General features: G+C 40.2%; 8 protein-coding genes across 11 annotated transcripts; 4 read left to right on the top strand and 4 right to left on the bottom strand.

Annotated features, from left to right (window-relative positions):
- The first annotated feature begins 685 nt into the window (after positions 1–685).
- On the top strand, positions 686–31,936 carry rhbdf1a (rhomboid 5 homolog 1a (Drosophila)). Of its 3 annotated transcripts, none has more exons than XM_026164520.1 (19): positions 686–1,255; positions 20,880–21,024; positions 21,100–21,239; positions 21,738–21,842; positions 23,084–23,297; positions 23,615–23,821; positions 23,971–24,093; positions 24,161–24,324; positions 24,625–24,873; positions 24,973–25,084; positions 25,187–25,261; positions 25,409–25,570; positions 25,662–25,762; positions 25,852–25,915; positions 28,050–28,144; positions 28,239–28,314; positions 28,514–28,614; positions 30,650–30,803; positions 30,927–31,936. In XM_026164520.1, the coding sequence occupies exons 2-19, from the start codon at positions 20,908–20,910 to the stop codon at positions 31,344–31,346; spliced, it is 2,679 nt and encodes an 892-aa protein (XP_026020305.1). In that variant the 5' UTR covers positions 686–1,255; positions 20,880–20,907; the 3' UTR covers positions 31,347–31,936. The 3 variants fall into 3 exon arrangements, with proteins under 3 accessions (XP_026020305.1, XP_026020304.1, XP_026020306.1); XM_026164519.1 differs by having other exon boundaries at positions 21,735–21,842; XM_026164521.1 differs by lacking the exon at positions 21,738–21,842.
- Positions 31,937–32,005: 69 nt separating this feature from the next.
- aanat2 (arylalkylamine N-acetyltransferase 2) lies at positions 32,006–36,085 on the bottom strand. The gene is made up of 3 exons (XM_026164524.1): positions 33,103–36,085; positions 32,790–32,944; positions 32,006–32,689 (listed from the first exon to the last, which is right to left on the bottom strand). The coding sequence occupies exons 1-3, from the start codon at positions 33,269–33,271 to the stop codon at positions 32,384–32,386; spliced, it is 630 nt and encodes a 209-aa protein (XP_026020309.1). The 5' UTR covers positions 33,272–36,085; the 3' UTR covers positions 32,006–32,383.
- A 70-nt stretch (positions 36,086–36,155) lies between these two features.
- Positions 36,156–43,970, bottom strand: mgrn1b (mahogunin, ring finger 1b). 2 transcript variants are annotated; one of them, XM_026164523.1, is made up of 17 exons: positions 43,565–43,970; positions 42,766–42,884; positions 42,552–42,640; positions 42,306–42,452; positions 41,585–41,702; positions 41,395–41,461; positions 40,756–40,799; positions 40,607–40,654; positions 40,140–40,208; positions 39,897–40,056; positions 39,682–39,791; positions 39,333–39,547; positions 38,840–38,951; positions 38,716–38,761; positions 38,529–38,633; positions 38,120–38,165; positions 37,799–37,865 (listed from the first exon to the last, which is right to left on the bottom strand). In XM_026164523.1, the coding sequence occupies exons 1-16, from the start codon at positions 43,650–43,652 to the stop codon at positions 38,125–38,127; spliced, it is 1,578 nt and encodes a 525-aa protein (XP_026020308.1). In that variant the 5' UTR covers positions 43,653–43,970; the 3' UTR covers positions 37,799–37,865; positions 38,120–38,124. The 2 variants fall into 2 exon arrangements, with proteins under 2 accessions (XP_026020307.1, XP_026020308.1); XM_026164522.1 differs by lacking the exon at positions 38,120–38,165 and having other exon boundaries at positions 36,156–37,865; positions 43,565–43,969.
- Positions 43,971–48,560: 4,590 nt separating this feature from the next.
- On the top strand, positions 48,561–57,221 carry cdip1 (cell death-inducing p53 target 1). Its single transcript, XM_026164518.1, has 6 exons — positions 48,561–48,728; positions 50,416–50,469; positions 53,562–53,714; positions 54,341–54,493; positions 54,918–55,194; positions 56,668–57,221. The coding sequence occupies exons 3-6, from the start codon at positions 53,639–53,641 to the stop codon at positions 56,777–56,779; spliced, it is 618 nt and encodes a 205-aa protein (XP_026020303.1). The 5' UTR covers positions 48,561–48,728; positions 50,416–50,469; positions 53,562–53,638; the 3' UTR covers positions 56,780–57,221.
- A 3,713-nt stretch (positions 57,222–60,934) lies between these two features.
- polr3k (polymerase (RNA) III (DNA directed) polypeptide K) lies at positions 60,935–63,580 on the bottom strand. The gene is made up of 3 exons (XM_026164517.1): positions 63,359–63,580; positions 63,171–63,258; positions 60,935–61,147 (listed from the first exon to the last, which is right to left on the bottom strand). Exons 1-3 carry the CDS (start codon positions 63,467–63,469, stop codon positions 61,020–61,022), a joined length of 327 nt encoding a protein of 108 aa, XP_026020302.1. The 5' UTR covers positions 63,470–63,580; the 3' UTR covers positions 60,935–61,019.
- An 85-nt stretch (positions 63,581–63,665) lies between these two features.
- snrnp25 (small nuclear ribonucleoprotein 25) lies at positions 63,666–69,405 on the top strand. The gene is made up of 5 exons (XM_026164515.1): positions 63,666–64,056; positions 68,631–68,721; positions 68,847–68,952; positions 69,041–69,115; positions 69,213–69,405. Exons 1-5 carry the CDS (start codon positions 63,829–63,831, stop codon positions 69,268–69,270), a joined length of 558 nt encoding a protein of 185 aa, XP_026020300.1. The 5' UTR covers positions 63,666–63,828; the 3' UTR covers positions 69,271–69,405.
- A 1,118-nt stretch (positions 69,406–70,523) lies between these two features.
- On the top strand, positions 70,524–75,195 carry LOC113020000 (cell death-inducing p53-target protein 1-like). The gene is made up of 6 exons (XM_026163672.1): positions 70,524–71,136; positions 73,683–73,826; positions 73,956–74,090; positions 74,162–74,263; positions 74,565–74,712; positions 74,847–75,195. The coding sequence occupies exons 2-6, from the start codon at positions 73,688–73,690 to the stop codon at positions 74,953–74,955; spliced, it is 633 nt and encodes a 210-aa protein (XP_026019457.1). The 5' UTR covers positions 70,524–71,136; positions 73,683–73,687; the 3' UTR covers positions 74,956–75,195.
- Positions 75,196–76,710: 1,515 nt separating this feature from the next.
- mrtfbb (myocardin related transcription factor Bb) lies at positions 76,711–90,403 on the bottom strand. Its single transcript, XM_026164514.1, has 14 exons — positions 90,136–90,403; positions 86,745–86,810; positions 84,388–84,443; positions 84,222–84,297; positions 83,865–84,017; positions 83,292–83,470; positions 82,912–83,058; positions 81,563–81,810; positions 81,150–81,282; positions 80,170–81,039; positions 79,319–79,429; positions 79,063–79,200; positions 78,929–78,989; positions 76,711–78,841 (listed from the first exon to the last, which is right to left on the bottom strand). The coding sequence occupies exons 1-14, from the start codon at positions 90,233–90,235 to the stop codon at positions 78,411–78,413; spliced, it is 2,769 nt and encodes a 922-aa protein (XP_026020299.1). The 5' UTR covers positions 90,236–90,403; the 3' UTR covers positions 76,711–78,410.
- Positions 90,404–112,499: the final 22,096 nt, after the last annotated feature.

The following is a 112,499-nucleotide window of genomic DNA, read 5'->3' as shown; positions in this document are numbered from 1 at the left end:
CTTTGATGACCGCTATAATAATCCTGAATGCATACTGTTTTATAGACATATCGAGTTGCATTTTGACGTAGAATTCACTTCAATTCTCTGTGTGTGCGGGCCAGTTTAGCCACCAGTACCTTACAGTTATTTGGTAGGAAAATGTCTTACCCTGTATTCAAAGTCCATAACCTCAAATGAATTCAAACAGGTCCCTGTGCTGTAACAGCTTGAGCCCAAGTAGCTCGTCTTTAGTCTGTGGGAGCAGTTCTTCACATGCATAGTGCAATCAATCATTTACTGGATGAAGATATTCGTGTAAACACTTGAAATTTTAATATAATCACTTCATTGCTGGGATTTTGTGTGCGTGTGTTTGTATTATGCCTTAAAAAGCCAAAGTTATGTATCTTAGCTGATAAAGATTCAAAATACTATGATATGTGCTGTTAAATCCTGAAGGTTAATTCGTGTAATTATCAAAAACTATTAATACGAGCTGTGATTTTTTTTAAAAAAAAACTCACTGTGGTTTATTGCAGACGTGTTTAACTACAGTCTGTGTGGGTTTTCCTTCATTCACTCCACTGGGACACATCAATATAGCTGATATGAAAGCATTATTATTGTTTAATTGGCCACAGCCATTTACCGTGAAATTTAATAACTCTCATAACTATAACAGTCATGGTCCCCCCGTCTCACTGTAGATGAGGGTTAAAGGTTTCAGTCACTGGACCCCACTGTGGCTGAGGATATCGCTTAGTCACCCCGTCTGGAGAAGAAGCAGCGCCTCCCTGTGTACACACCGATTGGTTGGTGATCTTGACGGGCTCGCCTTCTCTACAGACCGTCTTCAGCCCAGGGCGGGGCTGATTCTCTACCAAACTGAATTGCTACAACCGCCAGGAGGAAACTTACCCCGGGTCGATCCATGGAGCAGTGTGGGAATGCTCCGTCTGTAGCAGAGAACCGGACGGCAGCCTCATTTCGACTTAATCATCCTGGACTGCCTCAGCTGCTCTTGGGATCGAGAGTGACCGGATTGAATACTACAGCACTGGGATTGGCTTAAAAAAATAAAATAAAACAAAATAACAGAAAAAAAGAAAGAAAACCCATCTGCGGGGTGAGAAAAGAAGCGCGTTAATCGCCGCACCGCTGTCAGGATGATGTGACAAATCATTTATCTGCTGCCCGTGGAAAAATCAGTGGAATCGGATTTTTTCTCTTCTTCTTCCACTGCTGGAAATCAACTGAACCGGTTGTTATAAGGGTAAGTTGAGACATTATATCGTGGCACTCTCGTGTGGTCGCCCTTACGGAAGGCAGGACTCGGAGGAAGCGCTCACGCGTCGTGACCGCGGTGGAAACGAGCTCAATCCGGTCGATTGAATTACTGGTCAGTTAATTGATCCACAGAGGAACCCTTCAGACTCGGGTTGGCTGTAGTAAACATGGCATCGGTTAGGTTACGGAGTGCTTTGCCATTTTGCACTCATTGTGAAGTTTTCATAGAGAAAGTGGGCTATTTAAAGTGCTCCAACAGCAGCCAATAATTGGTCTATATTTTTGCCCAATCACCTGCTTAACAAGTGTGATACAGCCTAACCTACATAGTAAAAGAGGCGTTGAAGTGGAATTAATGGGGTGTGAAATGAGCTTGAAGTCTGGAAAGGTGAATTACTTTTATTTTTGTACTTGAACTCCTCAAATTCAGGATATATTACTCTCGTTAGACTCATATGAGCCAAAGGCGAGGTGGTTTCCATTTCAACATCTGGTTAGATTATCTAATCTGGCTGTAGGCTCATCACTGGGAGAAAGCCCCAGCCTCATCTGAATTATAGATGTAGCATAAATGTTTTGTGGATAATCATGCAACACAGCACACATCGAATCCCACCTGACCTTATCTTTGTCATTCTCCTCCCATATCACCCTTTCTTCCTCTTGCTCATCATCATAAACTGGGTGCACATAAATGGTACATAATTCATGGGTAAAGGGTGCGAGGAAAGAGTAGCAAACAGTATTTTCTTTCCACCCCCCAGTCTCAGCCTCTGTGCACCCTGAAAGTATTATTTTGTCTTTGGATGTTTGTTTTCTGTTGAATTGCTGCTTTTGTGATGCACAGACACACTGTGACTCAGTGTGACTCAAGAGAAGGGCACACGTTTCTCAAAATCATACCCATGGAGCAGACACTTAAATGTCTCGATTTGACTCATCAGCGGTCCGGAGCTCTGCCAGGATGGCAGCGCAAGCAGCGCAAACTTATTAACAAACTGCACTCTTATTGACATCCACAAAGGGTATGTGCACCTCTGTCATACAGTACCTGGGCAGACTGAAGTGAAACCATAGACATACTGTATTAGAAACTGCTGAGTTATTTTGGCAGACAGGACATAGGAGCACATGGCCTGGTTTGTGTGCCCAGTGTTCCTGATCACATGGAGCAGGAGGGGGGGATCATATCTCTGGGTGATGTAATCACACTAATAAAGCAACCTCCCGATGTGTGATAGTGGCACTCATTCCTATCCTCTGTGTCTGCTCCAACTGGACCCTGGAGAGAATATTCCCAGTGTGTCTGTGTTTGTGTGTTTGTATGTCCATGTGATACTTGGAAGGAGCTGGGAGTAGCTGTGGTGAGGCCGGTCGACCATTCAGTCTGGCTTTTGTTGACCAACTGCTATGTGAGTTTTGCAGAGGGCTGCTTAGGGGGCCACGGTGTAGTTATGCCTACATGACTCACAGTATGTTATCTGTCTATCAGCCTAGCCAAGTGTACAATCCTGTATAACTGCTTCATGGTGTTCAAAACTGTTTCGGGGCAGGATTTTACACTCAGTGATTGATATTATCAGCCTTCATTCACTGCCATTTTCAGTAGATATCTTTCCCTGTGTATCTCAAAGCATAACAACAGCAACTTGGCAATGTTTTTATGTGTGACCTATAATCACTTCAAGATGCTGTATCTACATTTAGGACACACTTATCTGGCCTACAGCGGGCTCACTTTGATGCGCTTTCAATGGGCTGATGCAGTTTTCAGTAAGACTACAAACAAGCTGGAGATTTCCTGAAAGCCCCCCTCTGAACTCTAAAATCTGCCTGTTCTCGAACTTTGAGTGTACTCTCTGTGATTGTGGGTCATTTTAAGTCTGGATTACGCTTTCTCCGAGTCCAAATGAAATGAGCGTCACTGGGCTGAACAGTTCCATGTGTGCAGAGCACATGCTTCTCAAAATAACCTCAGGCTGTTTCACCAGCACACACATCTGTATCACGAGTCAGAAAGTGGCTCACTTCACAATCCTGTTTACTGGGCATTCTAAAGCTGGGGTTAATTCCTAACCTGCTACAAAATAGCTCTGCTGATTTGCTTAATTAATGTTTAAATAGCAAGATAGTGCACACTGTAGAGGCTGCTAGGTTAAATCTGTTCATATATGCACATATTTATGCACATGTTCTGATTGCAAGAAAAATGTCCCTTTAGGGCCTTTTCAGGATACTTTTGCAGGGAACAGTGCCTACTCTGTAGAAGATACCTCTGAGCAGCCCTAAAAAGCTGGGGGGCATAGCCAGATGCAGCTAAAGATGTTGCTAAATAATTTTACTAAATAAAAGGCTTAAAGCAGCAATAAGAAGCAATTACTGCCTCTACCTAGCACCTGTCCAGAGTTTCTGCAGTGGAAGCCCAGCTGTTTATTAGTGTGTTTATTAGAAAGCATTGCATGCTATTATTATTATCCCAAAATATTGTCACTTCTAAATTTTAAGATAATGTAATACTTATGCTTTTCATGTAAAACTTTCACATGTTAAAATTCTGTTAAAACGCAGAGAGGATTTAGATTTTGCTTAAGCTACCTTTAAAGCAGTGATATTCATCCTGGTTATTCTATATCTTCTGTTTTTCTAAATCAGAAAAATATATTAAAACCCAAGTTTAAAACACTCGGCAGGATGTATGACCTCACAGGTTTGGTATCCTTTCTTAAACTCTCTTCTACAAAATTCAAAGAGATTTGTAATGCTCGACCTCCCTACCAGCGTATGGAGTTAAAGATGTATTGTAGTGTCATAAAAGATTGATGTCTAACCGTTGTGCAGCTGAAACACACATTTTTGTCTGAGACTTTTATATACCTGTCATCTCAGGAAGCGTCTGCTTTGTGCGAAAGCTGCAACAGTTTTGTCTGCTTGCCCGGTGTATGAATCAGGGGCACGGCAGCATTACCTAGAGAAGTCAAACATGTTAACCAACTTGTTCTGCTGCTTTCCAAACAATGCATGTGCATTCCCGTTAAATATATTGGTTACAACTGCTACCACAACCGCACATTAGCTTAAAAGCATGTCAGGTCTGCTTGCTAGTGAGAGAGCTCACAGGCAATGTTTGATGTCTCCCTCCCTGGCGCTTGCTCAGCTCGTACCTTTTTGACTTTGATGTGGTTTTAACTAAGTTGTCAAAAAGAAGCACTGAGTTTTCTCCCCCCCCCCCTCCTTGCATGTCAAATCATGTGATATTTGTGGGAGAAAACTGCCTCTAGAGTATGCTTTAGAGCATGGAATGTAAGCTGATACATCCAGCCTTGTTTTCAGAGCAATAAACAGAATATAACATGTATTAGTAGTGGTGCACAAAATGTAATTATATAGGAAGTGCAGTGTTTGTATGAATCCGCATCCAATGGCTGCTGTTTGTTTGGAATTACATTACACCAGGTACAGTAATAGACAGTGTCCGAGTTCTTCCCCCGTTTATGACTTGATGCGTGAGTCACAGGCGCTGCTGTCCCCTTCCCATGATACCTCATTGGTTTTGTGATGCAGTGGCAGCCATGACGATGAAGTTAGTTGTGATGTAATGCTGCATGCAGCAGCGGCAGTGCTATTTCAGGTCTACCTCTAAGCCTTCAGGGCTTCCATTTGCCAGAATGCCAGCCTGCCCTTCTCTCAGTCAGCACCTCGTCTGTCATGAGCATGACAGCCATACATGAACTGGTATTCACAGAATTTACTAGAAACCTCAGGTGTACTGCTTTGGAAAAAAGCTGTAAATTAAAAACGTGTTGCCGGAGTTGTTTTCAGAGTTACTTGGCTGAACTCAACATAACAGAGACGAAAACTTTAAATGTCAGATTGATAGTTACAGGGTGTTTTTTTGGCTTCCTAGCTTGTGTTATCACTGACACGGCGTCTGAGGCTGGTTAACCTCAGGGCAAAGCTCACTTCCAGGGCGGTGGGAATGGTTTGCTCTTTCTCCCAGAAGGCCAGTGCTTGGAGACAAGCAGCAATGGCTCCTTGGCCTTTAATCTTCCTCTTAAGAGTGTGAAGAGCTCGTAAAGGGTGTGTCTGTGTATAAACCAATAAATATGCAGTATTTACCTGATGTCTCGAGACATCGTATGTTGCAACTGGGAAGTTTCCCTGGCTGAAATCTGTTGACTATTTAAAAGCTTACACAGGGTTCAGTTACTGCAGTGCAACGTGATAGTGAACTTGTGGGAAACCAACCAATAAAGTTGCTCCTTGTTGGAAATGATGAATGCTTTTATTGTCTCAACCAGTTTGTTTGTCACTGGTTACAAAATGTAGTTTTTGTGAACACACTTTTCTTATTGTCAGTTTGCACCGTTCGCTCCTTATGCAGTTCTTTTTTTTGGACAGAAACCTTAGTTGTCAATTTTGGGTCATTCAAACGGACACTGGAAAAAACTATGATTAGATTAATGTGCTCTACAAAGCCACCGCAGGTGGGGTGTTGACAGCCAAGAGAAAAATATGAATTGAAACGAAGTTGAATGAACATAATAGCTTTACAGAAGCTAAACAAATAAAGGCAGGTTGGATCCTTTGGTAATGTTAATGATTGATAAAATCTTGTAAGGTGTTTTGCACGTGAACTTTTTTTTTTGGCTTCTGAAGTAGGGCCTTCTGGATAAGATTTGAGAAACCTGTGGGTTAACCAAACCAAAATATAATCCCTTTGTCACCACGATAGAATGATCCAGAAACTAAAATCAAACAGATTGTTAGATAGCTAACTAACGTTTGCTAAAGGCCATATATTGCCTTATTGATACATCCAGATTGAAAATACATTAAACTGCTTTCATCCTCCAGCAGCAGGAAGGATTCACCACAAGATAATGTCCAATTTCTTTTGCTTCCTTTTTCCGCTAATTGAAATACTGCAATTTAGAAGTTAGAAATGGATGTGTACAGTGTTTTAGGTAACTAAAATAACCTAATTAGGGCTACAAAACACATTTCAAACACATCAGCCGTGAGGACGGTTGATTCATAATGCAGCTGGGATGTCATGACTGTGAGTCAGCAGCATGACATGGGTATTCTAATACATATTCTTAACGTATTACGTCTTGCATATGAGAAATACACCCACGCATTTTGGCCTAAATTTAAATGTAATACCGAAACTAGTAAAAACTAAACAAAGACATTTTTTAACAGTAAAAACTGAAATGAAACAGGAAATTAAGTGAAAGCGAACTGGATCGGAAACAAAAATTTCAATCAATGAATATCTCATACAAATGTCCAATATCTACTTGTGTATTGATTAGGGCATAATGCCAAAGAGGCAGGTACGCTCCAGTTTAACAATGTAAACTCTTTAGTTGCTCAGAAAAGGATTGCTCTTTAATAAATAATAACTTTTCCTTTTTTTTGAATGAAGTCTCTTCGCAGAAGCTTTAAAATTACATCCCCCTTTTTAGTTGTTGTTAGTCCACATTGCTGCAAAGACTGCAGGACTGCATAGTGTCTGTTTACTTTTCCCCAGCTTTTTGTCAGGCCAGAGGGTCGGCCTGACTAGGAACACCCTGACTGATATAGTATCTCAGCACTATTACAGCAGCAATGAGAGTGCTGTTTTAAATAGGAAGCCTTCCCCCGGCCCACTCCCCTCCTAACCCTCTATCTTTGGCACAGCTGGTTGTCATACCCAGAGGCTCTGAATCCTCATTGTGCACCAGACTGCTAAACCCAAGTTCCCTGAATTGATTTGCACGCACACAGTTATATCTGGACAGTTTCAGCGCAGTCCCACCAACATCACATACCATGCACCAAACTCACTCCAGCAGCTTTCCCAGAAATGAGGGTGTGTTTTGGATTCTCGTGACTTGTCTTTTTACTGCCTTTTTTCGGAAGAGGTGGATCACAGTCGGTGGAAATGCTCTTTTCTTTGGAATGAGACTGAACCCTTGAAAGACCAACGCTGAGTAGTGTCCAAAATGTGCCAGTCATGCATCTCTTTAAATATTAAATATAGATGTTTAATACAAACAGATTTTAAGTAACTGCTTGGAAGATTTTGTGTGTTTTGTGAATAATGTGGCTTTAATCCAGGCATAATTTGCACATTTAAAAGTACCTGATTCTGTAACTCTTAACTTTCCCTTTCTCCTTCCTCTGCTTCTTGTTACACCGGTGCCAACTTTTCCTCCCATTTGCCAGCCGACAGAGCTTGTAAATTTAGTGTGCCAAGGAAAATGATGTAAAGCCTGTCTTTTATGGTTCCCAGCTGATCACGCCCAGTTATAGTGAAAGGCATCAGTCTGCAAGCCTAATATGTGGTGAAGCATATTCGCTTAGAAAAAGGCAAAAACAAACATTAACAATTATGCAAAAAAAGAAGTTTTTTTTTCTTGAACCGACCCGAGTTTGTGCCCTCTCGTTTTATTTTCAGTTCTCTCATCTTTTCCCACTTAGACATTCTGTCTCCTGTCTCTGCCTCGTTTCCTGACGGTTTGTCACTTCTCCATCACAGTAGTTGTCTTGGTTTTCAGACCACAAACAAAACTTGGAGCCGTCCTTATGTGCGTGCTCTCTGACCTGGAGGGAAAAACTGATTTCAGTTCCATAGACAAAGAAACTGTGTTCTCTTTAGTTACATGAAGAGTAAGGAGGCCTTCCCCTCACTGGGCCTGTGACTGTCCCATAGGACCTGCCCCAGCCTTCCCAGTTTTCCTGTGCTTTTGTCCAGAGTTTTCCATAGATCTTGTGGCCCAGCTGCACGCCTCTATTCTCGCTCTTTCCTCCCCCTTCATCCTTGCTTTTACATCTCCCTGATCACAGCTCAGAGCTCATGGGTTCACTTATGGGTGATCCCCCCTGCATTCCCCTGCGTGTTCACAAAGTAACATATTTAAGGGTCTGCACAATTAGTTGTGAAGTCATGAAATAATTACCCCTTCATTAGATGGAAAGAAAGCCAGACTTTCTGAATTAGGCTTTCACGAGAGGTAAACTGAAAACTATTACAAATGTGAAATTCTGCAGTTCAATATTTGTAGTATTCTGACAAAAGACAGAAAAAACAAAATAATGGGTCAAAATCAATGAATCTACCTTTATTTTAAAGTAATTTAGTTCAATTCAAATTCCAATTAAATGTGAAAATATTTTTAAAAAACATTATTTTCATGCTTTTCGTGAAAACTAGTCATTGAAATGCCTTAAAATGACACCACCTAATAATAGCTTTGACACATAGTCACCTGACTTTCTTTGTTCCTCAGTCGTTGCTCCCCAATCTACACTCTTCACAGCCTCTGCCAAAATGCCATGTGACTCATATTGGTGTCTCAGCACAGTTGGCCTCACAGATTTCTCCTGAGTGGGTTGAATATCTCAAAGACTAGATCAGAAGCAGACTGTTTATCGTTAATTTTATTCCTTTTTCGCACAACTGTTCAAACAAATGTTGATTACGCGCGGCTGATTTGTGTGTTCCTCCCAGCAGTGAGAACTGGCTGTGAATAAGCACTTATCTGTTGGTCGGATCACTTCGCCGTCCATACGTTACGACCAACCAAACAAATACTGTTTCTCCAGCTTTTCCTTTCATCCACATATTTTCCCGTGTGACATTCGAAGGGGAGTTAAATGTGTAAGCTGTATTTGAAAAACATAGCTGTTGTATGTGAAACCGAAAAGGCTGGCTCTCTCTGCGATACACAGGCTTCTGCTGCCGTTTTCTCCAGGAAGAAATGAAATCTCAACTTTATAGAATCAAGCTTCTTCTATCAACCCAGACAGAGGCTCTATTACAAGAACGCTGAATCTGTTTTGCTGCAGAAGAATTGGTTTCATATTCCCCATAATTCAGGCCTTTTTTCAGCACCTGCATGCACAGCTTTATGCTTTCACACACATGCCTACAATCCACTGCTCCTATGTAGCTATACTGTGTATTTTCACAGCCTCCAGTGGTGATAATCAATGCAGCCAGTCAATAAGCAGTACTCTGTTTAAGGTCCGCAAATCTCTCAAAGAGGCGTTTCCTGAAATTGGATGTGAAGGTTGAGTTCATATGAGGCTTTTTAGTAATAACAGCAAGTGTGTTAAATGAAATTATTAAAGATGGAAAGAGTGAAAACCATGATTGTACCTTTGTGAGACGGTCGAGTCCATCAGTTGCTGAATAAAATTAGCAGCTGAGTAGAGGGTGACTCATATTTAAGAGAATAACTCGTCATTTAGATCTTCTGGTGTTAGACTGAGCGATGAATATCCTGTGTTTGGGATTAATAAGTGTGAGCCGTAATTAACATTTGTTTTCCGTTTGTGTCTTTTATAAACACTTGTTGGGTTTTATCTCACATAAGCTTTTTATCTTACATCCTTGAAATGGATGCTGCTGTTTGCCTAATAACATAGATTCTCTTTAGTGTGCTCGTAGAAGAAGGCGGCTCGGTTTGCTCATTTTTGATGAAAAAATGAATACTTAATGCTTTAAGTTTTTATTCACGAGTTATTACAACTATAATCAAGGCTTAAATGATTTTGATTGTGTGTTTCTCAAAAGTTCTTCTTCATCGCTGTGCGGATTAGTTTTTCATCTACAGTGCCAGTTTCAGAATAAATTTTTTTTCTCTCCTTTATCCTTTTTTAAACTGCTCTACACAACCATCTCCACTTTGGAAGCTCAGTGTCACAGCATCTATTCTCTCCTCTGCTTGAAACCGTGCTACAGGCCGCGTGTTATCTGCTCTCTTCAACAGGCATGTTAGCTTTGATGTCACACTACACAGATCTCGCTCTGCGGCCAGAGTGGGCGGCGACCCTGACTCAAACCAGACCAATTATTTTTGGCGGATGGTGATGTTCTCTTTTACAGTGGACAGCAGTGTGGATGTGTTCCTGTGCATGTGAGCAAATGTATGTTGTTTCCGTGGTCGTGTGGACCGGACGCAGAGAACGCACCCAGTTTGCGGTGTGTTTCCTGCCTTCATTTTCACCTCGCCCCCTTCTCTGTTCTGCATTTCCTTCCTTCCAGCCCTCCTCATTAAAACTAGCAGTAACCTGACCTCTGTGGTCGTGCTCGTGGTTTCTCACAGAGGATGTGAGACAAGATGACAAAGCTAATGGCTGCCCTTTGTGAAGTATTTTTAATCATGTTGATTAGAACACAAGATAAACCTAAACACACACTGGAGGATGATGCATTACAGTTTGTTTTTAATGTTTTATATTTTTTTAAACTATTAACATAACTGTGGTCTATCCACATGTCTAACTTTTGCTGTGTTTGAGTTTAGCACAGACGCTGCTACTAGCACCTGAACGTTTTTAGAAAAGACTGTTAGAAAAGGCTAAGGATGCTTGTTTAAAGCAAAACTCATAATCACATTTATTTTGGTAAACACTGAGACCTTTCAAACATGATTACCTTAACAGAAAAATATTATTTTTCTAACTTGTTTCTCATGATACATCTTGAAACCAAAAGGCTTTCCTTTTGACCAAAACCTTTTTTTCTCGTCTTGGCTCAAGCTGAACTGAAACTGCCACAGTGGTAGAGCCAGACGGTTTGGGTTCAAAGGAAGGAGAGAAACCAGAGTAAACTGCGTTTATAACTAAAGAGAACGCAGCACAGCTGTTTAAGCCAAACTTGTAATAGAACATTAATTCAGATTAGTTACACAGGCTTACTGCTGACACGGTTTACTTTGAAAATGTCACAACTCTGTTTTAGTCCCATCTACAGCCTGTATATAGAAGACAGCCATTTGTTGGTGAACTCCAGCAGTGCAGCGTCGAGCTTAGCGTTATCATTGTGGTAGTCTTAGTGTTTTAAATCCGGACGTGACAAGTTAGGGGTGACGGTATGGTGTGAATGAGCGAGAAACCAAGAGACACTTCAAGCTCATTTTAGCAACTAGTACTACGTGTCAGTCAGAAAGTGGGGTTGCTCTAAAGCCTCCTTTACTGCCTTATTTGACTATACAGTGTTCGCTCGTTTATCGCAGGTGTTACGTTTTAAAAATGACCCGCGATAGGTGAAATCCACGAAGTAGCAAACTTTATTTTTTACAATTATTATAGCTGTTTTAAGGCTTTAAAACCTCTCATGACACACTTTATACACTTTTCTCAAACAGGCATCGACATTTTCACACGTGTCTCTCTTGTTTAAACACTGTCAAAGTTGGTTACTCTTACCGTACACTACAAAATCTCCATTTGCACTATTTGCCTATTTGCACTACTCTGCCTGGTTTACACTCAATGTCACTTACCCATTATATTGTATATTATATAGCTTTCTTGTTATATGTAAAATTGTATTTATTTAAATTTTTACTTTTTAATTATTTTACTTGCATTTTTAATCACTTTTATATTTAAATATATTTAAATGTTCATTTGCTATTTATCTAGGGATTGAAGAGTAACGCAATTTCTATTCTCCGTATGTCCTGTACATGTGGCAGAATCGACAAATAAAGTTGACTTTGACTTTGACTTTGAAGTTCAAACCGTTGTAGAAAAATAAGTCCAGTATTATAGAATGAAATCAAAGATTTAGGTTAGAGCAACATGAATGAATCAATGGTACAGAAGTAGAGGAAGCAAGAAGAATGAGTTGAGTAAAGTTTGACTTATCTGACCGTTTGGTTTCACTTAATGCGCCTTATAATCCTTTGACCTTGACACTGTTGTGTTTGTTGTCTTCTGCTAGCGAAGATTTATGTAAATTTGACAAGCTGAACGAAAATAAGCTACATCCGATCAGGACGCAGAACACAATCTGCTGTAAAAAAAAAAAAACAAAAAAAAAAATTACACCCCCAAAAAAATCCATGAAACAGCGAGGCTGCGAAAAGTGAGCTGCGATATAGCAAGGGACCACTGTAATGGGGACATAATTTACAAAATAGATATAATATTGTATTTAGTAAGACTTATGACCAGCAACTGAGCCTATAAAGTCTTAATGAAAGTCTTTACTGGTGTCACAGATCAAGAGAGCTGGGGCTATATTCCATTTAACCAAACTTCTTTGGTTATAAGGAATCGAGAATGGAGGTTTAACTTTTCAGACCTCAAATGTTTTTTTTTCTCTCTTTCTGGTTTCATCCGTCTCATGTGGATACTCCCACTTTCCCATTGTTATGTGTTTTCCCAGCAATGGATAATTTTCTCGCTGTTGCTCAAGCATGTTGTCATATTTACTTTGCAGCCCCCAAACCCAGTTTTAGCTGCACATACGTTTCTTTCAGTAACAATTCTTCCTCATTTTTGGCCTGAGCAAAGAAATCTCTGGTATTTCTGGTTATTGCTCTTTCTACACAAGCTCCGTCCACTTCCTGTTTACACTGATACCTGCCCTGTGTACATAAACGGTTATGTGATGATTTATGATGATGAATAAATAAGTCTAGAACTGCCAAACAAACATTATAGACAAACAGCTGCGCTAAAAGGTCTGTCCAGATGAAGATGGTTTTCTATGTGCAACAGTGTTTTAGGTTGAAAATGTATTGGCGCATATACATTTAAGGTGCATACCACCTTAACGTCGCTAACTCATCTTGTGCGTCACCCTCAGTAATTATCTCAGCTGGGAATTTGCTTACTGCACCATTTCCATTGATGAAGCAATGAAGACTTCAGCCCGCTGTAGCTTTTTTGACTGTGATCGGCCTGCACAATGACCCTTGTTCAGCCCAGTCCACATCAGCCCATACAATGAAGTCTTTTGTAGGGTTGATTCAGTCTGATATCATGCTGGAAACTATTTAGATGAGGATCACATGTTGTTCGGGCACGCCGTTTCTAAGATTCTCCTCTTACTCATTCAAGGGGAGAATGTCAAACCTCCTATAGACAATAAGATGGTTGTATGTAGTCTCAGGACACACCAGGAAGAGATGGTATTCACAAAGAAGACTGACTTACTTCCCTTTGTTGTGTAAAAAGACTTCTCGTTTTTAAGCTGTTCGCTTAACATGCTGTCAAACTGTTGGAGGTTTAATGAAAATACAACCCTGTCAGAAAGTCTGATGTGCATGCTATTGATCTTCTGATTATGGCATGTAGCACAAATAGATATCTTTGACATTTACATTATTTTGATCTGGTCTAACAGCCCTTGTTTAATTTGGATGCCAAAATATTTTTATAGTTTGGAATTGCCTTTCAGATTTATGAGAATGCAATTGCCTGTAAAATTGCTCCCTGAATACCATTTGATTCATTTCATTATTACTTTATGCCATTGCCTTTCACGGCTTTTCTCAGAATATGCTGTAATGTTTAATATTCTGGCTTAATATCTAAAACATCTTCCTGAGATCAGGTCGTCTCCTCGAAGGTATCACAGCCTTGTTGAATTTCATTAAGTGCTCTCGACATGCATTTTGTGCGTACTTGCATGTGCTCTCTTATACGCCACACAGTGCAGAGTTGTACATCGGGACTTAGCTGCTGCTGAATTTTCCCACACTGTTGCAGACAGGCTGGAGCTAGAGATTCAGCGCTTTGATGATAAGCTTCTACAGCAAACAAATGCAGCAGGTTTCAGGTCTGGCAGCTGGAGTCCAAGCCTAAAACTAACTGCTTATCAACTACTTAATCCCAAAGTGGTGAAGGCCATTTCACGGTCAAATGATTCAACAGGGTGGTACCTTATCTAACTGAAGAGACAGAGACTATGCACACAACTCTCTTGTTATTATGTGAAACTCTATCTAGTTGTCTTGGCATGTGTAGTGTATATAACCCACGGTGAGGGAGTTTTTACTGTCTGCTGCTTCCTGAAGATTACAGACGCAAACAGCCCACGACTGAGACCATATACAGATTTATCAAATGAGCTTTATTTTCCCTCCTTGTTCCACTAAAGTGAAGACAGGCCTTATCTATCTATTCTTAACAACACCGAGAATGGCGACGCTACAGCTTAACTTTCCACGACCACATGCAGCCACCTGTATATGCCCAGGGGCTCCAGTAGGAGGTATGTTGTAAATAATTTACCTGTGCAGAATGACTGAATAATTCAAGCGCTGAATTAGACACACGTGTTGTTGCATATGTGACCAAAGTGTCTGCAAAAAGGAAGCAAGCTTTGGCTTGAGTAGAATTCATATCCAGGTGGGTGCTATTTTGTTTTTAAACACATTAAGATTAAAGAAATATGATATCTTGGTTTCATTGTAGTGTAACATGTGTCAGCACTCCTTTGCATTGATTTCCTGTTGCAGGATATTAATGCGCAGTGAAGGGCGGGGACCTGTGCTGATAAAATAGTAGAGCACAATTTTCTAGCTCCTGGGCGAGATATAAGGCTTTGTGACGGAAGGGAAGTGGGTGCATGTCGTTTGATGGCGAATACAGATAGAACTTGTGGTGCCCGTTTCTTTTTACAGGGATAAACATCTAGTTCCTTATAGATAACTTGATGCGCTTTTTCACAGTTTGGTTTTTGTCAGAAACCAGCTTGCCACCCGGTGATCTGAAGCAGGATGTTTTTTTTTATTTATTTATTTTTGTCTAGAGGTACATTTGCAATCGACTTCCATAAATACACCACATGCACACAGCCTGCTGTTAGGAGGCCATTTATACTTTTGTACGCTATTCATATCTTTGGCTCGTGATCCTGTCATAAAGTAAACACTGGTGGGAGAGCCTAGCGTTGGATGCCATACAAATCTGACACTTGATACTGAAGCTACAGCAACTAAAAGGTAAAATCTGCTAGGTTAAAAAAAAATTATAAATCTAAAAGCCTGAGCTGAGATATTTTGAAAAAAACAAACAAACAAGGCAACGCCTGAGCTTTTCCACCCTTCTCGGCTGGGCATATCATCCATGCCCACCATCTACCTTGCCAGTCGCAGCGGGCTTGCCCGCCCACTATGCCTGCGCCTCAGCTAGCTGTGACACTTGATCTAAGGGTCAGCTGCGTCGGATATTTCTGCTGCCTCTGTGTGTATTTTTTTAATGTCGTAAGGGCTGGTTTGCTGTGACAGCCTGTCACATGTCACTAGGGTCAATTCGGATGACTGCAGCTTTTGCTGGCGCTCACTTGCGCTTGACTCTCATGCCTGTGGCAGTGATTCGCAGAGTATTTTCTTTCCTGTAAAATATGCATAATAATCAGTGGAAATAGAGAGTGGCTTCAAAGTCTGGACCACACAGCTTAATTTTGTTTTCCCACTGCTCTCATACTCGCAAGAGTGGCCAGAAAAGAAGTGACACGTTAGTGGCATGTTCTAATTACTCCCTTGGTTATATCATAACTTGTAACTCTATCATCAAATCAACTTCCACAACTGGTGAAGTCACCTGGCAGTAATGTCCGCCGTGCAGTATACCACGTCTATTTTTAGCGCCTGTTTTCTCTTCTCCACGCCCGAATGAAATATCAGTAGCTTTGTAGTTTTGTCAGCTTCTTAATTCATCCCAGTTGGAGGCACAATGTGCTATATAAAGATCAAAAGCCACCTTCTACAATTAATGCGCAGATGGGTCTCAGATGCATGCAGGAACTACACAAGACACAAGCCTGCAGTGTTATTTTGTGCAAACAAATTATATTTAGATCATCTGTCAGTGTGAGATACCTCCGCCCATTTTCCTTGAATGACTGTATAGCCATGAGTTTCTACTCATCATTACGAAATTCCCTTTGGGGAGCTTCTGTCAACTGCATATTGAGACTGATTTAAGAGTGTTTCAGCTCTAGATGACATTTAATTTGAAGACTTTTTCTCTTTTTTTGTGCTGTGTATTTATGCTGCAAAGAGCCTTTTATGAATAGTGTTTCTAGTTACACTAGTAAAAGAATAACTAAGTAAGAGTGACTACTTGAATAATGCGGTTTCCCTCCATTGTTTCCAGTGTTAAGTCTTGCCTCCAGCAAGGAGAGAAAAATGAGAAACAATGGATAGTAGGAGCATTTATAGTGAATGACTAACTGTTAGAGAATGGGGGAGTGAAACTAATATAACCTGTTTGTTCATTGTGTCCCTAACTTGTTAGTCTGTCTGGAATCTGCATAGATTACATACAAATGTCAAAAAATCCATCAAGCAAGAATGTTTAGGTAATGCATGAGTGCTAATTTAAAGCTTGGCTATAGTGAGAAAACGACCGCAGGAACCGCATGCAGGAATTAAAACGAAACCAAAATAAAGAGTATCGACGGAGGAATGAATGCTCGAGGCCAGGAAGCACTGATGCTTTCATGAATCAGGTGTCTTGATTTTTCACTCCTCAGATTAACCAGGTCATCCATCCTTCGTATCCAGCCTTTCTTCCTTTCCAACGTAAACCTTGGATGTACAAGCCATGCTGGGAACAAGCAGGACCCTACTTGGCCAGGCACCTTAGGTTCTGTCAGCCTCAGTGACACAGCTCTCTCAGCCACCCGAAGTGTGGTTGCAGCCAGTCTGCCTCCTGTAGAGCAGCACATAGCAGCAGAGCACACACAGTACCCGGAAACCAGCCAGCTCCTGTCCATAATTGTTAGACTTCATGTGGTTTTTGGCGCTGCCATTTTAGCTTGGCTTAATTTCTACCAGAGCTCTTGTGGAATGTGGGTATGGCATTCACTGAGATTATAAACGACCGCGGATGGAGAAGATTCCAAGACTGTACAAATGCGTCTCTGGGCTAATTATCTCAGAAATGTTTGATTCGTTAATTTGATATCTAAAACAACTGATATCGTAGAGTTTCATACCCTTGGTAAATACCTAGATAACTCATTTGTATCGGGAAAAAAATGTTATTGTAATGTTAATGGTGATGAAAATGTAAAGCGACTGACTGAGAGCCGTAGATTGTGATGCAGGCGTGTGTGGAAAAGGCAATGTCTCTGATATAAAGGAGGTCACAGCCAGATTACTATTTTATTTATGAGAGGCATGTAAAACACAAGGGTTATGCGCCTATCCAAGGTGCTTCACATATTTGAGGCATACAAGCTGCTGGACAAAAACTGATATGTTGCAGAGAAAAATAGCATGGCCTCCGTCTGAGAGAAGCTTTTTCTCTCTCTTGCTCCTGAAAGTGTCGGAGGTAGCACTTAGAGCTTCATCCTCCAAGCTTGTCTTCTATTTGACTTTAAGCCTCACCTGTGACAGCTGGGCCTCTGTTGTCATAAGCTAATGTCTTTATGTGCATGACTGAAGACCATTTCCCAAGTGATTACATTAAATGATGGCATTGGAAAACTTCCCTGGGCTTGAGTTTGTATGCAGACTATAACGCAGCTTCCCAGACAGAGAATAAGAGCTCCGGTTATGCTTGTCAGCCCCGCTCATTATGGCCCATTGGACGTCCCCGCACCTGGAGAGATGTCAGCTTGATCTCTGTGTTTTGTTCGCCTGTCTGTCTTCTGCTGCCTAATGTGTCCTGGAGAGGCAGAATGAAAAACAATCCACGCTGTCGTGGATCTCGTGATTGAGTAGGAAGTGTTAGTTTCTTACAAGGACCAGCTGACGGCAGGGAGCCAGTCTTGCGAGGCGCTGTCCTAATTTATGGATGTGGGTGTTTTCCCTTTCCCGCTTTAGATGTGAATCTTGAAGTCAAAACAAATCGTTTGGAAATTTTTTTTAAAAAGTAGATTTAATCTGTGGTTGTGGTATGCACACATCAATCAGCAGTGGGAATGTAAACAGACACTTGAAATTGTTGCCATACGCCACGAGAAAAAAAAAAAGCACAGTCACCTTCATAGTAGACATTCGGGTGCGTTTTAGCCTTGAGTCCCCAAGTGATTGCAGATAACAGTGCAATGTTGAGGAAAGGATAATCCAGCACTCTGAATAAGTGCCAAAGACAGAGTTTAACTCCTCTTCCCCTAAGGATATCTGCTCCTGAAGGACATCCTGCCTGTGATGTCCAGTCTTCCTCAGACAGGGACCAGCCTTGAATCTGACCTTTTCCTTGCAGTGATTTATATTTTTTCACTGTGAAACGTGTGTTGGTGCAACTCAGCAATGACTATACCCACTGTTCCAGCTAAACCCCTCCAAAGACACGAGTTGCGGGCCCATGCCAGGTCAGCTGCAATGTTGATTTTTGAGAGAGACGGGAGAGAAAGACAGAAACAGACTTCCAAGGCACTTGGCTTGTCTGTCTGTTAAAAGTTAGAAGTTCACATTGGGATTTGACCAAGCGCCCTTGCAGCCCACTGACCAGTAGACTAATGGAAAATTATAACAGTAGCATATGGCTGGATTAATCCTGCCACATCAGGTTATACTGGCATCTCCAGCAAGACTACTTTTACAGATGTGGAATGACTGGGACACAGTCCTTGCCATTCTTGCTGTTCCCGCTCTGTGAGATATTCAAAACATCTCTTTCAGCTGTCAGATTTTCTCTCTGACGTCATTTACATAATCTAAAAAATTGTTTAGAGAAAATGAAACTTGTGATTGCCTGTAAATGACAATCACTTATGCAAATACAGATGAGATGAGTGGGATGCAGCAGGCAAGAAAAGAGCCTAAAGCAGGAGGAAGCTTAGCGTTGAAACAATAAGAGTAAATTAGTCTGATTCCACCTAACCCTCCTTTATTTTCTGAAGTCAAAGCACCATCAACACAGCATTCAGGGCAAAATAAGTTAAAGAAGGAGTGGCCCAAGCCAAAGCAATCAAAACAGATTAAGCATAAATCAAAATTAGCTTCTGGGTGCTTCAGTTCAGTCCCAGTTTATGCCTGTCTGCAACCCTGAAGCGGATGCTCCCTCCTCCCTCCCTTCGCTGATCTGCTCTATATCAGGAGCCCCGCTGTTTGAACTAATGGCAAAAGTAATTAAATGTTGGATATTCTAGCTCGGGGCAAGAGAGATGGCTGTTGTTGCAACAGTGAGTGTGTGACTGGTGTCACACTTGTATTTTCCAAATGTTAGTGGCTGGGCAATGACAAAGATGAAGACAGTGATTGTTCTTTTGTGAATTTACATGTAAATTAAACAGATTAAACATAAGTGAAGTCACCGGAGGCCAAATATATGGGACAAAGTTGAGAATAATAAAAAAGTAAATACATTTTGCATGCTGTCATCGCTCTACTCATCAATCCATTTGACTCATCACCAGCCGGCTTTAGTCCAGTCTGCGGTGATAATCTGGTATCGGGAAGTGTCACTCAAGGTCAAACAGCAGTTGGGATAAATACCTAATAGGTGCATGAGTCCAAAATGTTCCACAGGGAGAGTGAATGACAGATAAACCCCCAATGTAACACCCTTAAGTGTATGCTATTGTATTATAAAGATCCCATCTAGATTTTCTGCGTAAAGTAGCACTTTCCCAGCATTGCAGTGGGAGAAATGTCAGCATGTGACACAGCAATTATACCGGTGCCCTTTTATGAGCCTGCAAATTAAGAAATATCTGTCAGGAAGAGGTCAGCCATGTTTAAATGTTAACACACTGGCGATGACCCTGCTGGTCTCATTGTGAGGCTTTCCTTCCAGCTCTGCTGAGATCAACTAATAACACTTCCCATCATCACTTGGGCTTGAAACAGAAGCCTGTGGTGCATTAAACTGACAATGTGGAGCAGATGTGGTCACTAGAAGGCGTGGACATTTTTTTAAGACGCTTGAACTGTAGAAAGAGAAGTGAGGACATGACCCAGTGTGGCTGATGAAAGCTTGAGTCAAAGCCCCTGATGTGATTTTATTTTTAAAATGAATAAAGAAATGAACTGCCATGTGAGGCATTTTAACCTCATGAGAAGCCCAGTCAGAGCTTGCACAAGGACAGGGAAGGGACTTATCAGATTTATTTGTTTTTTTTTTAACCGCTCTATAGTCTCACAAGTTCACACGTTTCCACTTTAAAGGAAGGCGGTCAGTTATTTTGTTCATTCCTCCAAACTGCTGACTGAACAGCTGATTTAATCAATGATAAATGAGTACAAAAAAATTCATAGGGTAGTGCTTGATCTTTGGAAGTGCCAAGGAGTAGAGTAAAGGGGGTTAAAGAGTGCAGATTTTCATAGGAATTAGGAAAATAATAGAAAACATACCCAGAGTTAGATGATGGGACAATTAAAGGAAAGGCTGGTGATAACAAGGCTGCAGCTACAGACGGGGATGTCTGATGCTGATGTATACAGAGCGCCTCCTGTGGTCCGCGGGTCTTGTCGTGGGAGCACATACACAGTCATTAGTCTCTTGTAGAGCTGCTTTTAACCGCAAAGAAGGATTGCATTTGGTTTTTAACTGTAGAATTAAGGGATTATGTTGAAACCTGCTAACTTCCATACTCCGAAAAAGATATTTATTGCTTTAAAAAAAAGACTTAAGATGATCTGTTTCAAGGAAGGAGTGAGCTGTAGACTATTCTCAGTGGTTTCCACTTTACTGTCTGATAATCAGAGCTGTGTGAAACTGTGTGAACGCCCATGCTTGAATCAAATAAGGGGCCTTAGCACCCTCTTGTGAAGCACTTCTGCAGCACAAAATCATTGTGATCACCATGTTTACAGCAGAAAACACATGTGCATTGTGGCCCTGTGGTATTTCTGTTAATTGCATTTGATACATTGAGGCTCATTATATTAATGCCATCTGCTCCTTCTCTGTGTGCATAGCTGGCAGGCCTGGGGTGGGACAGAGAACATGGCTGAACCACAGCGGGAAAGCACCAGCAGCCTGCAGAGGAAGAAGCCTCCCTGGCTCAGGCTGGACATTCCCACGACTCAGATGTCACTAGATGAGCCTCCCACATTTGTTCAGGTGCTCTTTCCCTTACTTTTTGTCACTGTTGTCATTTATGTGTGTTAACACTTTTCCAATAAATCTCCTCTGCAGCCGGTGAAGAGACAGGGTTTTCTGCGCAGTATCAGCATGCCAGTCGAGCCCTCTCACCTCCAGTCCCCACCCCGCGATGTCTTTGACACCCGGCGGCCTGTCTTGCAACGCCAGTCATCCATCACTCAGACCATTAAGAGGTAAAACACATGTTTTTTTTATTGCCATCACCCACAATATGGAAGTTTAGGATTAACACTTCAGGAAGCTTTAGAATTTTAACTTTAAGAACTTAACATCTCCTTAGCAGAGTAGCATGCAGTGAAGCTGTAGCCCACGTCTTGTTGGCTAGAGTTTGTGACTTTAGTTTACAGATTATGGGATGTCATGCAAAGTTAAATAGTGGATGGTGGCATGTTAAAAAGTAACTTCCCCTCCCTTACCTTTTTCCAAATTTCCTAACTGCTTCCCGTTAACATCTTGATGTCCTCTGCCCGGTATTACCTTCCTAATTTTGGAACTCTAAATGAAAACCTTTACATAACAATCTGCTTTGCTCTCTCCGCATGGCTGCCACAGCGCTATCCAGCTGCACATTTCCTTTTCACTGCCTGTTGTTGTCTTTTCTCTTTTCTTCTCCTTCCCCTTTCTTGTCCCTTCTCGCCACCTCGTGGTCCTGCTCTGCCTGGTCACAGCAGCAGGAGGGTTCACTTTGAGCGGATTAACACAGTGCCCGTTAAGGGGCAGCGGGCTGCACGGCGCAGCACCAGGAAACACCACTCTCTCTCCAGAACTCTGCTCAGGTACGCCAGGATGTGTTTGGTTCAGAATGAGGCTAGAGATCTGTAATTACTGATTTCACTATTATGATATATGGGCTTGATACTTTTAATGCAGCCTTAGACATTTGATCAGTATCAGTCCAGCTTCCAAATCACAGGAAACCATTTCTCTTTTAGTCACTGGATGTCGCATCCATGCGTCATGTCATCACCACAAAGACTTCTTTATAACTGAGTCAGAAGGGCATGCAAAACCAAAAGCTGTTATTTTCCTGTTACTGTTACAAACAAATGTTGTAGTAATGGCCAATAATGGCCATCTGCCAAACAAATCACAAGATGTATATGTTGTCTTAGAGCAGTGCTCATTAGTGAACCAGCATTTTAAGGATGACATGCCAGATTTGACGGCCCCGTTAGATTAGAGAGTATGTTCCTGGGCAGGGACAATGACCAGGCATAATCACGGAAGCCAAGCTGACGCAATAAAAGGCTCTCAACGTCTGTGCTTATCACGCAGTCCTATCACCAGCATACACTTCAAGAACTAAGGGTCACACAGATATTACATCGTCTTAAGGAAAGGGTGAGCTTAAGAATACATAAACACCATCAAATTTCCACCTAGCCTTCACTCTGCAGCTGGCAATTAGTGCAGAAACAGCTAGCTGGCCTGAATTTTCCTTTGAAGAATGTTTCCACTTCCACTTCCTGGCCTCGGGGAGCTGTAACATTGTTTGCTCTGGTACTTATTAGGCTTCAACTTAAACAACATGATTGCATGTGTATACATCAAGGGTTACTAGAATGTGCCGGTGTGCACAGTGGGACACAAATAAAACTTAAAAAGCATCCTTATTGTGTGTTTAATGGGATTTGCTGTCTGCTGGTGTCAGTTAAGATTAGGAAAGCTTAGTATGTTGTATTTTATTTGGCGCCTCAAAACTCAACTAGTTCCTAAAAGTGCGTGACAACACTGTGCATAAATATTTGGAGTGTGTAAATGTGTGACTTTCCCAGTGTATCTGGACATACGCAATACATGCCTAGACTTGTTCCCTCTCCTGTGCCCATTACTTAGACTATCTAGGGCACCTTTTTTACACCGTGGGAGGTGTTGTCTTATCAGTGCCTTGCATGTTTGCCGACCAACTCCTCTATATATTGCAAGGTTCTCTCACTCTGTCTTTCTTTAGAAAGGTAGGTGAATTTAATATCTCTGCGGGAAATGAAGCTGAAAAGTTGGTGTTTGTGGTTTTAAGGGGAACGGCGGACTGGTTTGGAGTCAGTAAGGACGGAGATGCCACTCAGAGATGGCAGAGGAAAAGTTTGCGCCACTGCAGCCTGCGCTATGGAAAGCTAAAACCACAGGTGATCCGAGAGATGGACCTGCCCAGCCAGGACAACATCTCCTTGACCAGCACTGAGACTCCACCTCCTCTCTATGTCCCCTCCTCACAACATGGCATGCAAAAGGTGAAGGGACACTTTGACACTACATGTTTAAAAAAAAAAAAAAAAAACTGATCTAATTTAGCAGAGAGGACATGAAAATAACACTGCTCAAAAGACATTACTGTGTAAGTGCAATAAAAACTTATCTAGCAGGTGTCACACTGTTTATTTTGTTTGTGATTGCAAATAAATGTGTAATTTTGATGAAAAAAATGAGAAAACACAGGTATTTATGGCCTTAATTAAAGAGGGGAACTTTTTTTAAAAACATGTATCTAATATCTGAGGTAAAACATTCTTGTGAGATCTGCCTAACTTGTTGATCCACTGATCTCCAGATTGTGGACCCACTGGCGCGTGGAAGAGCATTCCGCATGGTGGAGGAGGTGGATGGTTACAGCGTGCCCCAGACCCCCATCACCCCTGGAGCTGCTTCGCTTTGCTCCTTCACCAGCTCCCGCTCAGGTCTCAATCGGCTGCCTCGCCGACGTAAGAGGGAGTCTGTGGCAAAGATGAGTTTCAGGGCTGCAGCGGCGCTGGTCAAGGTGGGAGGGAGGGATCCAGTAAACAGATTACATTTAAATACATGCAGTCTTTATAAAAATTAGCATTAATACTGTACAATAAAGAGTAAAACACTTTTGCATGTGGGCTCTATTTGTGCTGGTTCACTGATTTTGATGATATTTCTCAGGGGCGCTCATTACGGGAGAGCACTCTAAGACGGGCTCAAAGACGAAGCTTCACCCCCGCAAGCTTCATGGAGGAAGATGTGGTTGACTTTCCTGATGAATTGGACACATCCTTCTTTGCTAGAGTAAGACGAGACAAATAACAATATTCTTGTTCATGTTTCAAAGCCCCTAATCGCGTCTTCTTTGTAGGATATTCTGATGCACGAGGAGTTGTCCACATACGCAGACGAAGTCTTTGAGTCACCGTCTGAGGCGGCCGTGAAGGAGGCCGAGCCCAGCAGCAAGAAGGATGAGACGGAGCTGACAGGCAGCGCCCTAGATAAGACGGAGCTGGAAAGAAGTCATCTCATGCTGTGAGTTGCCACAGGGTTTGTCAGTGAGGCTGTGCTGATAATTTTAACATGAATCTTCATTCCTGGAAAGCAGTTTTCTCATGAAAAGTGCAAAAGATATGAGTCAGACAGTAGTGTTAGTTTAGATCAGTGTTTCCAAAAATCAAAATATAATAGACAATATAAAAAGCAATATATAAACTGACAGTGTAGGTTTGTGATTCTGGTTGGCGATGTTGTCTGACATTGTCGCAAGTTGGAAATTTGTTCTAAAAGACAATGCACTATCTGATGAGGACATACGTCTCCCTTTTATTTCAGACCTCTGGAGCGAGGGTGGCGTAAAGCCAAAGAAGGAACTGGACCACCAAAGGTGCCCTTGCGGCAGGAGGTCGTGAGTGTTCACGGACAGCGGCGTGGGCAGCGCATTGTTGTTCCTGTCAAGAAGCTTTTTGCCCGAGAGAAACGGCCCTATGGCTTGGGCATGGTGGGGAAACTCACAAACCGCACCTACCGCAAGCGCATTGACAGCTACGTCAAGAGACAAATAGAGGATATGGATGACCACAGGTACAAAACTTCTCACTAATGAGCAGTTCTACCCCACAGTGGGTGATGTTGATGAATGTGTAGCTGCTGCTTATTAAACATGTTCTTTGTCTCTTCTAGGCCTTTTTTTACATACTGGATCACCTTTGTCCATTTGCTCATCACTATCTTGGCTGTGTCCATCTATGGTTTTGCACCTCCAGGCTTCTCCCAGCATGAGACGGTTGATTCTGTGAGTCCAGGCTCAGATGGGGGATGTATGTGCATTGACGCCTTGGCAATTTTCATCTTTCAATAATGTGTAACCTTTCTTTTTTTGTGTGTGATAATTCAGGTTTTAAGAAACAAAGGTGTGTATGAAAATGTCAAGTTTGTACAGCAGGAGAACTTTTGGATTGGGCCCAGTTCGGTAAGCTGTCTTTGATTATGTGTTTTTTTTTTTGTTGTTGTTGTTTTTTTTTTGTAATTTGTTCTTTTTTAAAATCTTAGAGTTCATGCATAAATGTCAGCAAATTATTAAATTTTTTCCTTTATACCTCTATCCATTCATTTTTAGGAAGCCCTGATCCACTTGGGGGCCAAATACTCTCCATGCATGCGCCAAGACCAGCAAGTGCATGATCTCATCAGGGAAAAGAGGGACATCGAAAGAAACTCTGCCTGCTGTGTGCGCAACGATCGCTCAGGCTGCGTCCAAACCTCAGAGGAGGAATGCTCGGTCGGTAAACAACCCTTTATTTTGGGATCCTTGACATTTGCAGCTCTGCATCAAAGAGAAGCCGTGGGCAATGTTGATTTCTTGTTTTCAGAGTACTCTGGCTGTGTGGGTGAAATGGCCGGGGCATCCCAGCACTCCCAAGTTAAATGGTAAAGACAGACAGTACGGTTCAGTGTGCCATCAGGATCCCAGGTAAGGCGCCTAGTAGTTTCAGTGGTTGAAGCTTGCGGTGTTTATTTAATGATAACGACACTGTACTGCTATACCTTCTGTGCTTCCAGGATATGTCTAGAGCCAGCCTCAGTGTCACCTCATGAATGGCCCGATGACATCACCAAGTGGCCAGTGAGTATGCTGAAACGCCGCTTGGTTTTGAGGCCCAAACAGAAGAAGGATAGATCAGATTGTGATTTTTCTCAAGAGAGTCCAGGATTTAAATCTAGAGCTAGGCCCTCCTGTGTGGCGTTTGCATGTTGTCCCTGTGTTTGTGCCGGTTTTCTCGAGGAGCTGGTACCCTCAGCACTGCAGGGCAACCACCCACTTTTCCACTACTAAGGATCGATTAAATGCATTAAAATAGTTTTTTAAATCTCACCTTTATTGCTACGACTGGTACAGTGGGGCAAAAAAAGTATTTAGTCAGCCACCAATTGTGCAAGTTCCCCCACCTAAAATGATGACAGAGGTCAGTAATTTGCACCAGAGGTACACTTCAACTGTGAGAGACAGAATGTGAAAAAAAAATCCATGAATCCACATGGTAGGATTTGTAAAGAATTTATTCGTAAATCAGGGTGGAAAATAAGTATTTGGTCAATAACAAAAATACAACTCAATACTTTGTAACATAACCTTTGTTGGCAATAACAGAGGTCAAACGTTTACTATAGGTCTTTACCAGGTTTGCACACACAGTAGCTGGTATTTTGGCCCATTCCTCCATGCAGATCTTCTCGAGAGCAGTGATGTTTTGGGGCTGTCGCCGAGCAACACGGACTTTCAACTCCCGCCACAGATTTTCTATGGGGTTGAGGTCTGGAGACTGGCTAGGCCACTCCAGGACTTTCAAATGCTTCTTACGGAGCCACTCCTTTGTTGCCCGGGCGGTGTGTTTTGGATCATTGTCATGTTGGAAGACCCAGCCTCGTTTCATCTTCAAAGTTCTCACTGATGGAAGGAGGTTTTGGCTCAAAATCTCACAATACATGGCCCCATTCATTCTGTCCTTAACACGGATCAGTTGTCCTGTCCCCTTGGCAGAAAAACAGCCCCATAGCATGATGTTTCCACCCCCATGCTTCACAGTAGGTATGGTGTTCTTGGGATGCAACTCAGTATTCTTCTTCCTCCAAACACGACGAGTTGAGTTTATACCAAAAAGTTCTACTTTGGTTTCATCTGACCACATGACATTCTCCCAATCCTCTGCTGTATCATCCATGTGCTCTCTGGCAAACTTCAGACGGACGTGCACTGGCTTCAGCAGCGGAACACGTCTGGCACTGCGGGATTTGATTCCCTGCCGTTGTAGTGTGTTACTGATGGTGACCTTTGTTACTTTGGCCCCAGCTCTCTGCAGGTCATTCACCAGGTCCCCCCGTGTGGTTCTGGGATCTTTGCTCACCGTTCTCATGATCATTTTGACCCCACGGGATGAGATCTTGTGTGGAGCCCCAGATCGAGGGAGATTATCAGTGGTCTTGTATGTCTTCCATTTTCTGATGATTGCTCCCACAGTTGATTTTTTCACACCAAGCTGCTTGCCTATTGTAGATTCACTCTTCCCAGTCTGGTGCAGGTCTACAATACTTTTCCTGGTGTCCTTCGAAAGCTCTTTGGTCTTGGCCATGGCGGAGTTTGGAGTCTGACTGTTTGAGGCTGTGGACAGGTGTCTTTTATACAGATGATGAGTTCAAACAGGTGCCATTCATACAGGTAACGAGTGGGGGACAGAAAAGCTTCTTACAGAAGAAGTTACAGGTCTGTGAGAGCCAGAGATTTTCCTTGTTTGAGGTGACCAAATACTTATTTTCCACCCTGATTTACGAATAAATTCTTTACAAATCCTACCATGTGAATTCATGGATATTTTTTTTTCACATTCTGTCTCTCACAGTTGAAGTGTACCTCTGGTGCAAATTACTGACCTCTGTCATCATTTTAAGTGGGGGAACTTGCACAATCGGTGGCTGACTAAATACTTTTTTGCCCCACTGTAAATCCTGACACCCTTCTAATATTTATGTTATACCTCAAAACACAGAAATTTTAGATCATTTGCAATTTAGCAATGTTATCATCTTTCTCCCTGCTACTTTTATACTATTCTCAGTATAAAAAATGCTTGCTTTTGGTGTAGCTGAGTTGTAAAAAAAAAAAAAATTTACACTACAGAATTCATTCTGTTTTATTTTAAAATTTTTGCCTTGGATATAATCAGGATAAATTGACTGTTGTTCCCTTTTTCCCTGGCTTTTAGGTTTGTACCAGGTACAACACAGGGAACCATACCAACCTGCCTCATATAGACTGTACCATCACAGGCCGACCCTGCTGCATTGGAACCAAAGGGAGGTGAGGAGAGAAACATTTATTCCAAATAAATTGCACACTGGATGAATAACCACTTGATTCACTTGCTTAACACATGCCATTTGCTTTCTTCAAGGTGTGAAATTACATCCCGGGAATATTGTGACTTCATGAAGGGCTACTTTCATGAGGAGGCTACTCTTTGCTCTCAAGTAAGCAACTCTGTTTAATACAGAAGAAAGAAAAAAAAAACCACTTAGTACTGATTAGAAAGATGTGGGGGGGTTTAATGTTTAAGGAACTGTGTAGGTGTCTGCCTTTCTTTCCAGTTTTTCCATTCCTTGTTTTGGGTTTTCATTATGACTGTGTGATGTTATTATGTCACGACACCGTGTTCTGCCCTTTCTTTAGGTGCACTGCATGGACGATGTGTGTGGACTGTTGCCTTTCCTCAACCCTGAGGTCCCAGATCAGTTTTACAGGCTCTGGCTCTCACTCTTCCTACATGCTGGGTGAGTCAGTCGCTGGCAGTAGCTGCTCATTCAGCTTTCTACCTGGCAAAAGAATCAAGTACTAATAAAAGTAATAGTTGGAAAGTTTTAACAGGTTTTGTGGTGTTTAGTTATTGTTTCAAGACAACTTCTAACATGAGCTGGATTAAACAAAAAGAAAATAATAATAATAATAACTAATTTCACCAACCAGAGGGACAATTAACACAGTTCTTCTTATCAGACAGTGGAAATGGTCCACGTCAGGGTCTGTGTTAGCACCAAGCAGCGAAGACAGAAATTATTAAAAGATCTGAATCAGGCAGGTTTATCCGCCCAAGATGTTTGCCACACACAAGGAAATTAGCTCTTGGTATCAATATGTCCTCGTATCACAACAAATCAAATACAGAGGCATCCTCAACACATATATGAAAGATGAATAGATGGGTAATAGAAGACAACAAAAGGAGGTGAGGACAAATAGTGCCTTTACAGACAATGAATTATATGTGGTTGGTTCCTGTTTGTTTATTAAAAAAATACACACTGAATGGGAGAATATGCCAGTTAAGAAGTGTTGAAATAGTGTTGGCTAGTTGATTATGTAGGCACCTGAGTACTGCAGGGATGACTTTTTCATTCTTTAAATTATATTATATTTATTGGTTGCTAACTGTGCTCTACACTTTTTGGAATAGTGCAGAAAATAAGATAATATGCATATAATAATAATATCATAAAGTTTCTCATACTTATGTGAGTTTTTGGCACAACAAACTTCACAAATTAATGCATCTTTCATTATTACTGAAGCACAAATGCAGTCACATAAAGTAAGTAATAATATTACCAGTCCAAGTTCCTGTGCTTGGCAAAATGAAGAATAATTTCCAGGAAATCCTCTGTAATATCATAATGCCACTTGTTAGCAAATGGCATCTCTGGAATACATAAAAACTAAGAACTCGTGGGTAGTTTATTTCTGTTTTGTAAAGTAAACACAACAAGATTGTAAACTGACATGTGACGTGTTCATTTACCTTGCAAATGCAAGGGGTCACCCGTAGGCGAGAGTGGTGCATGCTCTACGTGCAACCGCCAATTTTTACTTATGTGCGACTGAACTATAAAGCACTTAGTAAATAATAATGTTCCTTATTTTGCTGAATAACTAAATATTCCACAATAATGTGTTAGATATAAATACAGTTGCCCAAACTGACATTTTAATATTTGACGTGTCAGATAGTGACAGGAGTGCACGCTGCATGAATAGGCAGAGAAGTGACAGGTTTTCTGATTCTTCTTGCTGACGCTTCACTTGTCGTTGCCACATTTGACTCCTGCAAATGTTCTTTGGTTTGGCAGCTCTGGGTTCATTGCCCTGTTGGTAGCGCATCCTATAAAACTGCTGCATTCAGGAATTTCCTTTTTTTATACATATTTTTCTTTTAAACCAGAACGTTTGTGCAATACAAATTCAAGGGAAGCTCTGTTCTCCCCTCCATTGTTGGGGGGATTTAATTGTTCTCTGTCTTTATTCCTGTTTAAAAGTGTATATATAATAATGTTATTATAATACAATATCATTAGAGAGATAGGGGCAATCTTCTTATCAGATGAACCAGCAGTGCCTCATATGCAGTTGGCTAAAGTTACTCCAGCTGTTTTCCATGTGTTCCACGTATTCATTACTTGCAGTTATTCGCAGTATATATCAGACTGTCAGTTTCTCTTTGGTGTAGTTTAGACCTGTCAGTCAGGCAGCACAAAGAGCTGACCTTAAGAAGAGCAGTGCTTCATCTTTATTCAGTCTCTTATCTCTCTCCTGGGTAATTAAACAAAGTGCCCTCGCCACACGAACTCATTAAGCTTCAGTGAGATGGAGGCTGATTTTGCTGTTGAGCAAAGTCATTCCCACTCGGCACTTGAGGGGCTTGCCTCTTCAACACAGAGGGATTATCTTCCCAACACGTGCGGCTTTTCACCCACATTCACTCGCGCATCACACTCGTCACACATATGAACTATTTGTCATTGTCTGTCCTCCCAGAATCCTTCACTGCCTGGTGTCGGTGGCTTTCCAGATGACCATCCTGAGGGATCTGGAGAAGCTGGCAGGCTGGTTGCGCATTTCAATCATTTACATACTCAGTGGCATCACTGGCAACTTAGCTTCAGCCATTTTCCTGCCCTACAGAGCAGAGGTGATCACCAGCTAGACACAATACCTTTCACAAAATGACAAGTAATTTTGATCAGATATAAAAGACTGAACAGCTCATTGTGTTTTCTCAAGCCTGTGTCCCTCGATGCTGTCTTTGTCTCAGGTGGGTCCAGCTGGCTCGCAGTTTGGGATTCTGGCCTGCCTGTTTGTGGAGCTGTTTCAGAGCTGGCAGATCCTGGCCCAGCCCTGGAGGGCCTTCACCAAGCTGCTGTGTGTGGTGCTCTTCCTCTTTGCCTTTGGGCTGCTGCCCTGGATTGACAATTTTGCCCACATTTGTGGCTTCATCTCTGGCTTCTTCCTGTCCTTCGCCTTCCTACCCTACATCAGCTTTGGCCGCATGGACCTGTACCGCAAACGCTGCCAGATTATCATCTTCCTGCTGGTGTTTGTTGGACTCTTTTCAGGCCTCGTGGTGCTCTTCTACGTCTACCCAATCAAGTGTGAATGGTGCGAGTTGCTCACCTGCATACCCTTTACAGACAAGTTCTGCGAGAAGTATGACCTCAATGCTCACCTCCACTGAAGTGTGAGCACTGCAGGAAGGCATCAGGTCAAAAGACACGGACTGGCTGGGGGATTGTCTCCCTCTTCTATGTGGACTATGATAATATGCTTGTGTTATTTTACTCAATATGAATACCCATACCACTCATCATAAGGACTTATTTTCATCATCACTCCTTCACTGTCGAGTGAAACAAAGCTAAGGCACTTGTGAACCTCACCAAAACACCTAGCTGTCCTGCAGAAATGAGAAAAGCCAGCGCTGGAACAATGAAGATTTTCTTTCCCCTTTTTTTGTACATTCACCCTCCAGGCAAAAGATTTATTAATATTATTATCCAGGCAACCTCATACAAAAGCAGGGACAAAAATCAGATATTGATACCTTTGGTGCCTTGTTGATAAATGTACCAACTACTGCCATATTTTTGTTACATTATGCTGAGCACTCGAATGTTATCTCTCCTTTTTTTTTTTTATTGCTTCTCAAGAAGTGATTACTGTTTTGAACACGGTAGTGTTTTAGCTACCTGTCTACTCACATGTATTTGAAAAGAAAAGTAAAAAAAAATCTACAAAATGAAAATGTCTGCCTCTCCTGCTTGAGCACATGATGAAGATCGCTTTAAAGTATTTAAACTCATAAGAATTCAAACAAAACCACAACAAGCTATGGGATTGTATTACAGCTTGGATTTGTATGGTTTATAAAAATAGAATTGTATTTACACTGAGATGTTGTTTACAGTAATTGCCTTCTATAATAATTAAAAACATTATTAATCTATTGTACAAGTGACAGAAGACTAGATAAATAGATAACTGAGAAAAGCAACAGGTTCATTTTGTTGCTTGAGCACCTAAATCCACTGTTGTTCCCCTCAGGCCTTAACACAGACTTAACTCCATGTTCAGTGGATCAGGGGACGCATTAGGATACCGAACCCAGGCCAGCTATATTCGTGTCCTCTTTTCTCCTGCTGCAGTATTTTGTGCTTGACAAGAGTCCATGTTAGAAATAAGTGGAGTGGAGAGTGCAGGGTAAGGATTGAAGGACTAGCAGTCGCTGTTCCGCCGTGAGTACGCCTGTCCAGATAGAGTGTACTCCATCTCTTGGAAGTGCATGTTAGATACTGTGATGGCTGATGGCCCTATCTCCTTGAAGCCAGCCTTGAGGTAGAAGGGCACGAGGAAATCCTCGCAGATCAGCAGAGCTCGACGGAGGCCTGGCATGCAGCTCACGTACTGCAAGTAGCGCCACAAGATGATGGAGCCCTTTCCCTGCTGGCGGCAGTGGCGGTGCACAGACAGCACATGGATGTGCACAGTGGAGCTGTCTGGGACATGCTGAGTCATGGCCTCCTGGTTAAATAGAAGTAATGTTATTAAAAAAAAGAAAAAAGAAAATGAATGAGCCACAGAATCACAGTCATTTCACCAAAATCAGGCAATTGTGAAATACCTGTGAAAGCCTCTCCTTGTCCCAGCCAGAGCCGATGATGAAAGCTACCAGCTGTCCCTCTTCAAACCAGCCCAGAGACAGCTCAGGGCACTGACCTAGGAAGTTAAGAACTTCATCCAGGGTAAGTGGACACTCTCCAGACACAGATATAAATGCTGGGGAGGATTTTAGAGAGTGCGTCAGTTTGTGGGAGGAATGAAAATGAAAGCATGAAAGAAATATGCTCTCACTAACTCTGTAAATGGCACTAAGATGAAGTTACACATTAATATGTTGCTTATATGAAATGCAACGATCTTGCCTAATGACTTGCCTTCTCTTTCAATCTCGAACACACTGATGGCATCCTGTGGTGTGAGGTTCCTGAACTCGCTGGCTGGGAGTGTGTGCCGCCTCTGTTGCAGAGAGCTGTCCACCCTGACAGGTGTCTTCTGAAAGAAGGGTTTGAAGAACAGTAAGCCACTGACCTGTTGTGTCATCATGCCTCAATACAGCAACAACAGGAGCTTCTGATTATTTTACACAGTTCCTCCTGTGAGTCTGTCTCCTTTTTTCCAGCCTTTTTCTACTAGAACTTTTAGTAGCAGTCAGATAAAGTTAAACCCTGCAAACAAAACCTCCCGTGCCCTGCTTTTCCCACAGCTCTGAGTCCAGTCTTAGTCACCTCAGCTGGCAAGATGCTGACCTTCTCGCCTCCCCCACTCTCTCTCCCTCCTCCTCTTTTTTTAACTGATCTCTAAGTGGCTGCTTCCAAGTAGGATAGCTGTCTGTGCACGTGCCACCGAAGTCTTTAAATCCTCTAACGTTAAACAGCAGACTTTATTGTTCTTGCTGTATTTTTTATGCGCTTTATACTTTGGATTTGGTTTGCACTGCCACATTAAGAGATTGACAAGTCTGTAGCTGCAGCAGTTCAGTGAGAATTTTTTACTTATTAGTATTCAGAAAGCTTTAATCATTCCAACACTGAGATAAACATTTGAATCAACCTCGTGTCAGAGTAGTTACAGAAGTCTTTTTTTAGTTTTTCCCTCTGTGTTAGAATATCTTTTTGTAATGGTAATATCCTGCCTGCACAGATGGAATAACTCAGGCAGATTAATTGTAAAACTGTGAACCTTCAGTATGAAAAAAAGTGTGTTGTTGAGATACTAGTTTTCATGGGCACATGGATATTGGCACATGCACATTTGCATGTCCTCTGGGTTTTGTCTTGTTCAGCGTGGGGATGTGCAGGACATGGTGTGACTGTTGTGGTGATGCTCGTGTTTTTAGAGACCAAGGGCGTCGGGGCTACTTTGACTGAACTGAGTAAGGAGGAGAGATTTTATGCGGATTGCTGTGGGGGTGATTTCATGCCTTAAAGAGATTTAGCACAGGCTAATTAAATGAGAGCGCACGAGCATCAGCTGGCCTTGGGTAAACCTGTTTACACAGACGTGTTTAGCTGTCAGCACAACAGTAGAATTTCAAAGGACACTTTGAGTTCACTCTACAGCAAACCACTTCATGTCATGAAATAAAACCACAGTGCTTCTATATCACAAATTCTGTGGATGTGTATGCATTGCATTCCTAAACTTCTTCATCTAATAAACTTTTTCATTGGATTTTCCTTTGTTAAGACTGAAAAAAGAAAGCCTTATTTCTCTGGCCCCAAGAGTTTTATATTTTATACTGCAGTTATTTGGCTGTACAAATACTTTCTCCAAATGGCCTCAACTATTAAAAAAGGAACATTATTATTAGGGATTACTGCTTCATACCACTCCTCCCTTTGGCCTTGGGCTGTAATGATGTTTTGTAAATCTCATTTATTCTGTGTTATCTGGACAGCCTGCTAATCACAAATACAAGAACATCTATGTGAGCCGGATCATCAGATGTCAGGCATGTACACAGCCAGAGATTGCGTTACCTTTTCTGACCTGGGAATCGTTCAGTGCTGAACACACTGTTACAGTTAAACAGTGACAGAGTTGACTTTCACTCATTCAGACAAATTTAGAAAAGGAAACGAACCTCTGACGCTCAAAGGTGTAAGCATGTGAAAGCTTATTAAACTCTGACGTTATGTAATTTAGCCTCGCTGACCCACTGACCAAAGTGTCATAGATCTAATCTAATGTGTGCGCGCGTGTGTGTGTGGATACACACATACTGCACACATGCACATTTCTACAGTGTATTATGTTTTTACAGGCTAGCTTGAAGCGAGCTTGTGTAACCGAATCCTCATTAAACTTTAAACTGGCTTACAGCTGTTGTTGTCTGAGCTGGGCAGCAGCTAATCATGACTGCAGAAAAGCTCTGAGACATTTTGCATCAGACGGGTGGAAAATTCTTACTGAAATGAGCTGTCGTTCATTTATTTATTCTTCTGGGATACATTATATCCATTTATTTAAATATCAGACTAGACTTCATGTTTTAGATGTTCTGGTGATTTAATTGTTTATTTTAATATGGGTGTAACCTCCTATGTGTGTTATCATACATATATTTGCACATTCATGCATATGTAGGTTCAGGATAGAGAATTCACTCAGACCTTCTTCACAGTCAACGCTCCCTGTGAAAAATACACTGAAATGTGATCCAAAGCTACACGTTTCCTTGGCCATGTGGCCAGTAGAGAGCAGTGTTCACAGTGACAGAAGACTCCTTATTGTCATGTTTATACACAATAAAAGATATAATCCAAAGTAGCAGAGTGCTTAAGTGTAATTCTAAAACCCTGTGTCAGGTGCTTGGTCTTCATAATGACAGAAACAGAGTATGCACACTTTTAATTTTATTTGATAATATACATAATATTTATTGATACTAGACTTGCCAGTATTCTGTTTGCTATTGTGCACACAGCAAAAAAGAAAAAAAGAAGAGAAGACAGACTTTGATAACTTTGAATTTTTCTTTGCTTTTCATCCGTTTACATGACGCAGTGCATAACATAGGAAACTGTGCTATCACTGAACCTTTTTGGGTGTGACCAAGTATTTGTCTACATTTAAAGAACACAGATTTGTATGTTTTTATCAATTTCAGGACCAACATCTTCATCTGAAGCTTGACAGATTTAATTGATATTGAGTGATGACTGCAAACATCATTTTACATCTCTTATGTTCTTCATCCACTACTAAACGTGTGTGCTTTTCTTCACGATGCTTGTAATTACCTTGTAAAACTCTGAATCCTTAAACTTCTGGGCTAATTTCCTACATCTACACAGTAGCAAATGTCACTGTTTTACTGTCAAAAACTTGTACATTTGTCAGCATTAAACTGTAATCTGTGAGCTCTACAGCATAATATTGTCTTAATAGAATTGTGTTCTTGAGATGATCAGCAAACAACTTGCAGTTGAAGTAATGACTCTTTCTTTATTGTTATACACATGCTGCTATACACACACGGGAAGAGACAGGTATTGATTTTACAGAGAGCCAAATACCACTTAGTGTGGAGTTATCCTGGATACCAGGTCAACAGTGGTCAGAACGGGAAGGCACAGTGTCAAGTTGAAATGGCACAGAAAAGGAGGGAGTAAAGACAAAATAAGCACGTTACCAAAAGTAAAAAAAAAAACCATTCAAAGGAGTCAGAGGTTTAAGCATCTACAAATTCACATGCAAATGCGAGCCCAATTATTAAGATGCATTTGCCTTTGCATCTATTGCATTGGATGCCTTCCTTTCAAAAACACAATTGTTACGAGGAGAACCCACTTGAACCTAAACACTAATATTGAATGCATAATCAACACATGGCAATAACATAGTAAATGAACAGTTCAATTGAATATTGCTCAATAACAACATACGTTTTTCCAGTAGCATGAAGTTTGCGATACGAAAAAAAGGCTCTGTACATCAGCATAAAAAAAAATCCTGTCTACGGGCTGAAACTGTTGTATACTGTGGCATTTTTAAGAACACTAATGTCCATTGCAACAAGCAGGCAGCCACATTAATTCAAGGCACATAGATCTATATGCAGTGTGCTACACGTACACAACCAAGGTAAGTACAGTCGCTGCAGCCACACAAACACGTGACCCCTTTTTTTGCAGCTACATCACAGAAGCAGACACTGGCATTGCCACGGAAAAAAAGGGACTGTAGAAAGTTGCCACATATACCACGAGCACCCTTACTGTGCCACACTAAGTCAGCAAACATGTAGGTGCAGCATCTATGCTTGTAGCAGGCTTTAGCTATCTTTGAGTTCAGCTGTTAGGATGTAAATCTGTAGCTCTTTTTGATTATCAAAGTCTTAAATATTGTGCATGTTAACTGAATGTAGTTCCTTTATTTATATTTTTTTTATATATTATATAATATATATATAAAAAAATGTACAATTTTAAAGGCAACTACACAGGACTCTAGTTGTAATACATAGATATATAGTTTGAAATGATAAAACCATGTGTTGATGTTTTAGACAGCAGACAGCTTAAGACATATGTCATTATATACTTTTGTTGTGAGGAATGAATTATAACTGATTTTGTTGGGAGAGCAAAATCACCTCAAATGGCCACACGGATACACAAGTAATACAAATTCTTTAGAATTTAGTGTCAAAAACTTTGATACAGCGTTAATTTAAAGTAAGTGCGCTTAAAAGCACCACCATGACAGGTAGTGAAATTTCTCTGGAATAAACAGTACTAAACAACAACTCGACGACTGAAGACCATTCGAGAGTTAATAAAAAGCTGGGGGGAGTTGATCTTTTTTTTTTAAACTTCAGTCATAGAACAAGCCATCACAAACATCTTTGCGACCGTCCAATTTCTTTTGTTTTGTCAAGAGATGCTGATGGAATAAACAGAGTCCTGCCTCACTCTTGTTAACTTCCTTTCGGGGCTGTTGTCAGCTCTGATCACGCAAGCAGAAGACTGAGCTGTGGGGGTGAAAGGAATGAAAGAGCTGGATGATCTCTGAAGCAAAGATGGGAGGAGTTAGTGGATGAGATGTTCATCTTCCATATGAAGGCTGCTCGTGGGACACAGGAGAGGCTGGCTGGAGCAGTTTGTGCTCTGACTTTTCAGGCTTTCTGATGACCCTGGGGTTGGAAAAAGGGGAAACAATCAATAGATAAGAAACATAGTTAAAAGTGAAGTTTCCTTTCAGACTTTCAGTAGGAGAACAAACTGTTCTACACCAGTTTGGCCTTGCAGGCATTTAATTGTTGATCATAACAGAACATATCACTGCTGGGGGGAGGTTTCTAGCTGTGAATGATAGCAGTGAATGTTACCATTATCATCAGTAGAGCTCATACACAGAGAAGCAGAGCAGACAGGAAAGCCTACATACCACAGTTATTCCTCCATACCAATAGAGCAGGAATCAGGACCTAGAGCTGGCCAAAGTGAGATGGTAAAAAGAGACAAGATGGCAGGGAACAGAAGAGGGGGGGTAGATAACACACAGAAGCACCAGAGCACACACGTTAGAGGCAAAGCACACAGAATTGCAGCCTTAAAGTCCAGGGTTAAAGAAGAAAGACACTGAGCTGAAGTACCAGAGGGAATATTTAACTTCCAGTCAACAGTGACAAGTCTTCACTTTGTGAAGACCTGATTTGCTCTAAGCTTTCATCGGAAAGTACAGGTCCAAAGTTTAAGAAATGACACATCTTTCATTTTTATCACTTCTTCCTTAATTAAAAGGATCCTTGTAAGGGCTTTTTTTTGTTCTTCGTCCCAGATGGAAAAGCTCTTACCTGGCAAAGACAGATCACCTGGTGGGTCACTCTCTGTTTTGGTCAAGCTACTGTGTTCACTGATGCAGTCCTGCAGAATGTCTCCTCCAGAATGCATCCTGTCCTCTGGATACCAACAAAGTCCAGAATGTCATCACTGTCACTCAAACACATGACTGTTCACTGAGAACCAAAGGAGAAAACTCACCTTCATCTGGAGACAGGGATTCTGCCACGTCCTCAGTCGCTGTGGCCTGGAAGAATAAAGGAAGGTAGGTTTTTGTCTGTACTGGTGTCAGAGCTTAATGTCAGTTAGTGAAGAAGAAGCTTACATCTGTGGGGGCGGGGCTACTGGACAGAAGAGTGTGTGGCTGAGCATCAGACATCTCCGACAGCTTCTCTTCATCCTCCTCCTGGATTGGAGACGATGGAGACCTCAGGGTGCTGGAGGGGAACAATGCAGAAAAATAAGAAATACTTAACTATACTATTAGAAGTGGTAATTTAATTATTCACGGTGACATTCATGCACAGAATTTGACTTTGACAAAAATATTCTAGCCCTTAGATAAGCCCTTGGGCCTTCAGCCTCTAACAGGCCCATTTTACATGATTATGTCAGCTCTAAATTTTCCTCTAAAAAAGAAAATTTGCTGGAGGCATAAAGATTAACTAAAAACACAGCTCTTTACAGGAAATGGATAAAGGGGTAAATCTGATTACTGGCAGAGTCTCATGGGAAATGATGTTTGACACCATTACATGCTATCCAATTTCCTACCTAAACCAGATTACTTGCAGTAAAGATTTTATGTCTTAGATTACCTGTCAGGTGACTTGCTGACTTTGCCTTTCTGCAGACTTCCATCGCTTAAATGCTCTGGAGAGCTTAACTGTCTGTTGTCCCCTCCCAGACCCCCAGAGAAATTGATGTCGTCATAGAGGGGGGCTGATGGGATGGCAGGAGACACCGAGCGCAAACCATTCAGGGCCTCTAACAGTGAGATGGGCTCGAAGCCAGGAGGAACTGAGTCTGTGCCCTGCAAAAAGTCAGTGAAAGAGAAAAGTGGATTTATTGTTGATCTTAATATTATAATAAAGATTTCAAAAAATTTTTTTTTACAGTTAATGCAGTTAGGTAAGATGCACAGCTGGTTAAAAACGTATATCTTACTGAGTGCTCATCGTGGTCCATAGTCTGAGCCAGAACTGGACTAAAGGACACGGGAGAAAGAGCTCCAGGCTTTTTCCTTACAGCTCTGATCTGAAGCAAGGCTCTGAAGGCTGGAAAGCAGATACATTCATTAATGAATTCATTGATTGAATCTAAACCTGCTCATATAGCATGACACAACTTTTTTTTTTTTTTAAGAAAGTAACACTTCTTACGCAGCCTGCAGATGGGGCAGTTGTTGGCCTGGTACCGCAGAGTGTCCGCACAGGAGTTGCAGAGACAAAGGTGTCTGCAGGGCAGGATAAGCGTGTCTCGCAGGTCAGACAAACAGACGACGCACTCATTGCTGTTGTCACTGTTCTCATCATCAGATGGCTAAAGAAGAACAAAAAGGCTTACAAATCAATCACAGCCAACTTTTTCCAACATCGTGATTCTTCTCAGTTAGCAATTCCAACCTTAGTTTCTTGGTTGTTTTTGTTCTCGATTCCATAAATCTCCTGCAAGAGGTAGCTTACACGGTCCACCTGAGAAAAAAGTAAAAAATGAAATTCAACATTTAGATTTTATAAAAAAAATATCCACATATTCTTAAAAGTTTGAAAGAAAACCCATTCACTACAAATGACTGTAAATCTGTTATGTATACTTAATAACATTAAAGTAGTGCTTGTCGCTCAAATGTAGAATAAATAAATACATTCAGAGTCTAAAGCGCAGGTTTACAATCAAGTCTATTTTAGAGATTGGCACACATCTGCTCACATGCTTTCACAGGCTGAAACATCCACCTTTCACCTGCTCTTTGATAGAAACATGCCACACATGGGCTGGATAAATAACTAACAGCTCAAATATGACTTTACTCTAAACTTCAATAACTTATAATAAAACAAGACTGAAATAAAAACCTTTATAAACTTACAATTTGCTTCTGCTTCAGAGGTTTCACTGAGAAACTCCCATCAACATGCTGGGGGGGGGGGGGGAGACAAGACATGTTTTAGCTCATATAAATAGTAAACATGCTCTCTACATGTTAAAATTATTTATTGTTTTTTAACATATACATACTCTTTCAAATGCTGCCAAAAGCACATGGGCATGTCCAAGACAATCTTGAAAAAAACAAAACATCAAGATTATTGAGGTAACAATTAAACTGTGATCGTAGTCCATTACTTTCAAATGTTAAAAAGGAGCCCACTGAGAGACGATTTCCAGCTTTTTAATTTTATTTTTTTGACTCCACTATAGTAGCTTTGCATGACTCAGAGTTCAAAATTATTCTATTTATCTTAAACAAGGCAGTTTAGCTTTTCTTTCTTGAAGGTCACCCTCCCTTCTAACCTTCCTCTGATTGGCTGCTCATCCCAAAAAGAAAGTTCATGGGGGTGGCTCTCCTGTTTTCACAAGAGAAAAACTGTTTGCCTGAGATGACTATATAAGGGAGATCTGCTTCCTCTGATATCATATAGAAGCAGAGAAAGGAGTCAGAAACCAAACACTTAGAGCACCTAAATGCCTAAACTTTTGGCTCACAAGAATTACCTGTACATAAACTGACCAAATTATCTAAAACTTTGGCCATGTTTGCTGTAAACATCTACAACTGTAGCATATATTAAAGACAAAATGTAAGAAAAAGTTCAACAGTCCCCTTTTTAACAGAGTCAATATTGGTATTAGTCCTGTGCAGCTCCAGCGACTTACCGTCCCCTTCATCAACCACAGCTTGGATCACCATGGGAAACACTCCTCGGTCGAGGTCGAAATTCAGCTTTAAAGGAGACAGTTACACATAAATAGAAGACATATATCAAATCAAACGTGGTGATGCAATGCTTTTTTATGTGCTAAATTAAACTGATTACAAAATGCATTAACTACTGCAAATGCTTACATCTTCTTCTTTCCATTCGCTGAAATCTATTTTAAAAGACGGCATGGAGAACTGCTGGCTCACCCCCCGCTTGTAATGCACAGTTTCAGAGGCCATCGACGGATCCTTTGGGCTGTACCTACATGTAGAAGACAGCAAAACTATCAAAGTTGACTTTGGAAATGACAGAAAAGGGAAGAAATATTCCAGTACAACCTGGAAACTTTTTGCTGCTGCACTTATACAGACATCAGCAATGAAGACTCAATGTGAACTAACACTTATATGTATTAAGAAATTCAGTACACTTTTTAAATAAAATCAAACTAAAGAAAATAGAAAACCAAGCACAACAGCAGCAGCCGCCGTCATTTTATGGATCATCTTGTTTGTTTCATAAGACGGCAACTTCAGACTATCACTTTCGTCTTTGTCTGAGTCTTATCTGGTATCCATGGTGACTGGTGGTTGCTAAGGACCCATTGCATCTATTCTAGACTTTGTGCTCTGGAGCTCAATCTCACACCCATAAAACAGCATTTAAATGTTTCTTGTTGTTACTGCTTCACATTAACATGAAGACGCTGTGTCAGAGCAGTATCAGTCTGTGTGAATGGTACAACTGATCCGCAGATGCATTTGCCCCATCTTTGTTTACTTCACACACGGCATGGATTTTTATTTAATAAGTAAAAAACCAGATGATGATTTGATTGTATTAATTGTAAGATTAAATCCTTACACTGCCATGCCATTGGAGAACTCCTCAAATGCCTGGCAGTAGAGGGTGATAGCCACTCGAGCATCAGCATCAAAAGTGAACTCCACACCATACTGGACCTTTGGTTTCCCGCCGTCCTCCGCCAGTGTGTCAGAGTCATCTTTATACCTACAATCCAGACATTTGACAAGGCTTAGGCCAATGTGACTGGCTTCATTAAAACTGTTATGGTGATGTTTCATTGTGATAGTGCCTTTATATCACTACCTGACCAAACGCAAAGAATCCTTCCTGATGTTCACCAGACTCCTCAGGGTTTTCACAGGCTCATGGGGTGCAGGTGTTACATATGGAAACTAGTGAAATAGAAGGATTTGAAATTATTGAAATAGTTCTACTGACCATTTTATTGATAAGAAATGTCAAACTGCTGTTGAAAATACAGTGCTAAACAGCAGGTTAAATAAACAACAGTTTTCACCTGCACTGGCCTATTTCCAAGAAAATTCAGGTCCATGTTTTCCCCAAAAAGGTATCCCTCTGGATGTGGCGTGTCAAATTTTTCTCCTCCCATGAAAAAGTGGCTGGCAAAATAATTCCCTGAAGGTGAGATATTTTAAAAGAAAAAGCGATGAACAGATTGGATGCACTCATGTTTAATAGTGCAGTCATTTCGGAAAAAGCAGCACAGCAACCTTGAAGCTTTAATTTTGATTCTTTTCAGCTATTTGTCAAATTTAAAATACTTCCATTATTCAGTTAATGCTAAGAAAACTAGTTTGGCAAGCAATAAAATGGTGGCTAAACTAGTTTATATACTCATCTTCACATTGTTTTTACAATGTGAAAAGATCTATATGCTATCAAACTGTTTAAAGGTTATTGCTTTAAAGGGTGAGAAACATTTGATGACATAGAGGGTCACTACGTCAACATCTATGATTCCCCAGTTCTTAAAAGTCCATCTACTCATGATCATCCTGATGAACATCAAGACTGTCTGTCTGTAATAGCCTAATAAACAGCCATCGTGCTTTATCCTCGGTGGCAGCAATGTCCGACACACCGAAAATACTGTAAATCTGACAAAAATGTTTTATTAAGTTACCGTCTATTGGTAAAAAAAAAAAAAAAAAAAATCGCAATCACATATGTTTACAATCATTATTTGTCTGCGCGGCTGACGGTCATTAGCAGAAAGCGCATTTAGACCGCACTAGTTAGGAAGATGGGGGTTTATGACGAATATGATTTCATCGGAGACATTGACGATCATTTACCAGATTTCGGTGGAAATCGGTAAGCCGAGTTGGCTTGAATATCGATGTCTTCAACACCAGCGATTCTACGACTCAGGATGGACCCCATCTCTGCTTTCTCTGTTGGGTCGCTCGATATTAGCTCCAGTTAGCTAGCAGCGAACGATGCGTCGGCAGTTCCAACTTCCTCTGCCTTCAGTCTAGACTAACACCAAAACGATAATAACACCAAACACAAATACACGCTTTATTTATTCTAACATTTTACTCGCTCTGTTTGTTGGTGGCTACGCGGCGAAAAGGAAAACAAATCGAAACGAGCTGTTGTTTTGCCAGAGGAGAGCTAACAAAGCAGGGAGATACGCTGATTGGCTGTCGCCGAGCGTTCCGGAGCGTTCGCTCTGTGTGTAGGGACTGCCCGGAGGTCCACACGGAGCTAATTTAGTAACGAAGGGAAGGTGTCAGAGCACGGGCGTCAGCTCCAATCCAGCAAATTCAACGCTGTATGAACTACGTGTAGGAAATGTTTGACCTAGGGTTAGGGTGCTTCCCAGAGGGTCATACTGATTTCTATAAAGTTAGAAAGCAGCAACAAACTGCATTGCATGGTTACAGATTACATAAAAAAGTCTATCAAAGTAGTTGCACTTAAATTAGTCTACAGCTTGCCAGTTGACTGATATGTAGCACTTCCTAGGTCACTGATGAAGGGAATTTTCAATACAGAATCACTGAAGAAATCTTGAGATTCCTTAGCATAGTTATGATTTTTTGTGGGGTTGGTTCGTTTATCTTTTATAAAAATTTTGGTCGCCCTTTACCAGTCCCAGGCCTTTAGCTCCTTGTATAATTTTCCCATGTGTGCTTTAGAAAAAAATTATAAACGATGACAAGGCATAATGCTGCTCACTGATTATCACCACTCTTGTCAGCTTAAAAATCTCTCCCATCAAAAGTGTTTTATTTAACTTTTTCTTTATAACATGGCAGCACAGTGTGTTGTTGGGGACTTTTTGTCCCCTGGCAGGGTCTCCAAAGTGATCCTGGGTGAGGGACCAAAGAGGGATTCAAAAACCCCTATAAGCAGAAGATCAAGGGAACTGTTCCTGCCTGGGATAGGGTTACTGGTTACCCTCTCGGGACCCTGGAGTCAGGCCCAGCGAGGGGCAAACGTCTGGTGGTTGGGCCTCCATTGCTAAAACTGCTGCACTGAAGCTGCAGGGAAACAGGGAACCATCAGGCTGAAGAAGGAGTCTTATTGGGCTTTGTTAGCCTGTGGGACTTCAGAGGCAGCTGATAGGTACCGACAGGCCAAGAGGAACACAGCTCGAGCAGTGGTTGAAGTAAAAACTCGAGTGTGGAAGGAGTTCGGAGAGGCCATGGAAAAACACTTTTGGACTGCCTTGAAGAGATTCTGGCAAACCATCAGGCGACTCAGAAGGGGAAGTGGTACTTTACCTACATTGTGTATACCTGTGGAGGTTCTCAGTGCTCCACGTCATCGTAGTCAAAGGAGCTTGGAAAGAAAAGCGTCTGGACTTCTTTAAGTTTCTTGTGAACCCTAAAGAAGTCCAGACGCTGCTGACTTTGAAGGAAGACATTGTCGGGCTTTGGAAGGAATACTTTGAGGACCACCTTAATCCCACTGACACATCTTCTGTAAAGGTAGCAGCATATGGGGACAAGGGAGACAACTTGTCTATCTCTGGGGGTTACGCCACTGATGCAGTTAAATAACTTCTTAGTGACAGGGCTCCCGGGGTGGATGAGGTTAGGCCTGGGTTCCTGAAGGCTCTAGCTGTTGTTGAGCTGTCTTGGTCGGCACACCTCTACAATGTTGTGTGGAGATCAGGGGTTGTAACTCCTGATTACCAGACCTGGGTGGTGGTTCCTATCTTCAAGAAAGGGGACCGGAGGGTGTGTTCCAACTATAGGAGGATCACACTCCTCAGCCTCCCCAAGAAAGTCTTGCCAGGGTGCTCGAAAGGAGAGCCCATCCGTTAGTCAAACCTCAGATACAGGAGGAACAATGCAGTTTTTGTCCCGGTCGCAGAACACTGAACCAGCTTCACCCTCTTTAGGATACTTGAGAGGGCATGGGAGATTGCCCAACCAGTCTACATGGGTTTCCCTCGAAGTGTCTTATGGGAGGTGTTCCGGAGTATGGGGTGTCAGGCCATTCGATCATTATTCAACCGTTGCATGAGCTTTTGTCTGCATACTGTTTCTGGTGGGTGTTGGAGTCCACCAGGGCTGCCCTTTATCACACATTCTGTTCATAATTTGGTCCTCAGCTGGAAAAAGGATGGAGTCACCACTCTATGTCAGGGACAACTTCCTGCCCCAAGCTGAAAGATTTAGGTATATTTAGGTTTATTGTAGGGTCTACCTTACAATTCAAAAGCGCCTTGAGGCGACTGTTGTTGTGATTTGGCGTTATATAAATAAAATTGAATTGAACTGAACTGAGTGGTGGTGCACTGGAAAGGCTTGAGGAGGTGGCCGGGGAGAGGGAGGTCTGGCATTCTCCGATTAGGCTGCTGCCCCCATAAGTGGAAGAAAATGGATGGATAGATAGATGGAATTTGCAAGTTAAATGGACTGGTTCATATATAGTAATTTCCTATTCAGAGCTTTATATAATATCACCTGTTGCCCTGTGACAACTGGGATAGGCTCCACCTTCAGTGCAACCCTGATTTATATAAGAAAAAGAGAATACATTGACTTTATCTTTAAACACACTCTCTCTTCTCCTCATATTTTTCACCACTGTCAGAGCAACTTTAATTTTCCTTGATATTTCCACTTGCTTCATCTTCTACCACATCTTGTTGTAACTATCTGATACACAGACAGACCTCTACAAGAATGTAGCATAGTACAGAAATGATACAAGCTGGTTCAGTTCTCAACCTTTTTGGTGCTAAAGGACATCAGAGGTCATAAAAGATCAAAGCACAGCAGAATAATAGTGAATAGTAGGGCTGGGCCATATCATACCTTTCACGGTAATACCGATATAATGTTAGGCAACGATAAATATCGCGATACAATATGGGTAAAACGCGCATGTGCAGTGCCTTTGTTTTCATACGCACATGGCAGAAAAAGCATAATGACCGAGAATGAGAAGGGCGTTGAATGAAACAGATGAACCAGAATTGGTTTGTTAAAATGGTGCAACTTCAGTGGTGTGGAACTGGTTTGGCTTTTGTCCGTCAGATACACACCAAAGCACAATTTTTGCTAGAGCATGCTAGCAGGCCGTTGTTATTACCGTGGTTTTGGGAAAATAAGTTGCTCTTTAAATCCTTTGATTTTCTGAAAAAATTGACACTGCCCCTTATAATTCTTATGTATGAATTCTGGTTGTGCTTACTGACCTCGAAACGATTTTGTGTGGTACACTGGTGCTCAAAAAAAAAAAAAAAAGTTTTAGTACGACTTTGCTAAGCTACAAACCCGCACCGCTTGATGGATTGTCAGAGCATTATGGCTATCGTAGTCAGGAACCTCGCGGAGTGAGGTTCCTGACTACGTTCCTGACTGTGCTTCAACATAATATTACCATATTGTGTGTGTGTGTGTATAACCTCTTTTTAAGTTTTGTGGATATTATACATGGTTATGCTCAGGATATGTCAGCCCATTTTCACTGGAAATGCCTTTTGGTTAAACTGCCAGCAAGGAATTTGTATTTTCACTGTTAAATTTTCACTTAAACAGCTGCTTGTTTAAGTGAAAATACATTGATGTTTTTTTTTTCTTTTTTTGCACTAATAAAGTTGGGAGTTGTAAAGTATTTTGTCTCGTGTCAATTATATTGTCAGTTATATTGTTATTGCAAATTTTCAAATGTATATTGTGATAAATATTTTTGGCCATATTGCCCTGCCCTAGTGAATAGTGTAATCAGTCTATCTCTATATATATTTGGAAGTTTAAATATATATATGTCCAGATCTTTAAATGTTTATGAAACTGTAACCCTAAAATTACAGTACCTTGGTTGGGCCCAATAAAAGTGTATTAAAAATGCATTAGGGTAAATTAGATTAAATGCGTAATGATGTGATATATAAAAATCACTTTTTGTCAGCATTTCTTTAATGTGTTCAAACACAAAACTTAGAGACATATTGATAAAACTGTGAGACTGTACACAGATATCCTTATATTTTATGTTTAAATTAATACTTCATAAATTCATTGTCTGCAGGGTTTATTTAATTACCTCTCACCACACTAATAAGCCACCATAACGATAATCTATAACAACAACAACAATAATAATAATGGTTATGGTACAGGAATGGTTATGATAATGGTTATTGTACAAGGCAGAAATGGTTAAGCAAGGACTACTATTAGCACTATTAACTAAAGTTAATATTTGTAGTGCTGAGGGTTGGTTGGAGGTGATGGTCTAGGCACCTTGGGCCAGCTCTGACTCTGAATAGCTGGCGACAGAATAATAAAGCTAAAACATAATAAATATGATGTTGAATATATAATTCATAATAAAAAAGACTAGCTCACTAAACAACAATGGTGCGGTTTATTTATTTATTTTTATTTTTTTACAGCATTGCCATTGTCTTTCCATTATGCCTTCACTGACACTAACATTGTCTACGTTGACTAATTGACTAACGTTGCAGTTCTCCAGTTCGACCGCAGGAGGCCAGTAAACAACGATTTTAAACACTCGAAGGTCAGCTATTAGTTTCAACTGGAATCTTCTGGCAAGCGGTAGATTGATCTCCAAATCACACAAAAAAGCTATATAGGCTTTGACTAATACATATAAACAATGAATATAATGCTGGAGTTCCACTTTCTAAAGTATGCGATGTCGTAAAAATATTGTAATCATATTTAATGCTCTAAATAATTATATAATAAAAATGTAAAAAAGTAATGGTTGTTTACATGCTATTGTTTAATATAGTTTTATTTTTGTCGTGTTATTTACAGGATAAGAAGTTAATTCGTATTTTACTTAAACAAAAGGAAACGAGCGGAATGTGACGTAGAAGTTTTGAGCAGCAGCTCTTGTAACTCCTGATTAATGACGTCAGGTGTAAATCCATCTCGACGGGTGTTGACTCTCCTCAGGAGGGACGGAGCTGCTAACGTCAAGCAACTTCACGCAGCGGGCTGGCGTCTCATCTACAACCAGGTAATCTGGCATTCAGCATACTGACAGTTGCCCCGTTAAAGAGTCGTGACCGGAGACGGTTTTCTTCTCCACAGCCCTCCGGGTCTTCACTCCTTAACCGTTTCTGTCCGCATCTCTTTTTTTTTTCTTTTTACGAGGTCGTTTCTGTGTCACGAATGGCGACGCTAGCTATAGCCAGCTAACCACTGCTACCCAAACAGACATGCTTTAACTAAACAAACACATCGCTGTCTTTAAGATGACCTCAACGGCTGACAGGAAAACACTCCCTGCCGGCTGTCCTTCACGGGTTTCCTTTCTTTCTTTCTTTTTCGTATTTTTTTTAAAATTGCAGAGATGTTGTAGAAATAACGAATGCAACGGCTTATTTTACCGTTCACATCACTCCGCATTGCCTCTCAGTTAGCTAGCTACCCTACCACATGTATTAAATCCAAGCACCAATTTAAATTAACATCGCCGCTGGCTTCCTCTGGCCTCACTTACGTAACTAAGTTATTCATGGTTAGTTGTGCAAGTAGATTTGAGCAGGATTATCCGATACAGGATTATTAAAAAACACCAGCTAGCTGGCTAGTTGCTTATCTGGGAAAACTGTCGCAATAAGTTGGGAGCAGTTACACTCAGTAAACTTAGATATTTGGTTTGTGGAGGCACCGAAGTTAGTACTTGTTATTGCGATCACGTATAAGTTTTCTTTTCACTTTTGTTTTTTGTTTGCTCTGGACACAAGAAGAATCCAAATTTCAGCCTTAAAAAAAGAAACACATACACACACATACAGACACACATATATGTATATATTAGTTATAATATAGTTATTTCTTCTCGTTGGTTGTGAAATTACCAACCTGAGGAAGTGATAGTTAACGTTTGAATCGTTTTTTTTTTTTAAATGACCATTATCATTGTTTATATCGGTAAATGGGCTGTAGTCAACAGGATTTACAAACGGGTTATATAGTTAATTAAAAAAATAGCTGTTATGCAAGTATCTTTATGACATTATTTGTATTTTCAGTGTATTCTAAATGCTAATCAAACCATCCTTTCAGGCCACTTCAAATGTCTTCATAGAACTACTGTGTTATATTTGTTGTCATTTCTGCTGCCCTGTTGGCAAAATTGCTCTTAACAAAGACGTTTATAATCTTAATTAGACTTTTAACTCGGATAAGTAAAGGGCATATAAAAGTGACTTTGGCAAAACTGATTGCAGCTTTTATCTTAGAATAGAATAGAATAGAATTCAGCTTTATTGTCATTGCACATGTCACAAGTACAAGGCAACGAAATGCAGTTTGCATCTATCCAGAAGTGCTTTGGCAATAGATATATTACAAAAATTGGTCTATTATAGGTAGGAGGGTACAAAATATGGGTCTATTATGGGTATGTTACAATGTACACGGTGTGAAGATATGTTATGAATATGCTATAACTATAAGTATGTACAGGCTTGTGACATATTATAGGTTAACAAGTTATTTACAACAGTTTCATTAATGGCTTACAGCATTGTAAGCAGCAGTGTCTTATTTCAGTTCACTGCTAAAGACTGACTTGTTTTTGTAAATTTTAGTGTAAATTTTAATAACAGTGTTGGCTTAATAATGTACTCTTTTAACTTGTACATTTTTAATAATAAAAATAATAATAATAATGGTGAATTTTGCTCATATTACAGGGTGTGGCAGATCTCAGGCTTCTCTGGAGGAATCCCTAATTTCAGTCATATCAGGTAAAACTATTAGTAATAGTAGTAGTAGCAGTAGTATTAGCCCTTTATTACAAAGCAAGTTTAACACACCCAGTTTTTTTTTTTTTTTTTTCATTCTCTTGATTCAAACATTGGCAATCAGAGTACCGGTAAGAGGTCACAGCTGGTTATCAAGTTGAGTCAGCTTAAAAAGTGGTGCTGCTAACAGTATCTGACCAATCACAGTTTTACCTAAGTGTACTTGCTGCAAAACGGCTGACTTTACATAGGAAGATAAAAAAAAAAAGAAAAATATGAAGGATTAAACACATAACAAAGGCTGAACTGAAAATTAGGCCAAATTAGTGCAAATTTGATACAACTTTAGGAAGTATCAAATATGATCATTAGTGCTCAGAGTACATTAAAACTGTTGTGAAATTGCTTGCAGCCAGCAGGAAAAAAATACCAAAGGTAAAATAATGCTGTTGCTTGTCAAGGAAAATCAAAGACTTTAGACACTTCAACTGTCTGTGCACAGATGTCCAAGGGATCTTCTGGGAATGGTGACCTTGTTTTCACTAGAACTCATTGGTCTGTCAGCAGTCATTTCATACCTGTTGATCTCTAATCTGCAATTTAGCCTAGTTCAAGGCAGGTTAGGTTTGCAGCATACGTTACCATGGTAAAATACCCTAGTAAGTAAGGTCTGGTATTTCTTGTAAAAAATACCTAAACAGACAAACATACACAAAAAAACACCTTAATACATTGAGAAAAGAGAAATGTCAAACTGACTGAACTACACCAGTGCTAGCATGCAGCCTCAAAATACAGGAGTGTATGTTGTGGCTCTATTAGGGGAGCTTGTTATTGTTGCTGCTTATAAGTGTAGATGCCATTATAGAAATTGATACATGAGCACATTGGTTAGTCAGCTTTCAGCCCAAAGAAACATCACTGAGTCAGTTAACATAATTGACCTACATTTAATAGGTAGGGTTTGTAGCATATTTAGTATTAGCATTGAGGTTTGTTTCTGACTCAGAAAGAATCATTTGAGGTTTGCTGTGCACATAAGTGTATTTATTTGCTAACGGAAATTAATCTGTGCTATTGATTTGACAGCGACTAGTGTGCATGTATGTTTTTGATAAATAATGTGTTAATAAACAGACATACAATTTTGGTACCGGTACATTTGAAACCCCAGCTAACAAGACTAACTGGCAAAGGAGAATTTTTCTGCAGTTTAATTTCTTTTGTTATTTTTCTCCTCTGCACTTAGCAAACACCTTCTTTAGCATCATATGCTTTGAACACCTTAATATAACTGAGGAATGTGCTGAAATGATATCAGGAGATCACTGGGACAGGCTCAAAATTTGCACCGCTGGTCTTTAAAGTCAATCTTTATTTATTTTGTGGGCATTTCTGTTTATATCAGTTTGAATAAAAAGGTCTCCCATAGTTTAAAAATATAGGGTAGTGACATTTCAACATCAAAACAAACTGAAGTCTAGAGACATTTCAACACTTTCTTTGGTCGGCGAGGAATGATCTAGTCCACACAAACCTCCTTTGTCTGTATACTCGTCTCTGTGTAGCAGCACCTTTCTTTTCCTCTCCAGATAAGCTCACATATTTAAGAAGTCAGTTCACATTTGACTAAAACAGATGGAGGAAGTTTTTTTCAGTGGGTTTTGTTTGTACTAGATTCCAGTGGTACTTTATGGACTTGCCACCGTTTATGTGAGAATTAAAATATTATAATCAATCTTACACAGACATCTTTGGATCAGAGGTGTTGGCGTGCCAGTGCTGTTTCAAAACAGGCCTACACGATTCGTCCACATTTAGTAGAGGCATAGTATCTGTATAACGTACTTAAAAGAAGTCTCAATTTTGGCATTTTTTTTGCCCATTGTTATAAACAGCTTTTTTATTGCAGTCCTATCAGAAGGCTAAAACATGTTTAGCCAGATTTAGGAAAAACCATGACTGTTTTGTAGACATTCCCTCATCAGAAAGACTTCGTTTAGAGTCTTTAAAATTAAGGAGTCTGTTGTATTAACAGTAGTGTAGTCTATTACACATATTTTCAAGTATGTAGAGGTTCATGTATAGATGTGAGAGCCTGCTTCTTTCTGTGTTAGTACTTTCACTTCTCTGACCTAACAGGTGGAAAATGCAAATGATGTGTTTCCTTAGAACAAATTATAGCACCATGCAATAACACAGTCTTTGGTTTTGCTTGTGCCTTAGTGCTTTGGAGTTGTCATCACTGGACATACATACTTTTAAATCTCCCCCCAAAATTGTTGTTCTTCTCCGAGGCATTTGTTGCACCTTACATTCAGACACCATTTGCATTATTTAAGCAGAGAGAAGAGGTGCTTCCTGCCGAAACCTGAGCACCGGGGAAGGATGGAGGAGCTCACGATTGTATTGCTGTTGAAGTTTTCACACCTAGCAGTTCATTTCATTCTTCATTTAATCCAGGCCTTCCCTGGAATTGCTTTTGCTAAAGGCTTCTTCTTAACTGGTGGCTGTCACTCAGGAGGTGTAGAGCAGGTCATCTGGTAATCGGAAGGTTGGTTCCTGCCAAATATCCTTGGGCATGAATCGGTGAATGTATAAAGCACTTTGAGCGCTCGGAGTAGAAAAGCACTATATAAGAACCAGTCCATTTACCATTCTTTACTGCACTCAAGATCATCCAGGTTTTCACACAGTAATCACACTTACTCTGGTCATCTTATGGTTTTTACTGCTTTATCTTGGTTTATAAGACTGCAATTGAATAATTTGGTTTTAGTTGCAAATGAAATGTAAACCCATCATGATATTGTTTTCATGTTCAAATGAACAGTTTTGCTTTTACTTCTGTTTTATTGCCAGGCAGTATTCCTATAAACCAAGAAAATGTGATTAACACTGCCAGCGTTAAGATGTCTTAAAACCTCTATCTTTCAATTCCCCTGAAACTTATGGTACAGTATGTGCAGACTGACATCAGCAGTTACATCAGCTCCTTCATTAGCCTCTCTGACTGTTGATGGAACATTTTATGACTGTGTCAGAGAGTAATGAGCCAGGGGACTCAAACTGTGCTCATTTTTTATTCCTCACAGGGGGGGAAGTCAACCTGTCGAGTTGTGAGTGGAGCTCACGTGTCCGACCCATTTGCTAGTTCAGACATCCGGCCAGTATGTCCAGCGATCCTCCCCCTCCGTACCCCGGAGGTCCCAGTGCGCCCCTCATCCAGGAGAAAAATGGACAACCTGGTAATAAAGCTGAACACACAGGATTGTGAATGTTACAGTAGTGGTACTGGTGGTGACATATGTTCTACATTCAGTGTGAGTGATTCGGTAAACTTCCTCAGTTCAAGAGGAAGTACATCTGCGGCCGTTTTAACTGTTGAAAAAAATTGTAATTTGCTCATTTTAAATCCAGTCTGATTTGAATAATTTAGTCAAAATGTACCTTTTGTAATATCAGTCTGACTCAGTTCTAAGTTATTACAGCTTGGTCTCATTATGGAGCCTACCTACTCTGATATACTAACCAATGAAAAAGAGAAGTTCTTGAGTGCATTGAGAGAATTCAAAAGCAGTTTGACCACTTCCCTACAGTTGATGTGAGAAATTTGGGCACTCACTGAGCTTGAGAGACTTCATTGTAATATTTGCTAGATTGATGAAGAACAGTAAATGTAAATCACAGCAAATAATGGTCTCACCTTTGAAAGCTTCATAGATGACCAGTGAAGTGAACACCCATGTTGTCATGCACTTGCAGCCGTGTACTACTGCAGTTATTTATTTCAGACCACAAACTTCAGTTTGTTGTGTCAGACTTGTGCGGGGCTATCTCCAGTGCCATCTTTTTAATGTGTGCTGTATTTCAGAAGCGGTAAGGACTGGTCCTCCACAGGGACAACCCCTACCTCCAGACTATGGTCCACCACCCTATGAGGCCACACAGCCAGGCTTCCTACCACCACATGTCCCTGGGGAAGGGCCCATGCCAATGCCCATGCCTATGCCTCCACCACCACAAGGTGCGACAGACTATCTGCATATATAGATAAGGAAATGAAGCATCATACTCCCACAATATGTGACTGTCTTCTAAAGCTGTCAGGGCATGTTAGTGTTCATGGTTCTGGACCCGACATGGTGTACAGCTATGCACAGTACAAACTGCAATAGCTGTACACCCCCCCCACACACACACTTCAGCTTGTTAACTTTCATTACTTGAAAATAGTTTATTTGGCTTCAGTTTAGTTTGGTAGAAACCAGAAAATTGAATTAATAATGTGGAAATGTAAAAGATCTAAAAAGAGTATTTTATTGCTCACTGGCTTGTAAATCTATTTTTCCTTTTGGCTCACGTCACTGTTGAGGCTATGGTTCATCTTCTTAAATATCATGACTGCTGTTCTTGTGCTCGCCCACTCTCATTGGTTTGTCTAAATGCAGGTGGCCACTACCCACCACCACCTGGTCACTTTCCTCAACCGATGCCAGGACAGATGGGCCCGGGTCCTGGTCACTTTGTCCACATGGGAGGTCACACAGCGACCGTCCTGGCTCCTCCAGGAGCAGCCACCACTGTGACCGTTCTGCAGGGTGAAATGTTTCAGACTTCACCAGTGCAGACTGTGTGTCCGCACTGTCAGCAGGCTATCGTCACCCGCATCTCCCACGACATCGGCCTCATGAACACACTCTTCTGCCTCTTCTGCTTCTTTGTAGGGTAAGTAGGTCCTGGAAAAGACATCTGGTGGTGGGTTTTCGCTGTTTTTACACATGAGTAATGCCTAAAAGTGACAGTAGTTTTAAATACACAGAACTAGAGCTGGATGATAAATTATGTCAAGAAAATCTGCAAGAATCATATATCTGACAATATAAAACGGTCATTATCACAGAATACTGATTGTTGTTATATTGCTGCATTTCCATTGAGCTAATTTACTTGATGAGACACTTTCTAATTCAAAGTTTCACTTTATTGACACTAGATGCATTAAGTAGCCTAGGTAGTGTTTTGGAAAGTTAAGCAATTATTTTATACGTTTACTCAACACTTCAACAAAACTAAAGTAACTTGACCATTTAACTTGTCAGGAGACTGCAGAATATTGTACATAATATATGTGTGACATATTTTTCAGCACATAATAACGCTGAAAAATATGTCACACAAAGGTCACACATCACCAGCTGCTAGTGTCTCATACTTTGTGGCCTGGTTATGCTCATTGGTGGGAGGTTGTTTTTTTTTTGTTTTTTTGATTCAAATAGTAAAAAAAGAAAGTTGTTTCCAGCTTTAGCTAGATTAACTATTACTAGTTTTCAGAATGCTTTGCATTTGTTGGAAGTTGTTGAAGTAGCTCCCTTATTGGATACTAAATTGTCACTGGAGTCTCACATGTGCTCTTGCTCTCAGACACGCCCAGGTTTGTCCATAGTTGAGCATGTTAGGGAATGTGAAAGACTTCACTTTTATTCATATAGCAGCAAATACTCAAATAAAGCACTTTTATTCTAAGGTAAAGATCCCACAACAATAGAGAGAAAAAAACAACAATCAGACAACCCCCCCATGAGCAAACACTTGTCAGCAGTGGGAAGGAAAAACTTCCTTTTAACAGGAAAAAACCTCTGGCATACCCAGACTCAAGGAGGGGCAGCTACCTGCCACGACTGGTTGGAGGTTCTGTCAGGTTTCTTTTAAAAGGGAGCTGTTTTTACTTTCCACATTCACCACAGTGAAGGCTGTCGTTTGATTATTGTAGGGACTTTACCTTCCAATATAAAACACCTTGAGACAACAGTTGTTGTAATTTGGCAGTATATAAATAAAATAAAATACCCTATAGCGTCCATTACTTCCCAGCTCACCTTTTAAGGACTTTGGAAGATAAAATATTACCTGAACATTCAGACAGATGGTGTTTCAATAATATGTTCTTGACTTAGTAACTTGTTAATCGTGTCTATCTTAAATTTTGCACAACAGTATACTGTGGCATCTGTGACCTTCAACTTTTGCATAAGTGCTGATTGGAGCAGATAAGCAGATGGTGTATTTTTCATGCTTCTGTGTTGCCATGTTCTTGACCCAGTGACTGTTTTGTGAGAGCTTAATGTACGTAACGTGTACAATCATGAGCAGGTGTTTGATTTTCGCTTCATCTTCTGTCTGTCTGCTCCTCGTTCACAGCTGTGATCTCGGCTGCTGCTTGATTCCCTGTATGATTGATGACCTCAAGGATGTGACACACACCTGCCCTTACTGTAAGGGCTACATTTATACATACAAGCGTATATGCTAACCATGGACAGCTGGATGCCACAGAGACAAGTACATGCACACACATAAACCCACAGTGCCCCCTGCTGGTAGTGACAGGCTTCTCCCCCCCCCACCCCTCTACATTTTTGCAAAGTGTTGTGTAGCCCTCTTAAATTGTGAGTGAAGTTTTCTAATTAGTTCACAACATATTTCCTGTATATACCGTTCAGCATACTTCTCTCATGCATTTGAAATGTACAGTTCTCTGACTTAAGCGCAGCAGGTGAAGGCGCTCAGAGGCACACAGGTAAATTTGTGATGTTTCGCATGTGAATAAAAAAAGGAAAAAAACAAAACAAAAAACTGCCTCTGTTAGAGAACGCTGTGAAAATGTCACTTTATTTGAATTCATCTGTGAATTTTGCTCTATAGCAGGGGTAGGCAACCTTTCTGATGACGAGTGCTATCTAAAATTTCCTCAGAAGTCAGTGTGCCATATGATTGCATTAGCAATAAATTTAATAACGCTCTATATTAACAGTTACACACTATATAGAACCACTTGTTCTATATTTATTCGCAGATGTTAGCAGCTATCAGCGAATAGTTATCAGCTATTTTGAAACAAAAAAAAGACACTTTTTATCCATAACAGCAAATGAACTGTACAACAGAAAATACAAATGCTATTTATGGTCTCCTCACAACAATGATAAGAAAAATAAACTGAGCCAATGTGGCATCTTTGTTAATACAGAGATACACATGTTAAAGTGATCTTTGGTCTCCCACTCAGATACAAAGGTCTCTGAGTGTCCAGCATTCAGACGGCTACCTGAGGACACTCTTCGTGTGGGAGAAAACCGGCTCACACAGATATGTAGAGCCAAATACTGTCAATAAGGCCTCTGCAATGTTCTGAAGACAGTTAAACTTGTCAGGTAGTGATGTCCAGCAGGTGAAAATGCAAGCTCCATGAACACACACAGATATGGATTCCAGCTGCTTCGATGTCGCATTAACTGGCATTAACTCAGCCAGTTAATGTGAGACAAATCTAGCTGCTCATTAAAGCTTTCTGGTTTGATCAGAAAATAAAACATTGGTCTATAAAGCTGAAAGTCCCAAAATTGCATTGTGAATTCTGTCACGAGTCTACGGATGTATCCGTGTATCTCCGTGGTGCTGATGCTGTGCTGAGCGGAAAGCTGCTGAAGCTTTTGAAGTGTCGGAATGTGGAAAGCTAACAACGTCCCTCTCACCAGTAGGCTAAGGTCTCAGGAATTCGCATGATAAGGTGGGGCCAGGTTTCACAATGAACTCACCCGAAACTCTGGCTGATTGGGACCCACACCCAGTTTCACACCTTGGCTCAGGCGATTAGAGGATCATCAGGGGGTCCTTTTGTCCCTCTGTGGGGGGTTAGTCCCACTAGGGTGTATGGGACTCTCCACCATTTGACCTTAGAACTGAAGAAGCTTCTCGGATGAGAGGTGAAACGTCTTCAAGTAATTTAGAGAAGTCCAGACGCTTTTCTTTGCAAGCTCCTTTTGACTTTACGTCAGATAAAAACTTTGGTTGTAAGATTCAGATAATTATTTAATAACAGCCAGACATTTTAAATGAGAATAAGAAAGAAAAGTTTTTCTTTGTGCCCCCTTTCCCTGTTAATGCCCTACCTGCCCCCCTGGCAAACCTTTGCTAGACCCGCCCCTGCACAGTTACCAGCTGTCAGCTACATAGAAAAAGGATCCTGGTGTTATTTATCTCTCAGAAACAGTTCATAACTTCCCTTCAACTCATTCATGTCACCTAAAAGGTAAACCTGTTTCTCCATCACCTGTTCAGCTCTGATGATTCAGTAAGGACATCTCCTGGTTTCATCTTCATGTTTCCCTCTCACCAGATAACCAAACCGATATCATGACCAGCAGCTTTTACAGCTGTGGCTCCAGCAAACATCAGCTGATACTATAAATTAATATTAAATAAATTCTAACAACAGCTGATCAAGCTTAAATGTGCTGCTGTTGTTTAACGCGACATCCGCTGGTTTCTTCTTTCTGGCACAAAATGGGCGATAAATAAACAAGAGAGAAAAGCCAATCAGCTGATCATTGATCAGTTTCATGATTGAAGCAGAAACAGGAGAGGGAGGGGGAGAGAATGAGAGAAGAAGAGGCAGCTGCAGCATAACGACAGAATAAATCCAGCTTTGTGTCTTTTTCATTGTAGCTGAAGTCCGGGACAAACTGTGTTCCTTTTCAGCTCAATACGAAACGCGTAATATTTTCTCTGAATACGAGACGATTCCGTTTTTTTATGGGACGGTTGGCAACTCTACTAACTAACCTTGTGAATAAAATAAAGTTCAACATCAGTAACATCAAAACAACCACCCAGCTGTATAGAAACTCTGTCATGCTAGCTAGCACGCAGTACGAGTTATTGTAACTGACTGTAAAAAGTCAGCATAACGAAAATAAACTCCACCTAAACTTGGTTTATATCTGACCCAGACAGACTGCAGGTCATAACTTCTTACCTGAAGTTCAGTTCACCTGACGCTTGGACCGGCGGCTGCCTCGGGTCTCTCCTCTTGCCTCCCCTTTCTCTCATCCACCTGCTGGCCTCCACCACTTGCTAATGTTACTGAATCTGTGGAAGGTCCGCCATAGCCACCACCAAATAACTGAGTTGTTTTTAAACACTGGCCAGCATCTGGCCAATCCACCACCTTTCATTGTTGTACTGTAACAAAAAAATAAATAAATAAATAAAAAAACTATGGTCGTGCCATCAGTTAACCCTTCCTAGGGTTGCCGACCCCTGCTCTATAGCAAGTGTATTCCGACACGGGTTAATTTTTAACTTTGATGTCAGATATTTAATTCATTATTTTAATATTTAGAACTGAACTTTTATTTTCCTTTGTCTGATTATTTTGTTCCAGCAGGTCTAGTGTTTTCTTTTAATCATCGATCCCTTTTGAATGTGAGCAAAATGAACCATTTATAATATTTAGCTACTAAATCTACTTGTTGGGAAAGTCTCAAGATTTATGTTAACCTGCTATATTTTGTTATTAATTTGGGCTATAGTCACAAAATGTCCTGTGACTTACTGTTGAGCTAATGCTCATCAGTGCCTTCTGTCTGTAAAGGTGTTTTATTTTGATGATTGAGTCATTATTTGCACTTTAAGTTAAAGTTCACCTTTGCCCCTCAGATGCATCATTTGTCTAGGGGGGAAAAAAGTGCGACCACCTATGCATCATTTGGTTTTTACTTTGGTTTGCTGTTAGCTGAGTGAATCCCACCATGGTGGCACCTTTTCAGAATTTAGTAGATGGAAGTAGAGCTGACAGACTTAGGGCTCGACTATTACTGATGGACGAACACTTCACAACATCTCAGTAGTGATTTGTCCTGTCGCTGGCCAAATGCTAAGTCTGAGTCGTTTAAGATGATTTTCAAAATAGTTATTTCAAAACAAACAGAAAATTGTTACTAGTGGCACAGTGTGTTATATTTGTTCTGTTATAACGTAAATTTATTTTGAAAAGTCATTCCAAGTCACTCTCACTGATGAGAGGTGCTAACATGTATAATTTAACGTACAGCACTATCATTACAGTGGTGGGACCATCTTCCCACAGAGTCCCTGACTTAGCATTAGCCTTTCCCGATGACTTGCATTGCTCAGAGGCATGTTAAAAAAACAATTACAGATACTAAATAGTGAGCTCTTTGCTAGGAAAAAGCTTTAAATAACAAATTAACTCCAACATTGCGATCCCACTGAATTTAACACCAACAGATACTGTTCCACCATCAGCATGCTGGATGTCTCATGCACCAAGCGCAGAGTTTGTCTGCACGAGTCACACATTGAAACAAGTCATTCTCACTGGCAAGTTCCTGACTCTATGTGCATTTGTTTTTGTTTTCCTTGAGGCTAACGGAGCTCTGTAAGAAAATCAATATGAAATGAAGGATTGCATTGAAATATTAATACGGTGTAACGCACACCATTGTTGTGGATTTTGGTGGTCTGCATTGCTCTAAATGTCTGTGAAATGTATAACTATGTAAGTCAAAGATTTGTTTGACTGTTGTATACAGCTACTATTTTATCAATAAAAGTCATGAAGGAAACTCAATTTTGAAATTGTGAAAGTGGATATTTTATTTAAATATTAAATGTAAAGCAAAAAAATAAATGTTTCTCAGCTGTGCTTGTGAATGAAGCTGAAAAACACAGCTATAGGTGAAAAGGTGTCAATCTCTCCATCGATGTCCGCACTGAGCGTTGCAGCATTTGTAGAACGTGGTCATCGGTTCGTCTGCTGATCTGGTCTGAATCTGCATGAAGTATGCTCGAGGATGCTCGCACTTCGGGCACGTTTCTGTAAATGGACAAGTGCATCATGTCAGTGTGGAATCACTAATACTGTTGGGATTGGCTCATTTAATTTAATTCCATTCGGCCATGCAGTATATAGAAAAATGCACGGAGTAGCATCACTGATACAGGATGTTCCTAATTTTGACAAAGATGCACTTATAAGAAAGTTAAAGCACCCATCCTGCCAGGTTTCTCAAACTAGCACCTGGAGGCCAAAGTAATGTCATCCAGAGTGCAAATACAATAACTTCAGTTTTTCTTAAGTAGAAAAATTACACATTATCGAGGTCTCTTATTAGCCTGTAGTATGTAATTTGTGTTAAATAAATATGAAATCTGGTCTTTATTTAGAAATAATGCTCTTTAGTAACCAATTGAAGGAATATGACTCGTAATGGACTTTAATTCTTTCAATTTCTTGCCCGTGTTGCCATTCACAGGAAAACAACAACCTGCAGAAAGGTTGTTGTTTACGTCCTACCCTGAAGGGGGTGCAGTCCGGCAATGTAATGATGCAAAGACAAACTTTTTCTCACACTTAACAACCCCACATTAATTTTAGCTCTTCCATCCCTGGTATCCATTATAATAGACTAAACCTTCCTAAATTAACAAAGACAGCAGCGGTCAAGAAGTATAAAAGCCACCTCACTAATGATTAAAACAAACAAGCCAACACAAAATGAAATGTACGAAAATGCCATATAAATTACCATCCTCTGAAAAGACAAACACAAACATAGACAGACACACACTGTAATTAAAAGTTTGTATAAAATGCATTTTTACTCAGTGGAGGTCTCTAGCATATGCTGGCTCCCTAAAATGTGACTCAGTCATCATATCATTGACAAACTCCACCTGGTTATCAGGAATTAGAAAAATATATCTAGTTCCAGAGAATTTATGGAGAAGACTTTCACGTTGATGTCATCAAGGGTGGACCAAAAAAAAGACAAAAAAAAAAAAAGACATTCTATTCTTTATAATATAAAGTGTAGGTATCCAAGCTGGATAGTTAAAAAGCTACAGTTGTCTTTCTTAGAGCTTTAATCTATCTGTAGAGTTATGTTTTTATTGGGCTGGGATATTGCAACAGCCCAATTTGTTTTTCAGGCATTCTGTTGTCATTTGGTGGTGTGCTTGTGGTCATTGTGCTGTTGAATGATGCAATTTTAACCATCTGTCAGATAGACAGCCTCACATTTAACTCTAGAATATTTATATACAGAGGAGTTTCTGTTTGACACAGTGACAACATTGTGCCCAAACGTTAAGGTAGCAGCAGCTGGCAGGGACTCACCCTCTTAATTAAGAATGTACTTTGTTTTTCACAGTATTGCACATGAAAACTCTGTTTTTCACATGACTGTTAACTTGAGCTACACATTTGACAGTCCATATTGACAGTGTTAATAGATATTTACCCTAAAATAACGAAAAACTGAAGGACCTAGCTCAAGTGGTTTTCTAAATAATTACATTTTTAAATGGCACAACAAAATACATCCCTACTGTCATCCATGGGAATACTTGGATGCTAACAACAGTTCAGAAGTGCATATTTCCCCTCAGTGTTTTAAAGGAAAATCTGTCCATGGTCAGGTGGGAAGTTTTTGTTTCAATCTGATAAATTGAGTTGATCCAAACACACGCTTGCTCACACACATCACGGGTAAGTGGAAGAAGATGGATGGCTGGCTGGATAACTTTGTTTTAAAAAGTGCTTCTTTTAAAGAGTTTCATTTTGACATGAAAGTGTGTGTTTAGAGTTTTGACCCCACAATACTTGTTGTCAGCAATCACATTGAGCTAATAAGCCTGTATCCAGTTGTCAAAAACTGCATTACAAACCACTCAAAGGCACTGCAGACATTGGTGTTTTGAGCAGGAATGCGGGACGATAGACACAACTTAACTCTCAAGCTAATTAAAAAAACAAAACAATATTTCTTCAACCAGTTAATTTTGCGATTATAAACAGATACATAGACCACACCATAAACTATTTTGATGACACTCACCAGGTGTTGAGTCCACGTTTTCCCACGCAGCAGCTCCACCCAGAACATCATCCACCTCCTTTAACTTCGGATACTTCCTGTTATTTACCTACAGGGGTTTAAACAGATAAGGTGAGGCTCTCAGAAGCCACGCTAACCTTAATGTAAGATGTGATACATTATATGTGAAATATTTCGTCGTTACTCACCTTTCGTGTGATGTTATGTACGTAGGGACAGGTGTTACACGCGAATCTCATGCACTTCTGCCCTTCCTCGACGATTAACACGTTCCCGCAGGTTGGACAGAAAAGAAGCATGTTAAGCACGTACTTAAAAAACAAAACCCTGTTAGATTTTGAACTATTAAACAACACTAGCACTCTGTGGACTCAGCTGTAAACACTGCTGCGTGTGGAGCACCGGAAGAGAAGGAGAGAAAATGAGATGCACCCATATTGCGAGTTCGGTGAGAAACAAAGGCTTATTAAGCGGAACCATGTTTTCTAAGCCCCATTTCCTCGCCCGGTTATTATTGGTGACGGACGCACTTACTTCCACTGGCTTCCAGTTAAATTAGTTTCCATTAAAAAGTATATTTTCCCCAAAGTTATAAATTAAATCGACAAACTGCCTGTTAAGCTGCTTGTCTGTTGAGTAAATTTAGCAGCTGGCGGTGATGGAGGAGGAGCAGAGAGCGGGAACCGCTGCTGCTGGAGCTGCAGAAGGAGGACAATCAGTGAAGGATGAAGAAGAGGTAAAAGAGGAAGATGTGACACATACAGCAACTCAAGGCGAAGAGGAGGAAGATGAGGACGCTCTTCCTCATTCAGAAATCTTGGATATTTTCGAGGAAGGACTTGCTCGACTCGTGCAGGATCCTTTGCTCTGTGACCTGCCGATTCAGGTGCTCCGTACACTACATGAACATGCGCATGTGCATCGCATACATACAGACAAGAGATTTGCATTTATGGTCAAAAGAGACATCACCTCATATAATGACTTATTACAAAGCCATTGGTATACACTCACCGGCCACTCCTAGTATCCTGATCCATCATAAAGGTGCTATGTTGGACTGAGATCTGGTGTCTGTGAATTCATTGTTGTGTTAAAGAAACCAACTTGAGATGTTTTGAGCTTTGTAACATGCTGTTATCTTGCTGGAAGCAGCCTTCAGATGATGGCTACATGTGGTCATAAAGAGTTGGACATTGTCAGCAATAGTAGAGGGTATATATAGGCTGTTGGGTTTAATCGACTCTCGGCTGGTACTAAACATCCCAAAGTGTGCAAAGAAAATATCCCCACATTGCAACAGAAATCAAGACAGCAGAAATCAAGACACATCAGACCAGGCAACATTTTCCCAATCTACTATTATTCAGTTTTAGTGAGTGTGTGAATTTTAGCCTTCCTGGTTTTAGGTGACAGGAGTGTCGCCCCCCCCCCCCCCCCCAGTGTGGTCTTCTGCTGTTGTAGGATGCCTGCTTCAGAGTTTGATGTGTTGCATGTTCAAAGATGCTCTTCTGATACCTTGTTTATAACAAACGGTTGTTGGAGTTACTGAAGCATTCTGGCTATTCTTATCTGACCTCTGGCTTCATCAAATCACTGGTTCTCACGTAGAGAACTGACGCTCGCTGGATATTTTCTCTTTTTCTCTGTAAACCCTGGAGATAGTTGTATGGTAAAATCCAAGTAGATCAGCACTTTCTGAAATACTCAAACCAGCCAACATGCTGCTGTAAAAGTAACTTTTCTTCATCCTTTTGATTCTTGGTTTGATCTTCAGCGTGACATCGGGACGATGCCTAATTGCTACCGTGGCTGTTTAAGTATCTGTAGAAGTTGAAAAGGCTTGTCTTCCAAATTTTCCAGTGAGTGTATAAGGACGCTAGTGTCTGGTTTTGTCTGATTGGTGTTTCAATCTTAAACACGCATGCTTAACTAGCAAAAATGCCGTAACAACCTGTTGTTCAACACTGTAGGTTCAGGTTCAGGTTTATTCATTTATATAGCACATTTACAAACAACAGGGTTGATCAAAGTGCTTAACAATCGGCAAAAAAACAGCAAGAGATTAATGTGAAATGAATGTGAAATATTTATTTTGGTCAACAACAACAACAGATTATCATTTACATAAAGTACTCAATCAAACAGTAACCCAAAAAGGAATAGGCTGAAACCTTGTGGCTTATAATTATCCTATCCTTTACCCCCATAGGAATAATCAAATCCTTAACCTAGAAAATAAATGGTGTTGATAAATAAGTTATATAACAGTTTGAAAAGAAATCAATGATAAATCAAGAAATTACATCATCAAACCAAATTTCTATAACCTTGTATGATACAAATGTTTAAATTCTTCCTGAAAAATGACAAAGAAAAACACATCTTCAGTTCATCATTAGGTCCATTCTATAATTTCACTCCCATAACTGACACACATCTATACTTAACACTGGTTCTTACTTTAGGTATTTCAAACACATAAGACCACCTCAAATCATATTTTCCATCTCTTAGTTTAAACATACTTAAAATACAAATTGGAACATTCTTTTTCATCACTTGATATATCATTTCTAAAGTTTTGGAATATATAATGTCCATGAATTTTAACATAGATGATCCTACAAAAAACTGGTTGGTGGACTCCCTATATCCAACTTTATTTATTATTCTAATAGCTCTTTTTTGCAATTTAAAAATTGAATCCAAATATGTTTTGTATGTGTTCCCCCAAATTTCCGCACAATAGGTCATAAAAGGCAAACAAAGGGAAGTATACAATAAATAAAGGCAGTTCTTATTCAAAGAATCTCTTGTTTTATAAAGAATAGAAATAGACTTGGATAATTTCTGTTTCACATGTTCTATGTGGGGCTTCCAACAAAGTTTATCATCAATAATTACTCCTAAAAATTTTGTCTCATATACTCTTTCAATTTCAACATTATTTAAATTCAGTTTTACTTTAATATTACTTTTACTTCCTTCAAATAACATAAATTTTGTTTTACTTTCATTCAATGATAGTTTATTAAATACAAACCATCTATTTAACTTCATGAGTTCTTTTCCACTGTTTTCAGTCATTTCTTTATGTCCTTTCCAGAACAAAATAAGTTTGTGTCATCAGCAAATATCACATATTTTAAAGTATCACTGGCTGTACAAATATCATTTATATAAAGTAAAAATAACTTAGGTTCCAAAACAGATCCTTGCGGAACTCCACAAGTTACTTTTCTAAGCTTAGATTTCATGTTATTAATACTCACATATTGGAACCTATTGTTCAAGTAACTATTTAACCAAAATTGTATAACACCTCTTAAACCATACCTTTCACGCTTCTGTAAAAGTAAAGAATGATCTATTGTATCGAAGGCTTTACGTAAATTAAGAGTTAACAAACACACCAACAAATATCAAGGGTGAAAGACATAAAACAGGCCCGATGATAGTTAAAACTAATTTGATCCAAAAGCCAAAGTAAAAAAATGAGTTTTAAGACGTGATTTAAAAGAATGTATAGACTCAGAAGTGCGAATAGAAGCACGGAGACTATTCCAGAGTCTAGGTGCTGCAATTGCAAAGGCCCGATCACCTCTGGACTTCAGCTGGGATCTAGGTTGTTCTATGAGCATCTGGCAAGATGATCTTAGTGCCCTCCTGGGGTTATACAAGCGGAGGAGTTCAGTCAGATAACTGGGTGCCAAATTGTTTAAAATTTTAAAAGTAAGCAAAAGAATTTTAAAATCTATACGGTTTTTGACAGGCAGCCAGTGCAAATTAGCTAGAACTGGGGTGATATGATCATACTTTCTAGTACCTGTTAGAAAGCATGCAGCAGCATTTTGAACTAACTGCAAGCGGTAGAGGGAGGATTGTTGGAGGCCCATGTATAGAGAGTTACAATAGTCCAGTCTAGAGGTGATAAATGCATGAATACGTTTTTCAAGTACTTTTAAAGGAATATAGGGCTTCACCTTTGATATTAAACACAACTGATAAAAGCTAGTTTTTACCACTGAGGACACTTGCTTCTCCAATTTAAGAGAGCTATCCAAAAACACTCCAAGGTTTCTTACCGTGCAAGATAGATGGCTGGCAAGAGGACCAAGGGTGTCTGTTAACTGACCCAGAGGGGTATGACTATCAAAGACAATTACTTCAGTTTTATTTTCATTCAGAGTGAGAAAGTTTTTTGATAGCCAAACTTTAACATCACGAAGATAGCTGAACAAAGGTTGTAGTGGGTCAGAGACATCCAAGTTCAGGGGGAAGTAAATTTGGAAGTCGTCGGCATAGCAGTATTTTATAGGGGTCTGATCAGTGAATAATAATAAAAATAATATTAATGATACAGAACAAAATGCAATAAAAATAAATGTAAAAAAGATTAAAAATCACAGGCTGAAGTGGAACATCGCAGCATTTCCAGTTGTTCTCAGGACCTGCAGCAGGCTCTTCAAGCTGCTTGCGCAATAAAAAGCCTAACAATGCCTCCTCTCTTGCACTTTGAAACAAAGAGCAGATTCCTGCAAGGGGACTTTATTTTTCCCAAAAGTTGGGAATTTCCTGTGTTACATGTGCCAAAACATAAAATCCTAAGGGCATGAAAATCTAATTCAGTTATGTAAGGCCAGACACAGAAACTAATTTGCCTACAGTCTAAAAATACAAGATGAGATGACATACAGGGTGAGACTGAACACATCCACATTTTCACTGACATCGAACAAAAGCTTCAACAGTGTGAAAAGAAACCTGTGCTTCGGCTGATGTTTTTTACTCAGGTACTGCGTTTCTCTCTTTTCCACTCCTTTCCACCTTTTGTATCCCTCTGTACACTTTGACTGAACAACTGCTCGCAATAATATCCTTGGTAGAGCAGACTCCTCACAGCAGAGCAAAAGGACTCAGTCCACTGGGAAATGTCTCCAACTGATGTCATAAAAGCCCAAGACCAGCATAAATTGGTTAATTTTTAATGCAATTTTTTTTTACATTATTTGGGGGCTTCTCATTGTCATTATGTTATGCAGTGACGAAGAGACAGGAAAGCAGAGAGCCAGTGAGCGTAGGAAGACATGCAGCTAAGGGCTGTGTTGGAGTCTGACCTCTGCCTCTGCATTCAATCTTGCAGATTACCTGTTGGACCTGTTACCTGCACCAGCTAAACTGGTGCTGCATAGATTGCTTTTTTTATTTTGTCTAAATGAAAAACCTCAAAAATTAATTTCCATATTATATAGGCTCAAAGAACTAGGAAGCGGCTAAAAAGAAAACCGTTCGGCTTTTGTTCTTAGAAGTATGACTCAAAAATAAATTAAATAGATCAAAACATTAAGTATAAGCGAAACTAAAACTAAACTATGAACATCCAGGAACTCCCTGCATGTTTTTGAGACCAAGTGAATTTATGTGCCGACAAAAAAATGAAAAAATATCTATCTTCAGGTGACTCTGGAGGAGGTCAACTCTCAGATTGCTTTGGAGTACGGCCAGGCGATGACTGTAAGAGTCTTGAAAGCAGACGGTGAAGTGATGCGTAAGTGCTGAAGCGGCCTTGTTTTCCGTTTACATGCTTTTTAAATTCGCAAAGCCTTTTATACTCTTCTGATTAAAAAAAATCAGAAAAATCCAAAACATACAAACTGCTTTTTTTCCTCATAGCGATTGTGGTGGTGCAAAATGCTACGGTTCTTGATCTGAAGAAGGCTATTCGCAGATTTATGGAGCTAAAACAGCAACGTGAAGGCGGCGTGAAACACATCAGCTGGTAAACACACTCACAAACACAAGAATGAAAAAGGGCATGTTTAAAAAAAATCTTATTTTTACTCTTTCCCTGTGTTCTGTGTTTCCAGGAGATATGTTTGGAGGACGTATCATTTAGTATTTCAGGGCGAGAAGCTCGAAGATGACAAGATGAGGCTTAAAGAGTAAGTGTATCAAGTTAGCACTTTATTTAACAGTGTTGATAACGCTTATTATCCATTCACCCCCTCCCTTTCTTTTTTCATTTGTGTATATCTTCAGCTATGGGATCAGGAACAGAGATGAAGTGACGTTCATGAAGAGACTCAGGAAAAAGTAAACCACGAAAAACACTGTTTGCTGCAGTCCTCGTGTGTGCTCGTGCTCACAGCGTTTTATTCTTAAAATAACTTTAAAAACAACGTTGTTGTAGTTTTTTAGCCTCTCAAAGAGGCTTCATGTAAATAAAATATTTATAAGTTGTCTCTTTTGTTTCCAGTGTGCAGTTTTGCTTTAAAGAAGCCAGACTTTCTTGTACTTCTTAAAGTCATTATAGTTCTTCAGGTTTTCTAAAGGTATTTGTTTGCCTTTGGACACTGGATGCTTTCTTACTTACTTTCATTCCAGTCCTTGTACCTTTGAGCTATGAAGCATTCAAGCACAAACAAGACACCTAACCCAAAGTATGAATCTACACACTTCAGACATCCAAGCAAAGAACCACTTGAATGTGATATTTAGGCACTTTGTTACTGGCAACCTGTCACAAAACACATGATATGTTCCACTTTCTTATTTAGAGTCTGCAGAATGGTCAGATAAGTTTCACAGGCATAAATAGTATTTTGTGAATGAAGGTGATTTCCAAAGAGCTACTAGCCAAAACCTTTGCATATCTCACCGTGGTGTGCAGCATGTCCTTAAAAAACATTAGTGGAGGCCAAAAGAAGAAATGCAGCAGGTAAACATAATCTGAAAAAAAAAATGCAAATACAAATCCAGCAAAGACCTGACTCAGGACCTGAGAGATACATTTGGCCCTTCAGTCGGTCCATAATATGGTTGCTGAAGCAGGGTGGCTGTCGAAGAGTCATTCTTGAGGAAGGGGGACCAGGAGAAAAGGCTGAGGTATGCAAATTTCCACAAGAATTCTACTTAAAGTCAGTGGAAACAGTGCTTTTATAGAGTGATGAATGCATATTTGAAAGTTTTGGTTCAAACCATCTTAAGTGTGTACAGAGGAGGTCAAGAGAGGAGTAGAAGAGTGAGTCTCTACAAACATCTATAAAGCAGGGTTATATTTTGGGCTCCATTTAATCGAGTGTTGTTGGGAATCCTGTCAAAACGGATGGAATAAAGAATGCAGAAAAATAAATGGCCTGTACTTGTATAGTGCTTTGCTAGTCCCTAAGGACTCACACACTGGTGATGGCAAGCTACATTGTAGCCACAGCCACCCTAGGGCGCACTGACAGAGGCGAGGCTGCCGGACACTGGCGCCTCCGGGCCCTCTGACCACCACCAGTAGCCAACGGGTGAAGTGTCTTGCCCAAGGAGACAACGACCGAGACTGTCCAAGCTTGAACTGGCAACCTTCCTATTACAAGGCGAACTCCCAACTCTTGAGCCACGATCGCCCCAAACTTACCACCAAACTTTGACCTACCATTCAATACCAAGAGGAAAGCAACTGATTGGCAATGGCTTCATTTTTCAGCATGGTATGCTTTTCCTGCCGGTGCATTAAAAATAAAAACACACTGGCACATTGTCAGCTATGGACTGGCCTCCCTAGAGCCCACACCTCAACATTACTGAAGCAGTGTGTGATCAGAGCTTTAAATGTCCTTTAAAATCCTGGAGAACTATTCCTGAAAAGCTTGCATAAGAGAGTTCAGAATGTGTTGAAGAATAAAGAGGCCAACCAACTATTGGCTTTCAAGCTTGTTAAAATTGTACAGAATAGTTTTTACATTGCAAACTGTGTTTGTGCACGTGTGTAAATCCCCATATTCTTAGCAAAAGATAAAAAGATGGGGTCTAGAGACTTTTGCATACCTGTGCAATAACATAGCTGTTTTCCTAGGCTTGCATATAAGGTTATAACCATAACCTGATGATTTGAATATTCCCTGAGAACAGTTTGCTGTTGTTGAACCAGTACCAGTGTTACAGGATATACACGATACGGCAGGAACAGAAAAAGGTAAAGCAGATATCTTCCATTAAATAATGGTGAAATAGATTTTTATGAGGTTATAAGTTGAGATGTTAGATAAATGTTACAGCGGAGCATCAGTGCAGTTGGATACTTATTTGAACTTGTTTTATATACGATTGATCAGACGATTACACGCAATCATCAGCGTCCGTGTCTCTTTCTGTTTTATAGATCTTTTGCTTGTTTTCTAAGCATCCAGTCAGACCTGAGAAGCCATGTTTCTTTTAATGATTGTGACCAAGTTATCTGATTCAGAGAAAGCAGCATATTTGACTACATGCTGGATGAACTCATGTCCTGCATCTTTTTTATTTCATATCAGTAGTAATAAACTTTATTTCTATAGTTTATTTGTAAAATAGTTACAAGGGGTATTTGCAGAATTAGAAAAAAACTAACAATATTTCGTCCAATACATACATAGTTTTAAAAACGTTTTGGTAAGAGGAAGTAAATTCCAGAGTGTTCTGTTAAAGCCAAAACACGGTGCACCTGTTTTGTTAAGCCTGAAACTTGCATGTTTGTTGCTGATCTCGTGCTAAATATTTGAAGGGGGAACAAGATAAGCAAATCATATATGTAAATAAATATGGTTGGAATGAATTAAAAGAATATGAACTTCATCACCAGCACATTATAGTCCACAGTTTTTATTTATTTAAAGTAAACTAGCAAACACTAAAACTAATGGTTTTATTTTATTGTATGTAGTTTTCTAAGTTCACAAAATTCTTTATTCCAAAAGTCTTGTTTTGACTTTCATTGTAGTTAACTACGATTTTTAAAATCTGGTTTTAGTTTTTAGTTACATGTCAGTTAACTATAATAACGTTCGGTCCTGGGAATTGTGCCAAAAAGTGATTGCTGATGTTTGTATGTGCATTTTGTCTAATATCCATAGTTATACTGGTAAATTCATGGAGGGGATTTATATAAAATTTATTTGTTTTGCAAGTATTCTCGTGACCCTGCACTGTTGTACCTACGCTGTGTTCATTATAATCAGTCACATTATAATCAGTCCAGTCTTTTTTGCCAGTTAAAATATCTTTATAGAACTGTTAAAAGTCACTTTGCCAAAAAACTGATTGCAGTCTTTACGTTGTGATGGAAATGTTCTTTCTGCTTCAAAATGACTAAATATCATTCATGAGAGATATGTGTGACAGATTATAAGCCAACGAGCTATTTACAACAGCTTAAATACTGGCAATCACTTTTTGGACCCCTTTTGGGTTCAGAACTGCCTCGATTCTTCGTGGTATAGATTCAACAAGGTGCTGGAAACATTCCCCAAAATTCTGGTCTATGTTTACATGATAGCATCACAAAGCTGCTTCAGATTTGTTATGATGTGAACCTCCTGATCCACAATATCCCAAAGGTGCTGTGCTGGATTAAGCACAGGTGGCTGTGGAGATCATTTTAGTGCAGAAAACGTCATGTTCAAGATATTAGTTTAAGGTGATTTGAGTTTTGTGACATGGTGTGTTACCCTGATGGAAGCAACAATCAGAAGACGGGTCATAAAAGGTCAGCAACAATATTCAAGTGTACTGTGTCATTTAAACTACGGGGCACAAAGAGCATCAAGAGAATATCCTCCACAACATGCTTCCTGTTCCTAGCTGATGGGAGTGGCACCTGGTATCTGTTTAAAGGTTTGATATGTTGATATGTTTTGAGTAGCTATTTGAGTTACTGTTGCCTTCCAGTCAGTTCAAAGTAATCTAGCTATTCTACTCTGATCTCTACCATCATCAGGGCATTTCTATTGATGACATAAGTAAGATATTTTCCTTTTTTTGGACCATTCTCTGAAAACGCTAAGGATGTTTGTTTGGGAAAAATCCCAGCAGATCAAAAGATTCTAAAATACTCAGACTAGCCCGTCTGGCACCAACAAGCACGTCACGTTCATCTTTCTTTCCCGTCTGACTATCAGGTTGAACTTCAGCAGTTTGTCTTGCACAAATGCCTAAACATATTGAGTTGCGTTCGCACGATTGGCTGGTTAGATATTTGTGTTTCGCAGTTGATCAGGTTTACCTAATGCTAGAAGCTATAAGATGCTAGAAGAGCCTTCCAAGTCTCTGAGCCATCTTAAAGATGCTGTAGGTAACATGTTTTTGGCATAATTGAGAACAATTATTCTGTATTTTTAAACCAAACGTAAAAACAACTACCACAAATACAATATGAAAAATGATTAGGATAATCATGGAATCTGACTTCCATAAAATAAAATTACACAATCATTGTCATTTTAACAACTTTATGTGAAAAAGAAAGCGGTAGGAATAAACAGGGAGTTGGATTTCTACTATTTTCTGCCTCTTACAACTTAAAGACAAAGATAAATGCATGCACTCTCTTATGCAATCATCTCATTTAGAATGTGGGGTTTAGAAAAGAAGCACATTTGTAAATCTTTGATTCACAGTAACATTTTATATGCTTAACCGGTCCAAAAACAATGTCTGCAATTAAATAAGATCACGCTTTCTCTTCTGCTTCTGTCCTTCCAGCAGTTGCCATGGATTTGGACAGCGAACTAAAAGAGATAGCCACTGAGATGAAACATCTCTCACTCAAAAGGGTACAACTGAAGGAGAGGAAAAACATTCTGTGCATATTTCAAGAGTTGAGGAATCGAGCTGAGTTTGGACAAACAGGTGAGCACTCAAGCAACTTCTGTGACAGTAATGGCTGTTTGCAGTCTTTTATATTTTCCATGAGGAATAAAAGCAAGTTGCGCTATATGTATAATCTCTGTACGGTTACTGTTTTGTTTTTATAATCAGAGGAAGCAGTCTCTACTCAGAAGGAGATTGAGAGCATCGATGAGAAACTGAAGGAACTGAATGAAAAACAGTCCGAGCTCCAGAAAAATTACGACAACATGCTCAATGCCGCCAAAAACAAACAGCACAAGAAAGGTGAGTCCCAGTTTGCTATGGCAAATCTAGCACACTTTACGCAGCTAACCACATTTGTTCTTCTTTGTTAGTGGTCAGTTTCACCGACAAAGAGAATATAGATTCTGCTGCTCCTCCTTCTCCTCCTCCTGGCTCTAATATTGTCTATGTTGTGGCTCCGCCTACTATCCCAGGTGAGCTACTTTTGGAAATTTGTCCTGTAAAACATAAAAGAATGAAAAGTTGAATGAAAACCACACTCGTGGTGAGGACTGCATGCAGATACTTGTGCTTGGATCGGGCCTTCTTGAGTGCATTTTCCCTTAGCTGCAGATCAAATACGACTTCATGCTACTGATTTTTGTACCTTCATGTGTGTTTTTCTTTCTTTTTTGTGGAAAACTATTTAACAGTTTGTCCAAATTTAAAACGAGAGAGACGGATGTTTTGTTTTTATAAAATAAATCATCAGTCATGCATTGCTTCCCTTCACAGCCCCTGAAGTGGTTCTGGAGCTGGACAAGCTCCCGGCAGCTCCGTGCAGGACACAGTGCCCAGAGTGTCGGCAGTTCATCACGACAGAGACGTTCTCCTCTGTCAGCAGTGTGACATGGCTGGTGTGCATCATGACAGCTTTAGTAGGGTATGAAAGTCTCCTCCAGATTTACCATTGAAAGATTTGGACTGTTTCTGTTTGTCTAGCCAGTGTTATTGTCACCGTTACACAGCTTCCAGGCTAGTTGTCACTTAAGTGTCTTCTTGTTTCTTCTTTCGCAGCTGTGTGGCTGGTTGCTGCCTCATCCCCTTTTGCATGGATAGGTTCAAGTCCACCAACCACAGATGTCCTAAGTGTCGAACATTAATCACAACTATTAAAAAGCTCTGAGATGAAAGCAGATAGGGAAAGATGGAGAAGATGCTGGATATCCACCTAGTGATGATAACAACACAGCTGCAAAGGGTCTCCTGCACAATGCACTGAACATCAGTGCATGACCGGTGATGTTTGTAATCTCAAACTATAGCTGCTATTACTTTTTAGAAGCCTGTCAGACGAGACAGGTGGTTTCTGCCTTTATGCATATGCATACAGGGAGTGCAGAATTATTAGGCAAGTTGTATTTTTGAGGAATAATTTTATTATTGAACAACAACCATGTTCTCAATGAACCCAAAAAACTCATTAATATCAAAGCTGAATGTTTTTGGAGGTAGTTTTTAGTTTGTTTTTAGTTTTAGCTATTTTAGGGGGATATCTGTGTGTGCAGGTGACTATTACTGTGCATAATTATTAGGCAACTTAACAAAAAACAAATATATACCCATTTCAATTATTTATTTTTACCAGTGAAACCAATATAACATCTCCACATTCACAAATATACATTTCTGACATTCAAAAACAAAACAAAAACAAATCAGCAACCAATATAACCACCTTTCTTTGCAAGGACACTCAAAAGCCTGCCATCCATGGATTCTGTCAGTGTTTTGATCTGTTCACCATCAACATTGCGTGCAGCAGCAACCACAGCCTCCCAGACACTGTTCAGAGAGGTGTACTGTTTTCCCTCCTTGTAAATCTCACATTTGATGATGGACCACAGGTTCTCAATGGGGTTCAGATCAGGTGAACAAGGTGGCCATGTCATTAGTTTTTCTTCTTTTATACCCTTTCTTGCCAGCCACGCTGTGGAGTACTTGGACGCGTGTGATGGAGCATTGTCCTGCATGAAAATCATGTTTTTCTTGAAGGATGCAGACTTCTTCCTGTACCACTGCTTGAAGAAGGTGTCTTCCAGAAACTGGCAGTAGGACTGGGAGTTGAGCTTGACTCCATCCTCAACCCGAAAAGGCCCCACAAGCTCATCTTTGATGATACCAGCCCAAACCAGTACTCCACCTCCACCTTGCTGGCGTCTGAGTCAGACGCTCTGCCCTTTACCAATCCAGCCACGGGCCCATCCATCTGGCCCATCAAGACTCACTCTCATGTCATCAGTCCATAAAACCTTAGAAAAATCAGTCTTGAGATATTTCTTGGCCCAGTCTTGACGTTTCAGCTTGTGTGTCTTGTTCAGTGGTGGTCGTCTTTCAGCCTTTCTTACCTTGGCCATGTCTCTGAGTATTGCACACCTTGTGCTTTTGGGCACTCCAGTGATGTTGCAGCTCTGAAATATGGACAAACTGGTGGCAAGTGGCATCTTGGCAGCTGCACGCTTGACTTTTCTCAGTTCATGGGCAGTTATTTTGTGCCTTGGTTTTTCCACACGCTTCTTGCGACCCTGTTGACTATTTTGAATGAAACGCTTGATTGTTCGGTGATCACGCTTCAGAAGCTTTGCAATTTTGAGACTGCTGCATCCCTCTGCAAGATATCTCACTATTTTTGACTTTTCTGAGCCTGTCAAGTCCTTCTTTTGACCCATTTTGCCAAAGGAAAGGAAGTTGCCTAATAATTATGCACACCTGATATAGGGTGTTGATGTCATTAGACCACACCCCTTCTCATTACAGAGATGCACATCACCTAATATGCTTAATTGGTAGTAGGCTTTCGAGCCTATACAGCTTGGAGTAAGACAACATGCATGAAGAGGATGATGTGGACAAAATACTCATTTGCCTAATAATTCTGCACTCCCTGTATTATAATGCATTTTTCAGGCATGTCTGTGTAACAAAATGTATATTTCATTAATACTTTGGTACTTTAAACATGCTAGTTATTTTCAAATCTTTTTTAAATACAATAAAACTTCAAAATTACAGACTTTCCTTGTAAATTTTTAATGGCAAGCAGTAAAGGGCAAGTGCTGAAGCTCATAGCCAGACACTGAAATCCCAAAGAATCTCTGTATTTACAAAACGACTGTTAATATTTGTATAAAAAGCCAACATAAATACATCATGTGTAAATCATACAAATGCAAGGTTTTTGTATGCTAGTGTAGTAAAGACTAAACATTTGTCATTCCAGCACATAACCCCTTTTTAAGGAGAGACACTTGGGTGGTCAAATGAGGCACAAAGGAGGAGATGGGGAAAAGAAATAAAAAAAAAATAATAGAAATTTGCATCATTTTCATAACAACTATTTCCATATTTGGGTGGCTTAGAAACTGCCAGTAAGTGGTCAATAATTTAACAATATGACACAGTTATTACACACAAACTGTACTGCCAAGATATAATGGTTTGTGTCACTATTAACAACAGAAACCAAAAGGATAGCACGTCTTCCATTTGTTTGTATGAAGCTGATTCAAATCAGATGTGGCCAGTAGATGTCACTGAACTACAACCTGACTTGTAACGTCTGATGGTTATTTGATTTTGAAATGATGCTGCAGCAAAAACGAGCGCTGGATCATACTTCTGTTATTTTTCTCTGGTGTTGTGTGTTTGTGAGCTGCGCAGATGTCTATTTACTGAAAAATGAAAATAAATTATTCAAACATCTTCAGCCTTTAGGAATCAGTCCATCGCCCATCGCTGTAAGTGAAGAGTCTGGCTCTCTTCTTCTCTGTCTCGCTCCCTTTTTTAAGCTCGCATTTGTCTCGCGTATGTTTGACAGTGTGTACAGATGCACGGTGAGATACATAACAGACTTGTCTTCACTCTTTGATCTGTTTTGCAAAGTGCAAGAAAGGAAAACATGGTTTTTTTTTTGGTAATAAATACTGGCCTTGGTTTAGTCAGAGCAGCTGGGCTGCTTGTTGTGGCCCCTTTTCTAATTTCATCATATTCACACTCCCAGCTCAAATTAAACATCTGATTTATACTTCACAATTCACATACACACAAGGATCGTGCAGCGGTTGTGTGTTTACAATCTGTTTTGATAGTGATAATCATTCCAAGACAGGGTGGAGTAAACTACACAGCAGCCCTCAGCTACATTCGCTGTTTGGCCGTTAGCACTGTGGCCAGGATTTGGGACATTTTCCTGCTCTTTCTGCTCACACCACGCTGACTGTAAAGCTCTACATTCACTGAGATCAGAGGACTAAGAGGAATCAATAACATTAAATGAGACTGATAACAAATCAGCGGCGTGTCTTGAGATGGAAATCTTAAAAGCTTACTTCCACTTTCAGCTCAAACTGCCAGTACCACTCTAACTTTATCTGTCTCCCGATACAACCAGAGGATTTAGAGACCTCAAAGGAAGCAGTTCAGCAACTTCTAAAGTGATGTTGCACGATGAGATTATTACAGAGCTGATTTATCTGTCTGGAAAGCAGAACGGGGCTGCTGAAGCATCCAAACAGCTCTTATTGTCTTATGGAAACAAAAGCAGTCTTCTCTCACAATGAAAAACGATCGCCTTGACAGCACTCAGTCCCAGTTCAAGTGCAGTTCACTAGAATCCAGGAAGTCAGACGAGAAGACGCCTACTGGCACCGACACATCCAAAGAGTGACCCTCCTCTGCTGGCACAGACAGAGTGAGATCCAGCCAATCCATGTTGTCCATGTTGAGAGCAGAGGTGGACATGTTGTCATTAAAATCCACTTCCATGGTGTCCCCAGGTGCATGTAACTCATCCATCAGCTTCAGTTTTTGTGGTTCTGTGTCAGGGAGCAGTGCGCCCTCCAGGAGGGTTTCCAGCCGGGAGTCGGAGGTCACGCACGCAGGCGGCTTTGCTACCTGGACTAAGGGTGGAGGGCGGGATAAAGCTGTGTTGATGGGAAGGGTGGTTACACTAGCTGTCACCACAAGAAGCTTATCCAGGTTGGGAGGATCCTGTGTAATATAGGGGGAGATCTCTGAAAAAAAGAAGAAGAGAAGGACATGGTGAGATTTAAAACCTCATAAAGGTATCACAATAATCAAATCACACCCAGTATTCTCACCACCACTCTCCAGCAACACGTCAAACAGGTCATCCATCTCCTGGCTGGCCGCAGTGGGACCCTGCAGAGAAGAGAAACCGTTACATGTCTGAATGACACAAGTGAGATGCTATATTTATGTATCAGATTCTTGCCTGAACAGCTGTTAACATGCTGTGTTTCTGTTTAACGGCATCCTCATAGCGCGGTGGGTCTTTACACTTTGACACGTGGTTCGTGAATTTTGGATGCTGCAAGATCAAACTGTTTGGAGACTGGCTGGAACAGGGAGGCTAATAAACAGGAAATAAACAACATCAAATACAAAAATACTAACTACATAACATTAATTCTTGCATGCTTTACAGAAAAATTAAACATAAGCAGAAGGAACATAAGGATAATCTCCACCTTATTTGTAGGTCCTTTGGGAAGAGCCTGGCCTGAAGAAGCTCCTGCAGTGCATCCACTCACTGGGAATGTATTGAGAAAGTTCTGTGCCGCGGTATTAATCCTCCACGTCTGCACAGAGAATTGAAGAGGTCAGCACGGAGGCATCAGTGCAATCAAACATACTTTCTCTCAGGGAGTTTGGTTAAAGTAGCAGTGCAGCTGCATGAGAACTGTGGAAACCTGAAAGAAAACCCACTGTGGATCATTCACTTTTACGCAAAGACATCTTAAATTAAATTTCTTCAGCCCCTCTCCAGCCGGAGGATGACAATGTTTCATCTACCTATGACGGCACTGTTTGCAGGGTAAACCATGAGAGCTGCGGTTGAGTTAAGCAGCGGGTTCTGTTACTAATTCTGCCTGCATGTCGGACTCAGAGCAGAGGAATGACTGGGAGCGATGAGGGCACGATGGTCAGCTCTCACTCAGCACCTGCTCCAGTAACCCATGTTTCCACAGGCTTTCTTTTGATGTGCGGAGTGAAAGATGCCACCACTCAGCAGAGGCCTGTTATTACCGTAGCATGAAGGAAGGCGCATTAGCCATGGTAGCGCTTAACTGACTGTTAAATTAGTTACGTGATATATTATGCAGTGCCATGAAAAACATGGCAGAACATTTATGATGTTATCTTGTGTTTACACAGCACAATACTGGATTTATGATTTCAGGCGCGCATACATACGCATTGATACGTTTCCAGTTCCTACAAGGAGACTAAAGTGAGCACAAAGTCACAGCTGATAGTGGTGATGAATGGGGAGACAGGCTGAGGCAGTCTGTAGAAGCAGCGTAGCTTTTTTTCTTACCTTTGCCAGTGGCTGGGTTTGAGTACTGCATTGCTGATGTATTGCTGCTGAGGCCTCTGTTTTCTGTGGCACCGATCCAGAAGCCTGGATAAGGCCTGTGTGTAATGCAATGCCTTTGGTGGGGAGCTGGATAGTGGCTGCTGAGGCAGGAAGGGATGCGGGCAGTAGGATCTGAGCTCCGGCCTGCGCAGGCTGACGGGATTCAGACTGTGTGATGGTCTGGTGACCGAGAATGAATTGATTTTGACTGGCTACGTGGCTCTGATCTGCAGGCTCTTCCTGTTTGACCAGTACTGGCAGACCAGGAGAGCTGCAGGATGCAGTGCAGTTTGACGGACTCCTGCGTTCCTCTTTGACCTGCACAGGAAGCAGAGGACTGAGCTGAGATGGAGAGTCTCCCTGTTGACTCCTTTTCTCCACCTCCAATTGCATCTTCAGTTCCTCCACCAGCCTCTGCTCCTGCTCCAGCTTCCTCATTAGTTCCTTAATCTGACGCTCCTTTTCATGTAGCCGTTTGTCCTTTTCAGAGTCCTGCTCGTGGGATTTTGTGTCCATGGGACACTCCTCATGTGGCGCACTCTGTGGGGAGCTCATGCAGGGAGCATGATGGGCTGGAGCATCTGAAAGCAGTTTTGTTGGACTGTCTGCTGTACTATTATCTTCTATGCCCAGATTAGAGACTCTAGAAGCAATAGGGGACACTGGTGGGGTTAATTTAGGAGTTTCTGACTGTGAGATTGCTGCATCGATGGGAGCAGCAGTCTGGATGCTAGAGTTCTCCTGATACAGCTTTAGCCTCTCGATCAGCTCAGTCTTGGTCCCAGAAACAGGCAAAGATCTGAGTTTTAATTCCATTTTCAGCTCAGCTACCTGCAAAGATAAAAGACTTGTAAAACAGCTGCACAACACTCAGCTCGTTCACCTCTGCAGCAATCATATATGCATGATACAATCAGGCTGCGCAGGCTGCAGTGCGTCACCTTCATCTCGTCCAGATTAGCTGGTAAGTGATCCGGCTTGCGGTTCATGTGGTGGAGCTGCAAAGGGGCAGACGCAGCGTTTCCACTAAAAGCAATGTTAGAACAGCTGGTTTGTACCTCAGTTGTTGGTCTGCTGTAATAAGATGTCAAGAAAAGGGAGTGCAGATGAGAGAGGGATTTTTTCTTTAATCCATTTTTCATAATGAGCACCTTCTGTGTAGGAAGCTGCGAGCAGGAAATGCAGAGTAATTGAGACAAAAAGCAGCTGTGATTAAACCGTGATAACAGTTATTACATTTTACATAACAAGGTGCGTACGTCTGACTGAGGATTTGAAAATCAACGTTGAAGTAATTGTAATGAGGATAAGAAAAATCCTGACTGCGATGAAGTAAAGCTTAATGGAGCCATACTTGAGCTTGGAGGCCTGGTAATTGTACTGCTGCTGTTGCTGCTTCTGCTGGTTTAGGATCTGGAGCTGCAAGAACTGCTGCTGTTGCTGCAGGAGGCGGGCGTAAGCAGAGTCCATTGGCACGTCATTAAGCTCTTGTTTCTGGTCCGGGGGAATATACTGATGGTACTTCAACTTCTTCACTCGTGGTTTGGGCTCTTTGCTCTTTTTGCTGCGGCTTTTTTCAGCAGGAGGCTTAGCCAAGCTTTGCTGCAGAGCACAACACACACAAAAAAGGGGTACATAAGACCAGAGAGGACCATGTGGAGGATATTCTTTCCTCATGACTGATCTCAGGCCAGTCCAGTTAACTTTATCAGGGAAGACAGTTTGCACTGCCAGTACCAACACTGTAAGAGTTGGAACTGATACGGTACTTTTATAACTTTAACATTAACATTGCTCTGACACTTGATGAGAACAGCAGGATGAGGAAACGGGTAGTGGAAATGTTACACTTATTGTTTTACCACCTGCAATTACAGGATGTAGTACTCATGAAAATGGCTTGGCACAAGAGCAGCAGGTTCTAGCAATGAAATCAGAAACTCGGGCCGGGTTAAACAAGCACTCACTTTCCAGTTTGTCAAACTCACTCCCTTATTATGTTCAAAGGGAGGGAGAGTTTAGCTTATACTCTGAGGATAACTGCATTATGATAAATGGATAAGTTATAGCTTCACTCCCGTTCTTTGATTCACAGCTTAGCCACGATGAGGAGGGCCGGCCTGTCATTTGACCCTAAAAATAGACAAACTGTGGCACAGATTTAAACCTCTGGATGGGTGAAATAACTTTAACCCTTGCTCTTTGACCTGCGCTCAACTCCAGCTAAATGCTGAATTTTTTTTGTCTGAGCCAAAACTGATGTAACTTTTAGCATGAGAAATAACAGACTCTGACATTGTGTCTCTCGTCACATTTTCAAAGGAAGCAGACAAAATAAATCAAACACACAGATGAAGAAAATAAGTCAGGAAAACAGAGCCAGAGGTCAACACTGCAACAGCTGCGTATAAACTACACGACAACAATGACAAGTAACCATAAACTTATTATTATTATTATTTTTAGAAAAATAAAGAAGATTGGGTTTTTAGGGGAAATACAGATAGTTATTTTGAAGGTCAGATTGCCAAGACTTTGGAAACTATTTTCCCACAGCCAAAAATCTCATGTTTTTATATGATAGTGTTATTGGTTACGGTTACATATGATGATGATGATTTAAGACCTCAGAGGATTTTAAAAAGCATCACTAATCTAACTTTAGCTGTAAGATCACATTAAAATGACTAAGAGAAAAGTCACCTTCACAAGAACTGGCCCCGGTGTAACACAGGTGACGACAGTGGTGACAGGTTGAGGTTGAGTTGATTGTGGGTTGCTTTGTTGCTCACCGGTGGGCATAGGGTTGTTTAAATCTGATGCAGACTGTGAGCTGGGTGGCGGGGAGTGCTAAGAAAAGTAAAGAGAGAGCAAAATCACATGAGCCCCTCAGTAAGAACAGCAAAGCTGAAACACCTGCTAACTATCATGCCACCTATGAAAAGGAAGAAAATATGACCCAAAATAGGCTGATAAACACTTGAAAAATGAGCATGGAAAACTACTAAAACACAGCTGATGTGCTGTATGTAGCAACTTAAGTAACCTAGGTTTTTGGTCGTCTGATACTGGTGTTGTCGTACCTGTATGGTCGTTTTTAACATAAGAGTGGCTTCTTCAGACTCCCGCGGCGAGGCCGATGTAGAGCTGGGAGAGTGTTGGCTTGCAGGACGTTGCGGTGAAAAGGCATCGCTGCTGTCCTCATCAAAGTTGTACACGTCCGAAGTGTCAGGTGTCTTCGCACGATCCACCTTGCTACCACCTGTGGCACAGGATCAAAAAATAAGCAAGCACTGGTTATTATTTATTTCAAGGATAAATAAAAATAATGCAAATAGAGCAAAAATCTCTGACTATAGTTTAGAGATGTAAGCTGAGACTGCCCTGCTGAGATATTTCGACGTAAATGTCATAAAAAACAAGCTACAGTTTTTTCAGTGAGGGCCAGCTTATCAGTATTAGCATTATCACAGTTTTACTGCTGTAATTAAACGGGGAGACCTTTCTCACAGCAGGCCTTTGCTTCCCAAACAAAGATAATACATCATTAAAAATAGATAAAAATCCACCAGATGTGCTGCACAGCTGGTTTGAATTACCTTCGCTGCACTCACTGTAAGTGGTGAACAGATATAATAATAACAATGAGGCTCTACCATTATTAACCTCCTCAACACCGGGCAGGATGTTCTTCTCCACCAGCTCCATGGGTCCGGGCCTCTGGGCGATCTTCTCATTGAGATCATCAGTCAGTCTGGCCCTCTTCAGCTTCATTTGTGTGGCCTGCAGGGAGGGCTCTGCATGTGTCTCTGATAAACACAAAGAGGATGTTCATCTGTGATCTGGCCAGTATCAGTCAGTCTCTCAAACTGCTTTATCATACTGACTCACAGCAGACTGAGCCAGACCTCACAAAAGCCATGCGTGTGGTTATAGCTTTGTTAAACACAAAGGTAATCATCTCTCTTATCTCAACACTCTTGCCCAGTAAGAAAACACCCCCGGATGATTACCTTGTAGGATGTGCATGCGGACCAGCTCAGAACGTCCGGGTCGGCTGCAGAGTTTGTGCTTCAGGAAGGTCCCAGTCTGTTTAAGAAAAGAAAAAAAAATAAGAAAATACTCTGGGTACAGGATTGTGATCATCTGCAGGCTAGAGTGCATTCATTGCTGGCTTACCCTGGCTCTCTCCAGGCTGCGAATCTGCTCATGGAAGGCAGCAGGTGCTTTTAGGGCTACGAGAAGAGAAATCCATAAGAAATCAATACATTTTCTTGTTTAATACAGGCTAATTTCACACACACGAATGTTCCTTTGATTTTAAGACTGACGTCTTTTTGCATTCTTTCTTTCTAATCCCAAATAGTTTCCCCTTTGTCTGCCTTTGATATCATGACAAAGTATGTTTATGTAGCAAGCCTCTTAGTGATAAGATTGTACTCCACAACAACAGAAATGACGGTGTAACAGCATAAGTATAATACCACAGGAAATCTCAGTATTTCTAAAACATATACTTTTCATAATGGCCCTCATTAAAAAGTCTTTTAAAGTTATCAAGCAGTTTTCTCAAAAGTACCAATAACGTACTGTATGCCGACATAAAGTGTTTAAAATTATGGACAACACATATGTAAAAAAAATCTAAACTACAAATACACATTTGTTACAAACAGTGTAAGCAGATATAAAGAAGAAAAGAAGGGAGATAAAATGCATCTTTATTCCCAAATATGCCAAAAAACTATTTTCACACTCCAGGGTCGTCCAGTTTCATGTCATTGTTTATTATTTTGTCTCCTTTTTGGCATGCAATGGCGTGTCATTAATAATCAGCAGCTCGTGGGCGGGTGTCTGACAGGAAGTGTCAGTTTAGCTGACTCAAACAACGATTATTCCGTCCTAATTTCTGATCTGACCGAGTAAACTTGTTGAGCTTCAGACGAGGTCTGGCTCACCGGCGAGTCACCTCTGCTATGACGAACATTGTTTGGTTTAAGGACACTCTGCCTGGGGGGTGCTCTGAGGAGTGTGTCAGAGGAGCAAAGCAAACATTCCTCATGACCAAAACCTCACTGCATACCTATCATAAGCCTCTAAGTGTAGGAGAGGCAGATTGCTATGGAGAATGGCCTGGGAGGCTTGTGTGCAGGCTACGCTTGGCCAGGCCGCAGAGGAGATGGGGGGGCGTCTGACCTCCACTGAAGGCCCAGCCGCTGACTCATGAGGCCGCGTGGAGCCAGAGAGGACCTGAAAACTTGACTACAGGGGGCTTTTCATGACAGAACTAGATAAAGAGGAAGATGTCCATCTTTTTCCCTTTCTGTCTTTCCAGCTCTCAGTGGGATTCTGTCACAGTTTCAGCTCATCTTTTATTGACTGTACTCCTAAACAAAAGGCTTGCTGGAGGGAGGTAAAACAGGGACCGAGTCAGCTCCACCTCTGCTGGATCAAAGGATGGATGTGGATGGTATTAAAGCGGAGAAAGCCACTCCAGCTTTGACACCAGTGTGTCATTTATCTGTTATATATTCCAACCATTTTCACCAGGTTTTCAAGCACAGTGAAGCGATTTCAGCCTCTGACATAATTCTATAAAACAGCCCTTATAAAATAAAGCAGTTTGATGTACAAAGAGGATCTATTATATTAACTCTGAAATCCATATTCTCGATTCTTGGACTCTACTAAAGTGGCTTTGCATGATTTATAAGTCAAAATAATCCTCATTGATCCTGTATTAGGCTTTGGTGCAGCTCCTCAGTTCTTCCACTGTCTCAAACAAGTCGTTTTAGCTCCTCTCTCTTCAGTGCCACCCTCAATTCATACCAACTTTCTTCTGATTGGCTGCCCCTGGTAAATTTGAGGTTTGATCAGCAGGTTCAGCCGGAATTTCTGTACTCACACTTGTATGCCTGTCAAGGGATATTCCATCTCTTTGACATCACACACAGTCAAGAATAGAAACGTCCTGAAAACAGTCTGAAGCCTGAGCGTTTGGCTCAAATTACTTGTAGTTAAAGAAACTCATTATTTCACACTAATGGGCTCCATTTAAATCCATCCATCCATCCCTCAGTCTAGTTTCTTCCACTTATCCAATCATTACAGAGGATTCATGATAAGCAGTGTATACTGGATGTCCTTCTACCCAGCAACATTTTGTAGGACACTTTCCTAAGGTAAGCTGAGCTATATTATCTCTCCAGTACATTCAAAACCTACCCCTGGGTCTCCTTCCAGATGTGCATGCTCAGAAAAACTATCCTGATTACAAGCCCAAGGGTTGGCTCTACTCTTGCAGCTCCCACTAGATTTGATTTATTAAATTATCAAATAAAAGCACAAAAAAATACCACAATAAATTCTGTATTTTGAGTTGCTTCATGATCCCCTATGTTCACCAGCTATTTGCTAATAGAGCCGGTTAATTTGGGAGAAATAAAAACAGAATATTTTGCTAGCTATAATTTTTTTATTTCTTATTAACACTGTTGGTGATGTTCACTGTTGTCTTATGTAGTAAAAATACTCACGCGGCATGATGCCTTGGTCCACAAGTTGCTCCCGAGTTCTCCTCTGCTGCAGACAGAGCTGCAGGACTATGAGAAAGCGGAGACACAGAGGTCAGGGTTAAACTTTTACCATTCAGAACCAGTTTGACTGAGTCACCTAACAACCATCCCTTCTGGCTTTGAACTGCGAAACCTGCAAGACTTCAAATAAAACAAGGCACTTATTATTTCTCAATCAATACGCTGCCCGAAGGGCTCAACTGTAAACCCCGTTCACCACCACAGACATTCTGTACTCTTCCTGTATGGTTTTAGCTCAGGGGTTGTGAGGAGTACCACACATTTTACAACACGCAAACAGTGTGATTGGCTGACAGCCTTCCCAGTGAGAGGCAATATCTCTGTGTGGGTTGCAAATGCGCTGAGGAAATAAAGTAACTACAGAGAAGAACACAAACAGATAAAAGAGGGATTAATGTCAGACCTGCAGTTACAATAATGAGGAAAACTTGAGCTGGTCATGACACCACTGAGAGCCAAGTAACTTGTGTCTGTTTAATAAATTGTTTTTAAAAACTAATCTTGCTTTGGATGGATAAGAAGTGACCAGTCATGTTACTGTGGAACATCAAAGACATGACTATCTTCCAACAGAAATTGTTGAGTCTTGCATGCGAGCTCTGCATATAGCACTTGGATGATCTTCGGTTTTATTTCCCCAAAAATATAAACTGTAGTAAGACGTTGTTTAAACATTTATAAACACGTGAGCGTGGACATGTTATTTCAGTAGAACGCCGAAATTCAGTGCAGGCAAAAAAAAAAAAAGTCTGAACAGAAGGCGGTGGGTGATGGGAACGAATGAAGTGGCGGTGGTGAGGTACGTGAGGCCTTTATTGTCACCCTCGTAGTAAAGTGAAGTTAACTTTAGCTCGATATACTCAGGGGCATTTTTGGGGGGGGGGGGGCAGCTCCCACTCATACACAAACACACACAAATACAAGGCAGACCTGCTCAACTCTCCTGGGAAAGGCACTGCTTCTGAACGGGCCTCTGTGACTCACGCTAGCAAAAATAAACTGGGCAGCTGTGAGAACAAGGCCTGGGAACCATGAAATTTGGGGGTAGTTAAGGGGGTGGGCTCTGCATTCGTACGCAGAGACGAGGGGATGTTCATGGGCTTCTACTGGTGGGCAAGGGAACGCGGAGTGACAAGAACCGAGGCAAAGGGTGGAAGGCCGAGGCCACTCTCATAGCAGCCCATCCACTGCAGGACAGAGAACACAGTGTGCCTGCTCTGCCTGCTGTGTTTCCTATTACAAACACAGGCCAGAGGGGTTTATGGTCAGCCAGAGATGGATCATAACGGAAGATTGTAGAAAATGCCACAAGCAAGAGAAGAGTGCATACTACAACATATGAATAATATCAAAAAGTGCCTCCTAGCTCTGACAGAGAATGCAATTTTTAATTTGAGGTATGGTAGTATGGGGTTACAACTCATGCCGGGTCCTCCTCATCACTCGGTGTCATCTTTGGTTCAACCTGAACCCTGGCTAACCTTCTCCGTGATGCAAACTGGCTCCGCTCTCCTGCTCACCAGCAAAGCGTAAACAGAGGTTTTGGAGAAACATAGAGAGGGGGCTCGGCTCAAATCCTTGTCTACTGATGTAATCTCTAATCTCAGACCCATGTTGTTCTCAGCAAATCATCCCTGGAGGTCTCCCATCAGACCTCTGAAACAATACAAATAAAAACTGGTGTGGCCAAAGCTGAATTTAGTTTAGAAAGAGACTCATGCTGGGTTATGTTGATTTTGCAGTTATAAATACAGAATTCTCCAAACAGAGTCCCACTTTAACAGCATTTGAGGCATTTATGATGGAATGCATCATGAATATTGAAATAAAATTAGTCTATCAAAAATGTCATTTTGATTTTCCTTTCATGCCTTTGTGTGGAGCCTAGAAACTTAAAGGCTGACTTCAATCCTTGGAAAAAAAATACCTGCAAACTTATCGATAATAAAACACGTACATCCTACGTTTAGCAATGCAGAGAATTCATCAGCAAGACTATCTCAGTATCTCAATTTTACATTATTTTTTAATTTTTGTATTATTTTGCCTCAGTGAAAAAAGCCAGAATCATATTAATAATAAGAAAGTAAAAAAATATTGCTTCCTTTCTGCCACGATTAGGTGTCAGGGCAACCAGGTTTCTCGCTTTATATGGGAAAGAAAAGCCTTTTAATAACATTATCCCACATTTTAAATGGCAAAAGTTTTTTTAAGGTTTCATCCAATGACAGTGAAAAAAGCAGAATGACTGTGTGGAAGCCAGTTGTTTGAGTTTTAAAGTGTATAAATACACAGGCAAAAATATGATGTGAAGTGAAGCAGAAGCACAAACTTCTGCTTCCTGTCAAGCTTGTTGTATTTTTTTTTTTTTTTTAGCAAAGGAGTAAAATTCAAGGAAACACATTTTGGCTAAATGCCAAACCTGCAAAGATTGTGATTTTTTTTTAAAGACAGACACATTAAAGTCTCAGACTAACTCCTAATATCGGTATCAGCATCATCCCACACAAACATACTCTTTCCCCAGCATTTACTTTGTTAGGATTTGGTCAGATTAGTGTCAGATTATTACTCTGTCCTGGCAAAGTGATCTGAATCTATGAAGAAAGAGATATACTTAGTCAGGTAATGAATAATGATTTTTGTAAAAGCAGCAAGAATAGTTCTAGTGGAAAAACTTATATATATACTTCTTTTGCATAAATCCAGTATAATACACTGTTTTCATTTGAGTGTGATTCTCTGCTCACAGTATTAAAACGTAGCATGCAAAACACGCTATGTTGGATGCCCTATAAACTTTAGGTATTTGCAAAGGTTTTTTTTTCTCACATTGCCAAACAAAGCCTATAAATCACTAACAAGACAGGTATTTTGTGTTTTACTGGCAGAGGCCACTTGCTTAGAGGAATGTCCTGGTGATGAATGCAAACCAGGAAGATAAAAACATGCAAATAATGATCAGAATCCTGATTAGCAGCATATCCAACTACTGCACTTCAGTTGAAGTAACTTCATTGTGTATGCGCATTACAAGAGTGAAGTCATGCTTCTGTGAGGTAATACCTTATAATAGTGATCCTACAGAGTGCCAGTTTGAACACAGGTAATTTAAAGCGATGGGTAATTACTTTCTACTTAAACAAATTCATCAGAATTCAAAAGAAGTGATGCTCCACTTGAGTCACGATCATGATCTTTTACTGTCATTTCCTGTTATGGCTGTGTGTCCATCACAACAATCCCCCCCTCTGCTTCCGAAGGCAGGGGATTAACATTACATTACAACAAAGCTTTCTGGTTAGAAAAAAAAGAAAGAAAGAACCAGTACCTGATTTGAATTTACCCCTGCAGATGGAAGGGGTCTCCACGTCAAGGCACGCCATAGGGAAAAGTTGTAGTTCGATTGGTGGCCAGGTCTGGAGTCCCATGTGGTGATGAGGCCAGTGGAGAACACGGGAGTCAGCGAGAGGGAGGAAAGAGCCAGCGCTGAGAGGACGACAGCTGGCTCGCTCTCTCTCCGTCTCTCTGCCGGCCTCAGTGGAGAAAGTGTGTGTAAGTATGTGTGAGCGCTCACTCAACGTCAGAAGGAGGGAACACAGTGGTGCCTGCGTTAACCCTCGCTAGGTCACTGTGTTGTGTTCACAGAAGACTCAAATTGCAACACGACACCAGAGGGAACAACTTTTAAACGTGGTAATAATCAATATTTCTTATGCTGGGGAAATTCACTTGGCCTGGGACCAAAACATTTACTGGCAACCAATAGGAAGCTGATCAAAACAGGCTGTGATGAATTTTGAGTTGGCACATTTTTATGAGAAATAGCGTGTGTGTGTGTGTGTGTGTGTGTGTGTGTGTGTGTGTGTGTGTGTGTGTGTGTGTGTGTGTGTGTGTGCGTGCGCGCAGGGACCCTTGCTGCACTAAATAACAATGACAAGAACACATAGTGGGATGATTTGATTTTTAAATGAGTGATTATTCCTTGAGGTGTTTTTGCAAAATGACATATTTACAGTGTTTGTTTCTTTCTAGATTCCCAGTAAACCCCCAATAAAAATCAAAACTAAAGGGAATGTATAAGAGAAATTTAAAGAGGGGGCGTCCAAAAACATCTTTGCTAGTCGTCTTTGCCTTTCTGCAGCTAGAAAAACGCTAACAGGAAATGAGATAGGAGCGGATTAGACTAATTGTGGGAAGTTGTGTGTGTCTCAGTGGATCCAGGAAGGATTGCATGTGAGCCAAAACGATCTCGTGTCAAGGCGACGCTGCAAAGACATGATGCTGTGGCAGCGCTGCGCTTGACTGTGAGGTCAATGCATGCTGTGGAGGAGTGGACAACTGCACTCTGGATTAATAATGTCACTTGTGGGATCAAGAAATATGCATGTCAAACAGCGTGGGACGGGGAAAAATAGAGATGATAAACAGAACTGGTAGAGGGCAGGCACAGCATGTTATGACAGCCCACAGTGGGGATTCAACACTGATGCACAACAAGATGATAAAAAATATGGGAGAGTAGTAGGAGGAGCTTTTTAGGAACGTGGAAAAACATCTTCCTGCATGTCATTTTGTCCACAAAAAGTTCACATTTCGAAAGTCTGCTGGATATAGAAACAAAACAAAAGCTTTTAGGAATGCGTGCACACCTGTATTAAACCGCAGCGAACATCTAGCTGTGGGCTCTCAAAATTTCCATAGCTTTGTTATTGGTAGTCCAGTGCAGGAGCCCAGTTCAGTACAGTCATTAAAATAGTGAGATTACTTTAAAAATAAGATTTTAATTCGTTCACAAAAGACGGAGGTTAAAAAAATCATCCAGCTGTTGTTACTGTCTACTTCTCAAAGTCTTCACTGCTACATTTTCATTTGCACCCTTACTGGTTAAAGCCTAGAATACTAAATGAAAAGATTTTGTTTTATACAAGAAACTCTGGCCGCTGCATTAAGACCTTTATTTTACAGCTTTTTTTCTAAAATATAAGTTCTTAGTTGTTGGATATTTTTCTTATTTTCTTCTAAGGGAATGTTGATTTCAAAGTTTAAATGTCTCGAAGAACTTAAAAGTCTAATCTCTCTAGTCTAGACTGTTGATGCTTTCCATTTACATGAAAAAATTACACTTTTTTAGTGTTGATTTCCAGTTTGGGGTATTTTTTTTCGTGCACCACCAATTTCACCATTAACGACCATTTTAGCCCGATGATTATTGCACTCATTACATCATTACATCCATCTGTTTCCCATTGGCCAGATGGTTTCACTTCCTAATAATTCATTTAGAACTGAGTGAAGGACTTTGCAGTTGCAGCCACTAAATCACTTTGATTCATGATGCAGGTTGGTGCTGAGGAACGCTACAGCCAGCGGTATTATTGACTTCAAGGTACCAAAGGGAACTGTGATATTGTGTTTTAGTTCTAGGTGTGCTCGTGTTATTACAAATTGAGCAAGAGCAGTAAATATGAAATTGATAACTGACTCATTCTTTGGAGTGTTTTGGATGCCGTCATTGTGCATCACTTGTGCAACATAACCCAGTAATCACTGACAGACAGATATTGTCATTATTAGGTAGACCCAGGAGACTCATGAAAGATCATCTTCTGTTGTAGCGCTATTGCCTCACCGCAAGAAGATCCTGGGGTTGAATCTTTTAGTCTTTGGGCCTGCATCAGTTTCCACTGCTTTCCTTCAATGACCAGTCCAAAGAAATGCATGTCAGGCCAAATCGGTGATTCTAAATTGATCATAGGTGTAAATGTAAGATAGATAAAGTGCTTCACATGCCTAGAATATGAATATGTCCAAAAGGTAAAATGCGTGAAGTGCGCAGTGGTCAGTAAGACTAGAAAAGCACAACATAAATGCCATACCACTTTATTCCCTGACAAATCTATGTTCCCAAGGAAAACTCTGATTTCAGAAGCTACTTAAGCTGTGATTACGTGTTGGCTTCCAAAGGCAATTCTGATCTGACTTCATTCTTCATTCCATAAACAAATCGCTGAATTGAGTTTGTTTTTCCAGAGTGGCCTTGCTCTTAAATGGTCAGTGTGCAACGTGCGTTGGTGACCTCTGATGCCATTCTTGTGAGTTCAAGCGATGGGAGAGTATGTTGAAGAAAACACATGAATATTGTCAATCCACACACGAGTATGCGTACACGGACACAAATACAGATACACTACAATCTGTTATGTGTAAGGCTACGTGATATTTTAGACTCTTTGTCTTCATGTGAAAATGTAATGACAGTGCAGAAGAGTAATTTCAGCGACACAGAGCCACAGTTTTATTGCAGTTTTTGACTGGGCCTCCCTCGTCTATCTGCGAAGCTCCGTAATAAGAAGCTGCTGATTCCCCAAGGGTGGACAACGCCATGCTATTTTTCTCTCATTAACATAGTGGGGGTTTTTTTTTGTAATAGCTGTTTTATATGAGAAATGCCCAAGATATTTCAACAATAAAGGATAATAATTAAAATTGTCATTAAAATCCACAACCTTGCTACTGAATGTTTGGGTTTCTTTCTGTTATTGTAGGGTCTTTACCTTACAATATAAAGCATCTAGAGGTGACTCTTGTTGTGATTTGGTACTATATATAAAAAAACTGCCTTGTATCGAAGACACAATCAGGCATAAGGAAGGAGATAAAGGAGCTACACTGTAGGTGTTGCTGGTGTTGCAGGGCAATTTATAACACAAGTCTCAGATGAGAATAATTCCGATAATGTATTATGTTGAAATAATTTCTTTCTTTTTTTTTTTTTTTTTACACTTTATCAGCTCCACATCATCCTGGTATGAGAGTCTAAAAGATTAGGATTTCATGGTATTTGTTTCACTGAAGGTGTGCTGCGGTTGAAGTGTTTAGCTTCCCATTTATTTTTATTCTTTGCTCCCACTGCAACAAGAAAAGCAAAGAAATAAACGTTAACTTTATTCATATTTGGACAAATGTAGCCTGTTCACCTGACAGGGGGGGTTACGCTTCTGTGTTAAATCTACACTGTAGATACGCTGGAGGGAGATTGCAGAAAGTATCAGGAACAAATCTGTTTGCACTTGAATAATACTGACCACAACAAAAAGTGGGGAGTTTTATTTGTTTCTATCATTGCTGTCAGGTGTACATAAAACACAAATAAACCATCATGAAAAGTATGAATGCTGTTATTAGCGTCGTCTACTTAACATTGGTTATGCTGTAGGCCTGCTGAAGACAACTATTCATTGCAGAAGTCTAAATCATCTATTGGGGGCAAGGCACAAAAGTGGCGTGGGTACCCAAAGTCTTTCTTCTTCGCTCTTTGACCCACAAGGCCAAAAGTTGTGAAGTTTGATACACTGATTATGAAGCTTCACCTCAAGTATTTTAATGCCACCTCTGAGCAGATGTTTGAGGTGTGTGCATGCAAACCATTAACCATCTGCTAATGACATAACAATGAAATACTCAGATCATGTTTAAACATCCTATTTTATGAAAATAATACTACTACTACTAAATAACTGTACAGTTTTTACCAAGCTGACCAAGACAAAGTAATAGAATGAACAATATAATTTCAATACAACTAGCCAATCAAATTTGGTGAGGGCACTCAACAACAGCTGTTTTTTTTACTGTCACCAGATGTGCTGTGCGCATCGTGGCATTTGTTGCTTCAGGCTTCAGACCTGAACGACCTGAAGTTCTACAAATCTGTTACATTTTTTGATATCCTGTGTTAGCAATATAAGTACTGTAAAACTGCTGTGTTAGACTTTATACCTGTGATGCACTGACAGGTTGGTGAGATTTATAGTTGAATGTAATTAGTTACATTCAGCTGTATAATTAGTAGTATTTGGTCTTTGATATTTGTTTTGTAATTTAAGCTTTAAGGAGTTTAAGAAAAGTTTTGTATTAACTGCTTTGGATTATAGTCATTTTATACACAGGGTACCATTTTCACCGGCTCAAAAGTATTTGGACAGCTGACTAATAACCAGTTCTTTCATTGTCTCATGACAGCTTAAGCAGATAAAAGATGTGGAGCTGATAGAGTTGAGCTTTGGTAGCTGTTTGCTGGAACTCTCGACACGAGGCCCAAAGAGATTTCAGTGCAATACTTTTATTAACCCCCTTGAATTAAAATTGAAAGCCTGCACTTTAGCCACTTCTTGTTTGTTTAACGTGCAAGTAACAGGGACTACTATGGACTAGTATTCACTACTTTAGGCTATGAAAACCATATCTAATCTTTCTTTTTTGAAAACACTGTGTGTATTCCTGCTCTATTACTCTGTATACTCTCTGACTTCACACCCAGTGTTTACCATCCCATATGCATGTGTTATGTAAGTTAAATGAAAAAAGTGGTTGCTTAGTGTAGCAATGAATGACAACAAATGTGTTACAGACACTAATATTTATCAGTCCATGATGATTGCTAAAGTTCTTTTTAGCTCATGTATCAGATAGTTTATGCTGCTGTGCTATCATAATCTCCTGGTGAGAAAGTGCAGCTCAACCCATCACAGGGATCCTGACAGTCTTATTACACCTTGCCAAATGACTTTTCAGAGCCAAAATCCACATTGCTTTTTCCCACATGAAGCTACTTTTAACATCAAAGCACTCACTAAATCCAACTCCTGTCCAGAGCTTCAAACTTAGATTCACCAAATCATGTTGGCAGCATAGAGCCCAGGTTAAACAACATTTTAGGGCAAACACATTTGGTTTAACCTCTCTCATTCATGAGGAAAAGAAACAAAGTCAGTCTCAAAAGATGAGATTTTTCTGACTGTGCCTGCTGATGGGCAAGTTCACGTGTATTGTATTAACAGAGTGAGCCGTACGACTCCTCTCAGCTTGCATAGGTTTTTCACATAAAATGCAGCCAGCTTCATATTCCTTGTGGATCTTTGCTGCAGCGGTTTCAGGAAGAATTCAAGGAAAGGTCAGGACAAGAAGCACATTAGAGGTAATCTAGGTGCAGGTATGCACAGCAGACAGCTCCTTCCAAAACACACTATTCATTCTGGGCCAGCTCTGACTCGAGTAGTCAAAGTGAAAAAGATTGATCTGAGTAGCGAACAGCATGTGCTGCTGCACTAAAGACAGATGTTCAGTTTAATCAAACTATGAACATGTTAATCAAACTCTAAAAGTATCAGACGTCGAGACGTCGATGACTGATTGTAAGGTTCTAAAACACTGACATTTCAAGCTTTGGAGTTATTTATCATGGAAGTGAAAAGTCTGGGCAGCTGCCACAGTATTATCTCTGCAACAGGTGTGTTAAATTACACCTGGATTTAAGTTTAGTCCAAGACAATAAACCAAGAATGTGCTTCAGTGATAGGATGCAAGCAAAAATGTTTTGTACGCTCGCTGCTCACTGAACATCTGCCAGCATACAGAGTCCAAAATTGTGCTGAGAGAAGACTGCATGTGCTGAAGATGTTGGAATTGCACTGGATATTCATTTTCACAGGGGAGCCACCAAAGCAGCTGTCACATGCAGATGGTGGGAAAGCCAGAAAGAAATCCCTGCAGGCCTGCAGCTTTCTTTGAAGCTGTGCGACAAGCAGCGGTCACGAGAGCATAAATAAAGGCCGGCCCGCGACAGCTTTGGCCACATTAACATAGTCACCGAAACACCATTTGCACACATTTACCAAAAAGTAAACATACCCACAGCTGCCTGAAACCAAACTGTAATTACATTTCATTGCACATTAACCGTAGCATTTGTACACTACTTTCCCTCTCTGATATGCAAACATTCACATTCCTTCCCACATTTTCTGACAAACTGGCAGCATCTTTTTCTGCTGCCAGTCTGAACAACTGTTTCACCAAAATAAGTAATTATTCAGTTTTTACAGCAACTAACAGACACTTTTGTTCACCAAATACGCTGTTTTTCCAAATAAATCCAAATACAATAGAAAATCAACTGACTTATTAGAACAATGACTGAAACACAAAGAGTCACAGGAAACAGAACTGAGTTAGTCACAGCATCCGATAAAATAAACACTTTAGAAATAACCCCACAGTTCTTTCATGTTTGATGTTTAGACTCACATAAAGTGATCAAAACTTTAAATTTTGGTTGAAGTCAGTGTATTATTAACAAAGCACACAATAAAAGCAGTCATACCACCTAATGTTACACCTACAAAACTACAAAATATTTCTGCAGTATCTGCTTCCATAAAGCTCTATATTCTATTATGATTAGGAGTTAGGCCAAAGAAAGTATAAACAAGGTGAGCATGGAGTGCCTTAAAACTCATGCTCATGACAAAGGCTTCATATCAGCACTTCACTAACCAGCGGGCGATGTCACAATACTTCATCTCAGATATGATTGTTAGCATTAGCAGCAAATATGGATATTTTTATTAAAATAAGCAGCTGATGCAGTGAAGAAGCTCATTGACTAGTGAGCTACAACATGATTCTCACCTCTAATTATTACCTAATTATATTTCCTCTGCAGACCTTGAAGATTAAGTATTTTTTATCTTTGAGAAAAACTTTTCCCTTCTGAAATAAACCAGAAAACAGTCGACTAACATTAACAAATTATGTACATTTTACAAACGTAACGTTTGGCTGTACGCTAAAAAAATTTGACTGATATTTTAGTATGTCAGAACCAGTGAGGTGAGGAATATTGAAATATGCAAACATTGGACACCAGCACAAATATCCTATGATGCAATGAAGGATGATGCACATAACAGACATTGCTGAAATTTAGAGTAAGCGAGCTTCCTGTGAAGGGTGGCTGGAGTCACTTTTAGAGACAGGGAGAGGAGCTCAGTCATTTGGGAGGGACTCAGAGTTGCTACTCCTCCACATTGAAAGAGTCAGTTGTGGTCGGTTAGGAAAAGGCCCCAGGCCAGGACATGCTAGAGTTTCTCTCGGCTGGCTAGGGAACACCTTCTGGATGAGAGGTGATCAGGGAGAGAGATGAGTCTTGGTTTAGACTGCTGTCCCTGTGACCTGGATAAGCAGCAGAAAATTGATGGATGGATGGAACTTTTCAGTTCAGGTTAAAAACGTAGCTTCACTTTCCTAGGTGTAAATTTTTTTTCTTTCTTTCCTGTGAATTTCTTATTCATCACTTGGTTCATCTGAAATATTTCCATGGTAACATGTCCAAGTGGCAACACGACTTTTAGGAAGTGAGGTTGACACACTAAGCAGGGTAAATGCTATTGTTGTTAAACCATAGCACACATTAACTACACAAAAACAATGTACTGGTTTTAACTGGCTTTGTATAAAAGAAATTCATGTATTCCTTAAAGGTGACGAAAACTTTTCATAATGTCCATCTCTGTACAACAAACGAGCTGCTGTTTTGACATGTGTATGTGGTAAATTAAAACTATCACACCACTGAAAAAACGTTGAATGAGTAATCCAAAGATTTATACCAGGAAAACCTTAGTCGTGAACAAACACACCACATTATCCAGTGATTAAATCAGCACTATAAAGCAGGAACAGGCTGTGCTGCTAAAAATAGCTGAGTGTATAGCCACAAAAAGCAGCTGAATAGGAGGGGGGGTTGAAATATTTTCTGTCCTGACAATCTGAACAACATGTAAAAAACTAAACAGCTCACACTTCCCCACCAACATTCCCTGATTTCAACAACCATAACTTTCCAGTCTAATTAACCCTCGAGTGGCTGTCACACACAACGTGAGCCCTCCCCATCTCTCCTCCTAGTTAAAGCCAGGCAGCAGTGTGGTTAGCAGGGGGTCGGTTAGGGGTCGCCCACAGACAAAAATAACCTCCTGTTTGCTCACTGGCATGCCGCAGCTCATGGTGTTGTTTTGAGAATCGGGAAAGGACTTTATGTTTTGGTAGTGGATATGGAAAACCACTGACAATGATACCACACGCTCTGTGGCTCACAGCTTATGTTTAAAATCTTTGGAAGATACAAAATGATTCTTAAAAGCTAATATTTTTTTTAATAAGACTGCTAAACTATGTTGTAGCCTATGTAATAGGGTCACAGATATGTCGCGACTTAGGGAAAAAGAAGAAAGCTTCTTACTTTATGTCAGCCATAATCTTCATATTGTATTTTGATGTTTGTACCATTAATTCAAAAAGCATTTTCAGAAACCTGATTTTAGTTTAGAGTTTAGTGTGAGGCATAACCAGTGAACATGATGTCATTGAAAAGGGTTCGTGGAGGTCCCGAAGTGCAAAAAAGTCATTACTCTAAACGCACCGCACTCGAACAGTCACGTAACTTTTCCATGCCTGAGTGGAAAATAAACACTTCTGCTCTTGGTATCAGATATCAGGATTTTGTTGTGCAAATAAAACACTGCCTCGAGACTTCTACAGTCACTGAAACATTTACAGAGTTTAAAAAGAAATAAAGAAAACTGATTCGGGGGACAAATATTATCTTTTTGCATTTGACACTCTTCTTTGTCAAAAACATGTCAAAACAAATTAAGATTTGCTTAACACAACATGAGATTATATTCATTTTCAAACTTGAGGGCCGAGCAGAGGGACTGCTTTTTTCAAGAAAAGGAGCTAGTTGGAGTGGTTCAATGGTTAGGATGCCTCCTGGGCACCTCAATTTGGAGGTTTTCCAGGCATGCCCAACTAGACGGAAACCCCGAGCAGACCCAGAACCCACTGAAGAGATTATAAATCTCATCTGACCTGGGAATGCATCGCGATCGCCCAGGAAGAACTGGAAAGTGTTGTTGGGGAGAAGAATATGTAGAAAACCTTGCTTAGCTACTGCCACTGCAACTCAACTTCAGATACGTGGAGGATGGATGGTTGGTTGGTTGGATGGATCTTGAACTCTTTAGAAAGACCTAATAGGGTCTGAAGTGTAACAAAGCCTCTGAGTTAGATGTTGCAGGGAGCTCAAGCTACACTGTGTTATACACACTGATATGTCTCATGGCATATACCCACCCATATTGTGGGTGGCTGTAGCTCAGGAGGTAGAGCAGGTCATCAGCTAAATGTTGGTGGTTCAATCCCTGGCTGCTCCAGTCTGTGCCAAATTATTAAAGCATCCAACATACACCATTGGATTATTATGTGTGTTAGATAGAAAGCACTCAGGGCCTGTGGATGTGAATTGGTTAATGAGACTTTGAGTGCTCCAGTAATTTAGAAAAAAAAAAGCTATAAAAGAACCAGTCCAGCACACGCTTACAACTTGTGAGTCTATTTAAGCTGCATCTCTCCCTCTGACACATTATTTCCTAATGCCTTGTGTTTCACTGCTCCAGAATCCACCTGTAGACTCTGGGGGGATGTTTATTAATCACTTTCCAGTTTTTATGGGTATTACATTTGCAGGGAGTAATGAGCTCAATTCATAGATCCCCTAAACTCTGTTCTGATGCAGTAATAAATCAATCATTTCAATATGATATAATTTGAGAAGCTTTATCAGCTTCAAGAACAACAAAGGCTTATATTGGATGCATGAATGCATGCAGTAGTACTCTGGGATGTAGGCAGTAAACAGGCTTGTATTACAATCCCAGCAGCCTGCTTGGCCTAAATTGACACTTGCTGGGTCTGAACACTAGGATTTATTTTGTCATGTAGACCCAAGCTACAGCTGTTAAGTTTAATAATGTTTCTCTCTTTACACATAGACACAGATGCAAAAAATATCTTGAAGAAGCATATAACTGTATACATTTGTTGCAGTTCCCCCGATAAAGGGGGAATAATCCATTTTACAGATGCGTTCTGAACATTTTCTTCCTTCGACACAAATGTTCTGTCCATCAACACAACCAAGTGGTATGACTACAATTCTGCGTCCCCAGGAATAGATCAGGAATAATATTTGTTCATTGGAATAACAGGTAAGAACAACAGTGTAACTGTGGCCTCAGCCTCCAGGGAGACAGACAGACTGGAAGAACACAATCCAGACCACAAGGGAAGCATTAACTACCCTATAAATGCCAGGAATATAAAGTGTGCAGTGTTTTCAGATGAACAATGTATAATACAGCTTATACACCGAAAGCAGTAAAACGTGAGATAAATCCATCTCATTTCTGTGGAAATATGCACATCAGAAATAAAACATATAAATCACATCTCAAAACCCAACGTTTATGAAAAACCTCTCCTTGTTTTGTGTCTATCAGGATATGCTACCTCTATTCATCTACTGTCATCTCCCTGCAACTGATTTACTTCCTGACTCAGCTATGGGAAACAGTGAAGTTACCCTGATTACAGACATTTCCTTCCTCCCGTATTCACAGCAATGCCTGGAATGGCTGCACTATTTACTCAGCCCCGAAGCAGTAAACTGCAGATCCCACACCCACATGGCATATGCATCATGGGTTACAAAAGCCAAGGCTTCCTTGGAGAGTGGTTCTTCCCCATCCAGACAGAAATAAAAATAATCGTTCACAAGCTATGCAATGCAGTTAGATAACCTGACTAGTTTGGTTGGCATTTCAAAGGATTTTGACTGGTTTTATTTTGACTGAATCCATGGTGCTGGTGTGGGACTTGTGACCTGACCCGAGACTGGGTTTTGTACACAAATGTCTCCAGAATGATTGTTACTCTGTGAGTAAGCACTTTGGCCTCAGGCCCACTGATGCTGTGAAATCCCTAGTGAGTGAAAAACAAAACATTCACAAACACCTACAGTATAAGTATCACAAATATCTGTTAAAAAAAAGGGAAAAAAGTTTGATTGACTGTAAAAATGTCGGGTGAAATACTCATCGGGTTCTTCTTCACTTCTCTCCTAATGTTGACCAATCCTGTGCCAGGCTTGTAACGCAGATAAAATGACTTCAGTATATTTGAATATGAAAACAGAACTGCACTTTTACACACCGTCTCTGTGAGGGAGAGGCCAGCACCTATTATATTATACCACACTACGTACTGTTTCATAATCTTTGAGGAACCACAATGGGGCAAGGGAAGTGAGGGGTGGAGCTCCCGCAGTGCAGCATTGTGATGGTTTTATTATGTACTGGCACACCAGGACATTCTTGTTCTTTTGGATGAGATAGGATTTGTGCAGTTTTAATACACCAACACATTTATATGAATGCAAACACAAAACGTTTCCATGCACAGAATTTGCTGAGAAGGCTCGATCTAGCGATGATCATATTTAAGACTCTTAAAGTTTTGAATAATGCATCAGTTGGCCTTCTGGTCTCTTAAAGAATCTTTTTCACTGAGGTGATGAAAGGATGCAACATGAAGCAAAGATCGCATATTTAAAACTCCACCATGTGGAGCGTGGAGCTCTAGAAAGGTTCAAACATCACAAATAGAAGTCAGCTGAATGACACTGCCATCTAGTGGAATAATCAGAGAGAGGATGAGCAAGAAGAAAGCCATTATCAATGTCCTGTTACTCGGGAGCCATATGTGCCCCACAGCAAACAATGATGTGATTTATGCAGAATTGAAACTTGAAACCAAAAGCAGCTGCAGCATCATGCTTCTATTCATCTGAGACACGACACAAGCGGCCAAACATGTTTTTCATTTTACCTTTCAAATTAGCATGAAAAGCAATAAGTGGTAGAAGATACACCAGATACACCATGGACTCTCACTCCAAAGATGAAAGCATAAATTACAAAGCTGTGTTGAATATTGGCCACATGTACTTCAGAATTTTTCACATCTAATGTGGAAATGGGCACGTTCAGCCAAGTGGGGGTGCAATTTTAAAACCAAATTAATTTCTTAAGTGAGCACAAGCTGCACGAATGTGAATTAGTTCTACGGGGATGAGCAAGCTGGAAATTGAGTGGATAATGATCAGTAGTATGATCGTGTAGCTGCTTTTTGTGAGATGTTCTTTGCTTTATTAATTATCCAAAAAAGACAATCTTTATGTCAGCCTTCAGAGCTTATTTACATGTAAAAATGAATGCAGTGATTAGATTGAGGACTAACATCATGTATCTCTTGCTTTTCCTCTCATGCTTGGATTTAATCACAGACACAAGGGGGCAGTGAAGTCTTTAAGAGCAGCAGCTTGTCATCTGGCTTTGAATAGAGGAGGTTAAAATTATATCTGAAGTGTTGCTCGGTGCCACAGAGCGATAATTTTAAAATCTTTTTCAGTACATATGCCCTCCATCAGCTCTGCCCTAAATATGGATCCAAGTATGAAGCTACAAGAGTGTGATGATAATATTAGTCAGTGATTTTCTCCCTCGGAGGCAAATTGTGGGAGTGACTCCATCAAGATTCTGCGGGATGTTATCTGTTCTATAACTATATTAAAATTACCACGAGGTACGCCTGCTTGGGATAATTCTTCTCAAATTTGCACTCACATCTATTTCAGTCATTTTGATGTGTTATTTTTATGAAGTTTGAAAAAGAATGATTAAAAGTTTCATTATGTATGTCAGGATGGCTTAAATTTTTTGTAAGAATCTCATATATAGGGCGATGGATGTCAGCTCCTTTCAGCACACTAAATGACTTCACTTCAAATACAGCTAAGAGGAATAGTGAGTGCTGTGCAAAAGTCTTGATCCAGCTGTCATTTCTTTACATTTTGCTTCTAAGGAGCCAGATTTCTTCTTGAGCAATAAATCTCCAGGTCTTTTAATGTTTTCCTTTGGACATTGGCTGCTATTACACTCATTTTCAGTCCAGTTCTTATACCTGACAATTGTCAGGGATGTTTTTTCAAAGTGCTTTAAAATGACCTATAAAGCTTTAAAGCATAAAAAGGCGCCTAACTCAAGAGATGAAGTAGAGTTCTGTCTACAAATAACAGACAAAATAACCAGTTATTAATAGCTGTTTAGATTTGAATTCAAAATCCTGCTCCTCACATATAAGGTCTTAAATAAGCGGGCCCCATCTTATCTTAATGACCTTATAGTACCATATCCCCCCATTAGAGCACTTGGCTCTCACACTGCAGGCTTACTTGTTGTTCCTAGAGTATTTAAAAGTAGAATGGGAGAGAGAGCCTTTAGTTTTCAGGCCCCTCTTCTGTGGAACCAGCATGTCAGTTCGACGAAACAATTATAGGACACAAGAAGAAGCGGAAGGCCTAAAAAACTCTCCAATATATCTGAAAGTAATGTCCTTAAAAAACAGGAAAAAACAAATCCAGTAAAGCCCTGACACGGGACCTAATGAATCACGACCATCTACTATTTGTTGAAGCCTCAGAAATGTTCTTGGTGAAAAGGTGGCTATTAACCAGCCATTTTGAAGGAAGGGAAATGGAGAGCAAAGCCTTAAGTATAACAAATTACACAACAACTAGAGTAAAAATTGATGACAACAGAACTTCTGGAGTGAAGAATCAAAATGCGAAGGTTTTGCTTCAAATAATGTTCAGTATGTACAATAACACCTTTATTTCAAAATCACACATATACTGGTAAAACTCTGACAAAATGAAATTGCAAACCGTTTCTCTTAATGTCACATTTCGCAAAGCAAGCAAACAATGTGTAAAGAAACATGTCCAAAAAACATAAAAAATGTGGTTTCATATTAGCAGCAATATCCTGCTCCATGACTAAAATCAATCTCAGTAACCACAGGATTCGGTGTAGTTTTTTAAAGCCACTGGTGGCTTTTAAAAGCTGTGTCCATGCTAAATTGAATAGAGTCCTTTCAGTTTTAAACAGTCCGTTGCTCTCTCTCCATGGATACAGTTGTGTTTGCAGGGTTGCAGTGGTGATTAAGGCATATACAAATAAGCCGGACTCAGCCTGATTCCCTCTGATTGTAAATGTCAAAACTATTTGAGAGGTAGGACACTGCCATTTGGCAAAAGCGCCACCAGAGTCACTGAGGTTTCCGAGCGTCTATCATCTCGAGAAGCACAGCGTTTGTTTTAAATAGATAAGCGTTGACAGGTTGATATAAAATCCCTCTGGGTACAGCTTATTAGCCCTGTTCTTGTTTCCATTTATGGCATTTAGTTTTTAGTTGTTCATCGAATTCCCACAATAAGCCAACGCTATAATTGAAACAGCACATTCGCACTGTAATCAGGTTTTTTAAGGGGTGTTTTGCAGATTGTGATTTTCTGTGTCATTTGTTTTTGCACCCTGGAAGTCTGTATTCAATTTAATTCAACTGAATAATCAGTACAATCAGTATAAATACTACCTTCCAAAGAGCCCCACTTATATAAGTATATTAAAAACCTAACACAAGCAACTTTAATTAAAAATGGCTTCAGTGAATCAGCTTTGTTTTTTTCTATTAGCTATTATTTTGACAGCTGTTTTCTTAATTAAATGATGCATCATGTTGTCTCTCAGTTTTAGGCAGACTGCAGTTTAAAGATGACAAGTTCCAGTTTTACAAAGCATAAAACTACTGGATCAATTCCAAAAGCAGCTATTTTCTGTTAAAGAACTAGTCAGTCATTTCAGCTTTAACAAGACTATGTCTGATGTGAGCTTTTGAAAGAGTGCAAACCTTTATGCAATGTTTGTTCTGGGCATTTAGTTTGTCCATGTGAGCCAGTAATTAAGATATGGAACTACGGAGACCCTTTGTAGAGTTCAGCCTATGTCCAAAGTGGTACTGAGTCAATTATTTTCAGAGGGTTATAGGTGATTTAGGAAAACAGAAATCTTTAATAAGTCTCAAAATATCACCAAGTGGCCACAGTGGTACTTTCAGCATCTCGTCTGAACCCCTTGTACAGAAATAATATGAGCTAAATGGTTCTGATAACTACTGATCAGTGTGCAACAGCTTGGAGTAATTTTACCCCCAAAACAGAACAACTTCATCTGGGGTGCTGGCTGGTTTTCTCACATGAACTGCAAACTTAATTTTTGCCGACTGAGATCAGTCTTAAACATTAACTGCATTCTTCTGTGACCATTCTCTGGTATAAAAGACATGTTTGTTGTCTTGCTGCATGAGCCACTTTCGCTTGAGATCAGTCGTGGCATTTTCTTTTTGAATTTTCTTGTATAATTCAAAATTCAATTCTCCATCAGTGGTGGCAAGCCGTCCTTGCCCGGTGCATCAAAACAGGTCTAAACAATGATGCTAACATCACCCTTTTTCATAGCTAGAACGCATCTGAGCACCAGACAAGGTTTTATTTTGGTGTTATTCATTCGATCATTTATTCTTTTCATTTATAAAAGGCTAATCAAACTACTTTCTGGTCTGTCCATGTGATTTTTTGCAAACTGCACTTTGGTAACAGTCTTTTTATTTTTTGGAGAGGAGTACATGGCATGGCTTTGTCCTTGCACCCCTGCAAGCCACATCTTTCAGCACTTTCCTGATTGTGAACTTGTGAATACAAATGGCAGTATTCCTTTAAAATCAAAAACATGCACAATCTATATAATGACTACACACATTAAGAAAGACAAAACTCAAGTGACAAAATATAGACAGACAGTACAGGGCACAAACTTCAGTTTACTGAAACGCTGCATGAGCGATTCCACTTTAAAAACTGTTTCATTTTAAAATGATCCCAATCAGGATCCAGTTTGACTTCTGAACCGAAACCCTGTTTGTCCAAATGAGCATTTGGCTTTTGCAGTTTCAAATAGATGCTCCACATGTTACTGAAACCAAAGCTTTTGGAGATCACTGAGCATGGGAAGCCCGATTATGTAAGCATTTGTATGGCAGTCAGTCTCTAATAAATTTAAATGCATGCATGTTGCTAAAGCAACCTTGGTTACCTTTTTTAATATATTTAATATATTTGTTTCTCAATTTTCAGATGTGAATGTAAAATAAGGCCCAAATATCATACTTTATATCTTAAACCTCCTCTACGAATTGCACATAAATATTTACATTTAATGTATTGGCTTCTTTTAAGGACCCAGTCCTGGAAAAAAAGCAAAATGACACTGTTTTCTTAATGCTGTGTGTGAGATATGCTTTCAAACCATGCTGATATGAACCATAAATCATGCAACAGTCAATCCATTTCTGTCTGATACATATCACCGTATTGTTGACATAAGTCTTGAAAATCTGCTCCAAGACATGACTGTGAGTAGATAATTTATCTATAATTTAGGCACACCAACAACTGACTCCAATGAACTCTGTGGTTCAGTGATCTTTGTAGACCCCTCCTGAGGAGGGTAACACAGTCTGTTTGAGTGTGGATGGAGTCTAAACTCTTTAGAGATGATTCTGCAACATGTTTCAGCCTGAAGACGACCGGCAAGAGTCCAGAAACCTGATTCATAAATAAACTAAGATGTCCATTCATGATTTAGTTCACAATCAGAATCGCTGCTAATTTTCCAGATTTCCATCTTTATGCCACTAACGGATATTATTTTCTCTTAATAAGTACACAAACAAGCCTAATATCGATTTCATTTTCTTAATCTCTAACGGGTTTAATAAAGACCCTGTAATAATGAGCAACTTCATCATACCAGACCACAAAAATTAGATCTGTTTAGACTGTCTGAGAAAACATCATAAAAATAGCTGTGATGCCAACAGTTGTCAGTTTCAATACAACACCAACGAGCACCTTTAGCAATAAAGCTTTAAAAACATTGGGCAGAGGTAAAGGCAGGGCTGAATATATGACACGGAAAAGAAAATTTGCAACAAAAAATAAATAAATAAATAAATAAATAAATAAATGTCAATCTTTGCCGCCTTGAAATACCATCCCGACACGGGCTTGGTGAAATAAAAGCACAATTTGTCGTAAATGTAAAAGTTGTCTAGCCCTGACAACAGTTGAACAGCTTGATCACATTGTAAAGAAGTGTGACAAGCAACACTCACCAGCTTGTTAAAGCTTTCCTGATCTATGAAAGGCATCTGCTCTGTCCACATGCAAACAGAAAATATAAACAGAGCAATAAAGACACAGCAAATACGTCTAGACATAAGTGAGAGGCATTAAAGGCTGTTGGTGAAGCACTGTTAACGAGGCTGTCTGCAGATCTGGGTGTTTTCAGATACTATTTGCAGATTATGATGGGCTGGGCAGACCTGAGTCTTTCCCTCAAAGGTCAAATTTAGCCTCAATTTGATTTGAGTAACCCAGCCAAGTGTCTGCTCAGTGTGTGCAAGTGTGCGTGTGTTTGTGTGTGTGTGTGCGTGCACTGCTGCCAAATTCTCCCAGAGAGCATGTCAGGGAGATCAGCTTTGCTCCAGTAAAATGTGTGAGCTGAAAATAGGCCTGATCGAAGAATAGTGTTTCATATTACAGTGCACAGGAGACCCATGCAGCTAAAGCTCTTGCTGATGTCCTCTTCACTTTTCTGGACTGAGGTCTCCACTTCTCATGAACAGCACACTGTGGACTCTAACAGGACACCAGGCAAGGTCACATTATCACCACAGGGAAGTAAAAGAAGCCAAGGACAGGGAGCTGCACAGATACTAAATGATCTGTCAAAAGAACCCTTGACCTATAGATTACTTGAAAGGTGCTTTAACTTGTTTGTTTTGGCTCGTGACCTCAAACAGGAATTAATTATTCGACATCATTTTAAAGTAGGTCATAAACATGCAGGTCCACAGTGCTGTCTTTTGGCACAATTGTTTTCTATTCTTATTACAATGCGTGACTTTGCTTCTTACACTTGTGCTTTGAAAGACTCTAAAAATAATCAAAGAAGCCACAAGCACATTGCACATAGTAAAGGGCATTTTATGGGGCTGCTCACCCGGGAGCAGACTGGACAGACATCCAGACATTAGTGCTATAGTTGAGTCACAATTCTCTGGGATATATGCCAAGGCTGGCAACCCATTTCTGGATATCTCTGCTGTCGCAGGTCCACAGTCTTTTCCCTCCAAGCATCTAATGTTCCAGCACCAAAAAGCAATATGTCCCCCCCCTCCACAGACCTACATATCTGGGTCTCTCACACATAATGCATCGCCTGCAGCAAGAGTGTTTTTGAATGGCAAGGTGAATACTCAATGACATCTGAAAATAACCACCTACAGCAGTGATTCTTGGAAAAGAAGAACAATTTTCTACAGTAGAGCTATGATTGTACATTTTTTCAGTTCTATTGAACTTTGTTGAGTGTTCTGGGTTAGTGATTATTAAAAGTGCATGTTATGAGGAGGAGATGGAGCACTTAGATCAAACATTAACTTAAGATTAAAAAAGACGGTTAATTAAAAAAAAGAATTAGTTGATCACATTCTATACATACAGCTTTTATAGCTATATAAATAACTGACCAGACAAGTACCCAAATACATTGCAAAATTGCTGTTGAATGGAAAGAGTTGCTTCTTGGACTTTGAAGCCATCCGACACACTTTCCACAAAAGTATTTTGCTCAAATGATCCCAAACACCCTAGCAAAACTACATCAGAATCGCTGTGGGGAAAAAGGTGTGAGCTGTGCATAAAGGTAAGGGTGCAAACATTTGTTTATGCACATCCATTATGAAGTGCCTTGAGGTGACTGTTGTTGTGATTTGGCAGTATAAAATTAAAACTGAATTGAAATTGAATTAAATTGAAAACTGAAGTGATCTCTTAGCTGAGCTGGCGTTTTGCAGCATAATTTTATTGAGGTAACCGAGGTGCAAGAGGTTCACAGTAACTGGAACACTATCCTACACTGTTAAAAAAAACATCTTAAAAAAACAGTAATATTCCGGCAGCTTCCTCATAAAAATACGTTTTTTTGTCCAGTAATGACAATACAGTTTGTTGCCCTAATTTTACATGGGATCTTGCCTTTTCAAGTGATTTTAGACATCAAATTAAGAACATTTTAACGTGATCAAACAATGAAATTACCTATAAACAAGGTCAATGAATGTGGCAATATGAATCATAATACGTAAATGTACAGAAATATACAGTTAACAGATGGCTTAAATAATAATGGATTGCATGCCCTGGGACAGACTGACAGAGGCGAGGCTGCCATATCACACCATCAGCCCTTCTGGCCATCACCAGTAGGTGAAGAGTCTTGACCACAAACACAATACCGAGAGTGTCTAAGCCGGGGATCGAACCGGCAACCTTCTGATCACAAGGCGAATTGCCAAGTCTTGAGCCACGATCACCCTAAATTGTAATAATAATAATAATACTTATGTGATGTAACACAAGCTTATAGGAATCATGTTATATACTTTTCCATAGCATTACATTTGAATTCAACAGTTCAATCTTTTAAATAACGGACAGATATTTGTGAAATCATGATACATTTGTGAATGTATTTTAACAATCTAAATATGCATATGTACAGACAGATACATTTAATAATCATGAAAATTATTTTTTATTACATTACAGTGATTTAACGTTAATTTACATTTGAAATGTGAACTCACAGTCTATTTACGTAACTTTAATGATATTCTAGAAGAACAGAGCAAAACTGTAAAATGCACAGTAAAATACTTTTATATTAGGATTATTTCCTACAGTGCAGCCATACCCACGACCTTGTGGTTGTTAGTTCACATTCATTGGCCGATGCTTAGCGTCATGTTATTATGTGTCCCAACATCCAATGGCATGTCACATTGTTTTCATGGCCACACCCTCACCCCAGGTGCAGAGGCCTATTTCTGTTCAGGAATGTTGTGAATACTTTGAGATTTATATTAATTGCAATTCCTACCTCTACATTTATTTTTAAAAATATATAATTAGCACAGCGTGGCCGTGCAATGTTTTATATGTTTTTTTTAGTTTTTATTCCTATTAATTATATTTTCACTTGTTACCTCTGAATTATTGAATCAGACCTAGATGACATGAAATTTTCAGCACAATTATAATTCAAATACTCCTTTAATTATTGATTATTCTCATTAATTTTCGATCATTTTATATATTTTTCCATAGTATTACATTTGACTTTAACAGATCATTCTCTCACATAACAGCTAAATATTTGTGAAATTATGATACATTTCTGAATGTATTTTTACAATCTAAATATGCATATGTACAAAAAAATATATTTAAAAAACAAGTAAATTGTGTTTTACTATATTTACAGTGATGTTATGTTATTTTACCTTTGACATGTAAAATCACAGTCTACTTATGTAAATTTAATGATATTCTAGAAAGACAGTACAAAACTGTAAAATATACAGTAAGATACTTTGACATTACTATTTTTTGGAACAGTATAAATCTAGTGTCACTTCCCAGATGATCTGTTGGTTAAAGAAATTTTGGAAGGTTGCATTTGTACATCTGATTGTTTCTCACTGCAGATCTGTTGAGTACCAGAGAGTATCGAAATACTTTTTAATCCTGCCAAAACTAATGTATTTCTATCATTTTTGAGACCTTTTAGTGAGCTTAATGCTTCTAAATTGATTATGACCAAGACAGCTCTGCTAAATGCCAGCTTTCTTTAAGGTCACCAAGTTACACAACAACAAAAGCAAACAAACATTAAGTGTAAAGTAATCTCATGTAGTCAGAGAAATAGTGCTAATAGGTAGATGCTTCTTATTTTAAATCACACCAAACTAACCAGCAGCTGCATGTGTCCTTAAACCTATTAGATAAACATGCATGATACCATAGATGGATGGTACTTTTCCAAAATATCCACATTTTGCTATAAGACAAGTTTCAGTAACATTAAATTAAGGTATATTATTGCATATCACAGCTTATTAAAATGTTATAGTAATATGTAATATACATAGCTATAAGCCTAGCTGACCTATTAGAAAACATTGCAAGTCAGGGAGAAAGCTTCTTCAACTTTGTCTGCTTGACACAGACAGACTGTAGCAGCCAGACGAGTATTACTCCCAGTGGTCAGGAGGCTCATTATCCCCTGTGAAGCTCATATAGTTAGAAGAGAGGTGAACTCTCATTCTGGTATAATGAGCTTGGCATCCCGATGGAGACTTGCATGAAGCCGGCCAACTCAGAACAAATCAGCCACCCTGTTGCTTCACAGATGACTGAGGAAAATGATTGGACCCTATGATGATGTCCTGAATGGGCCGTTAGGTACCCACTGCCAGGCAACGCTGCTTCCACCACTTCCTGTGAGCACTCTGAGCCAACTATTAAAAAGGCATTCGGGACTTTTCTTATAGTTTTCTCTGACTTAGTCGCAACTGTTCATACCGGCATCTTACAAGAGCAAAAAAAGACACTTAAATATCTTGAGTCACTCCGCTGAGGTATGTAAATTATTAGCCATGATTTTTGTACATATTTTTGCTTTTTTTCTTGTGTTTTGGAGGAAGAACAGGATGTTCTTTTCTATTTTACTTTTCTCACTCAAGAAGAACAGTACAAGTGTACCTACTTTAGGAGCTGGTGCATTAATTATACCACTGCAGAATACATACATACATTGTATGATCAAACAAAAGTAAAATATTCACACATGTTGAAGCTTTTAGATTAAAAAGACAACTCCGTTTTCGATCAGTGTGTTATTTTTATTGTGATTCGGCCCATTTTTTCCCTGCTGAAGCAGATAAAAGAAGGGAAACTGCTAAAATAGACATTTCTATAAAAATAAAAATGTCCAAAAACTTCTCCTGACATCCTTTTAAACATCTTCTTTAAAGATGAGAGAGTTTGAAGTCTTTCCAGTTGCTATTTGCAGCTACAGAGTCAAAGATGATGAAACATTTCTTACAACTCTTTGTCAGAGTAGTAAGCAGAAACAGCTGCAGGTATGT

This window comes from Astatotilapia calliptera, chromosome 4, assembly GCF_900246225.1.
Source record: "Astatotilapia calliptera chromosome 4, fAstCal1.2, whole genome shotgun sequence".
NCBI classification, from domain to species: domain Eukaryota; kingdom Metazoa; phylum Chordata; class Actinopteri; order Cichliformes; family Cichlidae; genus Astatotilapia; species Astatotilapia calliptera.
The sequence above is the reverse complement of the archived record's forward strand: the minus strand, read 5'-3'. Positions and strand labels throughout refer to the sequence as shown.

Bases quoted from the DNA above. Each gene is read 5' to 3' on its own strand.
- aanat2 (XM_026164524.1), bottom strand. From the start codon at position 33,271: ATGATGACACAACAGGTCAGTGGCTTACTGTTCTTCAAACCCTTCTTT. The intron at 32,945-33,102 runs GCAAGTCATTAG...AATCCTCCCCAG, and splicing joins GTTCGAGATTGAAAGAGAAG to CATTTATATCTGTGTCTGGA. The intron at 32,690-32,789 runs GTATTTCACAAT...CTATTTAACCAG, and splicing joins ACAAGGAGAGGCTTTCACAG to GAGGCCATGACTCAGCATGT.
- mgrn1b (XM_026164522.1), bottom strand. From the start codon at position 43,652: ATGGGGTCCATCCTGAGTCGTAGAATCGCTGGTGTTGAAGACATCGAT. The intron at 42,885-43,564 runs GTAAATGATCGT...TCTCACCTTCAG, and splicing joins CCGATTTCCACCGAAATCTG to GGAATTATTTTGCCAGCCAC. The intron at 38,762-38,839 runs GTAAGCTTCTTC...TTATTCTTCCAG, and splicing joins GTAGCCCCGCCCCCACAGAT to GCCACAGCGACTGAGGACGT.
- rhbdf1a (XM_026164519.1), top strand. From the start codon at position 20,908: ATGGCTGAACCACAGCGGGAAAGCACCAGCAGCCTGCAGAGGAAGAAG. The intron at 23,822-23,970 runs GTGGGAGGGAGG...GATATTTCTCAG, and splicing joins CTGCAGCGGCGCTGGTCAAG to GGGCGCTCATTACGGGAGAG. The intron at 24,325-24,624 runs GTGAGTTGCCAC...CTTTTATTTCAG, and splicing joins GAAAGAAGTCATCTCATGCT to ACCTCTGGAGCGAGGGTGGC.
- snrnp25 (XM_026164515.1), top strand. From the start codon at position 63,829: ATGGAGGAGGAGCAGAGAGCGGGAACCGCTGCTGCTGGAGCTGCAGAA. The intron at 68,722-68,846 runs GTAAGTGCTGAA...TTTTCCTCATAG, and splicing joins AGCAGACGGTGAAGTGATGC to CGATTGTGGTGGTGCAAAAT. The intron at 69,116-69,212 runs GTAAGTGTATCA...GTATATCTTCAG, and splicing joins GACAAGATGAGGCTTAAAGA to CTATGGGATCAGGAACAGAG.
- mrtfbb (XM_026164514.1), bottom strand. From the start codon at position 90,235: ATGGGACTCCAGACCTGGCCACCAATCGAACTACAACTTTTCCCTATG. The intron at 86,811-90,135 runs GTACTGGTTCTT...GCTTTCTCATAG, and splicing joins CAGGGGTAAATTCAAATCAG to TCCTGCAGCTCTGTCTGCAG. The intron at 81,040-81,149 runs GTGACGCACTGC...TTATCTTTGCAG, and splicing joins CTAATCTGGACGAGATGAAG to GTAGCTGAGCTGAAAATGGA.
- LOC113020000 (XM_026163672.1), top strand. From the start codon at position 73,688: ATGGATTTGGACAGCGAACTAAAAGAGATAGCCACTGAGATGAAACAT. The intron at 74,264-74,564 runs GTGAGCTACTTT...TTCCCTTCACAG, and splicing joins GGCTCCGCCTACTATCCCAG to CCCCTGAAGTGGTTCTGGAG. The intron at 74,713-74,846 runs GTATGAAAGTCT...CTTCTTTCGCAG, and splicing joins ATCATGACAGCTTTAGTAGG to CTGTGTGGCTGGTTGCTGCC.
- cdip1 (XM_026164518.1), top strand. From the start codon at position 53,639: ATGTCCAGCGATCCTCCCCCTCCGTACCCCGGAGGTCCCAGTGCGCCC. The intron at 54,494-54,917 runs GTGCGACAGACT...GTCTAAATGCAG, and splicing joins TATGCCTCCACCACCACAAG to GTGGCCACTACCCACCACCA. The intron at 55,195-56,667 runs GTAAGTAGGTCC...CCTCGTTCACAG, and splicing joins CTCTTCTGCTTCTTTGTAGG to CTGTGATCTCGGCTGCTGCT.
- polr3k (XM_026164517.1), bottom strand. From the start codon at position 63,469: ATGCTTCTTTTCTGTCCAACCTGCGGGAACGTGTTAATCGTCGAGGAA. The intron at 63,259-63,358 runs GTGAGTAACGAC...AAACCCCTGTAG, and splicing joins TACATAACATCACACGAAAG to GTAAATAACAGGAAGTATCC. The intron at 61,148-63,170 runs GTGAGTGTCATC...GTCCATTTACAG, and splicing joins AAACGTGGACTCAACACCTG to AAACGTGCCCGAAGTGCGAG.